Here is a 144179-nt window from a genome sequence, read left to right on the forward strand (position 1 = left end):
ACAAATATTCATAAGTAAAAATGTGTAGTTATAACCCCTCAGAGCACTGTTCAGAAACCATCCATCATTTATTCATGTTTTTCTCCCCATAGGCAAGGCAACTTTATTTATACAGCACATTTCAGGTCAAAGACAATGCAAAGTGCTTTACATGATTAAAATATAGGAAAATAAAACAGAATAAAAGCAAGTAGGAATAAAATGTAGAAACAGAACCTGGAAGCATGGGAGAATAGAAACTAAAAGCAAACATTAAAACAGTTGGACTACAAAGTTGAACTAATGATGTTTCAGTAAAACAGTTTAACTAGAACAGTCAAAGGCAATCCTGAACAAATGTGTTTTTAATCTTGATTTAAAGGAACTCAGGCTTTCAGCACTTTTACAGTTTTCTGGAAGTTTGTTCCAGATAAGTGGAGCATAGGAACTAAATGCTGCTTCTCCGTGTTTGGTTCTGGTTCTGGTTCTGGTTCTGCAGAGTAGGCTGGAGCCAGAAGACCTTAGTGGTCTGGAGGGTTGATACACTGATAACAAGTCTGTGATGTATTTAGGTGCTAAGCCATTCAGGGATTTATAGACTAACAGAAGTATTTTAAAGTCTATTCTCTGAGATACAGGGAGCCAGTGGAAGGACTTTAGAACTGGGGTTATGTGCTCTACTTTCTTAGTCTTAGTGAGGACGCGGGCAGCAGCATTCTGGATCAGCTGCAGCTGTCTGATCCACTTTTTAGGCAGACCTGTGAAAACACTGTTGCAGTAATCAATGCTACTAAAGATAAATTCATGGATTAGTTTAGATGGATCTGTTCAACTGCACCTTAACAGCGGCTCAGCCAATCACAGGGCAGCAACTCGAGGCACAACGCAGACCAAGCGTCAGAATGAGGAAGTAAGGAAGTGAGTACATTTTATTCATATAGCATATTTCAGGGATACAAAAAATGTAATGGAAAGTGTTTAACAATTTAAAGAAAAAAACGTAGAAAAATACAAAAGGTAAAGACAAGGAAGCTGTAAACAGAGATGGTGTGACCAGACCACGTGGCACCGGCGACCTTCAGATTGTCTCTCTCCCTCTGATGCTGCGTCCTGATTCCACGATTGAACCAATAGTTGAAGATTGTGCAAAGCTCTGCAACCAAGTTGTTGCACCTTTTATTTTAAACGTTCCCCCCAAACTAATTGGTCTTTCGGTCGACCCGTACTGAATGTGCGTCACGTTCCGTGCAGCAGATTGTGAGCAGCGTTTGAACACCTGAACACAGACACACCAGATCTCTGCTTCGTTCCCCTGTGATCCACAGAGCCTGAAAGGACAGCCATCCCCCCCCGCCCCCCCCCCCTGTCCTCCAGCACCGTCTCCCACTGTGTGTGATCCTGAGGTGTGACACTTTCCCAGTGGCCCACAGGTATCCGTTACCCAGTCAGGAGGGCTGGCTCCCCGCCCAGATCACCTCGCTGTCTCAGAGGCCACAATGGAGCTGATAGATCTGCCGTCCCCGGGGCAAAGACTCTGCTGTACCCTCTGTGCCAGCTGCACACCGGCAGAACTGGCAGGAAACGGGCCAGAGGGAGACAGATCTCACCTGACCAGATTCCCTTTGATTACACAGAGAAGCGGGAGACCAATCTGTTCCTCACTGCGTTTCACCTTAAAAAAAAAGGACATTGGTCCTCTCCAAGGTGAGTGATGAACAGACCATTGGGGCCCATTGCAATTAATCTAAAGACAATTATTACGCCCCTCTATCTGAGAGGTAGGAGTACATAAAAAAGGCACAATTCGCTGCAAAACTAACATTTATGTGCAAAAGGTTTAAAACTGGAGTAACTTGTGTGGCTGTTTGCAGAAACTGCCACCGCTGGCTCCATCTACTGGATTTGATTTGAAAGTGCTACAGTTCACACTGCAGTTTAACTTTATTTGTTTGCTATATTTAAAAAAAAAAATCCTCAATATAAATTTGCGAAAAACAAATAAAAATGTGTCTGTAATTAGAAAGTGGAGGGCTACAGGTTTAATTCATATGTTTAATAGCAGATCACTTAAATAAAGGAGCTTCATTTTGCATGTTACAATGTCTACCACAGGAATATGCATCCTGGAAAGTTGATGCTGTGAAGCAACAACCACAGTTACCCTCGGTGATGTCACCGTGAGAGAGGTGTTTGCTCAGGACGGAAAGTCAACTTTGACTTCAGTCTGCGCAAAAAGGTTAAACCAACACGGATCAGGAGATATAAAACATGCTGAGATTCTGTGAAACTGTGCTTTTTGTTGCAAACTGGCTTTTGTAAAGCGATGAAGAAATCAGAGTGCCCAGAGCAGAGGTCCCAAAGACACTTCCAGCATCATTTTCTGCATCTCTACTCCAGTCAGAATTCAGCTTTTTAACCTCCATGCACCCCTGGCAGGTTTTCGTGATATAAAAAAATTAGACCATGCTGTCTTTCTCAGATAAGCTTATTTGAAGCGTATTAATGTCTGCTCACAATAAATAATTAAAAGTTTTGTAAAGCATGATAAGGTAAAACAAATTGTGAAATTGTGGAATTTGTTCTACTGGAGGACATCAGGGTCTATTTCTCTCACTCTACTGAGTTCTCCTACTGTTCTCCAGTTTTGCATTGGTAGTTGTCATTTCAGCTTTTAACTTTCTGTTCTCTCTCTTTTCTCTTCATAGTAGGTACACCTGGTCTGGCGTTCTGTTAACTGTGACATCATGCAGGGAAGACAGCTCACCCGCTACTACCATCTAATGTAGAACAGATTACTGGATCAATGTGTGCTTCTGTGCTTTTTTGTCTCTCTTGTTGTGTCTCTGCTCTGTCTTCTGTAACCCCAGTCGGTCGAGGCAGATGACTGTTCATACTGAGCCCGGTTCTGGTTCTGCTGGAGGTTTTTCCTTCCCGTTAAAGGGGAGTTTTTCTTTCCACTGTCGCTTCATGCTTGCTCAGGATGAGGGATTGCTGCAAAGCCATGTACAATGCAGACGACTCTCCCTGTAGCTCTACGCTTCTCCAGGAGTGAATGCTGCTTGTCGGGACTTTGAAGGAATCAACTGGGTTCCCTTAAAGAGGAAACTTTTGACCAATCTGTATAATATGATTGATTTTGATTTTGGAAAGTGCCTTGAGATGACATGTTTAATGAATTGGCTCTATATAAATAAAATTGATTTGAATTGATTTGTTCTTGAAAAAGAGCTTCATAAGCAATGTGATTGCAATGCGCGCACAGTAACTGTTCATTTAGATGGTTTTACTGCTTTATTTTATACATATAGATGAATAGCACGTATTATTGTTTTATTTTGTTTTGTCACTGTGCATCAGTGGTAATAGGACCTGTTTAGGGGTAGACACTGACTAACAGAAGGGCCTTATAGAGAACATCGATGTCTATTTATTTGAATTAAATGTCCTTTATTCTTGTAGTTTTCATAATGTTCACTAAGAAAAGAGTGAAGAGGGAGAAATTTAAAAACTTCAAGACACCCGTATAATGCGTAGCCAGTATTTTGTTGCTAAACATCCAGAATAATCTCAAAACCTTTTTCATATAGGGGATATTGCAGGTTTTATCCTGTAACATTCAACTTAAAAACAAGCAAATATGTTTAAAGAACAAGAGAAGGGGGAAAGCTACAATATGTCAGTTTCCTTAGGCTCCACACCCTAAAGTAAAGCTTTGTTGAAACACCTTTTAATTTAATGTCAGTATTCAGTATTGGTGGCATTCAGTCAGTAACCTACGCCTTGTGTTGGTAACGTCTGCCCGCTCTGCCCTGGAGAAGGTCTCCAAATAAAGATCTTTGAAGACATCGCTTGTCCTCAGCCTTCTTCAGGTGAACATCCGAATTCTGGCTCAATCATGCAAAAGCTTTAAATTTCCCCTCTATAAGTCATTTTTTTCCCCTCTCTTGATTTGAACGTATGCTTTGACTCTCGGTTATCCTCAAAAGAAAAATCCGTCTTCATCTGTAGCTTTCTAGCCAAAACCATCAGACAGCTGATGGTTTTGGTCCAAAACTGCGTGTGGAACAGTCCGTATTTTGGTCCTCTTTGACAGAAACACCAGTTCCATCTAAAGCTAATTTTACAGTGATGTACTAGAGGGGCTGAAACATGCTTAACATGAGTGAACTTTAATGTGTTTTCAGGTAGAAAGAGGAACAAGTCAGCTTATTAGCGCAATAAAAAGGCCATGTTCAAGTCAGATTTATTTATTTTGTATCTCAGAGAAATTTCAATAGAAGATGGACAGATCAAACAAGTTTAATCTTAGCTGATTAAAAAAAAAACAGAAGTTGAGGGGAAAAAAGCTGATATGAAAAAATACAATTATTTTTACCTTAAAAATAATGAATATGTGTGTCAGAGATTAGCTTTTGCTGCAATAAAATGCACATTTAAACCAACAGTTATGACTGAGACTATTTATGTCTGCACTAAGTGCCTCACAGGGTTGAATAATTGTACAAAATATATGAGCAATGGTTTTAAAAAAATAAAAACTGGGTGGAAAACTGTATTCAAAGCGAACTTTAATCCAGTTGGGTTCAAAAATTATACATACAGGCTGATGCATTAATCTTGCTTCTTATAAAGGTTGTCGAGTGCCAAGATCCACTTCTCACTAGTTAGTGCCAGTATCCCTATAATAATCTTTCACTTCATGGTATAAACACCTAATTTGACACAAGTGCAGGATTTATTACCCAATTGAAAATCCAAGATGGCCACCCATTTTCAAGATGAACTTCTCTTAAATCTAAGAAGACCTAAGAAGGATAAATGTGGATTCACAAGAGTTGGAAACACCTTTTGAAGGCCTTTCTAAATTAGCTGCAGATTCCTGGATGATCAAACGAGTGTAAATAGGGATGAGTTTGGATGGGAGTGTCCCCACTTTGCCCTATTCTGGAGGAAGACTAAAACTCTCCTCCTCAGGTGGAAGAAAACGGCTGAAAATGTTCAAGAACATCCTAGGAAGCACCAAGTCTCCACCCTAAAGAAGCCCCTGCTCCCAAACCAATTAGCAAATACCCACATGGACAAACCAGAGACTAAGATGGAACATTTTGGGCCACAATGGACAGAAGGTTGTTTGGTGGAGTCAAAGTATGGGATTTAAATTAATAAAAAAAAATTATGAACCGTCCAGCATTTACCCTGAAGAAGCACCAACATTTGTCCTGGAATGAATGAAGCGCGTTAATAAACATCATGGATGGCCTTCTAAAGCCCTGCCATTAAACATACAAACATCTGTGCACATTTATGAAAGGCGGCATCTGTGACAGGAAACCAAATAATGGAAATCATTTCTACCAGATCTGTCAAAAAATAGTCTTCAAAACGCTAAGCCCATATTATGCTAGAATCTTGATAGAGGCTATAAAAGAGCAGGATGCTGATGAGCCATGCGCTAAGTGACATCAATTAGTAGATGTACAGCTTTAATGTACGTATTGGTGACAAAAAAGAAACTTAACTTGTGCATCCAGTCCTTGATGACCCTAAAATGCCTCAACTATGGAAAGGTTTGGGAAACTAAGAATCCACAACCTAATATTCCTGCTCCCAGTTTATCTCATGCAGGTTGTTCCATTGGTGCAACAGTACAAAAGTGAAAGTAGACTGAATATTAGAGCTCAGACCACCACACTCGACCTTTGCAGCTTTCATCTCGTCCCACCGATGAGTCACGGTCGAGTGGTTGCTCTTTGATTCACATTTACGCCACTCTGGGCCATAAAAGGAATGCGACGTCTACAATGAAACACGATCCGATCAATGTCCGCTACAACGTGGAGTCAGCGTGCGCGTGACCTGCAACGTGTTCCTCATCGAGACAGGAGCTCTGGCTCAGCTCCAGCCAGAAAATCAGAACCAAGGTTAGAACCAGGATTCCGACAAGAGTTTCTGTGGTTTGCCGCAGCCCAACACTTTCACATGGGCTTGATTTGAGCTACTTAAAGGCTTATAAATTGAGCCCAGCGGTCCCAGGGCGTTTGCCAGCTGGCGTACCTGAAACATAAACATGGTTTTCCTCATATGGCGTCCAAATGCAAAGCATCTAATAACACTCCATACATATCTGATTCATATTTTAACAAAGCGTATAAAAACAGAAACAATCTGCACCGCAAAGAGGAAGGAAATTACGCAGTTTACCGCATCAATGTATTCAAAAATCAACTTCACAGTGTGTTACACAATTTAGAAATAAGTGAATGTGCGTCAATTTTTTAAGCTCCCAGCTACACTCAAATCTCCCCATTCTAATCATGACCTGAATTAAACCAGAGAGACCGCTCTGTACAGGATTTTATGCGCCTTCAGACGTTGGGAAATAAAAAGATAAGGATAACCCTTAGAACTGGAGCATGAATCACGCTTTTACGTGTTTGTATTGCACCAGCCGACCCGTCGTCATCCTGGCACACAGCTAACTGGGCCACATGGATAATAAAAGGTCATCTTATATAAACCTTGTAGCCACTGTCCCTTTTATAGCTGACAATCAGGGTTACGGCGAGGCAAAGGGGACAATAAATGTGTACTAAAAGATGCTTGAGTGCAGCCTTTTTATACTTTTTGTTACATTATAAAGCCCCCCTTTACTCTGCTACCCCTAAAGTGTAGCTAACAGCTTTAAGAAGTCAACTTCTTAGTAAACAGAGTCCACCCGGGTATAATTTATCTCATTATAAAGGCAGCTGTTCTGTGAAGACCTCAGATGTTTCCTGGAGAACATTTTAGCTTCACGAAGACCAAGGAAAACACAGGAAGACTGGTCAGGGAGAAAGATGTGGAGAAGTAATTACTTCGACTACAGGCATGTCTTCCTGATATCAAAGCCTGGGTGATTTTAAATTTCCTGCTTTTATATTCTGGCAAGACAGACGTTAATATGGGACAACATGGCATTTGCAGTGCATGCGACAAGGAGAGGCGAGAAGTTTTTAGTTTGCCACCAGCCGTGAGGAGTTGTTGTCACTATTATACTACGGGGATGCTTTCCTTCAGCATCCCAGTATTAGAATGTCCTAGTTAAAGTTCAGGCCGACTTGAAAACTGATATTTACTAATGTTTTGTATGCACTAAGACTGGACGTGAGAAATTCAGTCTCTAGATGCACAAAGCTATGTAGAGAGACACCTAAAATAATAATAATAATAATAATAATAATAATAATAATAATAATAATAATAATTTGCAGCTTTGACATGGTTTTGCCTTGCAAATGCATGCCACAATTTTCAGAATTGTATTTGTAGACTATTTTTTTTAAAAAGCATAATTTTCCTTTCACTTCCATGACTGCTTAGAGCATTTTTAGCCAAATAGTGTTAAAATACATCAAAACTGTGGCCAAAAAAAAAGATTTTTTTAAGAACTGTAGAGATGAGCTTGGGCTGTTTTACTTTCCTTACGTATTCGGTTGGGTTATTAGCAGCTTTTCCATGATTCCAACCAGCAATGAACCAGTTTTTGCTGCTACTATTATTAGTCATAAGGAGAAACGTTTGGAAACCAAACTGTTATTCTAAGAGTATTCTGTGTTATTGCTGTGAATTTGGAGATTTTCGCCCGCAACATGTGGAATTAGGAGGCTCATGGGCTCAAGGCGGAGAGCTAAATCCCCACAGGGGAAGTTTCCAGAACCTGTGGTTGTGTAACAGAATCCCAGACTAAAATCCTCTGTTGCAAACACAGTCAGGAAGGGAAGATGAAAACGTCCAAGCGTTTTGTGTCTATTGGAGGGTCTGGGAGCCATAAATGTAATAAAGATAGTTGCAATATGTTTCATTTTCTGAAGCAAACGTCAGGTCTGGTCTTGTTTGTGGTTCAGCATGTGGGACGACTGAATAGGGGCGGCAAGTTGTGATTTATGTTTTTTTAATTGAACCCAGAAGTGGATGAGTAGGCGCTCATATTTTTTGTTGACCGACATTTATTGGTATTGCTGTGATTATTTAGTTAAGTCATATTATGAGCACCTTGTTCTGAATTCTTTATGTTTAACTGAACAAAGTTATTAAACCTCTATTTTGGATCTCAGCTGCTTTTTAATCAGTGCATCATACAGCCTGGCCTCAGCCTCGCAGCCTTGTACTTGTGTCTGAAGCCCCTACAAAGAGGATAAGATCAAACAATAAGCAAGCATTATTAATTATAAGACAATTCTGCTCCAGAATATGGCACACAGTAATAAATATGTAAGAGGTAAAAAGCTCCGTGCTCCATTGCGGATTAAATTTAGGGTGTATGGTCATTGTGAAGAAGCAGACCTATAAAAAAAATTATAATTAAAAAGCTCCGTTTGGCATCAACAGAAAGAAAGTTTCAAAATGTAAACTTTAAAATTACATCTTCATATATACAACTTTAACATTAAATCATGATAGTCCATATTACACACATGTGAAAACAGTCGCATTACTGCAATGCATCTCAAAAATGTGCTCAAGATTCAGAGGTCAGTTAACAGCTGCCTGGTAAAACAGATTGAATATTTGTTGTCAGTATTTAGTTTCTGAAGGAACAATGTTCTCCCTTTTGGATATGAAGGAGCTTCAGAGCTCCGCAGCCATTCTGAGGATGTTTTAAACATCCCTGCTGAGGTTGTGTTGGGTTATAATATCACAGGCTACAGCCTGATCGACACCACAAAGACAGGGCAGTGCTCTAAGTGGCCTGATTCATTGTATCTGAACAAAAAGGATCAACCAAGCACTAAGAAAAACAGGCAATACTCAGCCCCTGGGATAAACGCACACACCACCATACTGCACCTTTGGTTGTTGGGAGACTGAGGGGATTCGTTAGATTTTAAGGCTGCAGTTTAAAAAAATCTAAATGTTTTTTGTCATTCTGTCAAAGAACAATTTTGGTTTTACTAAGGGGGGTGGACCTGTTTCTGTTGAATTTGCATGTTAATAGGCCTTTCCTGCCCAGTAGTATAAAATTTGATGCTCCAGACTTTTTGAATTGAGAAAGCTTCCTGGATAGGAAGCAAAACGTCTTCAAACTACGGAAAACAAGTCAAGTTGTTTTGTTTTTGTTTGTTTTTTACTCTTTTTTTGGAATCTTGGCATACCTTCAGAAATAAAAACCATCTGTTACATTATGTTTCCCCTCATTTATGTATCTTTACATGTTATAAAGTCTTCATAATTGTGTAACTTATTTCATCTGTTTTCATTAAAATAATGCTCCTTTTTACTAACCCTCACTGCTGTGACAGTTCCCCTTTCCACCATGGGCTGGACGAAAAAAGTCTTATTGGATCTTTTTATTATTATTTCTCCAGATTTATTTAGTGAAAATAACTTTCTTAAATAATTCATCATGGTCTCAAATTTCTCTCATCACTTTAAAACCTGCTTTTTCCACAGGGGTGTGTACACTCATGATTACTCCAGTGACTTGATTTTCATCATAAAAAAAAAATACAAAAAAAATAAATGAAAAAAATGAAAGAAAAAGAATGTAACAAAAGAAAACAAAGTCTTAAATGGCGTTCCGTTGACACTTTAGGGTTTAAATATCAGATTTGTAATGTTAAACATTTTCACCAAGTGCCTTAAAAAGGGGTGGGGACGCTAAACGTCGCCGATAACCGGTGTAAAGCCCCTCCGAACTTCTACCTGCTTTTCCTCACCTTTGTTCCAGAACCGTTGCGTCACCGCGCCACGCCTCATCTCGCGATATTTCTCTCCGGGCGGATAAATACAGCAGCGGTCGCCTCATCCGTACACACACACACCATCGGGAGAAGCCACAGCTGGGAGTTTTCTCTCCACTAACTCGGTGAACTTTTCGGATAAAAAAAAAAAAAGAAATCTGCTGGAAATTTATTTTGTGTTTGTAGCTGTCGCGTCTGTAACGCAAGGTACCGGAAACTACTTTTAATAAACGCCGTATTACGGAAGTAAGTGCGTTATTCCTTATATGGTCGTTGTTTTCATGCGTTTCCTCTGTGGAAAAGTTGCTGTAGGGATTCTAAATGTTTGTTTTGTTTTTTCTTGTCTTTTAGAAGTTTTTGCGAGAAGAAATGGCTGCAGTTGAAGTTATGCCAAACCAGGTGAGTTCAGTACATCCTCTGATGATGATGCTGTAATAATCTGCCTGTTCTGGGTTAATTAATACAATGTGGAATTAGATCTAATTGCTGTTTTTTTTGGTATTTGCTCACAGAGTGTGGTGGAGAGGGTAACCAGCCTGCCTCTGGTGAGCTCCACCTACAGCCTGGTGTTCAGCGTCTACTCCAACACCAAGGACAACCACCCTTACATCAGGAGCGTGTGCGAGGCCGCCGAGCAAGGGGTCCGCACCATCACCTCTGTGGCCCTCACCACAGCCTCGCCCATCATCGGCAAGCTGGAACCTCAGCGTAAGACCCCCTGAGCTTTCTCCTTCTGCCTACAGCATCTTTTCATTGTGGAGACAGCAGAGAGAAAGGGAGATAAATGCAACACACACTGAAACCTTCAGGGTCACTGTGCGCTCTTCAGCTGACTCAGGTCCCTGGAATGTGAAACAGGAAGGTTAACGCACACTGCTGCTGACTCTTAATCCACTGATCTTTCACCTAATTAAGAGTCATAAGAAACCCGAGTATTTACAAGGTTTCTTCACATGTCGTGTTTTATTTGGGGTTTTCTGTGGTGAAACAACACAACCTTGGCGTTTTTCCCAAAAATAGTTTACGAGTCAGCTCAGCCTATACATCCTAATGTCAAATTCTTTTAATGTTGGTGTTTTTTTTTCACTGGATCTTTCGTGTTTTATCTTCCTGGTTTGAAATAGAGATGGACGATACAGGGAAAAAAGCGTTATATATATAAAACAGAAATCATATTGATCGATATTGATAATTATCAACAAATTCAAAAATATATTTTAAGTGCAGCCCAGGCCCTTTTTTATGATGTTGCTTAGTGACCTATTTTCAGATAAAGAACAGACATTGAACTCAAACTCAAACCTTTATTTAACCAACTTTTTACCAAAACTGCAAGTTTTTAAAAGAGAAAAAAAAGAACAAGTGCTCTTTAAACTCTGAAGGGGGGCGTTGGGTCTGTGTTGTGATTGGTTGGCAGGATGTAACGACTGTAATATTACCTTATATGGCAAAAATGCAAGAGAAGGAAAACTGTTATTCTATTGAACTTTTTATTGACCCTTTTTTTTCTATGTTCGATGTACGTCTATCGATCGCCATATAATAATAATAATAATAATAATAATAATAATAATAATAATAATAATAATTGAACTTTATTGATCTCACAATGGAGAAATTCACTTCTGCATCTTTACCCATCACCCTTGGGAAGCAGTGGGCTGCCACTGTGTGACGCCTGGGGAGCAATCTGGGGTTATGGATCTTGCTCAGGGACCCAGAGTGGCAGCTTGTGGGAGTTGAACCCAGAACCTCTGATACAATATATTGGTATTGTATTGTTATTGAATTATTGTCCAGCTCTAGTTTGAAATATCTTTTAGGTTTGTGAAGTGTTTACCCAGTTAGATGACAAGTGGTTGCACAGGGTTTTATTTTTAGGGTAATCAGAGTGTCAGGACTCAGCTGGCAGGGCTGTGCAGCTTGCTGCCAGCTCCGTAACCTCTGCTTCTTCACAGGTGTTCGTGGTCGGACGGTGGGCGGAGTGCGCACACCTGCAGCTCGTTCAGCAGCATCTGAGCCTACTATAAGAACTGCGTCCGAACAGCGAGAGGACGCCAGAGTGTTTTCGTTGCGGTATGAGTGACAGCCTCGACCTCTAGCCACCCCTTGTTCCCAGAAGCTAATCCTTCGTTTTTGCTCTCTCTCAAGGTTTCCCTGTGTCTTCGTGAACCCTGCGTGACTCTTGAGTTCCTCGACTCGATCAGACGTACCTCTGCTCTGGACGCGAGTCACACCAACCTTCTCTCCGGTTCCTCTCGCTGCTCTGGATCCCAGGACGCCCTCGGTGCTGCTCGGACCCCCTCGCCCCGCTCTCCGCCGACCCGAACGCCTGCTCAAGACAACCCAGCTGAGTCCTCCTACCGTCTCCCCGCTCGGTTATCCAATCCTCGTGGTAAGCTTACGTTCATAGTCTAATCTCCCTTTCCTTACCCTCTGCTAATCACATACCCCTTACCTCCTAGACTGGTCTGGTCCCTTGGTCCCGGGATAGTTCGAGCCGTCATCGTGTTCCCGTCCCGCAGTCCAGCGCTGCGCTCCGTGTGCTCCCGTGTAAATAATAAATCCTTGAATTCTGACCTGTGTCTCCGAGTGTGTTTTCTGCATGTGGGCCCGACATCTCAAGGCAAACATGACAGAAGAACACTCTGGCCTCTTCTGTCATGTTTGCCTTGAGATGTCGGGCCCACATGCAGAAAACACACTCGGAGACACAGGTCAGAATTCAAGGATTTATTATTTACACGGGAGCACACGGAGCGCAGCGCTGGACTGCGGGACGGGAACACGATGACGGCTCGAACTATCCCGGGACCAAGGGACCAGACCAGTCTAGGAGGTAAGGGGTATGTGATTAGCAGAGGGTAAGGAAAGGGAGATTAGACTATGAACGTAAGCTTACCACGAGGATTGGATAACCGAGCGGGGAGACGGTAAGGAGGACTCAGCTGGGTTGTCTTGAGCAGGCGTTCGGGTCGGCGGAGAGCGGGGCGAGGGGGTCCGAGCAGCACCGAGGGCGTCCTGGGATCCAGAGCAGCGAGAGGAACCGGAGAGAAGGTTGGTGTGACTCGCGTCCAGAGCAGAGGTACGTCTGATCGAGTCGAGGAACTCAAGAGTCACGCAGGGTTCACGAAGACACAGGGAAACCTTGAGAGAGAGCAAAAACGAAGGATTAGCTTCTGGGAACAAGGGGTGGCTAGAGGTCGAGGCTGTCACTCATACCGCAACGAAAACACTCTGGCGTCCTCTCGCTGTTCGGACGCAGTTCTTATAGTAGGCTCAGATGCTGCTGAACGAGCTGCAGGTGTGCGCACTCCGCCCACCGTCCGACCACGAACACCTGTGAAGAAGCAGAGGTTACGGAGCTGGCAGCAAGCTGCACAGCCCTGCCAGCTGAGTCCTGACACAGAGTAAAACAGGCCAAATACAAACGTATGTGACACCGTTCACATTTCATTTCTAAGAAGTTTTCCTTAACCATGCACCACGTTGCTTTTGGTCTGTCACAAGATCCCATCAGAGCACATTATGGGTGCTTGTAATTTCACCAAAAAGTTCTGAGTTATCTTGACGTCTTGTGATCCAGGGCCGTCTCCCAATGAGGTTTGTTAATTTGGCTCGCTTTTGTTCCCTTCCCCAGTCGCCATTGCCAACGACCTGGCCTGCAAAGGTTTGGACAAGATCGAGCAAACCCTGCCAATCCTCCATCAGCCTCCTGACCAGGTATGGCGCCGGGCCCAGTTACAGAATATTAATGGCAGCTAATCTACCCTAAAACAACATAGGCCGGGATGACCTGTGCCCCATAACATTCCACTTAATCATCATTAAAAAAAAAAAATCCCCCGTCTCTCTTTTCCCCCAGATTGTTTCCAGCGCCAAGGATGTCGTAACCACCGCCAAGGGTGTCGTGACGGGGAGGGTGTCTGGAGCCAAGGGCACCGTCTCCGACACTCTGAGCACGGTCGTGGAGAAGACGCGGGGCGCGGTCCAGGACGGCGTGGAGAGGACCAGAGCCGCCGTGAGCGGGAGCGTGAGCACGGTGCTGGACAGCAGAGTGTTGCAGCTGGTCAGCAGCGGCGTGGACACGGCGCTCAGCACGTCCGAGAGCCTGGTGGAGCAGTATCTGCCTCTGTCGGAGGAGGAGCTCGGTAAGCGGAGACCAGAGAAACGGCACGCTCTTCATCGACCTTTTTGGGGTTTTTTTAACGAATCGTCACAACTAAAAAACAAAGAAACATGTATTTTTTCTTATTTATTTTTTACACAATTCACTGATGCCTCCAGATAACATCCAGTGCTGTGGGACGCTTTGTTTCCAGAGCAGGTTCTGGAGGAAAAGCTCTAAACGGGAGAAATTTAGGTTACTTTTACAGAGCACTGCGTATGATATGCTGGTGAAGATTCTCAGTCATCCAGGTCATGGTCATTCCAAAAAAAGTAAAAAAACAAAGCAACTGGACTTGTTTTCCGTAGTTGAAGACATTTCGCTTCCTCTCCAGGAAGCTTTCTATCTAAGCTATCTAAACCATTACAAGGCCTTTGTTTGGACAGTAGCAGTGTTGTAGTACTCGAGTCCGAGACTCGAACTCGAGTCCGAGTCATTAGCTAAATTTAGAGACTCGTGACTTGTCTTGGACTTGAGCACTGATGACTCGAACTTGGACTCGGACTCCTACATTCAGATCATTCTGACTCAGAAATTGACAAAAAGACTCAACATTTTTTTTTTATATCATTAAGCTATAAATTTAATATGTCATTAGAATATTATTTGGTGTATGATTTTAATATCTAAATTACCACTGCGACACCACAGCTATGTGGATTTTTTTTTAGTTTAAAAACATGTAGGCTATGCTTACTTTAGTGCGGAACTTGGACTCGACTTCATCAATTGTGACTCGAGTCGGACTTGACTCGGATTTTTTTTTAATGACTTGGACTTGACTCGGACTTGAACACTGGAGACTCGAACCTGGACTCGGACTCGAGGCATAGTGACTTGACTACAACACTGGACAGTAGTATAAAGCTTGGTACTCATCATTACTCCAGACTTTTTGAATTGAGAAAGCTTCCTGGAGAGGAAGCGAAACGTCTTCACCTACGCAAAACAAGTCCAGTTGCTTTGTTTTTTACTCTTTTTGGAATGCGTATGATAATCCACATTTTTCTTCCTGAAATGAGTGCATAGAACCAAAAAAAAAGTTAACTTTTTATTAAAATTGGTACTAAAACTTAAAAAAAAAACAAAAAAAACAAGCCTAAGCTTGCAGTTGCATAAAGCTTCTGGGTCACAAACGAACAGGCAGCTGAAACCGCTTCCCAGAAAAACCAATCTTATCAGATTTAGGGTTTTTAAAAAGTTAATTTGCATGAACTACCCCCCCCCCCCTCCTCTCTCACTAAAACAAAGAGGAGCTGTTCACACTGATGCACTGTGCTCAGAATCGTCCAGCTCTGAAAACATTTCCATACGCGGCGGCTCATACAGCGTCTAAATATTGCCCGTGTTTTGTTTTTGTTTTTTTTCCCATGTTGCCCCTCTGCCTCGTGACAGAGCTGGAGGCCACAGCGGGGAGCGGCTTTGGCGGTAAAGAGACCAGCTACTACGTTCGCCTGGGCTGCCTCTCCACCAAGCTGCGCAAGAGAGCGTACACCAGGGCCGTGGCCAGGATACGAGAGGGCAAGGAGCGCAGCGTGGGCTTCATCTCCGAGCTCAACGCCACCGTCGACCTGGTGAGTCTTCCACCGCCGCGCTGCAAGCGTTCAGCGTCCAGGTCGCAGTCTGAAGTCACACCTTGTGCTCTTCCTAGATGGAGTACGGCAGAAAGAACATCAGCAGCGCCAACCAGATGGTCAACAGCAAGCTGACCTCGTTGGTGCCGTGGAAATCTGGCAGTTCGACCCAGGAGAACGGTCACCATGCGGAGGTAAGAAAACACATTTTCCACAGTGATGCCTTCTCACCACTGGACGCCTGGTAAGGCAGGACTCCGTATGAAACCTCTGTGGATAATTTAAATCCTCAGCGGCCTGGCCCCCGTCTTGCAGAGAACCGCTCATTAAGCCGCATGGTAAACCTTGGCTGCATCACGGAGGCTTACCGGTCGGTCCAACAGGATTTAGGTCCAGAACGGCACGGCGAGCCAACTCCCTCAGAGCGTCTAACTGTGACATTAAAGCTCTGTCTCAAAGGGCTCACATTAATTACGGACACGCAGATTTATTGCAGCTCCTGGCAGAGATGTGTAAAAAAGCCTTAGAATAAATGAATCTTTCATTGCGGTAACATAATCCGGCTGTGAAAATTAAATCCAACATTTATTCACTGAGGAGGAGGAGGGGGGATCCCACAATAACAATTGTTTTAAATCAAATCCCTGCTGTCAGCCCACAGCATCACTGCTCCTCCTCTGTACTTAACAGCGAACCTGAGCTGCTTCTCTACGGATCGGTCCTCCGTTTCTCCCCACATCCACATCTGGGCTTTTTTAATAGAAAAACTCGATCTAGCCTCGGCATCCCAGTGAGGCTTATATCCCCGTTTACACTACCCTCTTTTAACCGTGCTGAGAACAGTCCGAGCTCGGTAACTGAGATAACTATCGATCGCAAAGTGAACTGAACCGAGCCAGACACAACCAGACCGCGCTAAATCTAGACCGGTTCGATGGGTGGGCTCGGCCCGGTTTTTCATTGGCTCGGTTCTCAGATAACAAAGAATACATGAGCAGACTGCGTCATCTCGTCAGACCTTCATAATAATACTAGCTTCCTTACCGTGCCACACGGTTTCCAGTGATGATTCTGCTTAGCAGCGTGATGAACCTCAACGTCTGTCGTTGTTTCCTGCATCTGTAAATCCTGATTAGACGTTCGTTTGTCTTATCCACGTCCCAAAAGCCGACTCCGTCAACTAAATTCAATAAAGGTTCTCTTCTTCGCCTGACTCTCCGCAAACAACAAAATATCACAGTTATTAACCAAGCATAACTTCCTGAATGTTACGGGCGCCGCCATTTTGATTTGCTTGAGTCCCTCCTTCAATCCTAGAGAGCAGTAGTACCGTAGATCGTCACTAGGAGGTGAGGAACCGTGCTAGCATGATGTGTAAACGGTCGTCAGAACCAAGACCTCTTGGACTCTGTATTATCCAGCAGGAAGGAAATTTCATGCCACAGCTGGTGGTCCCGTCTGGGTCCCACGCTGGAATTTGATGAAATCCTGAGAGAAACGTTGGTAGCAGCAGGAGATTTATTCACCCGGGCTGGGCTGAAATACCTGAACTCAGGGATTTTAGAGGGATGACGCAATACTTCTGGCAATCAATTTATAACCTGTTTAAATAGTCGTCGAATTCTAATTCAAAGTTTAACAAAATGGGTCACACTGCAAAAACAGAACTAAAAGTGAAATCTTGAAATCATTGTAATTTTCCTTGATTAGAGCAGGTAAATAAGACTATTTGCCAATAGAATGAGATTTTTGCACTTAAAATAGGAACAATTCATCTCCATCATCTTATTTCAAGTGCAGGATGTCTAATTATCTTATTTTAGAGATGAATTGTCCCTGTTTTAAGTGCAAAAATCTCATTCTATTGGCAAATAGTCTTATCTACCTGCTCAAATCAAGGAAAAATACACTAATTTCAAGAAATGGTTACTCATTTTTAGTTCCCTTTTTGCAGTTGCAAGTGATGGTCTTAATTTTAAGTCTTCAAGCCATTTCAGGTTTGATGTTTATTTAAAAAAAATGTCGAATAAAAACGGACGTGAGCGGCTCAGAGGAATAAGTGTTCATCTTCTGACCGTAGGTAATCGAGTCCCGGACCTTGGTCCTCGCCCGCTCCCTCACCCAGCAGCTCCAGACCACCTGCCTGGTCCTGGTCTCCGGCCTGAAGGGACTCCCCAACCACATCCAGCAGGAGGCGCTGTCGCTCAGCCACTCGGCAGCACAGATGTACCAGGGTTTCAGCCGAGCCAGGGTGCTGGGCGACCTGCCGGACAGCGCGCTGGCCAGCAGCCGGGTGCAGCTGGACAAGATGAAGGACTCCCTGGACAACGTCATGGACTACCTGATCAACAACACGCCCCTCAACTGGCTGGTGGGTCCCTTCTACCCGAGGATGAACGCCCACCCGGAGTCCTCCAGCAGCGCACAGCCCGCAGATGAAGGCTCCTCGCTGACTCGCCCGCTAACCGAGGAGCCCATGGAGGTGGAGATGGAGTCGCTGCATTCCTAACAGCCACGCACTCCAGATTTAGATTTATTAACACTGAACTCTTCCAAGTCTCGGTATTTAGGTTGAACAAAAATTGCTTTTTTTTTTTTATTTACCCCTTGCAGAAATCACCCTGTGATGCTTTTGCCCGCATGAATGCCTTCATTGTCAAGCCACTAATCTTGATGCCTTCATAAAATCTACCGGAACCATGAATCTGTCTCGTTCCTTCTCCACACATCTAAAAATATCATTTTCAGTTAACTTACCGATAAATATAAACTTTTAATCCTGAGCCAATGAGACTGACCACTAATTAGACATGGTTTAATGTTAGAAGTCCCCATCAGATTGGTGATAAACAATAATAAAAAAGCTTTTTTTTTATACAAGCTGGTCCTGAGGCAGCTAACCAGCCGCCACAGATTGATAATAATAATAATAATGCAATATCAATGCAGTATTAGAAAACTAAAACTTCACTACGGCTCCATTTCACTAAGTTTTAGCCTATTTTCTTGAGCCTCGAACATCTGGGTTCTAAACTGAACTGCAAAAATAACTGAAACGGGAAATTTTCTTGAAATTAGTGTATTTAACCTTGATTTGAGAGGACCAACTTTAAATGATCTGTCAATGGAATAAGACTTTTGCACTTAAAACAGGAAGAACTCATCTCCGTCTTATTTTAGGGGTCAAAATACTTTTTCCATTGGCCTTATTTATCTGCTCATACCAAGGACAAATACACTAGTTTCAAGAAAATCTTCGTTTAAGTTTCCATTTGCAGTGTGGACCAGCGGTTCTTGAAACTAGATCTGGGTTAAGGACAAAACAAAGCACTCAAAGTGTTTCATTAATACAGATATCAAATATAACCCGTGTGAAGGCGTTTGGTTAATACGAGAACATGCAGGTCTAGAACCCCCACATTATGCCAGTACTTCTACCGTACAAGGCTGTACATAAACTTTGTATTTAAATCCTTTATCTGCTTCAAATGTTCATTTTGATACAGGACCATTCAGTTCTTACAGCATGATCTTACCTCATCATACATCATAACAGGTTTACAACCAATAACATCAAGAGATTCAAGTTTTTTTTATAGAACTGGTGCATCTTGATACAGGTAATTATAGCAGATTGCCTCCATGCATTTCAATCTGTAGGCTTAGAACTACAGATGCATAGATTTTAGGCCCATACTGAAAATGGGCCTATATATAGATCTATATCCTCTAGCTTTAGAGCGTGTTCCATTTGTCCTCGGTGGTCGGAGTTCTTGACCTCCGGGTCAGAAAATTTAACTGGAACAGCCCCCAAAGTCGGTATTACGAGTTGGAAACTCGGTGCAACATTGAGTAAAACTTATTTCAGACCGTTTGCAGCAGCTCTGTTATTTCTGTAACATTTAGTCATTCATTCAGGTGGTACCTTTAAGTCAGACGGGATGTTTCAGCTCCGTTTATCGGCACAAAATGCGGCGCGTTATTGTCATAGTTATATTTTTAACAGTGTGAGCGTCCATGTTTTTTCCTACTGTTCGACAAGGGAAACGCAAAAAAGAGGCAACGACGTAATCGGCAACTCGTTTATCCCGACTGCTGAGGCAAAAGAAAGGGTAGGAATAATTTTGCGTTCCAACAGTGAAATCACCACAGACGTTGCTTCTCTGCTTCAGGTGAACACCATGATTTTGCGCTGCAGCATGTGTCGCTGACATTGGTTGTATTGGCCCGGTTTTACTTATGGAGCCGATACCAAAGTTTATGTAGAAATAGATTTCCTGCATCCCTACTTGAAATCCTTTTCCATGGTAACAAACAGTGACTCTTTAAATGATATTGGTTTGCATTCTGGCAGAAATCTCCCCATCATCCGTTTGTATGAACGATTTTGAGAATGAAAATAGTTCATCTCAGTCCTAAATCTTCCCACTCTGTTAAAAAGCAAATCATTTCAGAATATCTTACTGTAGACATATGAACAGGTTTAGACATAATTACAAATCAAAGCTTAGGTTTTTGTGACAATCATGTTGACTATTTGCATAAATATCATATTAAAGAAGGACCCGATGAAGAGGCAGAACATTTCACAACTTTTAATCATTTCCTCTATAGACAGGATATTTTACAGATCTGACTATCATGGGATCACCAGTAAACTTTATTTATATTGAAATACATTTATAAAAAAAAAAACATTTCTATTTCATAACATTACACATTTAGTTAGAACAAATCTTGGATAAAATCAGAAAATATGAAAGAAGCCCAGCTGGCCAGTCCAGGTCGGGGGGGGGGGGGGGCATCTTAATTCACTGTAAACAGCGATTTTGTCGTGATAAATACTCCATCAGACCCTGAAATTCCCAAATCCAGAAAAAAAAAAAATTAATGATTACTAATACACAGGACTTCAATGCAATCTCAGAGTGGGTTTTGCTTCTGTTATTTTCCAAGTTCACATAAGGGTGGAAAAAAAAAAATCTGGATTTCTGAACAAAACGACAAAAAGTCGATCTCCATCAAAACTTGGATTGTTGTTACACCTGCTGACTTTTCTCCGCTGGATAAAGGAAAAATACACAAAATTTCTAAAACCACATAAGGCCCATTTTGTTGCTTTTTAAGCCTCTTAGATGATGGTTTTAAACTGGACCAGTAGTACTTAAGCCAGGTCTGGTTGAGAACCTAAACAAAGCACTGAAATTGGTTTAGTAAATTAATATTTACAGCTAAAATAAGTAAAGGTGTCAAAGATCAGAAAATTAACCTAAAACTTATATCCAGTGCATAATAAAACTCAGTTTTTGATTTTACAGATTTAAAAAAGCAGACTGAAATGAGGTAAAACTCACAAAATAAGAGAACTCTAGTATCCGGTCATTTTAGAATTAGAGGGAACTTCAGGAAAAACTAGTTGGTTCTCAAATGTCTTGAATAGTCTAAACAGAAAAATTCAGCCCTTTCGGTCTGGAAAAGTGTTGAACTTTGAAAGTGATCATGTGTGGGAACCCTAAAGACATTTTAACGACAGGAGCTCACCGTCAGCCTCCGGATCTGGCACCAAGCAACGTCATCCAGCAGCTCCAGGTTGATCTCGTCCTTCGTCTCTTCAGAAAAACTGAACAACTGGGAAAGAGACATCGCCTTCAACGTAAACGCCACATGATTTAACTGGTTCTGCAACGTTTCTGCAGAATTTAACGTTCAAAAAGAACGACCTCACCTGAAGTAACATTAAACAACATGGAAGCGCTGACGATGTCACGTTTGCAGGTTAAAAAAAAAATGAAGAAAGCTGCAGTTTTTTTGTTTCAAAACCCAAAATGCTGGGGGGGAAGTTTAACCCGTCAATTAACACTAAAACCAGTGAAAAGTCCAGACCCAAAAACAATACATCTTACTTTATTTAAAAAAGCTTCTGGATCCAGGTATTTAGACTCACTTCTATACAAAAAAAACCCTATCATCATCTTAAGCTGTCACTTTATACATGTCGTATTAATTAATACTGTATATTCTTCAGTGATGGTATCAAGGCACCACTTTATTGTATCTGTAGTACTTTCCCCGCTGTTCTTTTTATCTCTCTTTGCATGTGTAGAAGCAGACTGATGTTCTATTGTTCTGTCCCTTTTATCTCCCCTTTCCTTTTCTCTTCTACTTTCTTATTGTAGTGTCCATATAACATGAAATATTCCTTGCATAAATTATAATAAAGCTATTTACATGTATAAATTAAGCGGAGCACTGTGGCAAAAGCGGTACGGCTACACTTGTGAAAGTTAAATCTGTTAGGCTCTTTTTGGCATTAAGACAACAATTCTTAATACTACATTGCCAGACAGGATATTATATAAAAAAAAAAAAAAGGCTTCAAGGTTTTGTCATAAAACCTGAAACAATCTTTAATGGTAGAAATTTCAGTGGTTGGATTAAATGTCAGGTGACCGACTCATGGTAGTCGTTTATTTCAGCCTAGACATCACATCCTTTGCTGCAGAATATGGTATTTCCACTGTTCATGTGCAGCACAAAGGAATGCTGCGTACTTTGTTTTTTCAAAGTCAAAAATAAGAAGTTCTGCAATTAGGATAAAAACTGTTTCCAATAGTTGACGGACGCTGGACTCTTGCTTTGGTAGGAACGCTTCTGCTCCTGGGCCATTCTTGATTTTTGGCATACAGGCACTCAATTAAAAGACTATTGGTTTAAAAAAAAAAAAAAAGTTTTTACTAACCTTTAGGTAAATTTAACTACTTGAGACCAAAAAAAGCTCACTGATAGATATTCTGGTCGTTTTCTTGACATTAAACACCGATTTTCACACAGCCAACCAAGCGATGGTGCTGACAGTGGGCCAACATCCACCAAATGCATCTAAAACTGTTGCTTATAACAACATACTGGCATGTTAAGGTTTAAGCGAGTCTTTCCTGTTAAATCGTTGAGAGGAAAGACCAAATCCCTGCACAGCCTGGATCAATGCACCTCTTTTCCTACTGCAGGGCTGTAAGTAACATTTTCCTCGTACCTGTCCCTGCGCTGTGGTCACAGTGATGTGAGCCGCTGATGCTCCCACTGAACAATGCAGATCACCAGCAGACATCACAGACCTGGATAAATAAATAAAAAAAAATAAATAAATAAATAAATAAATAAATAAATAAATAAACAAACAGGTTAATTTGAGCTTCGACTTTAAAAGCTTAATTTTTTGGCTCATGCACTAAAAACAGTGCATGAGCCAAAAAATGAAGCTTGAGCCTGCACTGTTTATTACCACACAGGCTCATGTCTAAAAAAAAAATAACTGCAACTAATTTTTTTTATTAATTTGATGCAAAAGTCATGCAGATCAAGATGAAGTTTTCCACATCTCCACAGATTTTTATATGCAGGTTTATTACAATAAAAACAACCCTGCTTGGTCCAGATATGGCTAATCAGCCAAACACCATAATATCTCCACCCTGCATTACCATCTATAGCCCCATCTCTCTCTTAAAAAGACATTTTATTATCTTTGCAGAGGAGTGGAGTTTTTTTGGCACAGTGGTATATTTGTTTGCCTACTCTATACCAACAAGGACAGACCTGAGTTTAGGTGCCGTCTGGTTGTGCACCGGCTGCCCAGCAGTTTTGCGACTCGTCAGACGGCCCTGGGGTTGCTTGGCCGCCAACGAGGATCCCCTGCAGGTAAAAGACACAGACGTGACTCCATGGCGTCCATTCAGAGCCACGTTTGCACAGCTTGGCGTAGGTGTCCGCTCTTACGTGAGGTTCCCAGTGCTGTTGCTTCCGACCAGGTTTCTAGTGGTTCTTGTGCCTTTACAGGTCTAAACGTTAAAACAGAGAAATTATGTAAAACCTGTTTGAACCAGTCGTTTCGCAGCAAATCCTTCAAGCGTCACCTTTGTTTTCCTGTTGGTAGAACTCTGGCCTGTGTTTGCGGACACTGGGGGTGAAACTGTAGATTTTACTTTGAAAATAAAAAAGCACCACATTAACTTTAAGAATAGTAAGTTCAGAGTGTCTTCATGCTTAGAAAATAAAATAAATAAAAAATTACATCTTCTGCTGGGGAATCGCCTGAGGGGCTCAACTATTTCACGGGACTCATTCTGCAAAAGTTGAGAATTTAATAAAATAGATAATACAGACTAATTTCCCATGAAGCAAAGTGAGAAAAATAATAACTCACCTTCATGGCAATAGAGACATCACTGGTTGAGGCTTCTTCCTCTAATAAACAAGACATGAGTTAAAAAAAAGGATTAAAAGTACTCTTATCTTGTGCATTTCTTGCTATGAAACAAGTTGAAAAAATGCACACAAAAAAAAGACACAAGTCAAACATTCCTTCCAATATCCATCATCGTAAACCCATTTATGATCTGATCATAAGCCGCATGGAAAAGACTCACCCCGCTGCTTCAGGTCAATGATATCAGGATGTGAAACTCATAGCTTGAAAGCACAAGATGTGGCGTGGTAGAAAACCTTTAGGTTTTTTGGGGGGGGATAAAAAAATAAAATAATAATAGGCCAAATATTGCAGTGCAACCCAGCTCTCTTGACATGCAGTCAAGGTTGTTTTGACTAAATCCATTTTCTCACAGACATCTTGCTACAGGGAAAAAGGGATGATTGGAAAGGTCCCCATTTCCAATCATCTAAAAATTACCAACCAAGTATTTCACAAAAAGGAGCGTTCAGCTCCCAAAACCTGGGCCTTAAATGTCAAGGCCTTATCCATATTGCCATAGCAGCAGTGCGGATAAATGCTGATCAAGCATCTGTTTTATAAGTCAACAGGCGATCAAACTGAGCCACAGAGCTGAAACTGGTGGTGAAAGATTGTCTGTAGAAAGGAGGTAAACGTGTGCAAAAGCAACAGGTGAAGGCATCTGAGAAGCCCAGTCACTTGAACTGCATTATTCAGACGTACATTTGTCAGCTACAAACACAAAAGCTCAAAATACGTAGCTCATCAGTTGCAATGTGAGAAAAACAAGGGATGAAAGTGGATCTACAGACAGCAGCGTCAGCGCACAGACACTAAAGATTTCAACTGTAAAAGCCTTTCACCGCCTGCAGTGTTGCTGCTCGCCACCAGTAGCAGCTTTGTCATGGAAAGAGTAAAACGTATTTAAGAGAGAGAGATGATGCGACACATGGACCGCAAAAAAGGGGCTTGGGCCTAGGGCCAAATAAGTTTCTTACCTTTACAATTTTACTTTATAACTAAAAGCAATGCCTTTCTAACTAATAGGCATTGCTTTTAGCTTCAGCTGTATTGACATGGATCACACTTTTCATCTACAAGGGGCTTTCTGGCTCCCTTAATTTATTCAATGAGTAAAAATAACACCCCCCCCCTCCCCCCATACACACACAGGTCCCATCCTGGCCCTTCTGGTATCTTTTGTTTAAGAAGCGCCACATCCATCCCATTGCGACGCCGCTCTAGAGCTCACACTTTACAATAGACGACAAAGAATGACTCTTTAATCACCAAGCAACCAATGTTACAAATAATTGGCATCAAATGTATAGTTTAGTGGAAACTACCTAACTTTTAACGCGTTAACGTGGTACGGACCCCTGAACATGCAGAGAGGAAACAAGTTGCAGAGGATTGTTGACACAGCCTGAGAGGTTATTAAAAAAAAACCACAAAGGCACCTGAACAGTATCTATGAAGACCGTTTAGGAAAGAAAGCTGTTGCCACCATCAACGACGCCGCTCATCCTTTACATGATGAGTTTGAGTTGTTACCGTCAAGGAGGAGATATAGGGTCATATCAGCAAAGAAACATGTTTAAGAACTACTTTGTCCCCAGAGCAGTGAAGGCTCTTAATTCAATGAACTAAGGCTAGATGAAGAACTCCTAATGTGGACATGATTATGTACAGGACTTTTCTATATTTCATGTATATTTATTAACTCAAAAATGAAATTTGTGTCCTTTGATATTTATCCAGCTTCATACGGGTATTTTATATATTGTGACACAAGCATGAAATGTATTGTCCTTGGTATGATTTTTGAATGGATTTCCACATTGGTGAACAATAAACTTTTCTTAATCTTAATGTTGGATGTGAAATTCCTGGTCAGATTCAGTTTAATATAATCCTTCTTCCCGCTTTCAGCTCTTTAGACAATTTACTCTTTATTGCAGCATTTTTATTTGATTTTTAAAAAGACTGGAGCATATGTAGTCCCCTTTTCCAACCATTACACTACTTGGAGGGCTTATCTTAGCTTTCCACCCTGTCATCAGCTTTAACATTCAGATCTGTTCAGCTGTACCTGGATCAGTTCAATTAGCTTTTACGGAAATCATTGCACTGACTGCAGTGCATATGGATGCATTTGACTCACTCACCACAAATCAGAGTGTTTTGAAGACTAGGAAGCATCTTCATCTCCTCCACTTTAAACGCTTTGTCCACTGAAGCCAACAGACCCTCCAGTTTGGACTCCAAGCCGTTTATGCGGGACCGCACTGCAAAAAAAAAAAAAAAAAAAAAAAAAAAGCAGGAGTTTAATGATGATAAATGTTTAATATTTATCCAGTATGGTGTTTAGCCATCTACCTTCTTCCTCAAACTGCTGGATAAAAAACGTCAGATTCTTCCGTCGCACTTCCAGACTCTGCTGGTGTTTATTTTCGTTGCTTCTTGTGGTTTTCGTCTGTCGGGTCGGCATTTTGTCTTCGTTTCCAGCGAGAAGTTCAACTCCGGCCACAAACAATCAGGAGCGCGCACTCGCAGCTGTCTCCAGCAGGTTCAATTACTGCGTACACGCGCCTGGCGCGAGCGACGTAATGAGGTCGCCCGGCGGAGGGATACAGCTGCACTAGACCAATGATTTGCCTCCACTAGTAATTCACATAATTTCTGATTTACATTTAGATTCAATAATTACTGTGAATAAAAATAAAAACAGACCAATTAGCCGTACACGCTTCTGTGCTGGAAACGCTGATGATGAAATGTGCTTGCTTTGTGAAATTGCCTAATGAATAAACATAATATATGGTACTAACATTGTTTCAGCGCAAACGATTTGGCTTAAATGTATAGAGGGCAAACAAGAGAGTTTTATCAATGGCTGCTTTTCACTTAGATAAAGTTTTAGTTTTGCTCCCACAGGCACAACTGAGTGAAACGCAGCCCTCAATAACACACCTGACCCTTTCAGGTGGACACAGCTATGAATTAAGTTAGATGGCGAAAAATATATGTGGTATCTTCTGATTTCATAATTATATTTATGTACGTATGTCTGCTGTGAGCGATTGAAACCGACATCAAATCGTTAGGCGGCACAAACTTGGCCAATAAAGGGGATTCTGCTTCTACAAGCAGCCTTAATTGCTCAGTGCTCTCACACAATGACAGTAGCTCTCTACTGTGAGTTACTGTAAAAAGCTGTCTTGGTAGCAGAGGTGGGTAGTAACTAATTACATTTATTTGAGTAACTTTTTTTAACAAAATGTACTTCTAGGAATAGTTTTACCATGCTGTACTTTTTACTTTTACTTGAGTTGTATTATTACTCAAGTATTACTACTCTACCTACTGCAAGTAACTTCACGAATAAAGAACATACTTGTTTTAATCAGAAATGGACCAGAGACAAAAACCTAGAGATTATGTTAAAGTTCTTACTTGTTATGTTATGTTAAAGTATGTACACATACTTCTTATGTGTACATGAGCTTTATTATTTTAATGTTATTTTCTATCTGCTAAGCTCATTGAGCCATTTGGAGGTAATTGAAAGTACTTTGCACTGTATATGTTGAATAATATATATATATTTTATTCTGCCTGGATTAATTTTGCAATTATGACATTCTTTTTACACACATTTCTCATTTTTATCTTTAAAATACCAATATTTACACATAAGCTTATATTTCTGTCTGTCCGATTACGTAATTTTAAAACATTAAATCATCAGCAGTTATGATTACTCAGTACTTGAGTAGCCTTCTTACCGAATACGTTTTTACTCTTGAGTAATTTCTTGGCTGACTTTTTACTTTTACTTGAGTAAAAATATGTTGTAGCACTACTCTTGAGTAGTAGTCGGCTAAACACTGACTTTCCTTGTCCATTTGGTTCTGATACTAATAGAATAAGGGGAAGAATAGATGGGTTTGATCATATGACAACCTCTAAATCTAAAATAACCCAGTCACTTCCTCTTTCATGGTGGCGTATTACAATGAAAACACACCATCTTTCCCCGTTTGTTGCTTTCTAATGCACACTGAGCAATATATAGGTGGGACATGTGGAGAACTGTCTGCTGAAGAAGCAGCTCCTGAAGCATAATGGTACCACCACTGTGTGCTACTGCAAGGCTGCTGGGATTTATAATAATACACTATTCTCTGATGCCAGTAGAATTATCACCAAACACATCACACAGAATAAAATCCAGTCCGTCTTGATCACTGTCCCTTGTTATACAACACCAACACATTTGGCAAGTGGGCTCCATCATGATAACACCTCCACCATGTTACTGTAAAACAGACGTTTTCAAGTCTGTTTCCTGATATACTTAATATATTGAGAACTACACCTAGGTTAGATTTACTGAGGACCTCCAGTTGTGGAAGCAGCAGCTGAAACATCATGATAGTACTAGTGTTGCACAGATACCGATACCAGTATGGGACGGGGCCCCGATCCAGCACTAAAATGGTGGTATCGGTATCGGCGAGTACCAACAAATAGGGCACCGATACCATTTTGGTGTTTGTATGTCACTTGAACACAGCCTTCTCTCTCTACCGACTAGTATTATACATGTTATATAAGTTCATGAAAGTTGCACAATTTTGGCATTTCAGAGCCAAAACTCAAGGTGTAAAAGAGATTATTCAATTATTAATGTAATTTTACCATTTTACTGTTGCACTACTATTATACGTGTTATGATTTCACCGATGTTGCACTATTTTGGCCTTTGAGAGCCAAAAGTTTATTCAACTATTGTCACCCATTCCAGGTAGGCAATAACAAGTTCTACTACCCTCAGTAGTATGCAGTTCTTAATATATACACACACACCATCAAACCGATACCGATACCATCAAACAGATGGTATCAGTATCGGCCAATACAGCACAGCCAGGTATCGGGTATCAGGGCCAAAAAATGGCATCGGCGCAACACTAGATAGTACCAACACCTTGCTTGACTTAAAGCTATATTTGGTTGATTTGTCTGCTCCTGATAAGTTATCTCTAGACTTAACATTCATTTGACAATACCATAAACCTCCAGGTCCAGGAGGATGCTGTCAAACCCCCCCATCTAGTAAATAGTCTACTTTTAGTGTCAGTATACTTGTTTTCTTCATAATTTGCTTCAGCATGCTGCATAATAACCACAGTCCAAATCCTGAATGATGCCGAGGCTTTCTTGTCTTATTTGGAACTGGATTACAGATTGTGAATTTTCTCCTAACCTCATTATGAACTTGAAACGTAGGTGTATGAGATCTCCTGGCTGTGGAGCAAACATTTATTTTGGTGTAATTTAACACTTCTTTATCACTTTTACCTCATCAACCTGAATGCTGCTGAAAAAACACACAGAACGTCCCCAAGCTGCGCTTGGATTGCTGGAAGGAGCCCTTCTTGGAGCACATGTGGATCCTCTAGACAAGGCAGCAGGATTATGAATAAGCCCACTCTCTTGGATGAGAAGCAACCCCACACAATGTCTGTCAGGAGGTTTTTGCTGTTGACGCAACACGCAATCTGGTTCTACTCACGTCTGCAATAAAACTGTTTTTCCAGATGTTCAACACAACCAGAGGGAAGGCGGACCAGAGAAATCAATTTCTGCACTTAAAGTCTGGGAAAACTGCGAGTGAAGTTGTCTAATTCTGCTTCCCCCCTCTCCTCCTTAAGACTAAGACAATGGGGAGCATTTGGACCAAACCTCTCAGTTACCCTCCTCGCCACGAATCTGTCAATCAGAAATCCTTTTCACCACGCCTGGAGATGAACTTAAACACACATCTTGCTGCTGGAGAGCAAGCTCTGCACTGGTGGCAACCCCGGCTCATTCGTCAGGAGCATCCTCAATAATCCAGAGAACCTCAGCCATGATATTTTTTGCATCATTATCCAAGTATTTGAGGCCATTTTGATCCATAGCAGTGATGGCCGCACACTTATAACGCAACCACAGCACAACCTGTTGTTTTTGAAGCACAGCAGTCCGTCTTGGTGAAGCATACAAGTGGAGTTAAGGACAATAAAGCCACGTTACTGGGCTCCTTTTTATTGTTTTTCACATTTATGAGGAAAAATAGAGTATGAAAACATTTCATTTTCTAAAAAGACAAACGATTAAGATCGTCATCCCCTACAAATGAGGTTATTGACCTCATAGTTTGAGTAACTGCGAGCCGCTCACCTCAGTTGTCTTTGATCAATAAACATGGAAAACACTCTGAGCCTCTCTCCAAGTCTCAAAATGTGCTTCATCTCTACATGACATTTAGCACATGTTGCACTACTATGATGCACAAATTAGCCCAGCCTCTTGGTATTCACAGATTTTTGTTTTACTTGATTCAGGCAGATTGTTTTAAACCAAAATCCCAAACACTTGACTCAGACCTGCACGTTTTGGTAATTTTGAGACCATTTTAAAACTGTAAACATAAAAAAATAATAATAATACATCATGGTGTTATTTCTATATCTACAATAATAAGACTGAATATGAAAGCTTAAAAGGAAAAACAGAAGTATAGAATGGTTGGTAAAAAAATGGATAGACAAATAAGTGTTCATGTGTGTCAATGGACTAATTGATGGACAGCTGAGTGTGTGAACAAACCAATGAACTGATGGCTGGGTGGGTTGTTGGTTAGACAGATGGACTAAAAGATAGATGAATGGCCAGACAGAAGTATAGAAAGGTGGATGAAGGAATAGTTGAATGTTCAATTCAGTTTATTTATATAAAGGGTTCCCGCCACGGGTCCTTGAAAGTTTGTGAATCTGAAAAAGTTAATTCAAGGCCTTTGAAAGTTCTTGAAAACAGCCAAAGAAACACCTTGTCCTTGAAAGTCCTTGAATTTTTTTGTGGGGTTGAAAGTTCACACAGATGACGACTCGTGTCATTTTTTTACTACCACACGATCTTTTAAAATTATGTTGATTCCGCAGACTTTTAATTTGCAAAAGTACATTCGCTCTTCTTCGTTAGTTGGTAGGCTACGGTTTAAGCCTACGTGCGTCCAATAGGTTACATTCACGCAGTGTTGCCAACTCAGCGACTTTGTTGCTATATTTAGCGACTTTTCAGAGTCAAAGTCAAAAATTAGCTTAATCAAAGATGAAAGTAAGTGAAACAAATTGATATAATTCTGAACATCTCAATGCTGCACTTTTTTCCATAAAATTCCATGAAACATTAGGCTAATGTACATCTTATATGTAATGTAGTATGGCATAGCCATGTACTGTGGATATAAATGTAGGCTATGAATATGATCCATATCAATGTAGGCTATAAATTAAGTCCACTTTCTTGCATTGCTTCTGACCCAACAACTTCTATGCCGTTTAGTCTTTTATTGAATTTGCATTGTATTAAAATATGATAACCTATTCAGCGGTCACAGTAGGTAAATGCCGCCACGTGTGGTCCTTGAATTTGAGGAAATTGGTCCTGGAAAGTCCTTGAAAGATCCTTGAATTTGATGTTCACCAAGGTGTGGGAACCCTGTATATAGCGTCAATGTATTTTATCATTTATTTTAGCACCAAATCACGTTATCTCAAGGCACTTCTCAAGGTCAATTCTATCGACTTATTCAAACAGACTGGTTAAAAGGATTTCCATCCAAGTAAAACCAGCAGACTGCATCGAGTCATTGACTTTCAGCGTTCCCTCCTCTGGATGACAGCGCAGCGACAGTTGCTTGAATTGTGTTGCTGACTTCGCAGCAATCCCTCGTGCCGACATGCATGTAGCGGCGTTGAAAACTTCCCCTTTAAACAGGAAGAAACCTCCAGCAGAACCAGTCTCAGAGCGAACTGCTATCTGCCACGACCGACTGGGGGTTACAGAAGGCAGAGCACCGATCCAGGACTACTTTCTATGTAGGAGAACATTAAGAACGTACTGGCAGCAGGAGCTCCTTTAGTGGCTGTATCTAGGAGAGAAACATAGCTAAGCAGATAACCTCTGTGCCAGTTTTCAGGTCTAAAAGGATGAAAGAGAGGACATACACTTTGTTGCAATAAAGGCTCAGCCAGCAGCTATAGGAGAGAAGCAGGGTTAACCACTGAAAGACAGGGCCAACCAACATCAAATAATGCATAACTGGAGAGTAGGAGAAGAATGTAGCAGGTGAGGAAAACTGAAGCATAACTACAGAGATGGCTCAGGGTAACGTGAGCCACTCTAACTAGAAGCTTTGTTAAAAAGGAAAGTTTTAAGCCTAGTCTTAAAAGTAGACAGGGTGTCTGCCTCACGGACTAAAACTGGGAGTTGGTTCCACAGAAGAGGAGCCTGATAGCTAAAGGATCTGCCTCCCAATCTACTTTAAGAGACTCTAGGAACCACCAGTAGACCTGCAATATATTAACTATCATACGTATTAATGGACAAAGAGAAGTACAGGTAGAGGGAGGGATAAAAAGATGGAATGACAGAAAGATGGATGTTCAGACAAATCAATACACTGCAAAAACGGAACTAAAAATAACAAATGTTCTTAAAATGAGTATATTTATCCTTGATTTGAGCAGGTAAATAAGATGTTTTGCCAATGGAATAAGACTTTTGTACTTAAAACGGGAGCAACTCATCTCCATTGTCTTATTTCAAGTGCATTATATCTAATTATCTTATTTTAGGGGTAAAAATACTCATCCTATTGGCAGATAATTTGATTTACCTGCTGAAATCAAGGACAAACGCACTAATTTCAAGAAATCTTTACTTATTTTTTTGCAGTGTACATGGATGGATGGATGAACAAAAAAGAAAAATGGAGGGAGGGATAATTCGAGCAGCAGATGAATCATAGATGTTCACCCAGCACAGACCTTCAGACATCAAAAGAGGAAATAAAATCTGGAAAGACCAATTATTTTCATACTTTCCCAGACAGCATATGAACCCTGTCTTTCGTCTAAATCGGGGGGAAAAAATAAAGTTTAACGTGTAATAATAAGCATGTACAGCAGAAAAAGCTTGAAGCTTATTTTGAAAAAAAAAAAACTGATTCTCTTCTTCAGTTGTGTACGGTTTGTGATGTCTGTTGTGTTAATCATTATAACACATTACATACATTGCAGGAGAGATACGTGGGAGATGTTTAATGTGTAGGAACCGTGGCGTCGTCGACAAAAATTAAGACATTCCTGTTTCCAATCAGTTCACAAACTCATTTATTGCAGCGTGTTTAAGGACAGACATTCATTTCTTTTCCACAGGATGGTAAGAGATCACTTTCATCTATTATTAAAAAAAAAAAAAAGTCTTCTCTGTACAACCATGAACAATCTAATTTACAAAGTCAGTACAGGATGGAATCCCTTAAGACACATTTAAAGGGAACATGTTGCTGTTATATAAAAAGAAGAAAAAAAAAAAACCTCTACATTACCAAACCGTCTGCAAACCAAATGTGAATAATACAAAAATAAATAATCGAGAATTTCTAGAATGTGGCTTAATCTTATAGTCACACTGGGTTAAGTCCAGATTTTATTCTAAGCAGTGCAAATGGAATATTTTTTACATTATTTCATCTGTACAAGTCACGCTTCCTACGTGGATCTAAAAAAAAAAAAAAAAAAAAAAAAAAAAAGGCCCATTTCCCAACAGGTCACGCCGATTCACGCCGTGCTCCAGCATCTAGTGGAATGTGGCAGGGTATCAGCAGTAAATCAACAAGTTCTGGTTTCTGCAGCTCTGGGACCGGGTACTGGACCAACTTTACACTGACTGTGTGTGTGTGTGTGTGTGTGTGTGTGTGTGTGTGTGTGTGTGTGTGTGTGTGTGTGTGTGTGTGTGTGTGTGTTACAGCGACTTGAAAAAGGGATTCAACTCCCCAACTTTTGTCCCGTCACAACCACAAACTTCAAAATTATTTAATTTTACTCATGTGACAGAACAACTGGTGCATTTATGTTAAGTGGAAGGAAGACGACACATAGTTATCCATTTTTATTATGATTAAAAATCTGAAAAGTGTGGCATGCCATTGTATCCAGCCTCCTTTTTCCTCCAATAACACCTAAACAAAACCCATCTGCTCTCTCAGAAGCTGCCTAATTAGTAAATTCTCATCACCTTGAACACACCATCATGCTGCAAGGATGGATTTCCTGTTGGAAGCTGCAAAAAAAAACAAGAAACATTGACACTGGGAGTGTAGCTCAAAGTATATTCTATTCATATGTTAGATTGGACCTAAATAAAACTGAATAAATGGGAAGAGGCGAAAATGTCCTTTTAACAGCCGCGCTCCATCCAATTTGACCGCCTCTAAATATGCAAAGCTGGTAGAGAGAAACGCCGACTGAGGAGGGCTGAATACAAATGCTCAACTTTTCAACATTTAAATAAAATAAAAAAAACAACATGAATCGTTTTCCTTTCATTTCACACAATCAGACACCACTTTGTCCACTTGTGGTTTTAACGTGACAACATATCAAAGAGTCTAGGGAGAATGAATACATCTGAAATTCACTAGGTTTTCTACTTTAAAAACATCTGAAGGCTTTATTTGGTGCAAGGAGGAAAAAAAAAGAAAAGAAAAATAGCTCCAGTACTTATGAGCTCTACCACAATAAGGCCTGCCGGCAGATGAAAGGCAGCAGGGTGCTGTTAAAAACAGACCGTTGTTAAAAGCAAACCGAGCGTCCTTGCGTTAGCGTGTTGCTCGTTTATGGTAGTAATTGGGTAGTGTGGCGGTCCTGCCTTTTAGGCATTAGGTGTTGTTGCAGAGGTCAGCACTCCGGCTGCAGGCCAATCTGGAATGTCACGAATCCCATTTTAGCCATCGCTAACTATTGATTGTCCTCCGTCACTGAAACAGACAACGTGAGCTTGTATATTTACACTTAGACATCTCGAGTATTTCATTAAGACTTGGAAGGAAAAAAAAACGAAACAAAAAAGGGTAGCTCTGGTTTCAGGTTTCTCATTTCAATGAAAGATGCGTACAAACAGGTGGGTGAAAACTCAGTATTTGTGTTATTCCGCGTTTTGGAAAGTGCACGTGCAGAACTGTCAGGTTCTGCAGTCTGGGATGTAATCCCACTTTATCTGATCTGGGAGAAGCTACAAGGCGAGAAGGAAGTGACCGCCGAGCGGACAGAGAACACATTCTGTTCAAAAACAACAAAAAAGGACAATGACGCGAGACGAGACGCAGCTCTTTTTTACCCAGGAAGCAGAAACGTTTGCGTCAGAAAGCAGACGACCAGCAGCTTTTAAAGTACCATGTCTAGCAATGGGAAGAGGTTTAAGAAGTTCACCGTCCTCCTTTCTCCAGCAGAGAGAACGAACGCCACGAGGCAGAACCGTGTTCAGATGAAGGGCGCGCCGAAGCACCTCAGACACCAGTGGACGCTGGGGCTGGGCGGGCGGTCCATGCGGTGCAGAGACTTCAGCTGCTCCTGGCTCAGGTGGTCGTAGGCCTGCCGGTACTCTCTGTCGAAGGCCTCTGCAGACGGCACAGGAAAAGGAGGGGGGGGGAAACGCGTGAACAAAATGTTTCTTCAAAGTTTACGTGTTTTTTTTCTGGGCTATAAATATAATGTGATAGGGATGCTAACATCTTACAGCCGCCCTCCTCAGGGCTTTAAACCGATTTTTCCCCCCCAATCGGTTCGTTCCGAACAGAAAGGAATTATAACGTTTCTGGTTATGAGTTCCACCAATAAATTGACGTTCCCGAACCGGTTAGAACAAAAAAAAAATACTGTTCCCGGAACGGTTAATTTTGTTCCTTTCGTTTGACAAATATAGCTATTGGGTTTTACATAACGATGGATCGTAATTTACCTCTTATTTAAGATGTGTAGCTCTAGTGGAGACACCGCTCTCTCTCCATTCAGGAAGTGAAACTCAGCCGTCATGGTAACGTGCGCTTGAAAATAATAACTTTTTTTTTTTAAGTTAATTAGGCAACGAAATAAAACCGGTATTAACCGGTTACCATTATATTTAAATAAGTGTTCCAGTTCCAGAACATAAAAAAAAAATAACGTTTCCGGTTTCGTTTCTGTTCCCTGTAAAATACAAAAAGTTCCCGGTTTTCGTATTCGTTCCTTGAACCGGTTCAAAGCCCTGGCTCTCCTAAACGGGACAGAGTGCCTGCCATTTAAGACCGACAGAGGCGTGTTAGTCTTTATAATTCAGAAAGAGTATAATCGTGATGTGTTAAGAAAGTTTAAAACCTTTACATTCCTACAGAGGGTAAATTATTCTGTGCATTGACCCATCCCTTAGGAAGAGGATGTGCTGTTTGGCTGCTTCTCTGGATGCATTCCCACAGCGGAGCTCGAAGGGCGCTAATAACAGCTAGCGCTAGATTATGCTGCTCTGGAGGTTTATAGCTGCGCTGATGAACGTTCAAGAGCCTTACTGACTTCTCTATGTTGCTCTCAAACATCCATGCCGTACCGTTTTGTGTCGTGTCTAATTTCAGAGTAACGGTTCGTTACGCTAATGCTAATTACTCTCTTATTGGCTAAAGACAATTTATGGCAACCGACCATTTAACAATGGCAACAACAGTGTTGGACAGCTTAAAATGTGAAAAGTCAATAAGGTCATAGTAAATATTGGTAAATTAGACACAGAATTATGTTTTCAAGTCTTAATAATGATGATTCCTGCTTCTAGCAAACTTAAAAACTGACATTTAACATTAGAACATTACATCAGACTCATAGTGCGTGCTTCAAGGTTGTCATTTTCAAAAAGCACTTTTAATCTGTCAAACTATCCTCAACTTTATGCATATTGCAGTTTACTGACACGTACCTGAAAGTATATATATTAGCTCAGATAGATAGATAGATAGATAGATAGATAGATAGATAGATAGATAGATAGATAGATAGATAGATAGATAGATAGATAGATAGATAGATAGATAGATAGATAGATAGATAGATAGATAGATAGATAGATAGATAGATAGATAGATAGATAGATAGATAGATAGATAGATATACACCTCTATCTCAAGTACATATGGAGCTTTTTTAAAACAGAGATATAATTGTACTTTTATTTTTCAGCTGTTTCTCATGTTTATCTAAAGCTGTTTGTTAAAAAAATGTGGCTGTGAGAAATTTAAGATAACGCTTTGACTCGGCGATGCCTTTTTATATTACTTTATGAGAAGAAAAACATAGATAAGTATCGTATATCGGCATTCACCCTAAAAATATCAAGATATTCTTTTTGGTCCACTTGGCCCAGCCTGCATATTATTACACTGAAATAATTTTAAGATCCAATAACTGCAGCTGGTAAAGGTAAACTACAGTCAGGTGATCAGATAATTTTGCTCTTGTGCCGTTTGCACACCAGGCCAGCTAAACTGTTGCCATTAATCGATCAAAGATATGTGCTATGCAGACGACTCGCTTCTCAGAAATGATTCACTCACCAACGTCAATGTTCTCCCGTCCCAAGGACACCAGTGAAAGAAACAGTATTTCCCTATAAATACTCCTGAGAGAATAAAAAAAACAAAAACAGAGGAGTTAAAAGAAACGGCAACAAACGACTCAGAGCCTTAACGAGAAGCATAAACGAGGCCGACCTCTGCCGTTTAACGCCGCCTGGACGCTGCTTGATCTCCCGCAGCAGCAGGGTGATGGGACCGTAGACGTCGTTCGTCTGGATGCTTCGTACGATGCTGTTGAGGAGCGTTCGGATCTCCTGGTGGTCCGTCGGAGCCAAAGTCCCCTTTTTCTCCACTGTGAGCGACAAACGAGTATATTTCAGAAAACAGAAAAAAAACCTCACTAAGCTCTGACCTCTTCTCATCACTGTCACCGCAGCAGGAAAGTAAGAAGTTTGGCGTTTGGTGCCCCCTAGTGGAAGCTGTGGATCTCTACAGTCGTCGGGGAGCGTCATGAAACTGCAGGCACTCACTGAAACTCCTCCAGAGGAGGTAAAGCGGTTCCTCGGGTTCCTGATGCAGGTTGATGTTGTCCCACAGCAGCTGGACGAAGACGTGCCGACTATCCTGAGACAGCGACGTCAGAGGAAGCTGCAAAAACGACGATTTCTTGTTGCATAAAACAGCTTCTGCACATTGTGTCACACGACAACCACAGTCTTTACTTTGCAGGCACTCGTCTGAGTCCCATACCCCTTTAAAGGCATACTATGCAACATTTTTCAGTTAATTAATGTGTTCCATACCGTTTTGGATGATTAAATGAGTCATTTCAGGTCGAACAAAGGTTTTCTCGTGCATCGCGAGAGTCTGTCTTGCTTTACGGCGAGAACTGCTACACGCCCCCAGTGAAAGGCATGCTCGTTGCTAGCGCAGTGGCGATAGTTGTGCAGTTATCATGGCGGAACCAGCGAGAAAACAGCGAAAGCCCATGTTGGAGCAGGCAAGAAAGAGGAAAAGGGCTCTGGACAGAGAGAGGAGTCGTACACGGGTAAACATAGAAGGCTGCAAGGCTGACACGGACCTCGCGTTTCTGCTGATGCGATTGTAAGTAACATTGGAATGGTTTCTCTCTCTCTCTCTCTGTGCATGTTCATACCTTCACTGTGTTAGTCATTGGTTTTTTTTCCACTTTTCGTTGCGTTCGCCTGTCTGCTAAGCTCAAAACAACCGCGCCTGGCTTGACGGAGAAACCAGAACAGCTGAGCATCTTTATGACAGTGCACTTTTACTTTCCCCCTCTGGGGGGAGCCTCGCTGGAAAATTAACCCCGGTTGCATAGTATACCTTTAATAGAAGCCGGTGCAAACCTGGCTTTAGACGGCACCCCGTACTGCGACGCTCTATCACATTAACATTTGCGGCTGTAATAAAACACGTTTAAAAAGGGGGAGGGGTCTAACTCTGGCCGTTCTGTGGGACTTTAAATCGGGTCTGCGTACCTGTACTCCGTTGTTGCAGTGCTCAGAGGTGAGGATGAGGCCGGGCAGGTGAGACGGGAGGTCCAGGCGCCGGAAGTACCACACCAGGTTCCAGAAGATGATGGGATGCTGACTGAGGAACTTGTGGGTGTAGATGACCTGGACAGAGAACATCCCAGCCGTTTTACAACCAAGAGTCGCTTCAGGGTGGCCGCGAGGTGAAACGTGCCGCTGGTGTGGCATCTGCACCTGGTCTCCTTCGTTCTCCAGCAGCGTCTCCAGCTCCTTGCGCAGCACCAGAGGGCTGAGGTACGGCACGGACACCGGCTTGGGATTTGGACGTTTCTTGCCGATCCCGTCCTGATGAACACATAAGAAAACCCAAATGCTTAATGTGAAGCTTTAGCTGTGCGCTTTTATAATCACAGGCCAGCGGGGAGCACGCACCGACACTTCCTGCAGGCTGCAGGGCAGGCTGGTGGTGGAGACGCCGTGTCCGGGTCTCAGAGAGTAGTCCAGACTCTGCAGCGGACCTCCGACGCTGTTGCTGCGCGTCAGCGAAGTGCCGCCACATCTCTCCTGCAACCCTGCTGCCTGGTGCCCCAGGAGACCCAGTGGGTCCGACTGCACCGGCTCTGGAATCAGGCTGGGGGGGACGCGACAAGCAGAGAGGAGTCAGGTGGACATTAATCATCTTTCACGGGGTTCCTACGCTTTTTAGCAACGTGTCAAAAGCCATATCATGTCATAAATTAGAGACATGTATCCTTTTAAATTGTATAAAGTGGCTAGAACTGGGCCTCATGTAGCAAATGTTGATGTTTTAACTGTGTAGTAACAGCCTCTGACCACTAGATGTCAGTTTTCCCACAGCACATTAAAACAAACCCAGAAATGTCCAAAAAGAGAAAAAGTTAAAAGTTTAAAGTGCAACTCACAACAATATCAACTTTTTTTGCAGATAAACTGTATAAACCAGGCCTAAGGGTGCTACTTTTATGTCAATGTGCATTTTTAATAATTTTATGTGAACTAAAATGAAATTATGAAATCTAGTGTCATTGATACAGGTGCTAACCTGACTCCGCCAGATAGATTTGCTCCGCATATCCATCTGGAAACCTTCCGTTGAAGTAATTTTGGGAAGGGGCGAAAATACTGGTTAGCTGATTGGCCTATGTTGGTGATAGACGGGCCAAATAAACCAATCAGATCAACGAAGCATATGACATACTAACAGCGACGACGAAAACACAACCACAAGCCGAGCTACTCTTGCTGCTGCAGGTAAAGGCTCGTTAGCTCAGCAAAGAAATACTCTGTAATTCCGATAAAACTTGCTCGATAGCCGCGCTAACGCTAGTTTCATCGGCTGAAGCCGCCATGTTCTTTAGACTGAACTGTCGTGCTTCTCGTTGCGTCACACCTCAACCCGCCTCAAAGCCAACGCTGATTGGACGTTCGTTTGGTGAACGGCTCCAAATTTTCTTTAATGGAAAGTAGCCAGACTGATCTGCGAGTGAAACCTTGAAAGCTCGCGAGATCAGGATGGTCTCACGAGGCTATACAGGTGCAACCTGCCCTTTTAATGACTTCATGATGCCAAAGTGGCCCAATATAGGAACGAGTTTGACGCTCCTGAACTACAGAACTCAAAGGGTGGTAACGACAACATCTGGAAAAGTCTGGAGATTGTTTTGCCAAATTCATCCAGGAAGGTAAACTACAGTTTCCAGGATATTTTGCAGGAGCCCTGATTAAAAACGTGACTCTGTGTGGGTGTAGTACCTCTTGTGAGCTGCAGGACGACTGTCTGCATCCTCCTTCGACTCGTCCTGGGAGAACGTGATCAGGTCCGGGGTCTTTATGTCAGCCAAGCTGCTCGCAGTGGGCTGAGTGCTGCTGCTGTGGAGGCTTTCCCCCGAGGCACTCGGATTCATATAAAAACTGAAAGGGAATAAAAAATGAAGCAGTTCTAGTCCAAGCATCCATATTGAAAGAGAAAGCGTGTGTTACTGTGAGGGGAGGCGTACTCGGGCGTCGTGCGGAGGTCATGAAACTCTATGTGCAGCAGCGGGAGGAAGGCGGTCCGGCAGAACGGACAGTTCGTGTTCAGATTGGAGTCGTCCGCGGTCCAGCCTGCCATCACCTCCTCGTCGTACACCAGGGCCTCACAGGAGCGGCACTGGGAGCAGCTGGACATCAGCACCTGAGGAGGAAGAGGAGGTGTTTAGCGATCGCTGCGAAGAATGAAACATCACCCAGGAGAAGGCTGTGTGGGGCCGACCTCCAGCGCGCAGGCCTGGAAGATGCTGGAGGAGGAGGCGTGATGCGAGGAGCTCTGCTCAGAGTCAGGACCCCGGCCCGGACGCCCCGGAGTTGCACCTGCAGCCGCAAACAGACGCGGCGTCAGAGGAAAAGCGGCCGACGTACGCTGGACGTTTACGTCGCTGCGCGGGGCGAGCGCTTACATGTCTGCTGCGTGCCGCGGCCCGTGTCGCTGCTGCTGCCGCTGCTGCTGCCCAGGCTGGTGCTGCTGCGGTTCAGACCGTTCGCCGCCAGACCCGCGACGCTCCTCTTCTCGGGGCTCTCCTCCAGGTCACGCGCCGGCAGCAGATGCTCGTCCAGACGCCTTGGGAAGCCGGCCGCACCCGGAGGCTCTTCATCCTGCGCCGAAAAAAAACAAGATGAAGACGTAAAAGCTGCTTGTACCAGATTAATTGGTCAATTACCCAGAATTCCAGTTATTTGAGCCATTTTAGTCAATCCCAGCTCATCTCTGACAACTATTGAACAGCATGAAATGCATATTTTCCAGTCTTAATTACTATTATTACCAACATGTCATTAATTATATTTTGCTTCAGTTTCCATGCGTTATTTTATCTGTACGTTTGCCAGTAGGCAGCAGCATATTCATCTCTATCAATTAGGACAAAAAACACGCAAAACAACATTTATTTAGCAACTATTGTCGCCACAACTGCTAAAAACAACAAAAACGCTGATAATCATGGTAACGTATTGGGAGTGGGTGGATTATAAAGTGAAGATGCGAAGCAGCGTTACTCCAATCGGAGTGGTGGGTGGTTCTCCTTCACTTCTTTCTTTCTCAAAATAATGACAATTTATGTCTTTTGGAAATACAGGATTGTCTCAGAAAATTAGAATATTGTGATAAAGTTCTTTAGTTTCTGTAATGCAATTTAAAAATCACGAAATGTCATACATTCTGGATTCATTACAAATCAACTGAAATATTGCAAGCCTTTTATTGTTTTAATATCGCTGATTATGGCGTACAGCTGAAGAAAACCAAAAATCCTATCTCAAAATATTAGAATATCGTGAAAAAGTATACTAGTAGGCTATTCAACTAATCACTTGAATCGTCTAATTAACTCGAAACACTGCAGGGTTTCCTGAGCCTTGAAAAACACTCAGCTTGGTTCAGTAAACTAAATCACAAGTATGGTAGTGGTTAAGAGACGACATCAGATTCTCACAGTAACTGGTGTACTGACCATGGCATACTGTCCTTGATTGGCCTGCCAATCCCCCTGACCTGAACCCCATAGAGTATTTGTGTGGTATTGTGAAGAAGAAGCTGAAAGACACCAGACCCAACAATGCAAATGAGCTAAAGGCCGCTATTGAAGCATCCTGGGCATCCATAACACCTCAGCAATGCCACAGGCTGATTGCCTCCATGCCACGCCGCATTGATGCAGTAATCTGTGCAAAAGGATTCCCAACCAGGTACTGAGTGCATTAATGGACATTTTCAAATGTTTGATTTTGTTCTGCTGTTATAATTTTTGTTTTTTTACTTGGTCTGAGGAAATATTCTAATATTTTGAGATAGGATTTTTGAGTTTTCTTCAGCTGTACGCCATAATCAGCGATATTAAAACAATAAAAGGCTTGCGATATTTCAGTTGATTTGTAATGAATCCAGAATGTATGACATTTCATGTTTTTTAATTGCATTACAGAAAATAAAGAACTTTATCACAATATTCTAATTTTCTGAGACAGTCCTGTATTTGCGGGTACGAGTAGAGTAGCTGTTTTTAACCCCTTTCTTTTTCAGCCAGCTGACCAGCAGTGCTGAGTTACTGGAACCCCCCCACAGCGGGAGAAAACTCTGATCCAGCGGGTGCTTTCTCCGGCATTTCATTAAAACGACTTTAAGGCATGTAAAAAGGAAAGTTTTCACAGTTCTGAAACGTTATAGAACCTGCAGGTGAAGATTCTCAGTCATCCAGGTCATGGTCATTCCAAAAAATAGTAAAAAAATCAAAGCAACTGGACTTGTTTTCCGTAGTTGAAGCGAAACATCTTCAACTATGGAAAACAAGTCCAGTTGCTTTGTTTTTTACTTTTTTTGGAATGTTATAGAACCTGGGTAACCAGCAACCAGCCAATGCCCAATCTACCAGTTTTCTCCACTTTCCAACCAATGATTTTCACTCAAGCGTCAGTAGGGGGTCACAGGTCTCCTGAAACGCTGGTGATTGAGATCCATATCCAGCTCTGATGCCAACATTTCCCATAATGCACAGGTTAACGGCTCAAGCGTGCCGTAATAGATTGAGCCTTCCTGTTGATGTCTGAAAGTCTTGCTCTCTCTCCCTCTCTCTGAGGCAAAACAAACCGCAGACGCTTCCCTTTAAAAATAACTTCTTACATCTCTGACTTGGTCTTGAAACGTGACCCATTAGAGTAGGGCTGGACGATATAGAAAAAAAGCTTATCGATAAAAAAAATGCATATTGATCGATATCGATAATTATTGAAAATATTTAAAACCATATTTTATTTGCAGCTCTGCCTGGACATTTAATGATATTGCTAAATTATTTAATTTTAATAAAGAACACAAACACAGAATTCCAATTAAATCTTTATTTAACCAACTTTTTTAACCATAACTGAATTTTTTTTAAGAAAAATAACTTAAGAGACCTGAGTTATGTTATTAAATAAAGACTCTATTATTAAATAAAGACCAAAATAAATATACCAAATATATAAATAAATAAAATAGCCTATTTAGGTGGGAATAGTACACTAGTTACTTCTCAGGTTTCATAATTGAGAGGCTGACGCAGGTCCGAGGTTGAGGCGTGTAAGGACGCAGACTGCAGCTCATTTTGCACTGATTCCCTGCACTAGTTGCACAATTTAGGGAGCGCTGTTAGAGAAAAACTTGCGTCCCGGAACTTTATATCGCGGACTTTATACCTCGCGGAGTGGCGAGTAATTGTTTGAAGCCCGGTTTTTTAACTGCAGACAACAGCAGCATATCCGCGGAGTCGCGCGGGGCTCACACCGCTCGCGCAGCAGCGCGTGCGGTGTGATCGGCTGAGCGTCTTACATGATAAAACAAGTTGGTTGCGTTACCAGACTTTGTTTTTACCGGTTCCTTGCAAGTTTTACAAATCACTGGTTTATTTCTGTCAGACTGGCGAACAAGTAAAACCCCGTTTTGGGGCCGTTTCCTCCGCCGCTCCTTGCTGCGACATATTCTCGTGCTCTGTGTTGTGGTTTGAGAGGGCGGAGCTTTATGACGGCGTGCCTGGGTCCGCCATTACGATTGGTCGAGAGGAAGTAGTGACTGTATCATCAACTAATATGATAGGCTGAAAGGAAGGAAGGAAAACTCTCTATCGAACTTTTATCAACGCTATTTTTTCCTATCGCGCCACACGTCTATCGATCGATATATATTGTTATTGAATTATCGTCCAGCCCTACGTTAGAGTGACTAAGTAAAAGCTGATTTCTGAGTTTCTCATTGGCCGTGCCGGGCGGATCAAGCTAAGAATCGTAATTTTAAAAGGCATCAGAATGAAGCGGGGGGCTCCATGGAGGCATGAAGACTCACCTCGTCGTCGGAATAAGTGAAGGCCGACGCCACGGCGCCCCACATTTTACTGCCCACGTTCGCCGCCTGCTTCATGCCCGACTTCAGCACGTCGATCTTGGCCCCGGACAGCAGGGAGTCCATCTTGATCCCTGAAATGGTGTTGATGACGGATCCCAGCGACCCCGCCTGCGTGGACTTGACCATGGCAGTCAGCGAGGAGGACCTGGGGGCGGGGAGCTTTGCCGTGAACGTCTTGGAGCGAGTGACGGTGCCTGGGCTGCGTTTGGGCGTGTCGGCCGGCGAGGCGCCCGCGCTCTTGGCGGGAGGCGCGGGGAGGCTGCACCTGCGCTCAAGAGACCTCGAGCCGTCGGGGGAGTCGCCCTGAGGCCTGCTGCAGCTCCATGCTGGAGGATTTGGACCCCAGCGGGCTCTTCAGGCTCATGTACATCTCGATTTCCTCGGCCAGGTTGCGGGAGACGACGACGCTGGGCACGGGGCGCGCCGGCTCCTGGCTGCCGACCGAAGCGCACTCCTCCTTCGCGGACACCAGGAGGGAGAGCGGGTCGGCCCCCGCCTCCACGTCGGCCCTCTCCAGCGTGGCTCCTTTGACTCCGGACTCCTCATCGTGCGACTCGGTTTGCCTCCTCTCACGTTTGCCCTTCACCTCAGCGACCTCCGCCTGCTGCTCCTCCCCTTTGGCCTCCTCACACTCTCTCTGGGCCTCCTTCTTTAAAAGCTTTTTGTCCTCGCCGGGCTCCTCCTCCAGGTCTTCGAAGAGGGCCTTGTTCTTGCCGTAAGGCGGCGGACTCTGCGCCCCAGAGAGCGCGGCGGTGAGGATGCGGGCGTCGGCGCCCATGCGGCTGGCCATGTGGTCCACGCCTTTCTCCAGCAGCATGCCGGCGCGCGTCTCCACGCTGAAGCTGCAGCTGCGCTCCGAGAAGGATTTCTGCCGCTGGTGCTGAGCCGCGTCCTCGGCCGCCAGCGGGGCGTCGTGGTCGGGCAGCGACACGCCGTCCGTCTTACTGAGGCTCCGGAACAGCTTCCCCGTTTCTGGGAGGGTGTAAAAACAAACGATTAAACCGAACTGCTTCTTTCTCAGAGCTTCAAAGCGGGGACGGTCGGCTTACTCTGCTCCCTGCCGCCGTCAAAGCTTCCCGTGGAGAGCCTCACGATGCTGGGGACGGGCGAAGGGAGGTCGACAGGACTGCCGGGCTCGCTGCCCGCTGAGCCTGCAATGTCGCCCCCTGGTGGCAAAGAGAAACACTGACTACACAAACAACAGGTGCAGCTTTTTGCATAAAAGGTGGAGTAAAAAGCTAGCCTCGTGAGACCATCCTGATCTCGCGAGCTTTCAAGGTTTCACTCGCAGATCAGTCTGGCTACTCTCCGTTAAAGAAAATTTGGAGCAGTTCACCAAACGAACGTCCAATCAGCGTTGGCTTTGAGGCAGGTTGCGGTGTGACGCAAGGAGAAGCGCGTCAGTTCAGTCTAAAGAACATGGCGGCTTCAGCCGATGAAACTAGCGTTAGCGCGGCTATCGAGCAAGTTTTATCGGAATTACAGAGTATTTCTTCACTGAAAGAAGAGCAACACACTGCTCTGGAGGCTTTTCTCAGAGGAAAAGATGTTTTTGCTCTTCTCCCGACTGGTTTCGGCAAGAGTTTGATCTATCAATTGGCTCCTCTTGTCGTGTTAGTACGTCATATGCTTCGTTGATCTGATTGGTTTATTTGGCCCGTCTATCACCAACATAGGCCAATCAGCTAACCAGTATTTTCGCCCATTCCCAAAATCACTTCAACGGAAGGTTTCCAGATGGATATGCGGAGCAAATCTATCTGGCGGAGTCAGGTTAGTAAAAAGCAGGACTTTGAACCGGTTCAAGGAACGAAAACCGGGAACTTTTTGTATTTTACAGGGAACAGAAATGAAACCGGAAACGTTATTTTTTTATGTTCTAGAACTGGAACACTTATTTTAAAATAATGGTAACCGGTTAATACCGGTTTTATTTCGTTCCTCAAAGTTTTCGTTGCCTAATTAACTAAAAAAAAAGGAGGAAGCAAGCGTTAACATTGATGCTATTTCTTCCGTGTTGTCCAATCTACCTAATATTGTTTCATTAAAAGATCAGAGAACGGCTCTGAAGGCTTTTGTTGGTGGAAACCATGTTTTCGCCCTTCTCCCGACCGGATTTGGCAAGTTTTGTTTTCCGGGACGCGTCCGTAGCGGAGCTGTTAGCGTAAACCATGTTAGGAGGCCTTTAGTCCTCGACGCGGTCGGCCCGGGATCGACTCCGACCCGCAGCGCTTTGCCGCCTGTCTTCCCCCCTCTTCCTGTCAGCTCACTGTCAATAAAACGCGTGCCACTAGAGCCGCAAACACGTAAAAAAAAAAAGTTTATTTTCCTGCGTCGCTCTCACAGCGTCACGGGTTAGCTTCGGTGTGAGTGGTTGAAATAGCACGTCGATAAAGATGACAGACAAGTGGCTTATCCAATCATATGCAAGGATTTTTGATAAGGCCCAGCCTTCAATAAAGGCAATTCCTATGGCGGTGTCCCAGATGGATGTGAGTGAAGCTAGACGGAGCGACATCCAGCTGGCGGAGTCAGGTTAGCGCACGTTACCATGACGGCTGAGGTTCACTTCCTGTGTGACATCACATCACACAGTCGCTGACTGAATGGAGAGAGAGCGGCGTCTCCACTAGAGCTACACATCTTAAATAAGAGGTAAATTACGATCCATCGTTAAATAAAATGTTCATTCCAAACACAATATCAATAGCTATATTTGTCAAACGAAAGGAACGAAATTAACCGTTCCAGGAACAGTATTTTTTTGTTCTAACCGGTTCGGGAACGTCAATTTATTGGTGGAACTCATAACCGGAAATGTTATAATTGCGTTTCTGTTCGGAACGAACCGATTGGGGAAAAAAATTTAAAAAAATCGGTTCAAAGCCCTGGTAAAAAGATAACAAGTCGTGTTGACAATAAGCCACTAGATTAGATTGTTTTTGCTCTTCTTTATACTTCTTCAGACGTGGAAATCTAATTTCAGCCAGACTGCAGCACGCCGGCGAACATTGACTCCTCTTACCGCTCCGATCCTTCTTCTCTGCGTTTTTCTGCCCAGGTGAATGCTCTTCTGTAGGTGAGGGCTCTGCCAGCTCCTGGTGTAACTCATCCTTAGACCCGTATCCCTGATCCGACTGTCTTCCTGTAGGGGAAACCCAGGCTGCTGAAATATTCAATTCATGACCCTTTATGCTATTTTCTATGCGATGTGGGGGGGATTTTTCTGTACCTGTGTTGCAGCCCTCTGCAGCGTCCTCATTGGGCTCCTCGCTGTTAACTTCACTGGAGCTGTGAGCGCTGCCGTGACTCAGATTATCAGCATCTGTGGCTGTGGACTCTTCTCCTGGTGCACCTGGGAGCACACCATCACAAGACTGTTTCCACAATCAAACTTCTAGACTTTCTTCACAGCATTTTTTTGTTATGTATTCTGTCTACTGGACTTTGGTCCCACTATAATGAATTAACAGAACGCTTTGGTTGGACCCAAACTAACTTAGATCATCTTTATTTCATTGACTAGAACCTTTGCACTTGCCAAGTAAGACATGAAACATCCAGGACTAAATGTTCCTCAAAGCACAGTTTGTGAACTTTAGCGCCTTTATTGACTAGGACTCCTAAAAATAGCAGTTTTACAGCTGGTTTAGCCTATTAGACCCAGATTAAGAACCATAGGTAGGTTACAGTGAAGATTTAAAGCTGCCTAGACACAACCCAGGTAGCAAAATGGCCCTTTTTTAAAATTTTTAATGAATCTGAAACGAAACAAATGTTTTGTTGGGTAAAATGTTAGAAACCAGGTGTAATTTGGCAAATCAAAGAGAACGCCTCCCAGATCAATAAACATAAATAGAAACTAAAGCTTAGATCTTTGACATTTAGAACATCGAAAAAGGAAAAAAAAAGTTATCCATAACTTTTCCAAACCCAGAAAATGACAGAAGAGGACCTTTAATGACTGTGTAGTAAGTAATAATGCAATAACAACGTATATCGATCGACAGGAAAACAAACGGTTTGGTAAAAAGTTAAATAGAAGAACAGTTTTCCTTCCTTTCGCATTCTGGCCTATCATCTAGGTCACAGGTGTCAAACTCAAGGCCCGCGGGCATAATCCGGCCCCTCCAGGTAAATTATCTGGCCCTCAAGAGCCAAAATAAGGCATATTGTGTCATAACATAGAGGCATATATCCTTTTAAAGTGTATAAAGTGGCTAAAACTGTGCCTCCTGTAGGGAATGTTTTTTGGTTTTTTACTGTGTAGTAAGAGCATCCTACCAATAGATGTCAGTTTTCTCACAACACATTAAAAACAACCCAGAAATGTCTAGAAGGTGAAAAAGTGATACAGATTAATGAATTTAAAGTGTGGCTCACCCCAGTATCACCTTTTTTTTGCAGATAAACTGTATAAACTGGGCCTAAGTTTGCTACTTTTATGTTACTGTGTATTTTTTATACTTCCATGTGAACTGAAATGAAATTATGAAATGAAAAGTATCGTCTATACACGTGCAACCGGCCCTTTTGATGACTTCATGATGCCAAAGTGGCCTCATATAGAAATGAGTTTGACACCCCTGATCTAGGTTAATACTACAGTCGTTAAATTCTCCCAACCAATCAAACGCAGACCCAGGAATGCCCCGTCCCCTTCAAAGAGTTCAGAGAGCATATTCTCAGTTTTTAATCACTTGCAGTTTTTGGTAAACAGTTGAGTTTAAAAACGTATTTTTTGTGCAGCTGTGGCTTAATTACACATTTTTAAAGAAAGAATGCAACAAACTAAACTAAATGTTTTGATAATCATCGATCAACGTGACTTTCGTTTTATCTATATTATTTTTTCTATATGGTCCAGCTCTTGTAGGCACCCTGTGGCGGCCGGAGGTTTCCCGCCTTTCTCACCTGTGGTCGTCGTCGTCGGCGGTTTCTTCTTCTTGGGCGAGGAGTCATTCTGAAGTTTCCTGAACTGGGCCACTCCACGGATCACGTTGCGCAACTTGGTCCACATGAAGAGGCCGCTGCGGTTGCGACTCGACCAGGGGCCCTCGAAGACGGCCTGCAGGCAGAGGGAGGAGGAGGTTCTGCAGAGTCAACACCCAGACCACAGGTTTGTGGAACACAAGCAGCATTTCACAAAGAAAGACCTTGTTGTAGTATCCGTATGTTATGGCGTTGGGCTGGACGCCGGCCTTTTTCATCTCTACCAGGACCCGTACCGCCATGACGGGAAGACCCCACACGCCGCAGAGCTGCATCACTACCCTGTAACACACCTGACGCACAGACACAGACTCAATCTGCAGCACCTCGGCTCAATGGTCCCCCAGAAAACAACCCAAAGGGGTGAGCGTACCTCGTCCAGGATCTCCACCTCAGCCTCCCTCATCTTCAGCAGGACGTTGTAGGCCTGCTGCATGGCGCGGCTCTTGGACTTGGCCAGGCGCACGCCGGCAGGCAGGCAGATGAACCACAGGCTGTAGCAGTGGCTCAACAGGCAGCGCGGCCACTGCGGCGGGTTGGAGGAGAACCGCTTGGCCAGTTTGTAGGCGAGCTTGATCTCCTGTCGAATTGGAATTATAATAATAATAACTAGAAAAAAATGTTTCTGCGTAAGAGCGAGTGAGAATGCTAATCTGCAGAATGATTTGAGCAGAAGATGCAGAAGATCCCTGCAGAAGAGTAAAAGTAGCTGAAAAACATTGAAATCGGATTTAAAGAATTTGAAAAAAATGAATTTGAAGGGATTTGAAGAATTTGAAAAAATTAAAGAATTAGAAATGAGACGAATGTGAAGAATTTGAAAAATTTGAAGGAGTTTGAAAAATTTGAAGGAATTTGAAGAATGTGAAAAAATTTAAGAATTAGAAAAAAAATTAATTTGAAAAAATTTGAAGAATTTGAAGAATTTCAAAAAAAAAAAATCAAAAAAATGAAAAATTTGAAGAATTACAACAATTAGAAGAATTGGAAGAATTTACATAATTGGAAGAATGTGAAGAATTTGAAGGAATTTGTATCAATTTGCATTGATTTCAATGGGAACAGCCAAAATAAAATAAAATCGCACAAACAGTGAAATATTTTAAAAAGTGTAAAAGTTAGCATAGCCATGAGTTATAGTAGTCATGCCGGCAACAAGCCGGACATTTTGATACCAAAATTGTTGAAATCGGTTTAAGTATGCAGGAGTAGTTAGATGCAGACGGAATAATAATAATAAAGAAAAACAGGAAAACAATAAGTGAGAATGCTGTATAGCATTCTCACTGATAATAATAATAATGAGCTTCAAGCACGATGTAATAGGAGGTACTGTGAGGTCTGCTGTGCGCGTACCTGCTTGGTTCTCTTGGCCAGCAGAGCAGGGCTGCTGGACAGACCTGACCCGGCTGCTCTGGTGCTCAGCGCAGGACGCAACTCTCTGGGACGGTCAAACAGGTTCAGCTGCAGCCTGGGGAAACCTTTATAGCTGAGGAAAAAAAAAAAACGACGTCACAAGGGAGCCGGAGGAGGAAAAAGTCTCTCTTGGATAAAATGTAAGTCGGGCACGGGGTTCCAGCTTCAAGCCTACACATTCAGGACTATGGCTGGACGATAATTCAATAACAATATATATCGATCGATAAACGTATATCGATAACAGAAAAACAAAGATCAATAAAAAGTTAAATAGAATACAAGTTTTCCTTCCTTTTGCATTCTAGCCCATCATGTAGGTTAATATTACAGTCATTCCTCCCAACCAATCACAACGCAGACCAAGGAACCAAGCCCCGCCCCCTTCAAAGAGTTCCACGTGTGTTCTTTTTTTCCTTGTTTAAAAACTTACAGTTTGGTTGAATAAAAGGTTAAGTTTGAATTCAGTGTTTGTGTATTTATCTAAAAATAGGTCGCTAGGCAACAGCATAAAATGACCAGGGCTGTACTTAAAATACATGTTTTGAATTTGTTGATAATTATCGATCGGTATGATTTTTATTTTATCCATTTGCTTTTTTTCCTACATCGTCCAGCCCCATTCAGGACCAATAAAGGTTTCTGTCAGGCTGGTCCTACTATCCCAAGATCTTCCAATGATTTGCCACAGAAATGATGATTCCTACAGCTGCACACTGTCAGAGGACTGAAGGAAAGTTATTCTAAAAAGTCTGACTGGAAGTTTATCTGGGAGCACAAAAGCAGTCAGTCGTGGCTTTGATATCAGGCATGAAGCACCGTTTACTCTTTTTTTTAAAGGAAGGCTGCTTTTAAACTAATATTAATAGCGGAAGCGTGTCCATCTGTGCAATAAACAGGCTTCTGGAGACACAGCTGTTCCCAGCTTTGACCTTAAAAACGGGCCGAATCAAATGTATAATAATATTATACATATTAAGTCACAATAATAAGGCACAATGAGCACATTTTCATTTATCCGGTGTTTAATTGGTCCAGGTCTGAGTATTTCCAGACTCAGCTTTTAAAGACTTCATGAGTTTTAACCTATTTTTGAAGGTTAAAGACAGAAGTTCATATTTAAGGTGTGTCTAAATCTATAATGGTGGTGAGAATTTAAAATAAAGCAAACTGCAAAACCTGCAGATATGCATGCACTAACATAATAAGGAAGTGTCTTCAGTACAAAATCATTGGATGGATTAAACTAATAGTGGGTAAACAGGATAACAAATGGATGGATTTGCACTGCAAAAATAGAACTAAAAATAAGTAAAATTCTCTTGAAATTAGTCTATTTGTCCTTGATTTGAGCATGTAAATAAGTTGCCAATGGAATAAGATTTTTGCACCTAAAATAGGAACAACTCATGTCCGTCATCTTCTTTAAAGTTCAGTATGTCTAATTATCTTATTTTAGGGGTAGAAATACTCATTCCATTGGCAAATAATGTTATTGACCTGCTCAAATCAAGGGCAAATAGACTCATTTCAACAAAATTTTACTTATTTTTAGTTCTCTTTTTGCAGTGTGGAACGAGACGGGAAATAAAGTCCAGACTCCATCTTCTTTTGCCAAAACCCCAGACAGCATAGTAACCCTAGACTCAAAACCTATTAAGTCTTCAACCATCTCCATCTATTTAAAATCATCCAAGCACATTTTAAACCTTAATTAGTCTTAATTTAAATTTCATCTTAAAAAAATATATAAATTAAAAATATCAGCTTATACCTTCAAAACATCCTAATTTTAGACAGATTGTTCAGCTGGGCTTTCTGCACCAAACCCAAATTACTCTAATTGTTTAAAACAGTGTTATCACAGTAACTACAGCATTGCAACTTGTGGCATTATTTCAGCAGCAGCTGCTCCTTTATTTTTCAATAAACTCAATTAGATGACGTCATCATTTATGTGCAACCCTTTGGTTTTAATCATGTCAGACAGGTAAAAGCAGAGTTTTTTTCCCCCCTCAATGGGGTCATCATCAGAATCGTGCCGACATCTAATCGCAGCTGTGAGAAACGTACGTGTATCGGGGAGCGGGTTCGGCTCCGCCGTCAGCTGGAGGCTCTGGAGGCATGACGAAGACCGTGTGCTCGCTCTTCTGAGACTCGTCCAGCTCCAGCAGCTTGGCGTCCTCCGATGAATCTCCTTCAACCTGCAGCCAAGGCCACAACCAGGTCAGAACCGCGAGCCGTGCGTGTCGGTATGGCCCAAACATCCAGCACAACACAAAAATCCCTCTTCTTAACAGTCCTTTGATTGGCCCAGGTTTTATCTGGTAAAGTTCAGCTCTTCAGGCTTTCTGAAGCTCTCTTAAAAACTTTCCTCTGGACTTTGGCTGCTTTCTCCATCACTTTTAGATCCTTTTTCAAAGGAACATCACTACTTTTATGTACAACAAACCAAACTAGTATTATAAAAGAAAAAGCACAAGATTTCTGCACAGCACTGAGGTACATTTTTGCCTTTCCAATCAGTGAAATATGCACGTTTGATTAGAGTTAGTGTTAAAGGATAAAGAGAAGCGGGGAATGCCCATGCCCCATGCTTTGCTCAATGTTAAACTAGGCTCAAAAAAAGGGAAGAGCGGCTGTGGAAAAAAATCGGATTAAACATTACCTTGGTACCCTTGTCGGTGATTTTATCAGAGGGAAAAAGCTGCAAGAAGAGGAAAAAAAAAAAGAGCACAGGCAAGAGAATGAATCAGAGGAAGCGTGTGTTTTCCCCTCCCCGACATCCCAAACGTTATTTTGCCAATAGGGCGACGTAAAACAAAGGCACTGTGGAAAGGAAAGGAAAAAAGAACGGCCGGCTGTGTGATTACCTTCTCCACACAGTCATCGAAAAAGGCCAGGCCGGTGTCCTTGTCGCTGACAAAGGTGCACTCCTCGATGAAACGGATGAATATCTGGGTCTTTGTGAGCTGGGAGTAAAACTTCTGGTGGGCGCGGTCTCTGCTCTTCAGGAAACCTGGAAGGAGACACGGAGGGGTCATTCATCCAGGATGTTGCTTTTTATTGTTACACACCGGCAAAACGTCAATCATCAGTTAAATGGGAGCCATTTAGATCCATTTAAATCTGTCCTACGATTGATCGGCTGGGGCGGGTTCGGGAACAGAGAAGTTTTCCCAGCAGCGGGAATTAATTAAACGTTTATGACGACTGAGCGGGCACGCTGCTGGAGGCCCTTCGCTTACCTTGCAGGTCGTAAAGGGAGTCTGCAGCCGTGGCCTTCTCAGAGGGCGCCTGGGTGATGGGTTTGAGGTAGGAGCGGTAGCCCTTCAGGATGGAGGCCATGAAGCGCAGGAAGGCTTCCTGGATCTCCATCTCCAGGGACATCTTCTTCTTGTGCCACGTGAAGTCCGCGTCGATGGGCGTCAGGTCCAGAGCGGAGTCCTCGTTTGGAGCCTGGCGAACGGCCACTGAAACGCCGCAAAAGGATCAGATGGCTGAACAGTTTTTCTTTTTTTTTTTTTACTCGCCACGAGTCAGAAGGGTCACGTGTGACGCCAAACTCTGGCTTTTTAATCGAGGTGAGAGCGATTCAAAGTGAGCCCTTCATACACGTGATTATATTTTCATTTTGCTCTCTGATGAATAAAGCGGTGAAATCTGTAAAATAGAGCAGCTTCATTGAGAAGTGGAGAAATTCTTCACTTATGTGAGCAAAGGCAAGAGGGCAGAGGGTTGCAAAAAAGTATTCACCCCTTTGCCTTTTTATTTGTTTTGTTACTTTCCAACAAGAAATTTCAATGTTTTTTTTAAATCTTATTTTATGTGATGGAATATGCACAAAATTGCATAAGTTGGTGAGGTGACAAACGTAAAACGCTAACCACTGCGCCATCGAAGCACGCCCACTAAAGACTAATTTTGAATTAATTTTTAAAAACTGAAAACAGGCTTTGAAGCCCCTAAAAGAATCTAGTGCAACCAATTACCTTCAAAAGTCACATAATTAGTGAAATTAAGTCATCTAAGTGATCTGTCAGTATAAACGCATCTTTTCTGAAAGGCTGCATCATCACTAAGCAAGAGGCGTCACACCATGAAGACCAAGGAGCGCTCCAATCAGGGTGTGGTTGGAGTTCAAATAAGAGACCAAAAAGTAACTCTGGAGGAGCTGCAGAGCTCCACAGCAGAGACTGGAGGGTCTGTCCACAGGACCACAATAAGCCGTAGCTCCATAGAGCTGGGCTTTATGGAAGAAAGGCCTGAAAAAAGCCATTACTTAGTGTTGAAAGTAAGAAGGCACGTTTTGAGTTTGCTAAAAGGTACCCGGGCAGCTCCCCAAATGTATGGAGGAAGGTGCTCTGGTCAGATGGGACTAAAATCTAACTTTTCAGCCACCGAGCGAAACGCTACATCTGGCGCTGAACCAACACATCCTGTCACCCCAAGAACACCGTCCTCACGGTGAAACATGGTGGTGGCAGCATCATGCTGTGGGGGTGCTTCTCAGCAACAGGGACCGGGAAAATAGTCTGCCTGTGATCGGAGACTGGGATGGAGGTTCACGTTGCAGCAGGACAAGGACTCAAAGCAACACTCAGTGGGTTTAAGCAGAAACATCTAAATGTGTTGAAATGGCCTAGTCAAAGCCCGGACCTCAATCCAATTGAGAACCTGTGGTTAAAGTTGAAGATCGCTGTTCATTTGTTGGAGAAAACCCGCCAACCTGAAGGAGCAGTTTAGCCCTGAGGAATCTGCAGAAAGCAACAGAATTGCTGCAAAGTTGCAGGTTTTTTTTTGTTTTGTTACTTTGTCCGATTTTTGCTTCACAATAACAAAACAACGTCTTGAAAGCTGTAGACATGTTCTGTAAATAAAAAACGGTGAAGATTATCAAACAATCCATTCTAATTCCAGGTTGTTAGGCAACAAAAAAAAACCCTGAAGATTAAATGAATTAAAGTCACAGACTGCGTCATGACATATGATGAATGAACGAAGGAGTTCGTGTCGGGATGTGAATTTGGCTGAGAGTGTTTCTGTCAGGAACTATAAACATAAAGTCATTCAGTTTTAACCTGTGAGCCTTAGAAAGTAGGTCTTATTAAGGCTGAACTTACACAATAAAGCCGGAACTGCTACCCAGGTTGTAATAACTTTGGGTTTCATTCCTGTGTGATGCTTTTAGCATCTATAAACTCCTATCTGATGATCCAGTCCTATCCACTTAGGAAGCTTTGATATAAAAAAAAATACATCTGTTGCTCTAATATTCCATAATCAACAACGTGAATGAAAGTCCTAACCTTTTAGAATTGTATTTATTTTGTAAACTTTAGGGTCCCGGATGTCCCCAGGGAACCTGTACGACAGATCAGGACCTCCTTAAAATAAAGCAAAGTGCAATCCACATTTATTTTTCCACATGTATTTTTGGTGCAGTTTTTGTAGCTCCGCCCTCAAATCACCGGGTAAAGGAGCAGCATCGGGGGTGTGGTTCGTACCTGTGGCCAGCTGGTGGTGCAAGTTGCTCAGCGAGCTGATCAGACTCTTGCAGGGCTTCTTGGGGAGGTACTTCCAGTTGCTGTGTTTCTTCTCGTCAGACCTGGGACATGAAACACCAGCCGGTGAGTCAAGCAGAAGAAACTGCAGAGCGTTTCTGATGCAGAGGTCTGACCAGCGCTCTGGCTTGGGGAAAACTTAGCCCAAAAAAAAAATATAATAATAATAAATCACAGCGGCACATACAGATAGATGGTGTTGGTGTCCAGGTCCACGCAGACGACGTCCGGCGGGGGGTCGTACAGGTCAAAGTAGCGGGAGTCGACGCCCACGATGAACGGACACGGGGCGTTGAGGACCCCAGCCAGAGAGAGCGGGCACAGGGGGATGTAGGGACACTGCCACTGGAAGGGGAAAATCATCTGAGGGGACACAAAACGGATGGGATTTATAAAGAAAAAACACCAATATGTGTAAAGAATTTACATGTCAGAGCCTTAAAATGTGTTTTTAGGCAGAGAAATCTGATTTGTTTGAAGCAACAGGTGGATTTTTGAGGATTGTGACATCGTCGAGTGTTTAACGTGACGACACTTCATAGAGAAATCAGGTTAAAGGTTGAATAGCTAAAATGTAAACAGCTGCTTTATCGCTCAAATGGAGCAAAAAACAAACTGATTTTTTATATATATATATATATATATATATATATATATATATATATATATATATATATATATATATATATATATATATATATATTTTATGTTTTCGCTCAAACAATGAAAAAAAAACCCGGTTTAGATGCCTTCGTTTCATCTTTACTTTAAGCGGCGTTTAAACCAACATGAACAGCGTGCAGGAGGTCAGCCAGTCGACTCGTGTGGTCGGCTAAAACAATCTCATGCATGCAGACAAACATGTCCGATGTTTGCCTTGCTTGTGAAAGGCCGCTGAACGAAGAGCTTTTACTGTCTGAGTTCAGCAGCGACGGGCTCCGTGGGATTTACAGAAGATATTACAGCTTAAATTGCTAATTTAGTCATTCGGTGTTTATTGCCGACGCCTCCTTCGTCAAAGTGTAGAACGGCAGGATGCTAGTAGATGATGGAGACCAGGAGGAGAGGGAGCTAATCATGATGACTGGATGGTTTCCTACGGAGGAGCCATAAGATTCAACTCTTCTTCAGCAACTCTGCTTCTAGAAAGGCTTTCAATGATGTTTTGCTTAATTTGTGAAAAGTTTGCTTCTGCTTGACACACAAGATCATTTTCAGATTTTCATTTAATTAATAAAAAATGCAAAAAACAAGCATGGACTCCCTTCCACTTTAAGATTTTGCACTACTTTGTGTTTTTTGGGGAGGATTTTTTATATGATAAAGCAACACATTCTGTAGTTTGTAGCTGAGACTAACGGTGGGGTTCGGCTTTTACACTTGGAAGTTGGATCTAAATATTTGCACAACTTGGTCAAAACCAGAATATTTTCATTCTGACCCGATAGGTTGAAGCTTATCAAGCCTAACAGTGGCACTATTTTCCAACACATATCTACAGTAGAGCTTCTGATAGCTATATTCGACACCTCGCTGCTGCGCGTTACTCAAGCGCTTCGACTCGGATGAGTCAGCAACGATACATCACACAGGAAGTTTCAGTTTAGTTTTACTGTTCGTTTTCCCCCCTCATGTGTCTTTAGACAACCCGACAACATCATCAGAGAGCACTCACGGCCACCACTGCCTCCGCCACCCCGGTGAGCACGGCGGGCCTCAGAGAGTGCAGCAGGATTTTGTTCTCCAGGAGCACAAAGTGCAGCAGCGTGGCGCAGTTTTCAGCGCCCAGATTCATCAGCAGGGTGCCGTAATCCGCCCCGCTGACAGAGGGAGAGAGCACAGGGGAGGTTCAGCCAGGAGACAGATAATAATAATAATAATAATAATAATAATAATAATAATAATAATAATAATAATAATAATAATAATAATAATAATAATGCACTTTACTGATCTCCAGCTGCAACTAAAAGACCAAAAAAACCTAATAATTAAAAAATTTTATCAGAAATTATTAGAATATGGTTAGATTTAGGCAAAAGAAATGACGTAAATGCACTTTACTGCCTAAACTGTTAAAAACTGGGCATAAATTAAAAAGTACAGTAGTCTTATTTTGTACTATTGTCATAAAAAAAGAGCCCTTTTAGTTTTGAACATAAACATTTTGTGTGACAAATAGCCTGGTGGACGCAGCTTGGTTCAGACTAAACACCAACTTTGGATTTTCTTTATTGTAAATTGACTTAATTAATCCGAAAACCTAGCCGTGTGGTACAGTCTGCTGCCGCTGACTGGTTTTTACTTTGCTGTTCTGTCGTGTGTTGATCTTTGGTACCTGAGGGGTAAAGGCGTACACACGGGCTGAGAGAGAATCAAAGTGTCATGTGCCGACAGCTGCAAGACAAATGATGTCGATATTAGAAAAGTACAGGAAAAAAATACATAAAAACAACACTTCAAAGAAACAGAAAACATTTAAAATTAATTCAGAAAAAATGAAAATTTTCTACTTCAAGATACCATCTGTCTGGTATGAAAGAACACAGCAGCTACTATAATTTAGAAATATAGCACCTCGCATAAAATATACATGGTGAGACAATAATATACATGCAAGTTCATCAAAACTTTGTATCAACAGGTCAAATAAAGGCCTAAAAAAAAAAAAAAAAGACTAAAATTATAACATTTCTGAAAAGGAGAACGAATGAGCTGAGAGCGCAAATCAAAGAGATTCAGGCTGCAACTAAACACCTTTATAGAGTTAGGACTCTATAAAGGTGTTTAGTCGCCATAAGTGCCATCCGGATAGTGGATGAAATAAGGAAGGAGGTAGGTAAAGAAGCCTGTATGCTTCCTCTCATAGCTCCTTTAGCATAGGAACTAATAATATAATCGCAATACAAAAAAAAAATGCAATTTCCAAATGGCAGAGGCCTGGCTTTTTTGGCTATGTAACAATTAGTGAATCAGACGCGTCCTTTAGTGTTAGTAAAATGTTTAAAATGGGTTTGCCTCCACATGCAAGGGTAGAGAGCTGCAGCAGTGAGATAATTTAATTTTATTACTTGTTTTAGAGTTTGTACTCTCAAACTGTTTTACCAGAAACTTTCAGGAATCTCACCATAGCATTAAGTTCTGGTCAATAAGTTTAATACATAGACTGGTTTGTTGGTTGCACTTTATGTTCAACAAGGATTGATGTTCTATTGAATAATATTCTGATTAATAATTTTTTTTTTTTTAAATTAAGTTCTTGATTTAAATAGTACATGTTTACAAACATCTTTATCTCGAGGCCATTTTTGTTGCTTGTGGTTAATGCAGAGAAAAGTCAAAATCAAATCACAATTTTTGGTTGAAATATATCATTCAACGCAATCATCACTGCTCCGTGTTGAGACGCAGTGGCTCTTTTAGCACCTGATCTGCACAGCGATGAAACAGATTGATTTGTTGTTTGTATGCGTTTAACAAGACATGATAAATTAAACTGAAAAAAATAAATAAAGCTAAAGACTGTCCGAAATCTTTAAGTTATTTAAAGTTATTTATGTGCTGCTGGGTAAAGGTGGGGAAACCCAGGTCACTTTTCTCATGGTCGTACTTGGATGATAGAATCTGATCTAATGGAAACCGTTCTTTAACCAGCCGGTGGTCTGAAGGTCAGCAGCCCTGGCGTTATAGGGGCAACCTTGTTTATTTTGTTGTCCACTCCTTTATGGCCCGTTTGTGCTTAAAAAACAATGCAAGGAAGCGACTCACCTGGACAAGGATCCGGGGCCTTTGAGGGGAAGGAAATGACACGTTGTGCATGAAGTGCGAGATGTGCCTGCGGAAAGAAACATGGAATAAAAAAAAAAATGTAAGGTCTGCTTTGATGTGATCGACGACGCCTGAACAATCAGCGGCGGGACTTAACCTACTTCTCAACGGGCAGCGGGTGAGGGCCTGAGACCGAGAGCTTGTAGATAAACATCAGGAACTTGCGGAAGGACTCAAAGAAGGGCCAGCGGGACAGCAGACAGATGCATTTGTTGGTGTGTACGGAGCGGTTGGGGATCATCTTCTTCTCCACGGGGGTGACGAGACCCAGCTGGATCTTCTGCTTCTCGCTCATGAGATCCACGGGGTAGGGCTCGTAGAACTGGATGGCTGATCCGTACACCTGGTGCAGCGTGGGGGACAAATGATCAACACAAGCTGGGGGGGCGATCTTTAGCGAGTTTTCTTGCTGCAGGCTCCTCCGTTCTCACCTTTTCACCCGAAGAGACGGTCAGGACGAACGTGGAGAAGACCGGCAGGGGGTCGCGGGTGTTCGGCGCCCAGCATTCGATCTTGGCCCCCATGGGCAAACAGAAGAGAGGAACCGACTCCGACAGAGGAAAAGACTCGTAGTCCTCTTCGGGGTAGCGAAAGATTAAGCCTGCAGGGCCAAAGAAGACAAAAAAAGGTAATAACTTATAACGTGATGACGCAATAACGCCACAGAGGAGCAGGTCTGACAGGGTTCCTCGTTTCCCTACCTGACACAACAACTTCAGGAAAAGAGATATTAACATTTAAAAAAAAAAAAAAAAAAAGGTCAAATTTCTGTGTCATGAGTCATCAGGACAAATGCTCCGCATCGATGTCAGGAAATGACGACTAGGTTGAACCTGAGCGCCGGGGCGAGATGCCATTTACGACGAGACGCAAAACGCTCCTGTGCCGGCACGCACACGCGGAGCTGCAGGCGCTCCGGTTGTGGGGCGTGGAAGGAAGCGCGGCTGTCTGAGGAGAATAAACAGCTCCTTCGCAGGAAGACAGCCGGCCCAAAAAGATAAAGCCCGGCTGCATGGGTGTGTTTGCGTGTCGACACTCTTCATACACGTTTCGCACAACAGCGCTCAGTCCGTTGAAATGCCAAACGGGCGGTGAGACAAACGAGCAGCGCCGCTCGCTGTAATGAGGAGTTTTGATGTACGGCTGCGTGGTTTAATACGAGAGACGAGGCAGCCCCGGTTCTAACTAAAGCCAATCCTTCATAAAGAAATGCATCGCTAAATTATGATTTGATTGGAATCTAAAAGAATCAAAGGTTAGATTTGCACTTTGAGTGTGATATTATGCTACAAAAATTTTTTAAAAAGAGGATCAATTGTATTGAATGGTTCTTATAGATCACAGCCAGGGTTGTCAATTAGTGTCAAGGGTGTCGTTAAAAGTGCAGCCACTACACCGTCTAGGCACAGAAAACAAGCATTTTAAGAAAAAAGGAGAGAAAAAAAACAGGATGTTGTAAAATTATGAACTGAAAAGATATATAGGAAAGATGAAAACAAAGGAGATTCAGAACCAAACTTGAACGAATCATTCCTGCAGATCACTTTGTAAAACATTACGGACATTTTTTGCCATCTAAGCCAGTGTGAAGGGGTTTTAGAAGCAATTTTCACCTGAAAATACACAACAAGCTAAATTAAGAATACAACGTTTTGGTACCCGTGTAAAGGAAAGACATAAAATATTTTTTCTCAGTGGAACGACTATTGCAGCTGTTTCTTTGCCTGATTTATTTTTAAAATAAACAGAAAATATCCACTTTTTTTTTTTTTAGTCTTACCAATTTCTCACCCTAAAACAAACAGTATTACAAATTCTTGCAAAAACCCAGGAACAGCCTCAGATTTTATAAATCCTCATCTTGAAAATAAAGTTGGACTTAATCAGCTGAAGCACAAGGTTTAGTGGGCCAACCACGTTGCAGTATTATGGTTTAAGGCGGGACATAGAGCTGTGATGAAAGCAAGAGCTGCCGAGCCCACAGCCCGACCAAAACAAACATGGCAGCGCAGGAGGACCCACGCGTAGCTGCTGCCATCACACCCATTTTGTCAGAATCCACAAATGTTACATTTTGCCTCAAACTACAATTATTTTATCGAAAAAAAAGAAAATAAAAAAAGACTTCTCTATAAAATCTAAACCTATGCAAAAGGAATTATCAATGAAAAAAAACGTTTAGTTGACAAATATTGTAAAATATACCCAGTTGAATCAACCATAAACAGTGGTCTAGCTGCCTTTAATCAAACGGACCGTTACGCTCAAAGTTGTCAAACTTACGCTGAAATTTAGACCGAGAGTGTAGCGGTGCTACGTGCTAAGCTAACAGTACGACACGGATGTTTCAGTGCAACATAAAGCTCACGTGCATCAGAGAAGGTGCAAACCGTCCCGACAACGGACCTGTAAGCTAGCGCTAGCTGTTATTAGCTTCACGGACAGCCCAATAATGTGGTTCTATCGCGGTCGGGGCTCTCCATTCAAGCTGGACCACGCAACGCTCCGCTCCGTGAATGCATAGTGAAACAACATAGAAACGTGTTCAGTCTATGTCGTCTATAAGTTAATGTTTCAAGTCATTTTTAAGTGGTACAGCAGCAGCATATAGTTTTCACACGCCTAGAGGGTCCCCTTGTGGCTATAGACGGTAATGTTTACTCCTTGGTTCATGTTGTTCAATATGAATTAACCATTTAAAATTTATATACAAGTCACACCTGACTATAAGACGCAGAATCAGCCAAATATGAAAAACAGTGCAACTTATAGTCTGAAAAATACTAGTATTTGACAGACATTAAATACCCTGTAAGCTAGCGCTAGCTGTTAGCTTCACGGACAGCCATATAGTAAGTTATACGAGCTGCACCACGCAACACTCCGCTGTGTGAATGCATACTGAAACAACAAAACAACATACAAACTTGTTCTTGTCGTCTATAAGTTAATGTTTCAATTAATTCTTAAGTGGTACAGGAGCAGCATATACTTTTCAAAAGCCCAGAGCGCCCTCTTGTGGCTATAGACCGTAATGTTTACTCCTTGGTTCAAGCTGGTCAATATGAATTAACCATTTAAAATTGATATACAAGTCGCACCTGACTATAAGTCGCAGAATCAGCCAAATATGAAGAACAGTGTGACTTATAGTCTGAAAAATACGGTAATTGATCAACATTAAATAACTAAAAAACATGTGTAGTAATTTTCCAACAGTAGCCTGGTTAACTCACTCCAAACCATTAGATGGAAAAAACCTAATTCACATTTTCTTTTTTTGTGACATTTTAAACGTTTGCTCTAAATATGCATCACAGTTAGTTGGAAAGACCGCCATTGTAAGAAAAAAAAACAAATTTAGTAGGTTTTATCTTTCAGATAATAGAATCAGATAATAGAATCTGTAAACTCAAAGAAATTTCCATTATTATCCAGAGTTGGAAGATGATCAAACTAAGTTTCAGACTTTTCCAGGAAGCAAAGGAACCCTGTGATCAGTATACAAAAGGCATTAATTACTGCTGAGATGCTGAACAAAACTGAAACACCGACAGTTCACCGTAACTCACCTGCTTTGTAGCTTATAGAATTGGACGCCGATACGGATTTCTTGTAACACAGGAACACACTGGAGCCCCACTGAAAGATTTTAAAACAAAGCGTCACCCGCCCGTTGCTCTCGGGGGTTCATGAGGAAAAGCTCGGCTGAGGGGGAGAGCCTGTGACCCACCATGCCACAGTTGAGGTTCCTGTCCACTTTACAGAAGGTATGCGGCGGCGTCTCTCCCTTGCTGGTGATGATCACGCAGATGTCCGTCACTGCCAGGGAGTTCTGGGGCCGGACCGGGGCGGCTCGGCGGAAAGTGATGAAGATGCGCTGTGCGTTGGCGGAGCTGTTGTTGACGTTGGCGCAGCGGCCGTATGGAGTGGCCTGGACAACCTCGCAGCCCTGGATCAGACGGTCCTTACCCTCATACAGCACTCTGGAATGTAGAAATGTAACAAAAAATTAAATAAAATCTGAAGGATGCTTGGAATTGCAGTATTTTCTTTACATTCGTTAACTTTTTTTTTACATCTGAAAAGCTTCAATGCCAAAAATAGGAGATAATTTTAATGCCTCAAAAGGTTTGAATGTAGAAAATGCACCAGGAAGCTTTTTTGAAAAGTAAAGGAACAACAACAACAAAAATGGCTTATAAATTCCCTTTAGGTGGCGACACACACTTACCACCTTCCTACCAAACTATTGGCCTCCACCGCAGGCCATTCTATTTTTATAACAGGGAATCCTTCACAGGCATCCGACTATTCAGCTCCACAGACCAAGCTAGAGAGATGATTAACCTTCTTTGAATGGATTTAACCAAGCCTTGTCTGTCTTGCTGACTTTTCCCGTTTACCCTAAAACCAGCTAATTTTCCGAACAGACCTCTGCCTGCTCTGGATCTCTGGAAGGCATCCCTGGAAATGCCCAGAGAAACGGGGCAGATAGCGAACAGCTTGGGCGGTGCATCACCAACATGTATTCAAAACCACCAATATAAAGGGTAGGAAAAATAAAAAGGCTAAAGAAATAATACAGCAACTCATAATCTCCACAGTGTTTGTAATAGTGCTGATGTCTCTCAGAAAAACAGTAACCTTACACACACAGGTTGCAGTGTGTCCGCTTTTCTTTAAATCTAAAATAAGTGACAAAACTACAAATTTGGAGAGTTGTGATTGCTTTCAACCTCCAGTCAGTACATTTGGATGCAAGAACCCTGCAATATTCAGCATGGGTGGCTATAGGTGTAAATGTTGTGTTTCCAAAGAAAAAAAATACAGAATTGCCATCCTCTAATTTGAAGTTAACAAAAACAGAAGAGCTATAGATGAGAAAAAAAACTGGGAGATGACTGAAATAAACTGCCGAGGATGTTTAGCATTCGCCCCCCCCTTACCAGCACTGTTTCCAAGATAGATTTAGTGTTTCTGAGCTTTTGTCTGGTTTAGCCCTCATTTCCACAGTAGGAATGCATTGGTGTATAAAAACTACCCCGGTTACTAAAAAGTAGGGATGAAACAATCGGATAAATGGGTTATTGAAATAATCAACTAGTTCAGTAATCGAATAATCGTTAACTGGAGTGTATAGAATCTAAAACATGCCATTTGCTGAAAGAACAAACGACAGAGCAGTAATTAACGATATTTGCCAACATCACAAAGTCTGCTGCGATATGATTTCTATTTAAAGTCACAAGACTGCGATTGATATATCATCTGCACAACTAATAATTATTTGTATTAATATCAACTCACAAAAAATATGGTTTGACCATTTTATTTCTATGGTTTACAATACAAGTATTTTATAATAATAAAATCACCTGTTCACTATAGTGCCAAGTGCATTTAAAAAAATAAAGCTGCATCTAAGGATGATGTGGATCGATGTTTTCATTTTACATCGATTTAATGCGATTGTTAATCTTTTAATCAATATTTATATGGCTCGATGGATTGTTACATCCCTAGTTAAAATTCTGTAAACACATTTTATGAGCATTAAGTTAATCATTTTACTCATGTTTGCAATTTGAAATGTACAATAAATGTTTTATTTCAAAACTTTCTTGAAAGCGTATGTTAATTTACTAAGCCTCTCTCTCTTTAGGTTAATGGAGAAAATAATTCATAGATTAATCGGTTACTAAAATAATGAAAATATTTTAGTTAATAAACGGTTGTTTTTTTGCCCAAATCAGAGGTAGAAATATCTTGATATTTTGTTCAGCTTAAATAGCTACACCGTATTGTTTCTCTGACTAAAAAACACATCTTAAACAAAAATAGCCAACTCTGAGTGTTCTTCACTTAGCAACAACTTCAACACTGAAGAGTTTTGCAGTATGAGGCGACAGCATCACTGACTTTCCTGTTGAAGCGCTCGTTTCCCTCTCTGCATCCCAGTAAATTGCCGTGTCTGTACTGGGTGATTCAGGCCTTTTTTCCACTGACTCATTCACACGTGGCAGCTATATCCTCACATCCAACTCAATAAAAAAATGAAACATTTAAAACCTCCTTCCTAAATACTGTGCATCTCTTTTTTTTAATCCCTCTTGTATGCAGCCAGGAACACGATCATTGCCTCGCTGTGTTAGATTTTTTATTATGACTCTAGGGCTTCTACAGCAGAGCGTTTCATGCCCTCTTTCCTTCTGGACAATACCAAGTGGGAAGACAAAAAAAGGTTCTTACAGCAGCCCTCTACGCTTAGACTAAAAGACACTTTCTCTGTAATCGTAAGTCAGCATGAAAGCCAGCCTCTGCAGATATAAAAGTCCTGAAACACGGCATTCATTCTGAAAGGAGTGCAGGACAAACCTAAAGAGGCCAGGAAGGAACAGTTGCCAACAAATTCTCATTTAGGCAACAGAAATGTGCTGCTAATGGGCACGGCAGAACGAGATGCGCCAGAGCCCCGCGGCCGGGAATGCTTCACCGAGAGCAGACGGAGGAATAAATGATTCACAGTCTGCAAAATATAAATACAGAAGACCTGGTAAAAGGTTTAACGTACGTCAGCAGATGAGGGAGAACACAAACTATGAAGTAAAAACTATGTAATAAAGTATAAAGCTAATCTAACAACCTGGTCATCAGTTTCAGTAAGATGCGTTTGGTTGCAAAATGTAAATGAAATTGTTAAATTTTAAATCTCTTAATGACATCTTTCTTTGCAAAAATGAAAAGCATATTATAAAAAAGTTGCAGCTTTTTTGCCCAGAACTAAAAAATTTTCCTGAACCCTTCATTTTACTTTGGCCAACAGTTGCTCCTTTGGGTAGAAAAGCGTACTCCCTGAACAAAGCATATCTGCTGACGCTGACAGGGTTCCTCCCCCTGCAGCAAAAACCAGAATAAAACTAGGTGAACTATAGCCCCTTTATAAGTCAGCAACAGTCTGTTAATTTCTTCAAATCCAGCTAAACACGCAAACATGTCCTCTCCAACAGTAATATAGAGAGGGACGGGCTTAAAAAAAACACTTAAAATCAGAACAAAACAGCAAATTCATTGCGGTTACGGCTTAAAACCAAAGTGCTGTCACTCTAAAATGTAGAAATTTGATAGATTTAAAACGCATGGTACAGTATTATGTTTTTTTTTTCCTTCAGTGAAGCTTTATTGAACACTTCTAGTAACAAGTACACCCGCCATTACTTCCAGAAACTGTGCGTCGCTGTAAGGTTTTGAACCACTCAGACAGAAGCTCGATAATATGAAGGACCACGCAAAATGTTTTTTTTTTTGAAAAAGAAATCAATCCCTGCAGAGGGACTCTTTAGCCAAAGCGGCAGTGTGTCAGCGGTCGCAATGATAAGTGTTGTCTGAATAGTGCAGTCAGTAAGGAAGGAGGTAGGAAAAGGAGCCTGCATGCTTCCTCTCACGGCTAGTTTAGCCTAGGAACCCTGCAATGTCCCTTACCGCCACTAAGAAGCCTTAAAGATAAATAACCACATTATATGCTTACAAAAAAAAAGACCAAAAACTGTTTGATCATGATAAAATAAGGTTATATACACCAAGCCTCCATCCCGACAATGTTTTGAGCTTGAACTGTTTAGAGACAGTACCGCAGAACTATCACTAGGGGTGGTGATTGCCAAAGAAGTCACGATTCGATTCGAATCACGATTCACATGCCACGATTCGATTCTATCACAATGCATCAGGATACTTGAATTATTGCGATGTATCGCGATGCATTGCGATATTTTCACTGAAAACTGTTAGAAAGTAATTACAGGCATTACCAGTGGCTGACTGGCTGTGTATGGATAGTGTCTTCAATTGATACATAACTGAAAGCAACTGAATTCATCTATAGCTGTATTTATTGAAATGACTTTTGGAGGTATTGCCATGAAAACACATATTACTGTTAATATTACTGGACACAAATATTATTATTGGACTGGACACACTGACAAAAAGTGCTTAGGATTTATAAAACTTAATAACAAAATAAGGATGTCTTCAACTACGGAAAACAAGTCCAGTTGCTTTGTTTTTTTACTTTTTTTTTGGGAACAAAATAAGGCTAATCAGTGCCGTTTACATGGCCTCACTGGTCCTTTAATCCTATGAAGTTGTATTCCACTTGTTTTTAGCTAATGTTCGCCAACCATTCATGCAATTTTATTTGTTAATTTTTTTAAAGTAATAATCCATACTTGGCGTCAAAAATCGATGCAGTAGATCGCAAAAATTAGAATCGCGATGCATCGTCATGACGATTATTTTGCCCACCCTTAACTATCACAATGCCGGTTATCTTAATTAATAAATCAGTTTAATGATGCCGGACCGAGCCTGGCCCTCTGAACTGACTCGCAATAAAGCGGCAGCCCTTTGTTTTGTTTTGCTAGCAACAATAATGGAACTAAATTCACTCCAAACAAACCAAAGCTGCAAGTACAGAACGATGTTATACATCCTGTGGAAGAAAGAACTATTTTTTGTTCTGGCAGAATATGCCCTGGCTGTAATCCTTGGTATAACAGAAGTGGGCGGACTTCTGTCCCATCAGAAAATGCATGTAGACAGGAAAAATGTGCCTCAATGTGGCCTTGAAGTGTTTTTTTACCTTGGAAAATGCAGGGGGGAACAGAGGGTTGTGACATTAACCCCATTTACACCACCCTTGTTAAACCGATCCATGCCGAGCTCGGACTGAGCTTGGATCAGTTAACCGTGCCGAGCTTGGTTCTGACGACTGTTTACACATCACGCTAGCACGGTTCCTCGCCTCCTAGTGACGATCTACGGTACTACTGATCTCTAGGACTAAAGGAGAGAATCAAGCAAATCAAAATGGCGGCGCCCGTAACATTCAGGAAGTTATGCTTGGTTACTATTGTGATATTTCGTTGTTTGTGGAGAGTCAGGCAAAGAAGGCAACCTTTGGTGGATTTACTTGACGGAGTCGGCTTTTGGGAAGTGGATAAGACAAACGAATGTCTAATCAGGATTTACAGACGCAGGAAACAATGACAGACGCTGAGGTTCATCACACTGCTAAGCAGAATCATCACTGGAAACCGTGTAGCACGGTAGGGAAGCTAGTATTATTATGAATGTCTGACGAGATTATGCTGTCTGCTTATATACTCTGTGTCATCTGAAAACCGAGCGACTGAAAAACCGGGCCGAGCCCACCCATCGAACTGGTCTAGATTTAGCGCGGTCCGGTTGTGTCTGGCTCGGTTCAGTTCAGTTTGCGTTCCATTTACACTCGATACTTATCTCAGTTACCGAGCTCGGACAGTTCTCGGCACGGTTAAAAGAGGGCAGTGTAAACGGGGCCAATAACTCTAGAGGACTAACCTACTTCCTGGAAAAGGTTTCACTGTAAAAAAAAAAAAAAAAAAAAAAAAAAAAAAAAAAAAAAAAAAAAAAAAAAAAAAAAAAAATATATATATATATATATATATATATATATATATAAATTAACTAATTAATTGATCACAGAAATAACAAAGTCTATGAATTTGCGTTTATTTTTTCCACCCTGTGCAACTCTACACGTCAAAACGTGATCACACCATTTCTGAAAGCAAACATGACAAACAATGTTTTGGGTTACAGCAACTGCGGGTCTCAAGTGGAATAAGGTTGGAGATGACGGCATGTGCTTCGTAACCCTACAAGGTGAGAGGAAGTCTGAAATGTCAGGACGGCTGAGCACCACTTCTCAAAACTGGAAACTCCAGTTTGTGTTAGTGGGACAAACAAGCGGTCTTTAGACAAAGTCCTCGGTGTGGAGAACTGTGACGGCTCAAGCTGTCAGTTCGTAACGTTCATTCATACCAATTAGATGCTGACACGGGATTTATGATTAAAAGATGTAACTTATGTTTTACCCGTTGTGGGTGGAATTTAATGTTTATTCAGGTTAAACATTACACAGTTGCATTTAAAAGGCAAATGGACAGAAAGACGGATAGGTGTGGCTGATAAAAAACACTGATAAAATAGAAGAAAGGAAATATAAACTGACCCACAGCACTTTCACTCGTGGTTTGAGAAAAAGGAAACTGCTTTGCCATGTCACCAAACTTTTTTTTTTTTTTTTTTTTTTTTTTAACCCCATAAACTAAACTCCAGCCCTCATTCAAAAGTTCATATTTATTTTCTGAACACAGAACAGATGAGAACCCATCTGCTCCGTACAGAACTCAGTCTTAGCCTGGATTACCGTTACGAAGACAGAAACCCAAACAATGCATTTCAAACTGATAAGCAAAATACAATTTTTTTTTGTTTATTTCTAAACAGACGTTTAGAAATTCCTGCAAACTGTAGCTACAGCGCTACGCAAAAGTATTCCCACCCCTGGGTCTGTGTCACGTTGTGCAATGTTACAAGCACAAACTTCTGTGTGTTTCTGGGCAAACACACAGAAAAGTGGCACAAAATTGCGTTGCCCTCAGTTAATAATTTGTAAGTGTTTAATTGAATTTCATTTTTGACCAGTCTTAATTGGAGAGAAGCTGGATCGAGAGCATCTGAAGGTCGATTTTTAAGTCATGCGGGATTTATAGGTCTGGACTTTGGCAGGACCATTCTAGTACATAAATACATTTTAATTTAAACCGTTGTATTTTAGGGTCGTCGTCCTGCTTGAAGGCGAACATCCGGCCCAGCTGTAAGTCTATTGCTGCCACCAAAAAGTTTACTTTTCAGTCTTTCTCTGTATTTGGATCCTGCTGCTTCTTCCAGCTTCCCTGTGTCTGATGAAGTAAACAAGCCCCGGAGCACGATGCAGCATCCGCCATGTTCCACATTAGGGATGCTGTTCTCACAGTAATGTGCGTCGTTGGTGCTCTCTGCTATATAAAATGTTAAATGTCTCATGCGAACGGCAAACCTTTTTTCCCCCCATAAGTTTGCTGTGAGCCCCAGCTTGGCTTGTGGCACACTGCAAATTAGACATATAATAGATTATTTTTTAACCTGGCTCCCTAGAGAATTAAAGCCAACATTTGCCTTCTCAAAAGTCTTTTCACAAACGAAGTCTGGTTCTGGAGACAGCTCCTTATACTTAATTTTATTTTGGGGTTCTCAGCATAAAGGCAGGCAGATAAAAACGCACACAGCTCCAATTTTCATTTGTTAAATGTCTTGAAAACCATGCATAATTTTCCTACTGCTTCCCAGTTATAAAATACTCCGTGCTGTTTTATGACATCCTAATAATGCATTAAACTGCATTTAAACTGCTGTAAGAACATAATGTGTAGAGAAGACGGCTTATGCTAGGCGCCGTACCCTCAGTATCTGCGCTTTCCACAAGTGGCAGCAAAGTTCTGACTCACCCAATGTCGATGAGCGGAGGTCTGCCCCGACCCCTTTTGTAGCACAGGAAGAGCTCGGGACTCTTGAGGCTGCCGTGGTTGAGGTTGGCTGGCTGGCCGCTGTAGGTGGTCTCTATACAGGTGAAGCCCTCAGGGACGGCTTCACCGGCTGACCTGTTGATGACAGCCAGGTCCGTGATGGGCGCTTTGGGCCCGCTGGACTTGGTCTCCGACAGGTCCTGCTCCAGCGGCGTGGACTTGTCCGTCAGGCCCGCCACCACAAAGTAGTCGGTCACACGGTGACCCTTGTCCTCGATCATGGCTGGGCTTACCTAAGATTTGAGAACAAGAAACAGGGGAAATTAACTCGGTGAGACATATACATTCAATTCAATTCAATTTTATTTATATAGCGCCAAATCATGAAACATGTCATCTCAAGGCACTTTACAAAGTCAAGTTCAATCATATTATACAGATTGGGTCAGATTATACAGATTAGTCAAAAAGTTTCCTATATAAGGAAACCAGTTGATTGCATCAAAGTCCCGACAAGCAGCATTCACTCCTGTGGAAGCGTAGAGACACAGGGAGAGTCGTCTGCATTGTACATGGCTTTGCTGAAATCCCTCATACTGAGCAAGTATGAAGCGACAGTGGGAAGAAAAACTCTCCATTAACGGGAAAGAAAAACCTCCAGCAGAACCGGGCTCAGTATGAACGGTCATCTGCCTCGACCGACTGGAGGTTACAGAAGACAGAACAGAGACACAACAAGAGAGACAAAAAAGCACAGAAGCACACATTGCTTCTGTCATAGCAAGGCTTTTGGTATAAAACCTTCTCAGCAGTACTGAAATATGCATTTCACATCCTAATGTGGGTAAAGCTTCTTGCAGATCACAGTGCCACACAATATGCGAAAGATTAAAAAGGCACGAATGATCTCAGACCTCCCAGGAACACAAACACAGAGCGACGTACACTGTGGCCAGGGAAATGAAAGGACCCTTTAAGACTCTTGCACCACAACGACGTAAACAAACCGGAGCGAGAGAAGCAGCGGCGAAGGGGGACGGCACGTCCACAAAACACTTCTGTCACTGTATATCACAGAGCTGCTTCAAGACCCACGACAGTTAAGGCCCTGGTGACTTTACCAGGGCTTTCAATCAAACGGACACCCCCCAAAGACTACAAAGCAGCCAAGATATACTCTCCGAGGTGGCTTGGACAATTAGAAACCAAAGAATTACGCTCCTCTTAGGAGGATAGAGTCGCTACTACGAGCCCTCTGGATGTGGCACAGGGACCATTTTAATTTGCTTCCACAGGAGCTTCCTTGTTCTAAGTTAAAACTCATGAGTCATAAGACGAAGCTTCCCCAGAAGCCGTGACTCAATGCTCAATTACGCTGTGTGGGCCATAAAAGTGGCATCTTTCACAGAGTTACTTCAAGGAGCAATAAGCAATAGTTAATTATTTTACATAGAGAGAACTAAAACAATGTTTCCTGAAGAGTAAAGGCTTTTTTAGATGGACTGTTGCTCTCCAGTCTCTTGTCTACATTGCCGAGCCGGCCGCGCGTCCATGTGGAGAGTTGCCACTCAGGGCTTAGGCCAGGGATCACCAACATGGTCAGCTGCATCTAAATTGTCATTTTATTCAGTTGCTCTGCCTTTTTAATTATACTTGTATGCACATAGATTTTAAAAATGAGTAAAACATTAAAAACATGTTCGTATTACATAAAGTTGAGCGTGGAGTCTTGTAGTTGAAAGATTCGTATGACACAGTACCAATGAAGTAGCTATTAGTTTCAAAAAAGGTTGGTGACCCCTGGCTTAGCCCCTCCCTCCCCATTAAATGCTACCGCCGCGTTCTTAAGACGATCAGGTACTATTATTATTATTATTACCACAAAAAAAAACTGTCTTAGACAAAGAAATTGTCAGAAAAGGAACAAGGATCAACTCTGGCCTCATGGTTCCAAGTTGGAAGGTGAGCAACAGCATGAAGTCAAATGTTTGTTTTTGTTGGTGTTACGGTCTTGTTAGACTTGTGTTGCTATGTTGATTTTATTCAATGTAATACTACAATTGTGGCAAACCGGTTAATTATTGGGAGTTGGACCAGCAACAGACCATTGTGAGGTGTTATGCAAGGCGAGTAGCTGGCAGCCCAGCTAACACAGCTAGCTAACTGGTCTGGTGCTTAGATTTTTAAGGTAGAGACGCGTGGTTTGCTTCACATCTTGTTTTGGTCTACAGACCGTGCTCAACAGCACACCTAGTGGTGAAATTGTGCTTATTGCTCCTTGAAAAATATGAGAATATACTGCATATTAATCCAAGTCAATAAACCCTTCTCTTTGGGCTGAAGCAACACTGAAGGATATGTTTAAATATATCCAGAGTTTATGTCCAGGTTTGACACAACCTCAATCCAAACAGGACTCAAAGTTAAGAAACAATATAAATGGACATTTTTCTATACCGTTAATGGTCCTGTGAGAAATACACAACGGTAAGGATTTCAAAGCATTAGACAATGATATCCATTGGACTGAGAGAAACGACGATGTCAAAAATTAAATGGAACAAATTAATATATCCACAATTTGGCAGCACTTTGAGCAAAATACAATCAAAAGAAATTGTTTTGATCGGAGAACTGAATTAATTTAAGTAAAAAAAATAAAATAAAGTTGATTGTTTGAAGGTAACGGGCCAATTTCTGACATTATGGTGTACAAATGTCTTAAAAATTTAAGGTTTCAAAACTTCAATTATTTTTTCCACCTTCTCTTCCTAACGCTTAAAACCCTTTTAATGAGACCTAGGAGGAAGTGTTGGAATGACCGGAGCTGTAAGGAGCGTAGAGTTATGCCGCCGTCTATCCCAACCAGTAATTAAAATAGAGAACTTTTTGTCTGTAATGCCAAATCTGCAACTTTGTGTATTAAAACAACATAGATTGTGTCAAAAAGACTGAAATGAATAAACTACATTTCCGTCATCACAAGAGCCGTTCAGCCGTTTGTAGACGGGAGACAAATATGCAAAGGAAGCTTTGTGAAAGCGTGATAAAGAGCACCGCATATGAAAAAAAAAAAGCAATAATGTTGAGGAAAAAACAATCAAACATTACAACTGTGGATAAAAGCCGGCATAGCGAAGTGGTTGACTTGTGAGGGCGGCGACACACACGAAAAAAGGGAAAGAAAATGTCAACCGGTTCTACAAAAAGTAAGAAGGACAAAAAGCCAGCATTCATCTTCAAAGAGCTTTCAGAACCACAGCAGGAAGTTCATTTTTTCCCAGCGGTGACTCAGCTGTGGCAGGAGGACAAGAAAAAGAAAGACATTTGGACGACCAGAGCGAGCCGTCTGCTTGTACAACTCAAAAAAGTGCGACATTTGGAAAGGTGACTAAGCTAAAAGCATGTTTGAATTAATCACTAACACACAAGTCGAGAGCAATTGCCAATATTCTGACAATGTTGTCTTTAAGCTGAGGGCAGGAATGCAGACGGGGCTCCACTGCAGCATGTTTGCACACACCTTTTCTTTTTACCTTTTCAGATTTTTACCAGTAGTCCTTGATTTTTATCAACAGTGCTTAAAAATAACTAATGCATGCTTCTTCCCTTCAATCTAGACTTGGCCCATCTCCTATATGTACCTGCCAAATGGAATAAATGGGCTTTATTGTCCTTCCTACAATTACCATTCTGCCCAGAATTAAGCACCTGTTTATTTCTAAATCAAAGAAACACTCTCATAAAAAGAGCTAAACAAAAACCCCAATGGGCGATGCTGGAGGTGGAGTGGAGGCGCCGGCTCACTTTCACACATATCTGATCAATCTGCATGAAAATCCTTCTCTCATCCGAGTTCTGAATCCGGCCTCTGTCTTTATGTCTTCGTCTAATTGACTCCAGATGTTCTTTTCCCCACGACACAATGAAAAAGCCTCTCAGCGACACGTCTTGTGCCAGTTCTGACTCGCTCCGGCTTTCATTTTCTCATGATGCACAACTCGGAGCAAAGACTCGCTACTCTGAAGAGATTTACTGCATTATATCCATGGTAACAGCTCACCGGTCGAACCCCATTTGAAGGCAAGCTGCTTGATGCACCGAATAAACAGTCCTGTTGAATGGGAATGTCCTTCGAAAAGAGCTGGATAATTAACGCATGTCTGGTGATTTAATGGTCGTTTCCTTTGTTGGGAGTGCAAAAAAGTAAAATCATTAAAACAGAAAAAGACGGCAGAGACTATATAGTTACTTTTAGCTTAGAGTTCAGATTTGCAGATCTGTTGACGAAAAATCTTGTGCGATACGGAACAACAACTAGTAGGCAAAGTAATTTTGCAACGCCTCAAATAGTCATTCCCGTATATGAATTAGTCTTCAAACTGCATCGATAATTCAACTCAAAACGTCTTTTCCCATTCACAGCCTGTAAAACGCGGCATACTAATCTGCATCCAAGTCGATCTTAAAATGTCCCAGTTTGCTGTGGAAGCTGGTTTACTGTGGGAAGAGAACTCAAAGTTTCCCCATTTTCAGTAAAAGGTGTTTCAAAAATAAGCTGGAGGAAGCACGTAAGGTTTAGGAAACCATTATGAAAAGAGGTATTCTGTTTATAAAACTATCGTTTTGTGAATATTTATATGCAAATGTCTCTACAAAAGAGATTAGTATTAATCTGGACTGTTCAATGTTCATCAGATCAACAGCCTAGGGGGTTGACTGTCTCAACCCTGAAGGTAAAGGTTGTAACAGTTTGTGTCTAGGATGTGTGGGATCTGCAGAGGTGTTGGCTGCCTCTTCTCTAACCCTAAACCAGTACAAGTCCTGGATGAGGGGAAGGTCAGCCCTGGTGATCTTCTCTGCAGACCTAAATGCAGTCTGGACTTGCCGTGTTTTGTGGATAAGTCAAACCACAGGGTGATGGACGAACACTGGGCAGAGCGAACAATGGTGGTGTAGACCAGTAGCACCTGGGGAAGGCTACTGCCGGAAGTACAGTCTGTTCTGAACTACGTCTAAGGATCATATTAGGTCCAGAGAAAGGGTGGTTTCTGGGGACAGGAAGTGAGTAGACGTTGTTGTTGAGGATGGTGAGGGGGAGATCTCAACAAGTCCATAGTTATCTCCAGTCTTGAGTGGATTAAGCTCTAGATGGTTCTGACCGCACCAGTGGACCAGCCGACCCACCTCCAGTCACCGTCAGGAGCTTCGCAGACGGGTCAGATGAGGTGTAGTCGGTGTACAGAGAGAAGAGGAGAGGTGAGAGGACCTACTCAGTCTCACATGGGTGGGGACCTATAAATCTTTAGATTTTTGCAGTTTTGGTTGTTCTGTCATCTTCCTGGTATGAAAACGTGCCATTTGTCTCAGGACATCAATCCCTTTTTAAATTAGTAAAAGGGGTGAAAGCATTGAAACCAGACTTTACTAAACAACAGGAAGGCCAACTGGAGTACGGCAAAGCTGTTCCCATTTGTTCTTTTGACCTCTGGCTTTCATTCAACACACAGGATTTGGGAAAGTTGGCAGCCCTTTGGAAATCTAAAGCGTTAAATCAAATTTCTGAAGGACTATAGACCCTACTTTGACTTTATCTTTTAAGATCATAGTGAGGCCCGTTTTAGACAGTGGAGCGTTACAACCGTTTCTAATATATACTGACTGATTGTTTACAGCAGAAAAGTGTGAAAACATTAACAATGTCAATTGTTTCTCCTTAAAAGAAGACCAAAATGGCTAAAAATCTGTATTAGCAGATCAGAACTTTACTAAACACGTACGTAGAAATAAACCGCATCTATTGACTAATTCAAACAAAGTTTTGCTAGGAATAAACGCTGCACAATATATTAAAAAAAATCATGCAGCAGAAATCCTCTTAAAGGGTAACTAAACCCCAAATCAACTTTTTTTCATCCAACAAACAGATAAAGTTGTGTTATAGTGCTGTCTACATATCTTGGTCATTATCTTGGTCACCAGAAGAGACAAAGCACAGGCTCAAATAGCCATTGTCATTTATCTTTACTGGTTTATTGTTCAATTCAAAGCCTAGACGTACACTACTATCTGGCGATGGCGCAATCCTTGTATGATCCGGGTCCAGTTGCACAAAGGCGCTCCGCTCTGAAACAGGGTGCCTGGCAGAAAGAATGGCACAGCCGCAACATTTCTACATTCAGTGGAATCAACGGGTGTCTTGGATTGAACTTCGTATAAGTTTTGCTATTGGTTCAAAAGTTTTTAGAATGCATCTTCAGTAGCTCAGCTATGGGGTATAACGTGGCTCTGTCTCATATGCCTCCGTAGTGAATAGTGAGATTTGCAGTCCTATCGATTTTCAGGTTAGCGATTTATTAGCATTCCAGTTTCTTTAGCATTTATTTAGCTTTTACTAAATACCAGACCACACCCAGCCCCCCTGGCATGTTTCCTGGTCCGCCGGGCCCTACCCTCTCGGTACATTTATATGAGACTGGGCGGAGTAAAACTCTGGTACGTGGGTGAGTTACACTTTAAATATCTCGATTTGCAACATCAGCCTAAAATAATAAAAAGAAAATCCCATTTTCCTCATTCATCATTCTTATAATGTACTCAACATGAATGTTGGGCAACATCACTTGTGTCGGGTGTGGGCATCTGCAATTAAACTAACACGCTTGCAAAACCTAATAGCTTACAGATCCTCCACTCAAAAAAAAACAAAGGCTTCTGCTGCACAGGAATCTTTGCATATCCAATCATGAGTGGAGCTGCACGGCATGATAAAACCCGACTACAATTAACCCAACCAAGGCTAATGTTCTACTTTAGAACATTAGCCTTTCAGAAATGCTGAAAGACCTCTGCAAAAAAAACAAAAAACAAAAAAAAAAACATTTACTGCCACTTTATCGTCCCTACAGCATGACGATACACCACACACAGAAAGCTGCAACTTTAGTTTTCTAACACGCCGTTATTTCACTGCTAACAATTACACACCCAATGAATTCCAAGAGAAGCATTTTATAAACGAGCAGAAAAAAATACAAGCATACTGTCAGCACTGTTGTTGTGGAAACAAGATGTCAGCTAGGACGTTGTATTAAACCTGGAATCGAGGTACCAGGCAATCTGGTCATTTTGAGCACCAATTTCACCTCTGACTGAATAGAGATGGTATAAAAAAAAGAAAAAAGATCAAGACTGAGTCATACAGCTTTATGAAAGCATGAAGATAGCTGACCACAAAGCATCGCAGCAGGGGAACAAAGTATGGTTAGCAGGAGAGAAAAGGGAGAAAAAAAGCTATTAACTGTGTGGCGGACATATCTGTTAGGTCTTTAAGATTGAAAAGCAACAAGAGTGTAGAAAAAGCAAAGAAAACTGCCTTCTGTAGCACTTTAATTATACAAGCAGATCCCCTGGATTTTAACCGTGCAATTAAGGGATTTTGTTCGTGTTGGCTGAAAACATGAATGAGTTTCTGGGCAACACACTCCAGGTGGGTGTGCTGTGGAGAATCCCCTCATCCCCACTATTAAGTACGGTGGGGGATCCGTGATGCTGTGGGTCTGTTTGTCTTCCACACACCCTGAGAAGAACTGTGTAACTTTTCGAAATGCCAGAATGTTTCAAATAAAATAAAATAAAATCTGTCTCCTATAGCAGACAACTGAAAATGGGTCATCACTGGGTCTTTAAGCAAGACTAATTCAATTTTCAATTCAATTTTATTTATATGAAACATGTCATCTCAAGGCACTTTCCAAAGTCAAATTCAATCATATTATACAGATTGGTCAAAAAGTTTCCTATATAAGGGAACCCAGTTGATTGCATCAAAGTCCCGACAAGCAGCATTCACTCCTGAAGAAGCTTAGAGCCACAGGGAGAGTCGTCTGCATTGTACATGGCTTTGCAGCAATCCCTCATACTGATCAAGCATGAAGCGACAGTGGAAAGAAAAACTCCCCATTAACGTGAAGTAAAAACCTCCAGCAGAACCGGGCTCAGTATGAACGGTCATCTGCCTCGACCGACTGGGGGTTAGAGAAGAAAATCCAATTTTTAATTTAGAATAAGCTTTTCAGCGGAGCGGTTATTCCATTTGGATCATGATCACATGACCAATAACACAACCAAAAATGAATAACAGCCCCGCTGAAAAGCTTATTCTAAATTTAAAGTTTGATTTTTGGACTAAATATCTTGTCTAGCCTGCACTGAGACATTTTTAAATGTTTTTAAATGACAGTATTAGTGCTTATTGGGCAATAATTGACATGCAGTCACAGCAACACAGATACCTGAAAAACACTGCAAGAAGCTTTAAATAGTCTTTTATCGTTATCACAACATATAAAAATTTGTCCTTTTTTTTTCAGGGTGTTTGCAGCAACTGCTACAAAGAAGCTTATTATTTACCCTACATTTAGTATTTTTAATGGAAGGAAATGCAGACCGATTGCTAAAGACGCAGCACCAGCAGGGACAACACAGACACGGTGAGCTTCGTGGGTCATTTGATGGAAACTGGCGGTATTTCTCATTGCTAAATGTACCGACCTCTTCTAGTGCTTTCCAATTACTACTCTAAGAGCTTTGCAACGAGAGCCACAGCCGCGCTCACATTCACACACGTAGATCGGCTCAGTGTTACAAATGACAGGAGGAGGAAGCTAGAATCAAACCCACAACTTTCTGATTGCCAGACTCCTCCCACAACAACTTCTAACTACTAAAAAACTTCCTAAATGATCCACCTCCTGATACTGGGATAAACCATCGACTTCTTCTGGGCTTTCCAAACAAACACGCCCAGTTGAAAAGTCTCACCCAGACCCCACACGACCAGAGAAATCTCCCTCTCTGAGGCAGGCCCGTGATAAATAAACACCGTCGCCCCATGGCAACCTGACTCCAACAATGCCCGGCTGCTCGGCCCTGAGCAGCGACTACTGTTACCCCGCCTCAGGAAACCGATCTCGACGTTTACCCTCGCCGTAGCCGACGTTCTCAGCAGTCTGCTCTCGGACTCCAAGGACATTTAGACACTTAAGTCGCGGCTCTGGATGTGTAATAAATACAATGGCACACATGGTTTCCTCTGCCTGTCCACTTTAATGTGCAAATAAAAGCATGGTGGCTCCCAGAAACGGAGCTGGAATTAGACCTAATAGCTTTAAAAAAAAAGGGTTAGTAAACAGAAGGAATCGTTTTCAAGGGGGGAAAAAGATAATGAACAAACTAGGTCAAAGTGGAAAACAAAGAAAACAACCTAAGCCAAACTAGCCTCGTTACATTTCCACGACATAAATGTCCGCGCTGTAACCTGAAGCCGTGCGTCTAAAGGCCGCGGTGCGCCCCTCCTCTGCCGTTTGAAAACCTGTTCCTGTGTTGCTGCCGAGCCGTGATGATCGAGTGTCACCCTCTTTTGTCTGGGCTGCACTGGGTGACGCAGGGTCACCACGAACCACCGGCAGACGCACAATGCAGCGTTCACCCACGCGTACTCTGACCGGCCGTTTTCCTAGATGTTAACCTAGATGAGCTGAGGCCGTGATATTTGCCGTAGAGCAAAGATGATTACCTCATCAGCTCCCTAATCTGAGTTTATTCATTTATTGAGAATTAATCCTTTGAAAACAAATAAAAAAAAACAGCTATACGGATACGTATTCATACGTACGACATCTTGATGTGAACATTTAATACCTACCCACTCAGTCTGTTGTCGAAGTTTAGACCCTAAAGTTTACTATGAATTCATTGTAGACATTTCTACAAGTGGTCAGACAATCTTTAAAAACCACACAGTGTAAAGATGGAGGGATTGACAGGTGGGTAGAAACAGGAGTTTTATGGACAGATGGATTGATTGGCACATGAAGGGCAAAGGATGACAGACACCGATGAAAAATGGACAGGTGGACTGGGGAGCAAAATGAATGAGAATACAAATATTTTTCTACACTTTATTCTATATTCATTAATACCTTAAGGTAATACCATATTTAAATTCCATAGTTTACCAGACTACCTACTAGGGCTGGGCGATATTGCTTAAAAATAAAACCTCCGACTATACCAAATCAGATTAATCGATTTTTTTCATCCTTTTTGTTCCCAGAAAATAAATTTCAAAAATAGCTTTTGTTTCAAGCATTTCATCTGGGAGTGGACCTGCAACTATATAACTGTATATTATGCTCACAATTCTGCCTATAGTAATAGCCATCTGCACATATATTTATAGTACATGTAAACTCTGTTATAATAACAATCATCTGTATATTATGCTATTGTACATATCTGTAACACTCATAGTAGTATCCACCTGTATATTATATTCGGTACATATCCAGCTGTAAATTTAGTTCACAATACTAGTTACCTATATATTATACTCGTAGGACAAATCTATCAGTAAAATTCTGTCAATAATAGTATCCATCTCTATATTTATTCAGTAAAAACCCATGTCCTGTACTTATTGAACCATTGTTTATCCTGCACTTGCTGCTATTGCACTTCTGGTTAGACCTAAACTGCATTTTGTTGCCTTGTACCTGTACCTGTGTAATGACAATAAAGTTGAATGTGATCTAAATACAAGCTGTGAAACATGCTTGTATTTCAGCACAAACATGTTTTATTATGTGTTACATATTCAAACAGCACATTTATGCTGTCTGACTATATTTCGACTTTCCACATTGCACACAGCGCCGCGACTCGTTTGGTAAAATCTCCGCCACGGTGAGTCGGACAGACAGGAGGAACCGTCGAGCGGAGAGACGTTCCTCTTATTTGATGATGCGGTGAAGCGGGTTGGGGTGAAAATATCTGCTCTGACAGCGCTGATTGTTTGCAAGAGAAAGAGAGGCGAAATGTTAAGTGACCGGCAGCAGAAGATCCTGGATGGCGTTCTTGTGAACGCACGTTTATGGTTACAGAAAAGCACTGCTGCATTATGGGTAACTCTGGCACTAAGAGAGATGCATCGCCTGTCGCATTGTGATTAGTCCTGCAGGTTTAGGCCAGAGAGCCTAAGCCGACACACACCGAGAACCTGTGTATTGAACACATGGCGTAAGTCCGTCTGATGCCACCAGACTTCAGAGGAGGCAAAAGTCGATGGAGGAAACCAAGAAACTTTCAAGAGATCAAAGTAAAATTTTATGTCTGTAATTTTAATGTGAAATAGTCAAGAATCAATAACAGTGAAGTAGGTCACTGGCTAGTTTTTGTCGAGAGAAGAGATGCACCAATCGTTTTTTTTCTGATACCGATATCTGGGCTAAGCATATCGGCCGATACCCGATACAGATCCGATACTATTGTTGAATTAATAGGCCGAGTACATTGCCCTGTGAGTGAAGTTATCAGACTTGAGATAAATAACATTGCTAAAAAAAAAGTTCTTTGGAGGTGCTTATTTAAGTTTGTGGTGTTGAAATTACCAACTTTATCACCCCCCTCTCAACTTACGCATTGCAGATGCTGCATGTTGCAGTCGGACTTGTTGGCGTATCAAGTTTGAAATGTTTCCACACAGCAGACTTGGCTCGGTCCGGTACTTGCTCCATGTTTGCTTATCGCTAGCTGCTGTGCGGGCTCTGTGTGACCACCGTTACAAACATAGAAGAGACTAGATCGCCGTGCTGTATTGCTGTGTATGATATTAATTAAAAAAAAAGAAAAAAAAAGAAATGACTGGATCAAAAATGAATCATTCGATACCTGATCCAGCTAATTAGTCAATATCAGAGCCAGTAACCGATCCAGTTATCGGATCGGTGCATCTCTAGTCGAGAGCAACCAGTCAGCGTCCTTCTCCTAAAGTTTCTGTTGCCACACCTTAACTTTTCCAGTTTCCATTTTCTATAATCCCGTCATGTCTACTGTAAAGGGATATTTTTTAGGTGACTCCAACAAATACTAAATCAGCAGAAGGTTGAAAGAAAATTGTCCAATTCAAGTTAACTATTGGCGATTTTTTAGCAATGTTCTAATAATTTATTTCCATTTTTCTTGAAAAATGTGCAACTAACAAGGTAAATATGCCGGTCTACATGGTTTGTTTACAGGTATGAATTGGAAACATGGTTGCGAGATTGGTGCATAAACTGGATAAGGCAGCACCTCCTGACAGCACGACATCCATGATCCAGTTTGACATTTCAGTAACACTTTATTTGAAGGGGTGTACATAAGACTGACATTACACTGTCATAAACATGACATAACACCTGTTATGAACATAAATGACTCTATGAATGTTTAGGACTGTTGTCATTAATTGTCATTTGGTAAATTATGACACTATTAAAGCAAAGTTGACATTGTTTAAAATGTCTTTGTTATGACAACTTGACATTAACAGAGACAAGGTTAAATTTAGGGCTTGATTTGGGATTGGGATTTGGTTAAATTAAGGGCTTAACTTGGGGTTTTGTTAAATTAAGGGCTTGTCACAACAAAGACATTTTAAACAATGTCAACTTTGCTTTAATAGTGTCATAATTTACCGAATGAAAATTAATGACAACAGTCCTAAACATTCATAAAGAGTCATTTATGTTCATAACAGGTGTCATGTCATGTTTATGATGGTGTAATGTCAGTCTTATGTACACCCCTTCAAATAAAGTGTTACCCACATTTCTTCTACAGTAAAGTTATTTTTTCAGAATTAGGGATCAATAACAATAAGATTATTTTTTAAAAGCAGGCTTAATTCCATTTTTTGTAACCAAAACAAAGTGTCTGAAACAAGTAGTGGTACAAAGCTAGACCTCCAAATGACCCTAAAGCCAGGGGTGTTCAAACTTTTCGGCTAGTTGGCCAAAATTGTAAAGCTGAATATACTCGAGGGCCAAAGAATATAATAAAAAAATAAAACTGCTCCAAAAAAAATATGAGCGCTGTATGTTTAATTAAACAAATTAGTCCAGATTAGTCTAGTCTAGTTTGCAAATTCTTTGGGGTTCGACTGAAGAACATAAAATGTGGGGAAAAAGGCTTCCATTCTCAGCAATGAGGACAGGATTAGGGTCAGTCTTTCTTTGACAATGTTTGCTATACTCAACTAATTTTAATAAACGCATTAAAAGCAGATGTTTGTGCACTAAAGTCTGCATTTGACCAAAACAAGATGGAGTTCGCATTTACTATGAAATTGAAGAGTACGTACAAAGTGTGTTTATTAAAAAAAAGACAAATACTTTGTGTTGTACCAGGCTTTTTCAACTGTAGGAGGATTTTTGTCTTTAACTATTAGAAATTAAAAATGTCTCCATCTGAAAGTGCGGTTGGGGGCCACATGAGGTCTGAAGGGACAACGTTGCCCCCTAGATCTTCTGAACTGCAGCCATCAGCCGAACCAGACCAGTAAATAGCCGTTTAAAGTGCCCAAACGCTATTAAGATTATGCATTTTTGCATTTCTTCCATGCGTGGTTCGCTGAGAAACGCCGTCTCATTTTACAGGCTATAAAAGTAGAGAGAGAAATGACAATAAATTGATATGAAGGATAAAAAATCCTGACTGAAGGATGGATGGCGTCCAATCTTCTCGCGCCCCAGAAAGTTTGGATCCGTCGTCATTCGGGCCTCAACTTGCCTGCGAGCGTTTCGGAGGCTGATAGTGGAGCCTATCATAACCCTGATGGCAGGCTGCCATCTTTTAAACTCGGCTTACATTAAAGATCTGCGCTAAGGAAATAGAGGTTTATCTCTGTCATAAAGATGGAGTCACCTCTCACTGCGTTGACGATGATCTCATCCGTCTCACACAAAAGAGGCAGGAGGCTCGTTCTTCCGCGGGTGAAAGAGGCTCCCTCTGTGTGTCGGCGCGCATACTGGACAAGAGATGACGCTCTGCCGTTTACGCCGTCTCTGCTGCTGGAGACGGGACTCTCATCTCGCTCGATGGCGAGATGAGAGTCCCGTCTCCACTAATGTTTCAGGCCGAGCGGAGCCAGAGTCTACTCTGAGTGGCACTTTGCAGCTCTGGGCTTTAGAGGATCTGCAGAACAAAGTGGCGCTCCCTGCCACCTGTCAACACAACATGCTGTCAAGCAGGAGTGGCCAGGCTCTCTGCAAGCTGCCAGCCAGGTGGAGGAACCCAGAGACCACGGGCAAACTGAGCCGCTATCTAGGAGGAAAATGGGTTTGATGAGTGGGGGTAGAAAAAAAAGACACAAATAGCTGTAGATGTTCAAGCCATGTGGTGATCTGAGCCCTCAGGATGGTGGGATAACCGAACACTGATAACTAAATGTGTCACTACGCTACAGACAGCATAGGAGGGGAAGCATTTGCTCCCTATCTGCTTTTGGGCTGGGGATCAAGCTGACTGATACCCTGGCGTTATCACATCCATCATAAAAACATCTGACTGGCTGCAGCGCCGTGCAAAAGGAAATGTTTCTGCACGCAGCAGCAGACCTGCAACCAGAGTGCGAAATATGGGGGGGTCCGGGGAGGGCTCGACCCCCCCGATTAACCCATGAGACCCCCTGAAAGCCTCAAAAGCAAAATTTAAAGGGGGTCCTAAATTGTGTCAAAAAAATTTAAAATCAAATATTTTTTGTCACTAATGGTCACTAAAATGTTTTTTTAACTCAACATGTCCAGTATTCAATTCAATATTTTTTTCACAAATATGTTCTGTTTTTTGCCAAGTGGAACCAGCCAATCCTGTTTGCGTATGCAAATTAGTCATGTGCGCGCGCAAAACAGAAGAAAGACGTAACGTTGACAACAATTAATACTAAAAATGTTTAAATTTTAGTATTAGGGACTGATCTTATCTGTTGTGCCTGTGCACTTTATCTGTTTCACTGTTGGTGAATGTGAAGAATTGACATTAAAGCTGGCTTTGGTTTTGACATTATAATGTTATAGGCAAACTGCATATTGAGAAAATTTAGATCGGTATGGCGCAACAATCGGGAGATGGGGACCCCCCCAAACATTGACAGGTATTTCGCACACTGCCTGCAACCCACAGCTGCTCTCCCTCTGTCCAGGTCTGTTTGTACGCAACGTTTTATTTCAACTGGACCGTTGTGGTCAACGAGCTTTAAGAGTTAGATAAATGGACACTTTTGCTACAGGTCAGGAATTTTAAGTGTCCTATCTGAGCAGAGGACCTGCCTCCATACATCAGCTGTGTCCTCTGGGTGGTTTGCTGCAAACAGGACTTACTTTCTTTCAACAATGACTTTAACGCAAGGCAAGTTCATTTATAACTAGTGTTGCACTGATACCGATATCAGTATGGGACGGGGCCCCCATCCAGCACTAAAATGGTGGTATCGGTATCGGCAAGTACCAACAAATAGGCACCGATACCATTTTGATGTTTGTATGTGACTTGAATGCAGCCTTCTCTCTCTCGACTAGTATTATACATGTTATATAAGTTCATGAAAGTTGCACTATTTTGGCATTTGAGAGCCAAAACTCAGGGTTTAAAAGAGATTTTTTAATTATTAATGTAATGTTACCGTCTTACTGTTGCACTACTATTATACATGTTATAATTTCACGAATGTTGCACTATTTTGGCCTTTGAGAGCCAAAAGTTTATTCAACTATTGTCACTCATTCCAGGTAGGCAATAAAAAGTTCTACTACCCTAAGTAGTATGCAGTTCTTCATATACACACACACACACACACACCATCAAACCGATACCATCAAACAGATGGTATCAGTATCGGCCAATACTGCACAGCCAGGTATCAGGGCCAAAGAAATGGCATCGGCGCAACACTATTCATAACACTTTTCAGTACCAAGATGTTTCGTACATGAACAGAAAAACATTACACAGGGAAATATTACATAGAATAAAAAAAAACATTACATTAAAAAGAATATGCTAAGTGAGACCTTGACTCGACTAGTTTCACTGAACCAAGCTTAATCACTAACATTTAAAGCTTAATTGTTACTATTCATACATTAACATACAGAAAGCATACTTGTTTCTAATAAGAAGAAATAAAGTGGGTCTCTAAAAGTAGAATGGGAGGCAGATCCTTTAGCTATCAGGCTCCTCTCCTGTGGAACCAACTCCCAGTTTTGGTCCGTGAGGCAGACACCCCGTCTACTTTTAAGACTAATCTTAAAACTTTCCTTTTTGACAAAGCTTCTAGTCAGAGTGGCTCATGTTAACCTGAGCTATCTCTATAGTTATGCTGCTATAGGTTTAGGCTGCTGGATGACATCAGGGTTTATTTCTCTCACTCTGTTTTCGTTGTTTTTAAATGCTGAAGCCCTTTATTGGCCTTGTGGAGAGCTATTTATGTAAACTATTGATTTACTGTAATAACACACTTAAAATGTCTGTGATGCCAATATGAAAACAACGTTTCTACCATGCCACTTAATAAATACCATCCATATATTTACATGGATTAACTTTTTATTTTACATTTAAAAAAACGATTTAATGATGTAATAGAAACGTTTGAAATCTTAAAAAGTTGTGCATAAAGCGTCCTTCATGACAAACGAGTCTCCTGGTCCGGCTTTAGTCCAACAGCAGGTTTCTCATATCAGCAGCGCCGCCGCTAAAAGCCAATCATTACTGATGCCTGCGGTTGAACCCAACAGGCGCGTGCTTCAAAGGTGGGCGTGGTTTTGAAAAGAGAGGAATGACGCACTTGAATTGTTTGATGATTTATACCGACAGCAAACGACTACACGAGGACCGCACCAGCCCGGGTCAGAGTCTTTGTGATTAAAGCTTGCTGGTAAATAGAAGCTGTTGAGGTGGAGCCACGACGCACCGGGGGAGAGCGGAGCCCTCCAGAAGACGGCCTCCTTCCTAAAAGCGTGACAGCCCCGGCAGACGGAGAGCATTCTTTCCACTGCGGCCAGGAGAGCCTCCCTGACTGACTTTAGTTCTTGCAGCTCCGACAGGACTGCAGGAAAACAAGTGGCACGCCAGTGAGAGGGCCGGCGGAGGGAAACCGGCTGGCTAAAAAGGCTCGTTTCCAACCCCCTGCTCCCTTTTTGTCGATCACAAGATCCACCTTGTTGATGTCTGGCTAGACAGCGTCGGTCTGGAGTTAATGAGTGTCAGGACAGGCAAACAGGCTGTTGAACCAAAAGGCAGAACCTGCACTGTAGCATCAAGTCTGATCTACTAAAACCCTTTAAAAGTAACAATCAGACGATAAAAGGCTCCTGCAGGGAGATCGGCCGACAGGCTTTTCTTTAAAATCAGTCCAACCGATCCCAGATATGTGCTGCCGATTTTTTTCGGGGGTCAATTCTTCAAGCTGATATTGCTTTTTCTTTCCCCATTTACGTGATAAAAAGGACACAGTCACAACAAATGTTACACAAGTCTCAATTTAAACAAAGAAAGGCGCATTATCAAAATCAAAACAAGACCAGATAAATGGATTGCAAACAACGTAGAACATGTAACCCTTTAACAATAAAAAACTAATGTGTGTGCACTTTATGGAGCAGCATGAGGCCTTTGTAGTGCAAATGACCTATCTGAGAATATTTGTAAAGAGCGATACAACAAACAGGATCGGCGTGCACATTTTGGCAAATGGCTGCTCAGTAGCAGACCTCGGTACCCACTGTTGCAGAAATGGTTTAGCACACCGAGAAGCTACGTGATCTTTTTAGCTGTTTTTTTAATGCCCCTTAAAACAACAGTTGAACAAACAAACAATCATAGCTATAAAAATACTAATAAAGTAGACCCGAGTATGTTTTAGAGCCAAATGACGACCTCAGCTTGGAGTCTGGACAGCTGCAAAGTCCAGATTTATGCTAAACATCGTAGTTAGTTTGTAGTTATTTAAAAATAAAATGGATAGTTTTCTAGCCTTGGCCGAAACACGGACGCACGGTTAATATTAAATCACATTTAACTGCTGTAAAACATTCAATGAACAAGAAAAAGTAGATTATATTACATTAGTGCCAGGGCTACACATTTTCTAACATCTTAGTATCAACTGGGCCGATAATAACCGATCTTTATTTCCATCTCCATCATTGTGTGTGTGCTGTGGAAGGGGACGGGATAGGCCATGTGGTATTTATTTGGTCATGTGACCGTGGTTAGGGCTGGACGATAATTACTCTTAATTATTTATTTATTCTTTATTAATTTATTCTTTATTATCCATCCATCCAATTAATATAATTAGTATTTATTATTTATTTATTCTTTATTATTTATTTATTCTTAATTCTTATTTATTTATTCTTTATTTTTATTATTTATTTATTCTTTATTTTTATTATTTATTCTTTATTTTCATTATATTATTATATAACAATATATATCATTCGATATCTAGCGATCGATAGAAAAACAAACATATTAAATATCGGATACCGATACTGGCTCAAATTTTCCCACCAGTTCATCCCTACATATGTTGACTGAGAAACATTACCTAAAAAAAAAATGGGCCACCAAGAAATAATTAATCTGATTAATTTCCAGAAAAGAAGGAACGAGATATATTGAACACATTGTGCACCACAGGCATTGTGTAGCCTAAATATCAGGGAATAATAACCATGATGAGCATCAATATCCTCAACCCCAGAGAAAAAGCTCACTCGACTCACCAGGCAACATTAAACAAGGAACTCGAACCCAAAGGAGGAAAAATTATTAACAAACGAGGCAAATTTAAACCGAGGACATGTTTGGTTGTGGGGAACACGACTGTCTTCCTGCAGATCAAGACTCTGGATCCACATTACAAGAACCAGCAACGCTGTGGACCGCATGGAACAAGACGAGGTACTCCGTCTTTTTGGACCAAGCTGGTTCCAGCGCTGAACAGGTTCTGCTGTTTGCTTATTACCAATCCTTTTTTTTTTTGTTGGTTTACGCTCCCAAACACGTGGCTTCAGGTTCACAATCCTGCTAAGATAATAACGCCACGACGCTTGAGCGTTTTGGATTAGCGTGATCGTGTCTTGGCGGGGCCAGAAACCTGCACCCGTGGTCAGACACTTCTCGTTTCCAGTGCCAAAGCACAAAATCTCTGGCACGGAAAAAACAAAAAAAAAAAAACACGGTTAGGCAGCTAGAGCCGCGTTCTGCTTTCGTTAGAAGCTGGAGGCGAAAAACAGAAGCAGTCACCTGTTGGTCGCCAGCGCCTTGTTAACGTAGCCATACCAGGTCTGGGAGCAGAGCTGGGTCAAAATATATAGACGACTATTGAATCCATCATCTTAAAAACTAAAGCAGACGCATCAGAAAGAGTCCTGAGAGGTCCTGCTTACAGGTTTCCACCAGGCGCACAGTAAGCAGGTGGAAGGAGACGCTCTGGTCAGCTGAGAGCCACACCAAACTTCTCGGCCCACACAGCATCCCAATCACTGAGCTATATAATACACTGGAGTGCTAATCGGCCGCTGTTAGAACGAGTCGCTTTGAAGACACCATATTGGTACTCCCTATTTCCCCCCAGTAACTAGGGAATATGCGCGCTACAGCATTGAATAACGAGGATTTTCTCATGTTCAGAGGGGGCTTAAGACTTTTAAAATGTCAAATGCCATATACTTTTATGTTATGTTCTAAAAATATCAAGTACTGAGAAAGTAATGTGCTGAAATATGTTGCATTTTATTCATTTATATATATATATATATATATATATATATATATATATATATATATATCTATATATATATATATATATATATCTATATATATATCTATATATAATCTATATATAATCTATATCTATATATCTATATATATATCTATCTATATATATATAACATATACATAAACATATATTTACATATGTGTATACATATATATACAGATATACAGATACACATACTTATATATACATATATGTATATTCAATATGAATAACATGTAAAATATTTCAGCACCTAATTTCCTAGTAGTTGATAGTGTTAGTACATCCACTGACTGTAGAATTACCTGTGAAACGTTTTCACACAGCCAGAAAACTGCTTGTTGTTGCAACCAAATCCTGTGGGATTCTGTGAGAGTAGGGAGTAGCAAGATGGCGGCCAGTGACTTCAGTTTTTCGGCAAAATCAGCACTCCAGTGTATAATATAGCTCAGTGGTCCCAACATGGTGGCGGCAGCATCATGCTGTGGGAATACTTAAAATAACTCAGAATACATGGAGAAACGAGTTGTTTTTTTTGTTTTTTTTTTAAACATGAAATCAGCCTGTTTTTAAACAAAGAGTAAAAATCCAGAGATCTGATTAAACAAACTTAATAAATTAATAGAATTCAAAACAGTCAGATGCATCACAAGGAATTAGATTTCTTCAGAGACGAATCATAAGCTGAATTTAATTAAACCAGGCTTCGTTTTTGTTGTTTCTTTCTGCAAGGAAGTGGCGGCGCGGGTGGAAATAATAATAAAACCGTTGCTGCGGAGAGTCGTCTGGGAGTCCATCTACAAGCACACGTTGAGACGGGAACCAAACACTTAAACTCTCCTATGCCCCCGTTTATCCAAGGCTGGGCAGGTAATTCTACTGTCAACCCCCCCCCCCCCCCCCCCTACAATTACCTCAGGCGATTCCTACATTTATGTAAATCCTTAGCTGACTTCTGCCGTGGCGACTCCCATCTCGCTCTGGCAGTCTCCTCTGTCACCTGACGGGCTTAAGGACAAGCACAAAGTGCAAGTTCAATGTACACAAAGCCACAGTGCAGCCATGACCCACTTTATACCCGCAGCCTGTGGGGAGCAAAATCCTTCTTTCCCGTCTCTCCTGTGTTTCCAAGCCGAGGTCAGCCGAGTGTGACGGGGTGAAAGTGTGCGTTTGTGCGTGGCAGGGAGATCCTGCCGGTGCCTCGGTTGTTACCCTGTTAGGACGCAACATTCCTGCAGCCCAGCTCACGTTGCAAGACGCAGCGCACTGGGAGAAACGGGAACGCTCGAAGCTTGACAGGTAAGGAAGCAGCCAAGCGACGGGCAAAGCAGGAAGGAATCTACCCTCGGGGCGTTCGCTGCTGCAGATTTCACAGCATTTGTCCTCATCGAACACCCACACAGGGGAGGGAAGAAATGCTCGTGATTACACGGATTCCAGTCTGTCAAGGTGTAGAAATGAAGAGTCCGTTGTAGCAGGATGTAAACGTGTCTGAAATAATAAAAAGACAATAAGTTCTAGCTTTGATCACCTAGCAGCTCATTCATTTGGTAGTGCTCCCTCAGCATGATGCTGCCACCACCGTGCTGCAGCCTCATCGCTCCTCCAGGCGCGCTTCATGTCACTTTTGTCTCATTGGTCTCCTAAATTGGTCGACTTTTTTTAAAGCAAAAAAAAATAAACATATTTGTTTGTGTCTGGACACCTCATTGTGTTTAAGTTTGGGCCACCCAGCTGTAGATTGGAAGTTAAGTGGAGGAATTTGGTAGATTGGATGCTGCCACCGCCGTGCTGGGAACTGGATGGTGTCTGCATATCCGCAGGCAACCAGAATAATCTTTGTCTCACCGTCGGGCTTTTTTTGGCAGGAGGATGGCTTTTAAACATCCTGATGTGCGTTTTAGGATGATTGTCCTTTTCAGACTTCCAATCCAATCCAAACTGCAACTGTGAAATGAAAGGAGGCTAATCAGGATGCCGATGTCGACGAGCCAGACGTCTCCTGGAGAAAACGTCTGCGGTTAATCCGCCGTAAACGAAGTCCGTCTGGAGGAGGGAAGTTAATGTGGTGCTTCCTAACCAGAGAACATTGGGCCAAACGTCAAGCATGGCAGCGGCAGGAGTTGCACCGTGCTACGGACCCGATGGAGCAAATTGGTCGATGCCGGTACCGTGTGTGAAGTAACGGCTGAAATCAACCGCTGGATTAGAAAGTCAGAACGCCAACCGGGTGTTCAAGACGGATAACTGTGCCAAACAATGCATCAAAGCTGATCCTGGGAGTTTTTTTTGGGGGGATTACTCCAGTGTCTACGTTACTGAAACATGTGTGGCCCCATGCACACCTATCCCGATAATAAGAGTGGTCCACCATCCAGTCAGAATTATGCCAAACGGCTCTTAATTCGGTCGGCCGATGCATAAACGGAGGAAGAAAAAGCAATACTGGCTTCAAAAATCAGCCCCAGAATAAAAACTGGCCGCACATATCTGGTATCCGTTAGAATAATTGGTATGGGGCTTAAAAAAAACTGTCTATTTCTACTCTTAATGACTACATAAAGTGTTTGATTTCTCTGCAACACGCTAAGGAGCATTTATCCAAATATTTTTTTTGCCGTGAATGTATGTATAGATGAGCTAATAAGTGTAATTTAAGTCACCTGCAGACTGGGGCGCAGCGATTTGGCCAAAAATCAATACTGTAAAAACCGTAATTGTGATTTAATTTGGACTTTTTTTTTTCTTGCATTACCCGCAAGCACTAACAACAACAAAAAAGTGGCCCGAAGATAAAGGTGTTTGCAAACGAGGACTATTTAAAAACAATAAGTTTAATTGTTTTTAAAATCAATCAGAACATGATTATTAAAAGAGAATAGCGTTTAATTGAGTTGGACATCAATCCTGATTGAATGACCAGCACTTAATGCTGTGGTGAGATTCCTGAAGGTTTATTGTTTATATGTTTAAAACTATTAATACGATTAGATTATCTCACTGCTGCAACTCCTTTTCCTTCCACGTGGAGGAAAACCCACTTTAAACATGTTACCGACACCTAAAAGACGCGTCTGATCCATTCATTGCTACATAGACAAAAGTTGCACGATTTGAAAATTGTGTTGTTTTTTTATTGCAAATCAAAAGTTAAATCTAGATTTATATTAGCTAGGTATTTTGTGCCAGCACACCGACGGGATCAAAGCCAGCCGAAGAGAGTTTATAAAAGGAAGCTCAACAGTTCCTCGTCAGGCGCACGGTTTCTAACCCGGGTTAAACATCAACAGGCCGGGCTTGAATCAGCAGGTTAAAACCGAGCCGCATCGAGGCTGAAGCAGGAAGTTCCGGGCGGGATCGCAGACACCTGCGGAGGTCCAGACAGGCTGCTTATCAGGCGGTAAGGAGGGCCCGAACAGGAGGAGGAGGAGGAGGAGGAGGAAGGAGGCTCCAACTGTTGCATCCGAGCCCCAGAAGTAGGTCAGCGCCGATCCAGGAAACGATCCGCACCGCGGACACAACAAAGCCAGCTTCCTCCTGCCATCCGCCGGAGCCCAGATACGTGGCTCCCTCCCTCCCTCCTTCTCCCTCCGCGGTCAGTCTGCAGCACCTCCGCGGGGAAAAAGTGCAGACGCAACACCGAAGTCCGCAGACACGCAGCTACGGTCTTCTACAAAAACTTTCACTACTACTTATAATCCCCCCCCCACACACACACACACACACACACACACACAACACGAGCAGCTTCGCCATGTTGTAAAACGTGAGGACTCACCAGCTGTTTGCGCTGCAACGGGAGAGACTATGTTGACATGGAGGCAACTTGCCGCTTCGCCGCTTTTTTTATTTATTCCGTGTCGACGAGGACTTTCCGCCCGGAGGAGGAGGAGCAGGAAAGCATCCCTCCGCCGGTTCCTCTACTCCTGTCAAACTTTGCAGGCGTCTCCTCGCAATTTCATCTGAAGTTGTCGGCGGAGGTAGGCGCCATGTTTGCCGTCTGCGCTGCTAGTTTAGTTAGAGCGTTTCTTCCGAAACGTCGCCCCGTCTCCCTCCCTCCCTCCGTGGAACCGCCCAGCGAAGAGGAGCGGCCACGGCCTGTCCCCCGCTTTAACTGACACGGGCTGACTGCCAGCGCTGGCAGGAAGCGCGCGTGCGCGTGAGCGAGCGCTTCCGGAGATTCCTTTCAAAATAAAATGCAGGTAGTCATATATAAAGAGTAGACCCCGCATCGACCGCTCGCGCCTATAGGCGCTGACGAGATTTAGGGGCGCCATCTTGGGGCGGTCGACAACTCCGCTCGGTCTAATGTGTTAACCAGGTGCAGAATCAATTTTAATCAACTATAACTCGTTTAATGTTAAACTAATTTTCACATTTGTTTTGCTTAAAACTTTAAAACTATGGCTATTATAACAAATGGTCCAGTGCGTTTAAATAATCTCAGTGGGGTTAAAAGTAATAGAATATTCTGACATGATGTATGTATGTTTCAAAACACAGCCACTCACACATTTTATATTATGTCTATGCAGGTAGTTTTCCGAATAAAGGTAAGTGTTGTATTTATTTTAGCCCTACTTCCTTTTTCCTAAGTGGTTACTCCACTTGTTAGGCCGCCATTGTAAATAATAACTTGTTCTTAATGACTTGCCTGTAAAAATAAAGGTATAAAAAATAAAATTTAAAAAAAAAAGGACGGGGTGGGATTTTGTTGTTTTCTGAGTAACTTAAAAAAAAAAAGTGGTGATAAAACATGGTTTATTTTTAAACGTACTTCATATCAATACAAGCCATCTGATTTGGTACTTTGTTGTTGCTCAATAAATCCTCATCAGAAAAACCTTTTAAACTGTAGTTGCAAATATAAAAAAAAAATTAAACTAGCATACGACGGCTGATATTTGTGTCTTTTAAAATCATAAATGTAGGGGAGGAAGCAATATTGGCTTCAAAAATCAACGCCACATATTGGGTATCGGTTAGACTGATGTCAAAATAATGGCGAGGGCCTTAAAAAAACTGTGTATTTCTACTCTTAATGACTACATAAAGTGTTTGAATTCTCTGCAACATGCTAAGGAGCATTTATCCAAATATTTTTTTGCCGTGGATGTATGGATAGATGAGCTAATAAGTCATGTGCGTACTAGGGTGGAGCGATTTTGCCAAAATTCAAAACTGCGATATATTTCCACCGTAATTGTTATTTAATCTGGACGTTTCTCTGCATTAACCACACAAAAAATGGTCTGTAGATAAATATGTTGAACATAAAGTGCAACCACCAAACAAGTCTATGTGTTAAACAGTTTGACCATTAACTTAATGCTGTGGTTAGATTCCTGAAAGTTTCTGGTAATGAAGTATTGTTTATATAAACTCTGCTCCATATCAAAACAAACCATCTGACCATCTGATTTGGTACTTTGTTGTTGCTCAATAAATCTTCATCAAAAAACCTTTTTAAACTGTATATGCAAATATTTAAAAAAAAAAATTTGTGTACCAAGGACCAACACGTGACAGAATTCAATAAATAAATTGTTAAATATTTGTCACTTCAAAAAAAATTGTGTCAGATACACTGAACATATTATCCAATATACTTAAATGTCAACTATTCAATAAAACCTGATTTTATGCATTAAAATCTCTATAAAATCTAAAAGAGTTTTAGCTTTACTGCGGTTGGGAAAGTCTTTTGTTGAATCAGACTTTGACACAGCTAAGTGTTTCAACAAAGCAACAATCCCCAAACTCACATACAGCTGGTTTGGGTGGATAAAGCAGACCAGAAGTAATGGTGTAGGTTCAAGTCTCTGCTGTCAGTCCATTGAATATGTAATTATACTAAAAAGCTAAGGCTATACCAGGCAAATGTAGCATTTCTGTCCAGTAGAGCAAATTATCCCAGAAGCTTGTTGCTGGCTAAAAAAATAAAGTTCTCATGGTGCAACTTGTAAAGGTCATTTAAGCAAATGTTTAATCATTCTAACCTTGGAAAGGAAACAAAACAATTTAAAAGCCCAAAATTAGAAACATTGAAGTAGCGGCATTTGTATCCTGTGTCTGGTCCTCTTTCTCTTCTGTTCCTTCTGCACTGTAAGGAAATTTCTTGTAAAAGTGCAAAAGATATTTCAATTAAATTGAAAAAATGCTTCCAATTGGTAAATAAAATGAGTGTTTAAGATTAGTTTCGATGTATACAAAAAAAAAATGAACGTCAGGTGTGTGGCCAAATGTGAAAAATGCAGATTCTTTATCGTTTATTTTCTCTGCATGTATGGACCCTACAAATAAAACATCCCACAGCAGAAAGCTGACGCACACTTAAACAGTACATAATTCAGTTTTACGTCTGTCCAACGCTTCAATTTACTCGTCAGTCTACAGTTCCGATAAATCTTAAAAGCAAAATTTTAAGGCCAAATAAATAAAAGGCAAGGGGAAATGTACCGACTTCCGGCGTTCCCTCGGCTTTCAGCGCTAACTTGACTTTTTAAACGCTCCACTGTTTCTGCAGCTTCGGACGCCCCCTATCTGCAAAAGGGTGGTACTGCAACAAGTGTCCAGGATTATCGAGTATGCTTTGTGGGAAATTAGTTTAAACCCGAAATCTTCAAATTCATAAAGGTTTAGCACACGAGTCCAAGCTTGTGGTATGAAAATACTTCAGTCTTTACTGATTTTAGCTTCCCGACTTCAAATCAGACGATTACATTTTCAGAAGTGACCCTTTTCCTTCCAACAACCTGAAGTCATGTTTTTGTTTTTTCAGTTTACCTCCACAGCGATCCACACAGGACTTGAAAAGTTAGACATTACGAACAAACACCATTTCATGTTTAATAAACCAGTTCAGTCAGCCGTGACATAAATTCCCAATTGGAAGTGACCCAGGGTGCAACGTACGTTTTATTTTTACAGCTATGTACATATTTTATTTCATGACAAGGTAGAATAGAGAGTGCACATTTAAAAAAGAAAAGAAAAGAATGAAGAGTTTCCTTTTAACGGCGCTAACATTTCATGTCATCTATCGGGGAGAAGGTGATCAGTGCCGGCAGGCCGTAGTCTTGCTTCTTTTGAGGCGAATCCAGTGAATCTAGTTCCAGTGAAAACACCTTGGAGGCCTCCTCTGCTGCCTGGGCTTCAACCAACCAGCTTCCCTCCACAGCGGGGACGCCGTAACCCGACAGAAGACCCTCGGCGTTGTTGCTCCCCCGGAGAGCTGGGGTCAGTAGGCTCTGCTTCAAGGAGGGGATGAGCACCTCCTCCTCCTCCTCCTCGCTCGTCACGTCCACAGCCTCATCGTCCTCCGGGTTCAGGCTGTCGAAGCTCGGCATTTCAGGCAGGGTTTCCTGGTCGAGGCTGAACTGAACGGCGCTGCTGCCGGTGCCGCTCGGGCTGTCGTGGGCCTCGGCGTAGGTGTCCCACAAAAGAGAGGACTTGTGGAAGAGTCCCTGCTGGCAGACGGAGGAGCGGTCCTGATCCGCAGGGGGGGCCTGGCCCGGCGTGAGGGAGGCGCTCTGGGAGGGAGCCTCGGGGCTTTGCAGCCGAGCGACGGGACTGAGCCGCCCAGACAGGCTGTCGTTCAGCTCGGACGACGGGGAGACGCCTTTAGCTTCTTCCTCCTCCACCGCTTTCCTCCAGGAGCCTTTCACAGCCATTACTGCAGAAAAGCAGAAGAAACGTCATTTTAAAAAAAGTCTTGTGAAGACAGTTTGTCACCGTGTCAATTCAGATGCAGACGACACAAAAGGCCCCAAATAATCATTACGACTAGGGCTGAACAATTAATCGCATTTTCAAAACCGCAATTTCCAAATCGCAGAGTCGGCAATTTTTTTAATGTAACAATTAGTGAATTAGACGCGTCCATTAGGTGTCAGTAAAATGTTTAAAGTGGGTGTGCCTCTACATGGAAGGGAAGACAGTTGCAGCAGTGAGATAATCTAATTTTATTACTTGTTTTAGAGTTTATATAATCATACATAGCATTAAGTTCTGGTCAATCAGTTTAATACACAGACTTGTTGGTTGGTTGAACTTTATGTTCAACAAGGATTGATGTCCAAATCAATTAAAAGCTGTTTTTTTGAATAATATTCTGATTAATAGAAACATTAAAAGTTCATATTTAAAATAGTCCTTATTTACAAACATCTTTATCTAGAGGCCATTTTTGTTGCTTGTGGTTAACGCAGAGAAAAGTCAAAATTGCAATTTTGGTTGAAATATATTGTAGTCAGAACACAATCATTACTGCACCGAGTTTAGATGCTGTGGGTCTTTTAGCAACTAATTTGCACAGCGAGGAAACAAAATGATTTGTTGTTTGTATACGTTTTAAAACACATGATAAATTAAACTGGGGGAAAAAAAACAAAAAAAAAAACGCATTAAATCGCAATATTGAGAAAAAAAACAAAATCACAATTAGATTTGCCAAAATCGTTCAGCCCCAATTACGTCTCACAGTTCAATGCATAAACTTCTATATGCACAAAATAATTGTAGTGATCATATGTTAGTTTTTTTTTTAAACAAATCTTAAAATCTGCTTTGGTATTCAGAGCCTTTTCCACCAAAACCTGCAAGTGGAGCGCCAAAAACAGCTTTCAGAAATGAGCCGACTGCTGAAGGAGTCCATCCACCGGGGCATCGTTTAATCTTTAGTAATTTACCGTTTAGTCTCAGTATAAATTACAGCTGCACCACGGTGTCAGAACTCGGCCAGGATTCAGAACAAGGACCTCCATATTGAAACAGGCGGTGGGCAGGTCGCTGGATTTAAAAGGCCAGGCCGAATTCTGCGGGCCGAAAAAGACTTGAGAGGTTCACCATCCAGTGCAACGGCGACCCAAATGTACAGCCGGAGCCACAACTGAATGGCTTAGATGGCTATAGAACGGCCTAGTCAAAGTCCAGACCTAAATCCAATTGTTGTCGGCTTTAATCTGCTCAGAAACGGTCAGAAGAAACGGGTCGTCTTTCTACCAAGGTCTACGTAACTCATATTCTCCAATCAGAGCTCACCATCAAGCGAACGTCCTTCCTGAAGCCGCCGAGCGCCAACATCCAATATTCAACCTCAAACTAACTCCCCGGCTCTAAAATGTTTCCACTTACTCCGGAAATATGAGAGAAACACAGAAGGTCATTAATGGGGACTTTCCTGCGGGGAAAACTCAAGTCGGGGTTTTCAAACTAACAGGAGGGGGCGACCACAGCGGCGTCACTACCCCTAACTTTATTTCATTTCTAAACACTGTCAAATGTAAAGAAAGGCGTTTGTAACGGAATAACAGTGACACCTAGTGGTTAATTTATGCATTCATTTTGAAGAACGGTAGATTTCTTCATCGTGTGTTTTGTTTTATGCTGCACTTCCTGTTCCTACTAAGCACAACGAGACAGCCTGAGGAAAATTGTTAAGATAGCAGAATGCGGTATGAATATGCAAATGTGATGTCATTCATTCATTTAAGAAGCAGTAGAACGTCAGCTTTATTTGTTTGCAAACAAAACCGTGTACGCTGATGAGTTAAGGACACAATGTATTCTTGTTTGTATGCGTGAACATTGATATTTTAATTTTCTACAAGAGTTAAGCATGTCTAACAATTGTGCATCTTTGTATTTTAAACTATAGTTCTCACTTGGGGTGGGCGATATGAAGAAAATATCGCGATATGTTCAAACAACCTTTAACAACAAATGTTTTTAGCCAAATAGTGCCTAAAGTTGCATTGGTGTATCTCATATTAACGTGTCAATTTTTTTTTTAATTGATTGCAAAATAAAAATCAATTTTATTTTAGCCATTTTTTAATCACAGAAGCTTTTCACAAATTACAATATTGTCACATTAGAGCTTTTTCGTGGTCAACACTGGACCTTAAAAAAACACAACATCCCAGCGGCCAAAAGGAACACCAAGGAAAAATCTGACAAAATAAACCTGAAAAAAAGTGTATCATAAAAATGTGACAATCCCAAAAACAAAAGCTTGCATTGTGACTATAAAATCAACTGACCAGTCGCAGATACACATTCAGAGCATCTCAAAAATATTTCCGTTGCTCTTTAGGTGATGGGAAATTTTAAACAAACGTTTTTCTGTCATATGGGATTTAGCAAAAGAAGACGCCAGTTTCGACAGTTTTACGGCTGGTTTAATTTAAGTTTCCTTCGGTGATTGGGGGACGATAAAGTCATTTTAACTATCGCGAAGGAAAACTTGAGATATATCGAGTATATTCGATATATCGCCCACCCCTAGTTCTCACGGTGTCTATGTCAAGAAAAGTAAAGATTAAACTAAACCTGTTAGGAACTCCCTGCGTCTGGCTGTTAATTCCAAGAAGCCTTTGGTCAGCTTGGCCTCGCATGTCCGACATCCTGCAGCACCAAAAGATTTACACCAGCAACGACGCCATAATATGGATTTGTGACGAGAAGAGAGGTGTGGATGGAGGGGGGGGGGAGAATGGGCCGCGTTTGATAGGTTTGCCAAACATGGCTGCAGCCAATCAGAGTGAAGTAGGGGTAGAGCTGCATGTTACCCTTTTTGTTTTTTTAATTAAGTGACATATGCAGCAACATCCATCACAGGAAATGGTTTATACTGTGATGTCATGGCACCTTTAACCTGAGCCAAGACAATCCGGAGGTAAAATTTCTGCCTCTACATCCAGCGGTCTGGTAGAAACAGGGTCCAAAGTAGGGCTGGGCGATAAATCGATTTAATCGATTAATTCGAATTTACAATTCTTTAAGATTTCATTTTTGGAAAATCTGGATTTTATTTTGCCAATACACTCATTGGGTTTCCATGAAGAGAACAACATGTGATGCTGAATATATGTTTAGGCAAATATATTGTCAAAATATTGTTAAGTAGAAACTTTTTTTTACCATTATTACGTGGTACTTCATTTACCTATTTACTTTTTTTTTATAACTTAGTTTGAAGTTCACAAGTGCAGTGAAGCCTGTTCTTAGCTCAATGTGTAATACCACTAGCAGCAAATGTTATATTTTCATTGTTTATAATGGCACGGCTGCCATCTTGTTTTACAAGCATGTTTCACAGCTTGTTTTTAGTTGCACTTTGAATTCAGGTCAACTCCCTGACGAAATGCTTGACATAAAAGCAAGGTTTTAAAATAATTTCTTTAATTTCTTTTCATGAAACAAAAAGGAGGAAAAAAAATTGATTAAGCGGATTTGGTATGATAAAATCGGAGATTTATTTCTTAATCCACATAGCCCAGCCCTAGTCCAAAGACAGAGTAACGATTGATGGGGACGGATACGAATTTGTTGCCTTACCTTGTAATGATCAGTCCAAAAAAAAATATATATATAAAAAACAAAGTCTTTAACGTTTAAGGTGTGGCCATGTCTGCGAGGCGCTTCAACTCACTTAAGCTCTCAGGCGTACGATGCAGCTGCTTCCTAGCACTGAAGGGATCCCTCTGAAGGCTGCTGAGAAGATCCTCCAGATCCAAACTTCTCACTCGGCCCTCAGCAGGACTGGCCGTGGTTATGGCGTCTGCAAACTGATCAGAGATCCTCACTCGTACGGCATCGTTTCAAATTATTCTTTAATCGCTGAGCACAGCCGCTAGAACTACCTGGTCGGCGAGGTTTTCATGCTCCAGGTCTAAAATCTGCGTTTCGGTCTTCAGCGGCAGCGCCGTCCTCTGACGGGTCGTCTTGCGAGCGCTGGCCTGGTGTGAGCACATAAAGACAGACGCGTTAAAACAAAAACACACCGAGTACGTCTAGTAAAAGGTGGTCTGGAGCAGCGCTCACCTCGACTGGAGCCACGGCTGAAGCCTTTCTCGGAGGGGATGGAGGCGTGTCAAAAAGCCAGTCCAGAGATCGGTTTGCTCTGGATGCGTCGGGAGCAGCCGGACGATCCGACGTGTTGGGCGCTGCAGGACAGCTGAAATAATGGATCCTTTTAGTTTGTACATCAATCCCCCCCCCCCCAGACAGATTCACTCCTGCTGCTCTGCTCAGGTTCCCTCAGTGCACCGAGGTCGCAGCTGACAGGAGGACAACTTTTCAGAGTTTCACACAAACAATCTACATTTTCAACGCTTTATCCTTTAATACGTTCCCAAAGCACGCATCTGCTGGTTAAAATGTCAGATTTCTGAGGCAAACACAGGAGATCTATTGCAGAGGAGAAGCAAAAAGGCCACTTTACACTGAAGGAGCTTCTAAGTTTCTTCTAAATAATAAAAAAGGGTATATATAGACATCCTCCAAAGCCTTCTCAGGGTTCCCACACCTTGGTGAACATCAAATTCAAGGACCTTTCCAGGACTTTCCAGGACCAATTTCCTCAAATTCAAGGACCACACGTGGCGGCATTTACCTACTGTGACCGCTGAATAGGTTATCATATTTTAATACAATGCAAATTCAATAAAAGACTAAACGGCATAGAAGTTGTTGGGTCAGAAGCAATGCAAGAAAGTGGACTTAATTTATAGCGTACATTAATATTGATCATATTCATAGCCTACATTTATATCCACAGTACATGGCTATGCCATACTACATTACATATAAGATGTACATTAGCCTACCGTTTCATGGAATTTTATGGAAAAAAGTGCAGCATTGAGATGTTCAGAATTATATAAATTTCTTTCACTTACTTTCATCTTTGATTAAGCTAGTTTTTGACTTCTGTTTAAAGTGCCACAGTTGCCAGAAAGCTGCTCAGAGATATATTTAAATCATTCTCAGGCTTTTGTTAAAGACAATTTCAGTGCATTCAAGGACTTTCAAGGACAAGGTGTTTTTTTTGACAGTTTTCAAGAACTTTCAAGGTCCTTGAATTAATTTTTTTCCAGATTCACAAACTTTCAAGGATTTCAAGGACCCGTGGGAACCCTGCTTCTGCGAGATGTTCGGGTCCGACGCGATCAAATCTGGGTTTTGGCTTTTCTTTGAAATCCTTCGTTTCCAGATACCGAGCAGGTTTGCTGAGAAAAACTTTCAGGGGGTCTCCTGGATAACAGACGAGTTTCGCCTCCTCAACATCTCTGGAGCAGAGATCATGAGGGAGATTATCCAACATGTGCAGATGCAGGATGAGGAGAGATTCCTACCACATCACTGGATGCCGGGACACAAAATGTGTTTAACGGTGAACTGAAACCTGCTCTAAAGCCAACATCGGGGAAAATGTAGGCATAAAATACATTTTGACTTGCAACCTGACTTGCAGTGTCGTGTACTGATCGTCATCAGGGCATCTTATTGCACAAAGTGTACATTACAAATGCTAATGGCTTCCTAGCACCCCACGTTCCCAACTCAGCGTTTATGCGCGGCGCTTTGTCCGCCCTGACGGTCCTGGTTGTCTGAATCTGAAGGGTTTTCACATAATTCCTGACATCCAGCGGTTGGTTCAGGTTCATATCAGCAGGGCTGTACATCCTCTGGATAAACAGAAAATGCTTCTTCCACTTCTACATTTAAATGCCGGTACCGTAGCGACGCTCTTCGTTCTCCTGCATCGATGATGGAGAAGCGTGTGGCACTGACTACGTCACAAACTCCACCCCCAAAAAAAAAAAAAAAAAAAAAAAAAAAAAAAAAAAAAAAAAAAAAATCACCCACTTCAGAAATGATTGCCTAAAACGCTCAAAACTATTTTAGTTTTAGATCACAAAACTAGTCACTGCAATGTTGTGTGGACGTGTTTGACTAAATGACATACATGCAATGTATGTAGTTTAAGGTGTGATTTCAGTTCACCTTTAAGGCTGTGAACAACTGAGGAAACATTTTGATTTGTCCATACCTCAGCAGGATATACGCTTTACCACCTTAAAAAAAAGGTGGGAAAGGTTCAGAGATGATGGTGTTTTTACAGAATCGCAGCATTTTAACAGCTTTGTCTAAACTTTGGGAACGTAAACCTGAACACTAGTCGCCGCACAAGAATTTTAAAAACTACAAAAAGCTACGCAACAGCGAGTGAGAATGCCAATCTGCAGAATGATTTGAGTAGAAGATCCCTGAAGAAGAGGAAAAACTAGCTGAAAAACATTGAAATCAAAGAAGAATCAATTTGAGCATGAAAGGACAAAAGATGAAGGATTAAAAGAATGTTATGAAAGAGCTAAACCACTTAAACAGTAGTAGTGGAAGTAGTAGTAGTATCAGTTTTTGAAGAATTTGCATTCATTTCAAAGAGAGCAGAAAATGCACAAATATTTTAAAAAGTATAAAAGTTAGCATAACCATGAGATATAGCAGTCATGTCTAGAACGAGCCGAACGTTTTGATACGAAAATCGGTTGAAGTATGCGGGAGTAGTTAGATGCTGAAAAACGTACGGATTAATAATAAAGACCCAGCATTCTCACTGATAAAGAAAAACAAGGAAAACAAACCGATTTAAAAAAAAAAAAAACACAAGCAACCATTGACCGGGCAACCTTAAAACCCGCCAAAGGAAACGGCTCGGTCTGATCGACACGTTTGTCTTTATCAAAGGAGACGTTTGGGGTCGAGGTGGGAGTGTCTGCTCCGTATCTGTCCGTGGCGATTTCTCTCAACTCGCCGCGGTCATCAGAAAGCAGGGATGCTCTGGGGAGGAGCGGTGACGGCCAGCCTACTGCTCCGGGCTGTCCAGGTATCTGCCTCCCAGCAGGAATCAGAACGCCGAGCATGCGGACAGAGCTTACCTTCTGACACCAACACTCGGGTTCGCTCCTTCAGCTGACTCGCTCTCTGCAGGCCTCTCCTCTGTAAGGTCAATAAGCGTCGGCCGTTAAAAACGCAGACGGATTTGGCAATGATTAAAAAGTTTAAAGTCCAGCTCGACTCACCGAGAAGTTTTGCAGGAAACTGAGAGAAGATGCTCTGCCTGTAGGCGGCTTCAGGAGCCGGTTCGAAAGAAAGAGGAGCCATGGGTGAGAGGAAACCAAGAGCCTGAAAATAAAGGAGCCACAGGGTCGGGTTAGGTCGGTGAAACGCTTGTTTGATCCAGTTAAAAAAAAAAAAAAAAAAAAAAAACAGGGTGCTTGCTTTTTTTCCAAATTAAAATTCCAGACTTTTTTAAAACTGATATTTTTTTTTTAACCAAGACCTTAACTTTATGTACTTGTATGCCTACTGCCTACTTCATTGGTTGAGATTGTTCATTGAATACTAGCCTATAAAAATTAACATTTCTAACAAACAGTTTGTACAATTGCATTATTCACAGTAAATTATGCTTTAACTGATAAAAACGTTTCAAAACCTGAAAATCACAAGTACATGAATTTCACATCAAACAAGCGTTTGCTTCCATTAGGCTAATACAGTACGTGACCAGTTAGTAAAATTATAGTTTTATAGCCTACCTTCCTATTTCTCATTTCACAATGCCTTTAAAGCATACTGTAAAATTCTACCATACATTTTTTTTCCCCATACTTTATTAAGACTTTCACACAAAATTCAAGACTTTTCAAGGTCTGGAAAACAGTGTTTCAAAATTCCATACTTAAGACTTTCAAGACTTGCGCAAGCACCCTAAAAATAAATAAAATAAATAAAAAAAAAAGAAAAGGCTACAGGGCAAACTCACAGGGTCCTCATTCAGGAAAGACACGAGGGGTTTTTCTTTCAGGACGTGCATCCACCTCTGGTCCCAGCCGGCCTGCAGCTCTTCGATGGCCATCCTGACTTCTGGGATGTCCTCCTTGGAAAGTTTCTGCCTGGAGGAACGACAACAACAACAAAATCTGTTCAATGACCTTCAAAAGCCCGTCGTTCTTCCCAGAGCGTCAGTAAAAGTAAAAAATGTGACTAAAGCGCATCTCCGTTCTGCGAGGCTGGGCTACCTGATGAGGTGGAGGTCCTGCAGCACCCGGCTCATCTGGTGGCACTTCTCCTGGAGGTGCTGAGGGCCGGCCGGGGAGTCGGCGGCGGGAGAGACCCGGCGACGCTCCTCCTTCAGGAGCTGCAGCGCGTGATTCAACACCTCCGTCACACAGAGGAGGTTCAGCTGGCCGGCCTCGTACACCGCCCCCGAATTCAACTGGGAAGCCGAATAAAGAGTGAAAAACAAACCATAAAACATTAGAAGACTGAAAATGATGCAAGCAGGTCAACATAAAGCCGTTTGGTAGGTTAGAGCAGCTTAAACGTGTCGGCTGTGAGAGTTCAGACCATTTAACGCCAAGTTGGGAGGAAAACGTTCGCTTCTTTTTAGGACGTGTATTATAATAATCTGGATATTTTTTTTATATGCATCTCTCTCTCTCGGGGAAGTACATGTAACATTTGCCTACTCCGATTTTTTTTTTTTGTATTTTTATTTTTTCCTCATCTTTTTTATCCACTGTATATAGGAAGATACACTGTATATAACTGATGCACCTTTTCCTACTCCTGACTGACGATTGAACCGATGTGACAAGTGAATTTCTCCAATTTGAGATCAATAAAGACTATTTTGATCTACGCTCTTTGCCCCCCTGAGGGAATCTGCAATCTAATTATGCACCGCAAAACCCAAAAAAAAAAAAAAAAAAAAAAAAAAGTGATATTTTTCTTAAAATGTGTGTATTTGTCCTTGATTTGAGCAGGTAAATAAGATTATCTGCCAATGGAATAAGATTTTTTTTTACTTAAAACAGAAACAATTCATCTCCATCGTCTTATTTCACGTGCAGGATGTCTAATTATCTTATTTTAGGGGTCAAAATACTCACTCCATTGGAAGATGTGATTTACCTGCTCAAATCAAGGACAAAAACACAAATTTTATGAACATTTTACTTATTTTTATATCCATTTTTGCAGTGTGTTGCCTTTGGATCCATGGCCTCTTCCTCAGAGTGGCCCTTCAGCCCATGTCAGCGTGATTGTGGATATTGACACAGCCTTTAGCTTTTGTTCTCGAGTTGATAAAACCCTTTTCACACCAGAAAGTCGATTATTTAATCCCTGAAGCTGGACCACGGCGTCTATCCTGACCAACACAAACCCAGCATTTCACTCCCGGTGGCTCTGGCACCTCCTCCCTGCTCACCTGGTGTGGAAGACGCTCGATTCTCTCCAGCAGACAACGAGGAAGTTTCAGGACTCGATTGGTCCCGTCCAGGACGTACTGATCCACGTCTCCTTTCAAAACACTTTCCACCGCCGTCTGCTGCTCCCTGACGGCAGACAGCATTCCTTCAATGGCTGACCACAAGTCACGAACCTGAAAGAAAAAGACCAATTTTTATTCAAAACGATCCACGCAAGCAAATGTAATAAAGCGCTGTACAGGATTAAAAATAAAAACTAAAGTGTGCACTGCAAAAATAGACCTAAAAATAAGAATGTTTTTCTTGAAATGAGTGCATTTGTCCTTGATTTGAGCAGGTAAATAGGACTATTTGCCAATGGAATAACATTTTTGCAATTAAAATAGGAACAATTCACCTCAATTGTCTTATTTCAAGCGCAGTATATCTAATTATCTTATTTTAGGGGTAAAAATACCCATTCCATTGGCAAATAGTCCTTTTTACCTACTCAAATCAAGGACAAATACATTCATTTCAAGAAAATTTTACTTATTTTTAGTTATTTTTGCAGTGTGCAAACGATAAAAAAAATAAATAAATGCTCAACTAAAAACAAAAAAAGATTCAATCAAGCAAAGAGGAAACATCAGTGACAGGAAAATAAGCACTTAATCTGTAAGGTTATCAACAAAAGAAAAATACTGCAAGTTTTAATGAAATAACTTCTTGGAAGATTGAAATTCATCGTTTCCCACAGACCTGACATGTGGCAACATTAAGACCCGACTTAGAAACCGACGGGTTTCTGTGGTCCAGAGAACAGCACGCACCTTTCTGATCTTCTCAGAGAGAGAATCTGCATCCTCAGCAGTTTCAGCACCCAGACGCCTGCAGGTATAAAACGCTGCCCGTTAGACGTGGCGCTAGAAAACCTGAACAAAAATATCCACCAAACACACGCCACATACTTCAGCAGCTGGTCGTACTTGGCGCCTTCTGCCTTCAGGTCTCGTGTGGACTTAACCAGAACCCTTCAGAAAAAGACAAAAATATAAAAACAAAAGCTTAAATGAAAGAGCTTAAAACGGTTTAAACTCAATGAAGGAGCAGACTTCTATGTTAGCTAAGCACCACTGATCTCTCCTAAATGTGACTCGCCTGCCGATGGTGAAGCCTTAAAAAACAGTGTAGGTGGGAGGGGCTTTCTGATTGGAAGCTGCCTCAGCTGCTGCCTGACTAATTAAATCATGAGGAACAGGCGAGGCATGAAACTAAAAGTAAATGTAATCAGATTTAGGCCTTGTAGGCCCTTTTTTGTGCATAGGCAGGCATTTATAAAACAAGTATCTCCCCCACGTTGGTTTTTAAAATCATAACGCACAAACAGTTTTATTCCACACAAACCCGTGTAAATTCGCCCCTGGCTGTTGTTTTAAACATGCCAGGCTGAAACTAACGTCAGCCAGCCTGCCCTTCAAAATAAAAGCGCCGTTAAACACCTTTTCTCCTTTGCAGCTCAACGTATTTGAGCAGCTGGGTTTGTGAAAAACACAAAAAACAAATAAACACAAAGCCTCTGAAGCAGCTGTAATGTTTAGGCTTTTACTTTGAAGTCTCTATACCGAAGAGAAAACAGGAAATGCTTTGCATCCGTTGGAAATAAGCGACCAGAGATGGCGGGTGAATTTGTCCAGCTTAACACTGATTAGACACATTAATAGTCAATCACAGCAGCATAATGTTTCACTGCACTGTACGGCCAGGTCTATAAAAATGGCCGCACACGTGCTGTCAGCGCCGTGATGCAGCGGACCCTAAAACACCGTCTTGTTGCATACACACCAAGGCTCAAAGGCGGAGTTTTTAAGAAATCTCCACTTTGGCCGGAGTTTTAAGAATCATTCGGGGTTTTTTAGGGATGTAAAACGCCGTTTATGTGTGGATGAAACGCCTAATCGCATAAAAATGTGTAAATTTTCTCAGATATCCGGCTACGATGTGGAAAAAAAAAAAAACGACAAACCGACTTACTGAGCTCGTCTTTGGTAGTCATGGAGGAAACGATCCTGATCCACAGCAGCTTTCAGGAATCTGGTCCGGGTGAAATTCAGCCTGGACGCGGCGATAGTCAAGGTGGATGCAGGCATGGCTGCGGCCTCAGGAACCCAGCTCTTATCTGGCAACAATCAGACAGGAAGTTATTCTACGAGGCAGCTAGACTGACAACTGAACTCGATGTATACTGTGGACAGAAGCTACCGGCACTGAAAACGGCTTTCTCCAGATGCCCTACCGGTGGTGAAGGTTTTCATGTCCTGCAGCATAACATGGCTGGCCAACTGGATCATCAAGCTGAGGAACTTGGGTCCGCCGGGGGAGAGAAACAATGACATCACCACTTTGGATCCGGCGTTGGCGGTTTCATCCTGCAGAAAAAAAAAAAAAAAAAAAAAAAAAAAAAAAAAAAAAAAACAGGAAGTGGAACGGAGCTCGTAAATCAGGAGGCGTTTTCCGCCCCTATACGTCGCCGTGTCTCAGGCCGACTGGCCCTGTGCGGCGGCACATTTGAACTCCTGGACACGACTTTTGATCAAAATCTTCTGGGTAAACGTCTAAGCTGCACCTGTGAGAACGTCTGATTGGTCTGAAATGTAAAATGCAGGGAGAGAAACGTGAAAGGGCTCAGAGTGCACGAGTTCCTTCTGTAGGAGCTGTATGAAGGTCAGGAGGCAAATGTCGCTTCGCCTGCAGCCACCGTTTAAAACGGACCAAAAAAAAAAAAAAAAAACTTTGAAGAATCGGGCCACGGAAGAATGAATGAAGAAACCGTTCTTAGTGGAAAAAATGCACTTTAAACAACGGCTGAATGCTAATTTAGCTCACATACTTCAGTGTCCAGTATTAAAAAGGAAATAGGGCTATACACAGACACATCTAAAACTTTTTTTTTTTTTTTTTAAGAAGTTCTACGTGAAAAGCATCATAAATAATTTTTTTCTTCATTTAAATGTTTGATCATTTCAAGGAAGAAAGGCAAGGAGCAAACAAAGACTCGGAATCCTGGCTTTACATCAGAAAGTCGGACTTTCCCCTCGGAAAGTGGGAGAAATGTTTTTCGGCTGATTGTCAGCGCTGACATGTCAGCTACTGGCATCCACAACATTAAGCTGTGATGAAAACAGGTTTATTTTACGAGACACAAGTTGTAAATTTATGTCTTAACTGAACCAAAATAAATGAAAAGTAGTTTTGCATGTGGAAAGTACAGCTTTAAGGGGTTTATAGCCACATTATATGCCTTTACCAACAAGACCAAAATCCAGTTACGATCAAATAAGGCTATATACTCCAAGTGTTTTGATCATTTTTGAGCCCAAATAGAACCCCAGCAACGGGCGCGATGAGCTGACACAGATAGATGTGGCGCCATCTACAGGCAGAACTATAATAAACCAAAGTAAATGCATTAGAATGCCATATCCCCGATAAGTAAATTGTTTAAAATTATGTGCAGTAAACCCGGTCACATGATGTTCTAATGGCAAATATACACAGAAAAGGCTAATTACTAACAAACTAAGAAACAAAAGCTTAAAGGAGAGAAGTAAATACTACGCAAACAGGACATGATAATCTATCAGGAAAAACTTATGCAACCAGAGAGTTGCCTTTGTATAAATAAAATATGTCAAATAACGTGACTATGTACCTTTAAAGAACGTTATAGGAGGGACAACAAACAAAACAAAACAACGTTCCTGGCCATATTTGAATCCTAACCTTTTGTTTTAATTTGATAATAAAAACAACTTTGTTTACTGGAACGCTCTGGTTTACCACATTCCCAGCTCCTATTTATGATTTCTGAGGTGAATGAAACGCAGCACAGGTCTTACCATGATTTCCCGCAGCCAGGCACAGGTGACCTTTCGAAACTCAGCGTCTGCTTTGTGATCCAGAACAGGCCAGCAGTGCCTACGACAAAACACCACATCTATGCTCTGTTACAGAAAAAACAAAAAAGATGACAATCACGTGTTCTACCTTTACCTGTAGGCTTCCTGAAAGCGAGCAGGGTTGAGTTTCTCCAGCAGGAAATGGGTTACCAGGTAATAGGCGTCTTTGTTTGGTTTGTCGAACATGTGCCTGTTGACCAACAGGATGGATTAAGTTAAACACAACCAGAAGCATTAAAGATGACAGCATCCTTGTTCAGCACGCCAGTAACGAGTGATTTTACTGTTTTCCAGGATTTCTACAATCAGTCCCTGTTTGAAACCTGAGACAAGTTGAATCTGGTTTGATTTCTGCAGGTTTGCCTGTTTAAAAAAAGCTTTTGTCATCTTTTTTGTTGATTTTTCTTATGAGTTATTTCAGCAACAACAACAGGATGTGACTTGTTGCTTTATTTTGCCGAGTTTAGTAAATGGGATCGCCCAAGTCTGCTTTTTAGTAAAAGTAACTTGATTGTTAGTGATCCCATTTACTAAACATGATTTAAACAGTGAAGATAAACGGTGAAGATAAAAGGTGATATATATATATACATATATATATCACCTTTTATCTTCACCGTTTATAAAAAAAGTGCATGTGTGAAAATGAGACTGAAATATATAAACCGATATATATATATATATATATACATATATATATATATAAATTGTGCTTTATAGAGCCTTTAAGTAATCGAGTTTCATTTAGTTTAAGTTTTGCCTGACTACAAACAACAGTTTTCCACAAGCAGCCCATCCCTGTGGGGCAAACGTAGAAAAATGTCTGATTTTCACAGCCGACTAAGTGTTTTACATTTCAAACTAGCACTAAAGTAGGCCAGAGTTGTTTTAAAAATAATAATAATGAACTTTACCATTACATCTGAAGCTGATAAGGAGCTTAACATAAAGGGGACAGCAGGTAAACCTACAGAGGATGTAACCGTAAAGAGTTTGGCTAAAACGTGCATGAACGTAACAAAGTGTTGGAGCGTCGGTAAACTCACGGCCCCAGGATGAGATACTTGATGTTGGCTTTGCCGGCGAGCGACGCCGCGGCAGCTTCAGGCTGGAAACCCAGGCCGAGCAGAGAAAACCACAGATACTGTCCGTTTTTCCTCTGCGTCAGGGTCGGGTTCGCCATTACTCCCCCGAGCTGGAAAAGCCTCCGCCTTCAGTTCTTCTCCTCCCAGCGGCAGAGACCCCGTCCGGCTAGCTTCCCTGCTAGCTTGATAGCTATAACTTCAAGGCTAGCTGCTGGAAGTCTGGCGAAAACATTTAACAATACGCACAAAACAAAGCCACAACAATGTCGACTTTTAGCCCCGAAACATTTATGAATCCGCTTAAAGCCGACGGCTAAACTAAACCACCGTTTGCTTCAAGATTTGTCAGGCATGACGGCAGCAGAAGCACGAACACAAACCGCCAATTTTTTTAATAATCACCCGGATGTTGTTCAGAAATTCTTCCGGTCGTGGAGGCGCTTCGAAAATAAAAGCATCCCATTTATGAAAATATGATTTTGTAACTAATTTCACGGTTGAAAAAGTGTAAAAAAAAGAACCCAAACATATATTTTGAGTCTAATTATTCAGCATGGAAACATATCTAATAAAAAAAGCACAAACAAATGTAAAGCAGCTAATTTGGGGCCGTTAAATGGACAGTCCCATTTGGGGACAATTTTTCAGTAGATTTTCTACCCAAATGGGCCTCATATGAAAATGTAGGCAGGGACAGTATCCTCCTTGTCTTCAGCCTTCTTTTCCTTTGCCCCATTTGTTCAGTATGTTGTAAACGGTAAATGCCTTGTATAGCGTTTTTATCAAGTTTGACGACCCTAAAGTGCTTTACACTACAATCTGTCTTTCACACACATTCACCCATTGCAGTGATATGCTACATTTGTAGCCACAGCAGCCCTGGGATATTTTTCCATACACCAGTGCCACCAGGGCCCCATGTCCTTGGGTAAGGGACACACAACTGAGACGCTTTGAGTGGGAGATCGAACCGACAATCCGCCAATTACAGAACAAACTCCCCAACTCCTGTGCTTCTGTCGCCCTGTTGCTTACATCATGGTAGTCCACCTTGTCCAATTCCATCTCCAAACTAATACCCTTAGCTCTTATGGGAACGAAAGTACAAGTACAGGCCATTTACCATGTGTGTGGGTGGCTTGGAGAGGCCGCAAAGGTTGCCGGTTTCAAACTCTGTCACACTGGGTCCCTGAGCCAGGTTCTTGACCACAGATTGCTCCCCGAGGGATGGGTTAAACGCAGACTGGGAAGTATTTATTATTCTGGTCAAACCCATGGAAAAATGGACGACTTCAGGTGTGACATCTGTAGCTCTGTCGCTTGTCTTTCTGGTGACACCACCGTCTCCAAACCATGAAACCACCTTTTTGTAAAACCCCCAGGTACTTCAGATCATCCGCCTTCTCCATCTCCACTCCTTCACTGTTCCACCTTTCAGTCTCATTTTCACACATGCACTTTTTTATCACGTCTACCGACTTTCCTAAGTGCTTAGAAAGGAGACAGCCAAACTTCTCTTGGTTACTAAAGACATTTCAGTTCTGTGCAGGAGTTTTAAGGGTTATAGGTTTGTAGTCAGAACAACCGCACTGATAATACTGGTAAGTCACCAGACCGTTCGGTCCATTAGATTTAACAGCGTTTGGCTTGTTGTCAAATGATGATCCAAACACTTCCCCGATGATGCCGACACCCGAGCCGTTTCGTCCACGCCTCAGGGAGCGACTGGCTGTAAAACCTGCCGAGGAGACAAGTCAAGGCTGCACTGCAGGTTCTAAAAAGATAAGTTACGATAAGGAAAGAGGCCACGCCCTCTGTTTAGTGTTGGTGTGCAGCACAAACCAAGAAAAAAAAGCCAGCTTTGGAGTCATTCCTCGAAAACTCATCGAGCCAAAGCTTCCACTTCCTGTGTCATCCACATATCTGGACCAGTGAGGTTGGATGAGAGGTGAAGCGACTTCAAGAAAAATGATGCCTCCTATACAAGCATTTGGAAATTTCATGTCCCATCTCACTAAGAATCTGCCGACTCCGTCCTCCTCTGCCCAGAACACACTTCCCCTTCTCCAGGCTCTGTTGGCGACACATTACAGAATCACGATATCATCTCCGAACATCAGAGCCCACATGGCCTTGCCTGAGGTTTCTCTCCCTCCCAGAGATTTCCATCCCTCCAGAGTCACTTATTACACCAGACAAATCTGTGACAAAGGGCAGCAATCACAACCTCCGGGTGACTCTGGACTTCAACTCCAATAAAAATCAACATTCTCCTTGCGCTGCAGATATACGCGATCCAAGGTAAAGTGCAACAGAGGTGGCTTGTATTTGTACACATTTATATGAATAAAAGATGGATGGGGGGAGGGGGGGGCTGCTTACCTGACACCGTCAGATAGATTTGGTCCGCATATCCATCTGGAAACCTTCCGTTGAAGTAACTTTGGGAAGGGGCGAAAATACTGGTTAGCTGATTGGCCTATGTTGGTGATAGACGGGCCAAATGAACCAATCAGATCAACGAAGCATATGACGTACTAACAGTGACGACGAAAATACAACCACAAGCCAAGCTACTCTTGCTGCTGCAGGTAAAGGCTCGTTAGCTCAGCAAAGAAATACTCTGTAATTCCGATAAAACTTGCTCGATAGCCACGCTAACGCTAGTTTCATCGGCTGAAGCCGCCATGTTCTTTAGACTGAACTGACGCGCTTCTCGTTGCGTCACACCTCAACCCGCCTCAAAGCCAACGCTGATTGGACGTTCGTTTGGTGAACGGCTCCAAATTTTCTTTAACGGAGAGTAGCCAGACTGATCTGCGAGTGAAACCTTGAAAGCTCGCGAGATCAGGATGGTCTCACGAGGCTAGGGGGCTGCAGGAATAAAACAAACTAAGCATAGAAAGAAACTTTGCTTTTATTGCAGACCATACAAGTGTAGCAATTCTGTCTCAACCATACTGTATAAGGAGAGCAGAGTAATAGAAAGAAGTGCTCCTCTCTTCTCTAAATTATTCACAATCAGTGCAGTTCTTTTAAAACCAGCTGGCAACACTCGCCCACCTTCGACGGCTCAGACACTGTAGAGTATTTGGAAATCTGGGAGCCCACGCCCAGGGAGCGCGCCAAGTCCTGGGCCGTCTGGTCCGAGGCCACCGTGGTCCCCAAAGCCACCAGCAGCCTAAATACAGCCTCCTTGTCCTGTACCGTCTCCAGAGCCCTGCTGGCCACGGATAGACACTGCGCCTTGGCCTCCAGGTCGGGCTGGCTGTGAAGGCAGCCCGCGTAGTTCAGCACCAACGTGGCCAGGGCGATGTGGATGTTCTTGTTGCAGACGGCGACCAGGTCGGCGGCGCGCGACAGCACGGTTTCGCGCTGGGCCATGAGCAGCGCCCGGCCGTGTCGGCCGCTGAAGCAGTTGCACAGGGTGCGCAGCGCCAGCAGCTGGTTGGCGGGGCGGCCCTCGGGCCTCATCAGGCTCAGCAGGTGGTTGCACAGCTGGACTCCTTCCGCCTCGCCGCAGAGGCTCTCGTTGACCTGCGGGTGGCGCACTGCCAGCCTCAGGATGTCCAGGACAGGAAACACGATATCTACAATGCGCAAAAAAAACACAGCAGAAGAGAGTTTTTGTGGCGTAATTCAAAATTAATAAAGCATAATAAATTAATAATTCCCACAAACCAGCAGATAAAACATGTTTGGTACCTTCAGGCCAGTGCGAGACCTTCCAGAGGAGGCTGATCTGCTGAATGGTTGGAGCGTCAGGGGAGTTCGCCCCACACACAGCCAGCAACAGCCCCTTAAGGCTTTCTATGGTTTCCTCTGAGAGCTTTTGCTCCTGAGGGGCTCCTTCGTTCAGCTCCTTTATCTTGGCTTTAGAGCAAAAGAATAAATAAAAACAACAAGACTCAGTCAGCAAGCTAAAAATACATTTCTCCTATGAAACAAATGGTGATTTTTAAAACCTTCTAAAGGATTTTTCATCAATTCTGGGAGGTTTTTAAGGTCAGAAAGGATAAATATTGAGCTTGAAACAGTAAAATGTTTCTGGTTTTATTGGCTGATGCAGTTTAAACGAGTCTTCCTTAAAGTTTCAAACCACCTGCCATCACAAGATTAATTAACCCTTTAAGCCCAGAGGGTTTCAGGGGCAATTTCTGCCTGAAAATTACATATCTGATATAAATCAAGCACAGCTCCAAAGTCAGAAAGTGTAAATGTAAGTTTTAGCATTTGTATGACACTACAGCATTAAAGATTATTTTCAGTGGAACCACTATTACAAATGTCACTATGTCTGATATATAGATGATTAAACAAAGAAAAAAATTAGAGTCGCCTAAATATATTTCAAAATAAACACTGCAACGCTCCATGAAAACCCTTTTGAAAATATAGGAGAAGCCTCAGACTTTGTATATCCACATCTTGACAATATCTGCAGCAAATCTGGACTGAATCATCTGAAGCATATTTGTTTCACAAAGGTTTCAGAAGGCAGTGTGACAGATGGACCTCCGATCTTGGCACAGTTTATCCAAATATGCCAAAACTGTTCTAAATGTGTTTTTCACCTTATAAAAAGGGCAGCAGGTTAAATAAAAATGCCGATTTGCATTGTAGGAGTCCTTCTGCACACGAAACAGCCTCTGGTAATAATATTTACCCCGTGCTTCATCAACATTTATTATTGTGCACGGCATAAATCAATAAAATGAAGAGAAAACCCCTAAATCATGACCCCTTTCTGTTTAAACCACTTCTTTAAGGGCCTGTTCACTCCTCTGCGTTGCTATGGTGATGCATGTTCAGAGAGGAGAAAAAAACAGCGCTGCAGAACGTTACATTATTAATTGATCACAGCTGTAGGTCTGAAAAGTGCCCGTGCATCGCTGTGCGCACAGAAGGGAGGGAAGAGTTTCATCAGCTCTACTACGCAGTGACATTACAACACTGATGAGACAAAGACGTGCTGTACCTTGTTTAAAAGCTAGGACTCTCTAGTTTTTAATAATATTGACTTGGGGAGGTGGAGTTAAGCATGTCTACACAGCAAAGCTTTTTTCTGAGTCAGCAATGTTTGATACACAGTTAAATGGCATTATGTGTGTTTAAAATGCTTCAAGACCGAAAGGTTTTGTTGAAAAAAACAAAATAAAAAGTAGGACTTGTTTTATAAACATTAAAGCCTCCTCCTTGTAGATATTTAGGAAAGGAAGAAACGTGACCGTTTCTGACCTACTTTTAATAAAATAGGCGTGGCTCTGCTATCACCGAGCCAGACGGGTTTAAAAAGTTAAACAAGTCCTGACAGTGCAAGAAATTCTACTTAAACAAGGAAGACAGAGAACCGGAAAAACAAAAACAACATTTAATACAGAAAGTTCAAATCTAGAAAATCCCAAATTCAACAACAAACCTACAGATCTTTAGTGTTTTTTTTTTTAACTTTATTCACACATGACAACAAAATCTGCACATGGGTATCACTCACCGATGATCTGCGGGGCATTGGCTTGCTCAAAGGTCACGCCGTCAGTTTTGGGGAAGTAGATGTTAGTCGCAGTCTGTCTCTGGGCTGCGGAGGAGTAGGCGCCTTTTCCTGCCGTGCAGAGAAGGATGCAGTAAATGCAACATCCAACATTTAAACCAGTCTTCCCCACATTTATCCTGACTTAAGCTAAAGCTGTGAAGCCTTCCTTCTGCGTTAGCTTAAAGTGGGTTCGTTTTCCGCGAATCGGCCAGCTTTTGACTCAAAATTCGGCAACCGGAGCGCTTGATTTTGATTTTCAGGCCATAAAACACAAAGACATACATCTCATGAATGTTGATGCTTGTAGCACAACATCAGAACCTCCTCACCTCCCTTGTATCTCTGGAGGTCGGTCGGTAGGGAGAGCAACTCACCAGTAAACGGATCGGCCACACCGGAAGGAGCGCTCGTGTTGGAACTTGATCCTGGGATGTAGCGACCGGCGCCTGCAGGGGGGGGGGGAACACAAGGCTGTGGAACCACATTCACCCGCGACGCTCAGGCCGTGAAAAGACCGTCGGTAAAAAACAGTCTGACCTGTAAAGGGGTCCGCTCCGAAGCCTGAGCCGTCATTGGACGAGCCGGGAACATACCGGGAGCCTCCTGTCACAAGAACGCACAAACAGCTTATGAGGAGGGACTTCCTGTGATGAAGGTGAAGCGGCATAAAGCGTGCTTTTTTGTCTCTCTTGTTGTGTCTCTGTTCTGTCTTCTGTAACCCCCAGTCGGTCGAGGCAGATGACCGTTCATACTGAGCCCGGTTCTGCTGGAGGTTTTCCTTCCCGTTAAAGGGGAGTTTTTCTTTCCACTGTCGCTTCATGCTTGCTCAGTATGAGGGATTGCAGCAAAGCCATGTACAATGCAGACGACTCTCCCTGTGGCTCTACGCTCTTTCAGGAGGAGTGAATGCTGCTTGTTGGGACTTTGATGCAATCTACTGGTTTCCTTATATAGGACATTTTTGACCAATCTGTATAATCTGATGGAATTTGACTTTGTAAAGTGCCTTGAGATGACATGTTTCATGAATTGGCGCTATATAAATGTAACTGAATTGAATATCAGCAGGACTTTGATCACAACTTGAGAGGAAACCTATTCTCTGTCCCATTTAACTCCATCAGCGGCCTCACCTGTGAACGGATCACCTCCGGCGGGCTGAGCAGGACCGACCACGTGTCCTTTAGTGTTTTCGATAATAAAATTAGCAACTTGGTCGAGGAACATGGGGCTGATGTCGTTCTTCTGCAGGAAGTTGTGCGCCACCAGCCAGGGGTCGTCCGACACGTTGTAAGGCAGCTTCATGGACGGCCCGCCCTCGTTCACGTCGATGGTGAAGACGTAATCGTACTCCTGAGGTCGGACAGGGACTCGTTAGCCGGGGCTCGGGCGGCGGCGTTCTCCTCAGCAGCACTCGGCTCGTCGCCTTACCTTCCCTTCGTACACCACGCTCTTGGAGGTCTGCTGGTTGGAACCTCCGACCACGTCCCCGATCTTCACCCAGCGGCCGTCGCTGACGCTCCACTGGTAGGCCTCCACCTTCTGTCCGTCTTTGATCAAACGCGTCTGCCCGTCTCGATTCCCTGCGCGGCAACGATACAGCCACGTTAGCTTGGCGTGGGTGCAAAGCGCGCACCGGTGCGATGCTGAATACTACCGGGCTCGTCGAGGTGTTCTCTCCCAGGCAGGTCCTCCATTTTGATGTCCCCCAGGTCCCCCGTCTTAGGGTCTATGGTAGCCTTGGAGAGCTCGTCCTCAAAGGCCTGTAGGTCTTCGGCGCTGGCCATGCGGTCCTCAGCTTCCGTAAAGATGCGAATGATGCCATCGCTGTGGGCAAATGGGGAAGGATTGCTGTTTTTTTCTTACTTTAAGAATAAAACGGAGGAGCAGGAGTAAAATGTGCCGGAGCGTCTGGGTCACCTGGCACCGACGGCGATGTCCCCGTTGGGTAGAATACAGCAGCACCAGACTGACTGTGCAGGGAGGCGGATGGTCTGGCAGCAATCGCCTTTCCTCCATATCCTCACAGTCCGGTCCTCTCCTGTGCTTACAAAATCTGGGAGGAAACCAACCGCAGCAGCATTAGGCAAGGCAAATTTATTTATATAGCACAATTCAGTACAAGGACAATGCAAACTGCTTTACATGATTACAATATAGCAAAATAAAACAGAATAAAAGCAAGTAGGAATAAAATGTAGATAGAAAATAGAACAAAAAAGTGGCGATTCAGTTTACTAGAACAGTTGAAGGCAATCCTAAACAAATGTGTTTTTAATCTTGATTTAAAGGAACTCAGGCTTTCAGCACTTTTACAGTTTTCTGGAAGTTTGTTCCAGATAAATGGAGCATAGGAACTAAATGCTGCTTCTCCATGTTTGGTTCTGGTTCTAGGTATGCAGAGTAGGCTGGAGCCAGAAGACCTGAGTGGTCTGGATGGTTGATACACTGATAACAAGTCTGTAATGTATTTAGGTGCTAAGCTATTCAGGGATTTATAGATTAGGTGCATATAGCTTCTCTCTCTCTCTATATATATATATATATATATATATCCAATTTTTTATTTTATTTTTTTATTTTATTTATTTTTTTGTCTGCACCATCAACACCAAGTCAAATTCCTTGTAAGTGCAAACCTACTTGGCGATTAAACTTGATTCTGATTTGTCGCTACAAAGCGCCCGCACTCTCTTCTTTTTGTCCTTCCTGTCCTCTCATATGAAGCTATTGATCATCATGCTTGATCAATAACTTCTTACAATCCAATCCAGTCCAAAAATGATGAAACGACACCACTTTAGGTTGATACAGTAAAGGCAGTTTGCACATGAATGGACCTGAATCTGATTACGTGATTGGACTGTATTGCAATAATTACATACATATATTCTGCTTAAGATTCTGCTTCTCTAAGATGCTACAAGTAGTGTTACACTGATGCCATTTTTTGGCCCCGATACCTGGCTGTGCAGTATTGGCCAATACCGATACCATCTGTTTGAAATTGATGTGTGTGTGTATATGAAGAACTGCATACTACTTAGGGTAGTAGAACTTTTTATTGCCTACCTGGAACGGGTGACAATAGTTGAATAAACTTTTGGCTCTCAAAGGCCAAAATAGTGCAACATTCATGAAATTATAACATGTATAATAGTAGTGCAACAGTAAGACAGTAAAATTACATTAATAATTGAATAATCTCTTTTAAACCCTGAGTTTTGGCTCTCAAATGCCAAAATAGTGCAACTTTCATGAACTTATATAACATGTATAATAGTAGTTGAGAGAGAGAAGGCTGCGTTCAAGTGACATACAAACATCAAAATGGTATCGGTGCCCTACTTGTTGGTACTTGCTGATAATACCACCATTTTTAGTGCTGATACCATCTCATACTGGTATCGGTGCAACACTAGCTACAAGATGAGATCTGTTGTAGATACGCATTTTATAAACTGAATAGCAGAAAGGATGAAAACAAACATCTGACCCTGGTGGATTAAAATGGGCCCCATAAAGCTGACTTGCGGGCATGAAGACGGAGAACTAACCTTGACTATTGGGGAAGACGGCTAAGCTGTAGATGTAGTTGGTGTGGCTGTAGTAGACCTGGACGCATTCGCCCGTCACCAGCCACCTTCTGATGCTGGTGTCGTTGCTGCAGGAGAAGAACTCTGTGTTGCTGATGACCGCCAGCCCTCTCACACAATCCTCGTGACCTATAGTTGAAAAAAAAAAAAGTAAATAAAAAAAAAAAGATTAAAAAAAATAAGATTATACACACAGACACACATATATCTATATCTATAGATAGATAGATAGATAGATAGATAGATAGATAGATAGATAGATAGATAGATAGATAGATAGATAGATAGATAGATAGATAGAAATAAAATATTGGCTGTAAATACACATACATGTACATTTTGTTCCTTTAATCCTTTTTCCTTTAAACTCTATACATTTATACTGAAAGTCTGTAAGCAGGAAGTGCTTGAAATCAAGTCAAATTCTTTATTTGTACACTCGACTGGCCACTAAAGCTGATTGTGAGCAGTAAAACAATTTGTAAACATTAAACTCCATAAAAACCCAATAAAGTAGAGCGATAATTACTTTATAGATTGCCCCAATCAGTCCCTTCATGGAGAGAGCAACAAGTTCACCATTTTATTTTCATTTGACAAAAATCAAGTTAAAAATCAACCTTTTGATTTGTAGATTTTGTATAATAGCTTAAAAAAAACAATTGAGAAATTATCACTTTAGTGAAGGCTGACATTTTTTAAAATTATCAGGAAATTATTTTTTTTATTCTTTTATATTGTCATATTATTGTTTTATATTGTTGTAATTTACAACAAAACAGCAGTTGAAATGGTTTGATAACCTGTAACAGGAAGTTAACTTGCCTAACAGTTTATAAACTACATCCACAGTTTATACCTTTACTATTTTATATTAGCATAATATGATTCATCCGGTAAACTCTTTGTGGTCCTTAACATTTAACTTGCTATAAATAACTTAATGGATTTAGTAGAAAAGTTGAAAGTATATACAAAAACAAAGGGAGAGAGGAAATGTTTAATTTCCAGCCAAAAATGCAATATTTCCTTAATAAACTCTGGTTATTGATCTCATATTATGTTTAATCATGTTTGTGAGACAAAAGGAAAACAGAAATGTAATGCAATGAGTAAAAAAAAGGCGAATGACAAACCTGTGAACGTCCTCTCACAGCGACCAGCCTTCCAGAGCATGATGGTCTTATCTGCGGATCCAGACAGCATGAGGCCTTGTTCGGGTAAGATGACCACAGCCCACACAGCTGCACTGTGGCCCTGCAGGCAAACCAGCACGCACGTAAAAAGCTCTGTCACCACATGGAAGAAAAAACTGTTTATACGAATTCACTTTCAGAGAAAATCGTCAACAGGTGTTTTTTTTTATTGAGGTGATCCAATATAGAAAAAAAGTATTTTTATTTCCCCTTTACCTTCCCTCTTATTGGTCAAAAAAAAGATGGTATCTCCTTCCACAGCGATGCAAATCGTTTACCCGCTTTTAAGCCCATGTGCATCATCCATCCAGTCCTAATCAAAGTATCTAAATGACGTCAAGGTTTGGATGGCTCTGGGTTTTCTGTGCTTCAGAGTTCTCATCAACAGAGATGCAGCTCAATACCGGCTGTGAACAATCTGGGCAGATTATGGTTCCGGATTTTAAATTGAAAGAACAAGATCAGCTACGTTTTGCAGAAAAGCTTCTTTCAGCTATATGCTGGATAACAAAACCTAAGCCAGTTCTGTAAACATTTAAGTTTAACGTGTTTTTTTATTCCAAATGGGCTTTTTAAATATATTGAACTTGGTACTAAAAAGTACTAAATAATAAATATTTGAAGCCTAGTTTGTGATCTTTGATACCCACCTGTAAACATAAAAACATACTACTTGATGTTTAGGTTAGTATTTAAACGACCCCACATCAAATTTAAGACCCTAATTAAAGGTAACTAATGGCCAAAAATCAGGGAACTGTATAGTTTTCAGGCTTTAAGTCTGTAACTACTACTCAAAATAAATAACAGGCTAAAATGTTCACTCCAGTGATTAGGGTGGCCGGGCGAAAATCAAAGACGCCATAAACACAAGTTTTGTTTTAAGCCATTTCAGTTTTTTTATCCTTCAGAAAACACAATAAAAAACAAAGTTTATCCATGCAGTGTCTAGTCCTAATCCAAAATCGGTTTCCAGGGATCACAGTTCCACGAGGAAAACCCAGAAATCCCTTAAGCGAGCAACACAAAGGTATTTTCTGGCCAGAAGGGATACACCTTAGCAGATTTTGGGGGCTACCCTGGAATCACCTGGAAACTAAAACCTGTTTCCCTCAGTTTGTTGTCAAACCTATCCACACCTGACAAATGACAAAAGTGAAAAATGGGTAAAAAAAAATGAAGCCACAGGATACCTGCAGAGTCATCATGCACTTCTCGTTGAGCCAGACTTTGGCCGTCGTGTCCCAGGAGCCGCTCAAAAGCGTTCCAAACTTCCCCGACGACAAAGTGCAAACTGTAGAAAAAAAAATAAAATAAAAAATCATCACAAAGTTCAAATCACGTCCACCGTCAGCATGCTGGAACGGTGCAGGACTGCCAACACCTACCTGTGTTTTTGTGACCCTGCAGGGTGTAGAGGGGCTGCGGTTGGTCCAGAGTAAAGACGCAAATGTTGTTGTCGTTCCCGCCGGTGGCGATCAGACCCCGGGGGTAGGTTTCACTGGGGGCGATGGCGCATACGCAAGATACAAAGTTGGAGTGGCCAGACATACAATGCATCTCTGTGAACCCTTTGTCCGGGCTGTTGAGAGGAGACAGAAACGAAAACATGACTGCAGACCAAATAGCACCGACGTCATTAGGATATCCGTCACATAAACCTCATGAAAACGTCTCCATGCAGGAGGATGAGAGCGAGTTCTTGTCCAGAGGTCAACACATGGGTCTGTTGGACTAATACTGGTTTGTTGCTTTTTTTAAAATTTATTTATAAAGAAATGAAACAAAACAATGACCACAACTGACCATTTTACCTAACTGAGAAAAATTATTCCCCTAAAACATGAAACGCCTTGTTAGCATCTCCGTGTGACTCGAGTTTTCCCCGTTTTCATATCATTAATCGAACAGTCGCCGAGTCGTCGTTCAAAGCTTGAAATGGTTGTTTCCTGATTTAAACATCCTCCAAACTTTATCCCTGTAGCATCCTGCTGATTCTCGGGTCTTCGTGAAGATGTTTGTTCGCTGCTATTCTGGAACAAACCTCTGAGACCTTCACAGAACAACTGGATTTATAAAGACTGCATTTCTTTCACAGCTAAGGTCTGAAAGCATTTAGTCCCGCTGGACTTTATTTAAACGTACCAAATTGGGCTGAATCCATCTGCAAAATACATTTAAGAATTTTTTTTTGTTGATTCTCTTTCACTTATGTGAAAGCGCTTCTGTTTTAGCGCTACACCTAAAATCCTAATAAAACCCATTATTGTCTGCATTCTCCTGTTAATATACGCTGCTCACAAAAAGCTAAAAAGAATACTTTTTAATTCAGAGTTCCTGAATATTAAGCCGGTTTAAACTTCTGGACTATTAATCCAGTCAGGTCAGTAGCAGGGGGGGTGTTGTCTTAATAAAACACATTATTGGCTGCCTTCTCCTGTCAATATACGCTGCTCACCAGGTGTTCTGGTGTTAACGGGCTCTAAAGAAGCAACAATGAGGCGACACCTGGACCCTACCCAGGATGCAGAGGCAGTCAGACTCCACCAGGGTGACACATCAATGCGTGCCAGAAGCCTTGCTGCGTCTCCCAGCACCGTCTCCAGCACATGGCTGAGATCCCAGGGGGCAGGCGGCTACGCTAGGAGAGCTGGACGAGGTTGTCGGAGGTCCTGAACCCATCAGTGGGACCAGCCTCTGCACCTTTGTGCAAGCAGCAACAGGATGAGCGCCGTCAGAGCCCTGCAGAGTGACCTGTAGTGGGCCACAGACGTGAAGCTCTCTGACCGAAGCATTAGAAACAGGCTTCATGACGGTGGGATCGCTCCACTGGAGATGTAGTTCAGCAGGAGGGGCCTTTAAAAAAAAATCCTTACATACGATTGGATAAACCACTACATGCTTCAAGCTCTCCAGTCGGGGAGAAGGGCGAAAACAAAAGCCTTCAAAACCCTTCTCTGGTGTTCTTTTAAAGAATTAATATTCTGTGGATTGGAGAACACTGATGAAACAGCATCAATGGTACCGCTTGCTTCCTCGCTGCGAGCCGCCATTGTTGTCTGAGTCAAAACAGTCGCTTCTCTGATACGTCACATCTAGAAAATACCCGGCCGGCGATCCTGATTGGCTCGTCCGTTTTCTGTGGTACTGAAATCCCTCTGGATGCGCGGAGCCGAGTGGAGCTCGGCAGAACGACATCCATCAGGTTAGCACTATACTGCATGCGGCGAGATCGCTGAGAGGACGAGAAGTTGGCGAGAGAGCGACACTGTTGGCAACTCAGCAACTTTGTGGCTAGATTTTGTTTAGAGAGTTTTCAAACCCTCTAGTGACTTCTTTTCAAAAAAGCAACTAGCGACTTTTCCGTGTCGTTGGGGACTTCGTAGTCAACACGTAAACGCATCGATCCGTCTGCGGTTACTGGTTTTAGCGAGCAGCAAGTGCTTAGACCTGACAGTTCTTTTTCTCATTGCTCTGTTTCCTGACTGCGTTGGGGAACAGAGACATTCAAACGCTCATGCCTTTGAATAAATAACTTAAAGACAAACGATGCATCATTTGTTTTCATGAGTGGTGTGCTCACTTATTTGATAATTGTTAATATCCATTACAATAACTATCAATGCTTTCTCCTCGTCATAGAAGCTTTTTTTCTCTGGTGATATCACAACTTTACTCTCATCATCACTGCTTTATTCCAACAATATTATGTCTTTGATCTCTTAATCGAAAATTGTCTAAGCATGACCCCGATCCATGCACTTTTGACTCAGAAATCATATTCTTTGTTTCTCTTTGTATTTGAAAAAGTAGCGAAAAATATTGACATGCATGTCGGCACCGTGACAAAACTAGACCCAATGTAAGATCCTTCGCTGGTGCAGTGGGTCCTGCAGTATGTAAAGCATGCAGGCAGTTCCCAGAGGATGTAGGAATTGACACCTCTGGCTGGCCTGCATGCTCCCCTGACCTAAATTCAGCAGAACATCTCTGGGAAATCACGTTTGGGTCCATCTGACGCCCTCAGATTGTACCTCAGACTGTCCAGGAGCTCAGGGATACCCCAAGGATACCATCGGTCACCTCATAAGGAGCCTGCCCTGCTGTTGTAAGGGATGTAAACAAGCGCTTGGAGGGCAAAAAGAATACTGGATCCCATTTTTAGTTGCTGTAATGACATTTTAACAAATCTAACTTTCTGCATCAGTGTGTTTCAGTTTTACTTTCTCTGTTCCGTCGTATTAGGGGGCCATCTCGTGTTATTTAGTCCATCCTTTTCACATTAAAATCATTCAGTTCGAGTCTACAAAAGTCACAACAAATTGGTAAGCCGGACCTCTATGACCCCGTTTAGCAGTTCTGACAGCCAACACGGTCACGTTATTATTCGAATAACACAACAGAGAATGAAGAGTATGACCCAAAAAGAACATAAAGATATCTAGGCAGCACCTGGAGAGACTTTTCTGCTTCCCCATAGACTCCAAGTACACAAACAAGTGATTTAATGGTTTAAAAAGTGGACATTCTCTTTCAGCCCTGTTTTTCATCAAATGATGCTGCATCCTTTAACACACAGGTGTCAAACTCAAGGCCCGCGGGCCAAATCTGGCCCTTCAAGGTAAATTATTCGGCCCTCGAGAGCCAAAAAAAAAGGCATATATCCTTTTATAGTGTATAAAGTGGCTAAAACTGTGCCTCCTGTAAGTGTAACTTACCCTAATATCAACTTTTTTTGCAGATAAACTGTATAAACTGGGCCTAAGGGTGCTACTTTTATGTTACTGTGTATTTTTTATACTACTGTGTGAACTGGAATGAAATTATGAAATGAAAAGTATCGTCTCTACACATGCAAGCGGCCCTTTTAATGACTTCATGATGCCAAAGTTGCCCCATATAGAAATTAGTTTGACACCCCTGCTTTAACACATTACCTAATCTAACATCAATCAGTATGGATACCCAGCAGGATTTCTTTTCATTTTCCCCCTCAATTAAGCTCTGATGTGTTGTAATTTCCTCTTTTTGGCACCTTCTTTTGATTATTGAGCCGATGTGTGACAAGTGAACTTCTCCACTGTGAGATCAATAAAGCTCATTGATCTCACTTGATCAGAGTATTTCTGCTAGGCACTGCAGACATACTGTGTGGAGCCTACAGAACAATTCATTTAAAGTTATCGCCCTTCAATGAAATGAAATGCACAAGCATTCATTCGAGTCTTTCAGTGACTTCTACCTTAAAACATATCCTTTCACATGCCCTAACCCGGATAAATTGACATGTTACTTTAAGAGATACACCCTCTACAAGCCTTCAACCCTTTTTAATCCTTTTTAAAAGATCCTGCTTTGCCCGTGGCAACTGTGTTTGCAGCAGAACTCAATGCTACAACACTCCAGACCATATTTTGTCAAAAGCCACAGCTTTTCTGGGAGCATTAGCCCCGAATTCACCATTTCCCTCTCTGTGAACAACGCATGTTTTTTTGTACCAGAGGAGAGCGACTAAAATCAACTCCGTGGATCTGCCACCTGCAGCGTGGCATCGCCCACGGAAAGCCCGCACGTCTCCATCGCTGCTCTGGACGCGGACAGGTGCAGCGGAATGAATGACGAAGCTAATTTGAGAGACCGTTAGCTTCCACACTAACCGCGACCGAACAAAGAGGATGAACACACGGATGTTTGCGTGGATTATTTTTTTGAAAATTTGTTTTTTAAAAGTCTCGATCCATCCCCCGCGTCTAGAATGACTTGTTAAGGGACGTGAAGTGTTAACTTGGCTGTATAGCTAGTCGGCATGAAGCTACATGCTAATGCTAGCTACCTGGAGTTCGGTACCCAAACCCTTCCGGTTCGGTCTCTGGACACGGACACGAAAGCTCCGTCTGGGAAAGCCGCGGCCGCCAGTCCCCTCACGTCCATCTCGTGGCCCGGGATGGAGCATCTGAGTTTGTACGAGTTGGGTGATGCCATCTTCTCTTTTTTTTTTACCACGACAAACAGAAAAATTACAAACTACAACTCCAGTGTTAACGCTTAGCGGTGTCGCTGTCAACATCCGCCGCTAATGGTTCCGGAAGTGGAAATGTGTCGTCATAAGCCAACGAATTAGCCTTTCAGAATAAACGATTATTGTTATGTGACTAACTTTGTATGTTACAAAAAGCATTCCAATTTTTATTTGTTTATTTATATATATATATATATATATATATATATATATATATATATATATAGATAGATAGATAGATAGATATGTGTGTGTGTATATGTATAATGGCGTATTATAAAGGTATTACACCTTAAAGGGAGATTGCAGTCCCTTTTATTGTTATAGGTTTTCACTGCATTTAAATCACAGGGGGACACCAAATTAAAGGGAATGTAAAAGGCGTGCTTATTAAAAGACGAATGTTTTGTGTTGTACTGGACATTCATTTAAACATTCAATTGATTTGATCTTGTCTATAATAAATTTACCCTAATTAGAAAAGTTTCCATCTGCACCAGCCACCAGTGCTGGTCGGCCAAATCTTTCCTGAAATGCCGCTGGAGGGCTGCAAAAAATCTGATCACAAATGGCCCCTGAGCCACACTTTAGACGTAAACTGGACTTGAAAGCAAACATGTGATCAGATTTATTAAAAAAAACGTGTAAAGGCATTAACAAAAATTAAGGGGTCTAATAGGATCTAAAGTAGTTTTTTAGTTCAACCTTAAATTGAAAAATATTTCAGTTTTGCATTGGACCACTTACATTTATGAATATAGACTTTTCCAAATAAAATCAAGAAATTCAAAATATAGGCATGAGACTTGATGTCTTTCCTCTCACTAAATAAGATGATGTCCTTATATTGTAGCTTAACTTCAATCCACAATATACTTGAAATAAGTGTTCAGTTTCAGTCCAAAAGCATTTTACAGTCGTAGAAAAAGACAGCTTTTAATTGATTAATACATTTTTTTTGAAGCTTTATAACAACGTCTCTGTTTTTACAGTACTAAACATAAGCAGAACAAAAATAAAAACAACAACAATAAAGAAGGAGACTCAGATTTACATTTCCAAATGTAAGTAGAACAAAGATAACTAAAATATAGAACATTCAATTAAAACATAGGAAATATTGCTGAGAAGGGAAAAGGTGTTTGAGCTTGAAATTAATAATGTTAGGGGGACATTTCTGTATTTTTTTCCTGTGAATGAAGAATTTAGCCAAACATAAAATACACATTTTTTTTAACAGTCCAAATGTTATGTTATAAGAAATGGGTAATGATAGAAATTTATCGATCAACCAAGTTTGCAAGTCTCTCCAGACGTTTTTAACCACGACAAAGAACAAGAATAATATAATAATAACATAATAAGTGGTCGTTTGTTTAAAAAAAAATTTTTTTCGTCTATATTAACAAGTCTTCTAAGTACTTCTTTGAATGGATATGTGTTAGTCACAATTTTGAAGTGTGTTTCTTTTGCTTTGGGAGCTATAGAGAAAGTCAAATTCAAGGATCTTATTTTAAAGACTGAATCTTTATTAAATTTACTCAGAATGTCATTATTATTTTGTCACTCATGGAATTGAAAGCTATCAATGTTTTTTTTTTATTAACAGTCATAAAACCAATTTACAGTCATAAAACCAATTTACATGATACAAACAAACAAGGAAACCAGTAAATTAAAATAAAGTAGAATCAGTAAATCCGTGAAACAGAGGTAAGTTTATAATACGATAATAAGAAAACCCACAACAACAAAAAGGAGGTTACAAAATCTTTAACGTTTAGATTCAACAGCTAATATATCCAAAAATATATATTGACAGCTTTTAAATTGTAGTTTCCCACACGTCACTCAACCGGAAACAGTATTGTTGTTGCCCTTAACCAGTTCCGGTCCAGCCCCCGCTGAGGGTTCGGATGAGGAAGTAACCGCGGCGCTCGCCAGGACGGCGTCACATTTTAAAAAGTAAGACACATTTCGCTGCGTATAACAATGTCATCTGTAACACTTCTCTGCGTTTAGTCGTGCGTGTTTGTTCCCCCTGCGATAAATTAATAAAAACGTCGCCGGATGTTGGCTCTACGCTGCTGAGTGGAGCCGAGCCCATGGCGGCTGTCAGGTGTTATCAGAGAATGAATGATGATGGAACAGGCGAGGCTTTGCTGCTACAACACGTCCACGTCTCGCTTTAAAACCACGATGTTCCAGCTTAGCTCCCCCCGGGGCCTTGTTACCGTGAGCCCCCTCCGCTATTTGGTGGTGTCCCCGGTTCCATTCTCTCTATTATTTATTTAAAAAGTGACAGATCAAAGCTGTCAGGCTTATGTGGAGATAGGTCTCTGTTCAGGAGGCTGGAAAGCAGTCTTGTTGATTGTGACGATCGTGTCAGGTGTAATAACAGGTGGTACAAAACATTTGTGTCAGTGTCTGCCTCAGGTATAACACTGATTTTCATATATACAAAATAATAAATAAATAAGAGTTCACTTTTTTTTCTTGAAGCTCTACTGATTTTGATTGCCCCCCACCCCTTCCGACTGCATTTCAAGAAAGATTTAGACAAATACTTTTTGCCCTCCATTAAAATCACTGTGTGTGCAGGAGAACTGACAATCTAACTATCATTATGAACACACCACCCCCTTCATTCACCAGGGACAGGAAACCAGGTCAGAGTTGATTGGATGATGGGTGGAGACAAATACTATGAGGCTGAGGTTCACGTTGGAGCTGGACACGGACACTAAACATGTAGCCAGAGTTATGATGCAATGATTTAAATCAAATCAGCTGAAATTACAGCAACACATGATGGCTGAAAACAAATGCAAGAATAAATGAGTCTGGTTTTTGTTTGCAAAGAGTTTTAAAATACTTTTTCCTGCTTTTTGCAACGATACACTGCGTTATGTTGGTCCATCACATTAGAAACCGAATAAAATACAATGACGTTTGTGGTGTTCAGTTTAATTTCCTCAAAGAAGAAACACAACGCACTAAAACTAAAGGCAAAAAACTGAATATTTTTATTTAAAAGTGATTTAAGCTGCTGTTTGAAAAGAGGTAACAAACGCTTGACTATCTTTTGACTATTCATGCATTGAATAGTCAAAAGATTAATTTTGCAAAGATTTGGCTGATGGAGATGGAAAGATTTTATTTTTATTTTGGTAAAATGAATACAGACAGGTTGCGATCTTACAACAGAAAACGCTGGGTACAACACAATGTATTCATCTTTCAATAACCACACGTTTTACATTCTACTTAATTTCATAGGGAATACGACCACATCTGTCTGAGGAATTTAAGCTTTTAATGCACAAAACAAAATGAGCTAAACACAGCAAATAAATACTGGCCTAAATCCTGCTTTCATATTGCTAGACCAAAAAGAATTCAGTTTTTGTTTTGTTTTTTTAAATCAATTACGTCTAATATAATTTGCTTTTAATAAGGCAAATGTGCAAAACCCATTTTTAACTATGGCTCTACAGTGATTTAACATCATTTTCCTTCAGAAAACATGAATAATTGGTTTAATTAAAATTATCATATAGAAATAAATCACTACATGATTTTTTGGGTTATTTTTCATTGTTATTATATTTTGACTTGAGAATTTCAGCCCACACACCAAAAAGTTTGGACACCCCTGCTCTAAAGGGAAGGAGGCCCAGGCGTCTCCTTTAACACAAAGCAAACCCAGCTCCCCTCCCTGCTTGGTTTCACGCTGTTTTGCATTTTAAATGGCGTGACTGAGACAGGCTACCATCAACCAAATGGGTGCCAATGACCCCCATCCAACCCCCACCAGGACGGGCGGGCGAGCCGGCGAAACTCGTTTAACTTTAGCCGCCTTTCATGTGTTTATAAGCCAAAAACATCCGACGTAGCAGTTGAAGCGTTTCCAAAGCAGAGCTACCAGCCAATCCCGTCGAGTTGTTATCTGGTTTAACGCGCCTCGCCGTAGAGAAACTGATCGTTCTGCCTCTGATTCAACAAAAACAACGCTGGTTTGGATTCGTCCCCACAGGCGCAGAGGACCCATCGAGCGGCGGCGGCCATGAAGCTTCGACTCCACTTCGTGGTGGATCCCATGGGCTGGCTCTGCATCAGCGTGGTGTTCGGGATCTGGCTCTACAACACCCTGTTCGTCCCCAAGCTGGTGCTGCTGCCGCACTACGACGAGGGCCACATCCCCTGGGCCTTGGTTGTTTGTGAGTATCGCCGGCGCTCCTTTCAGATAAACACTTTACGGTCCGGGGAGCGGCCCAAGGCTCACCCAGCCTCGTGTTTTCTGCGTGTCCAAAAGGTTATTACATAGCGTCGGCTCTGTGCGTCCTGGCCCTGGTCAGAGCTTCCACGGCAGATCCTGGCCGTCTTCCTGTGGACCCACACATACCTCACTCTGGTAAGAAAAAATAAATCCTGCTGGAAATCTATCAGGCCATGAATGATCGATGTTGTTGTCGCGCTGCGCGCTCTGATGTTGTGTTCGTGCCACAGAAAGAGAACACTGGGAACTGTGCAATAAGTGCAACCTCATGAGACCCAAAAGGTCGCACCACTGCAGCCGCTGTGGCCACTGTGTGCGCAGGATGGACCACCACTGCCCCTGGTGAGTATACGGTTACCCTTATGGACCGCCTCGCCGTCATTTAGCCACGTTAAGCACTCCTTCCATGCGTGTTATCAATACGTGTGGGTGGTACAGAAATTAGACGCCATCTTTTTTTTTCTCCACGTTTTAACCACAATCTTTAATGAATGTTATTGTTTTACAAATGAGAATCTGTAGACTGATGTGTGCAGCTCGTATTGAGCAGCCCCGGGTCAGTGCTCACCGCCAGCCGCACGTCTTCTGGGGGACATCTCTGATAGGTTCGCCTGTCCTCAGACCGAGAACGTTGCCCGATCTTCTAAAAAACACCTCAAACTCAGTCAGACTCCATTGAGAACAATCGACTTTCGGGTCTTTCCACAGATTCTGAACTTGTCTTGGGTCTGGGCCATTTTGTCGGACCGTTCTAACTCATGGGTATAATTTGATCCAAACCCTTTTGATCGCAGCTCTGCCTGCCTGATTAGAGCCGTTTTGAACCTCCGCCCCAGTATGAACGGGTTTTTCCTTCCAGGAAATTTAGCTCCACCCGTGTTCCCATTAACTCTAACCAGCCTCCATGTCCCTGCTGGTGAAGCACAGTATGTATCGCCCCACCATGCGCCTCACTTGTAGTTTTTCAAAGTGATACTTAAATGTTTTGTACTACAGAAAATCGCCTCGATGTCAGTAAGCACAACCAGAATGAATCCATATATAAGGCGCTCCAGATTATAAAGCACACTGTTGTTGTTGTTGTTGTTTTTTTGTTGTTGAGAAAATGAAAAGCTTTCAGGTGCACCTTATAGTCCAGAAAATACAGTAATTAGGTGACTTCTGATGGCGATTTTGTTGCACTGGATTTTATTTAGAGCAGCAGTGTCCAAGCTTTTCGGCTATTGGGCCAAAATTGTTACATCGAAAGCACCTGAGGGGCAAAGAATGAATAAAAACAAATAAAACAAACAAAAATATTGTGATTTTCTTTTAACCTGCCCAACAAAATATGATAATTTAAAAAAAATTAACTGTATTTAGCCTATTTTATTAAATTAATTCGTATCAGATTTAATGCACCAAAGTCGGCATCTGAGTAAAAGTCGCCCTATTTACTGTAACAATAAAGCGAATGTAAAAAATTTGCTTTTGGGTTGTGCCGAACATTCATTTAAACATTCAACTGCACTATTTTAACTAGTCTATAATAAATTTACCCTAATTAGAAATAAAAAGCTTCCATCTGCAAAAAGCCACCAGTGCTGGTCGGCCAAATCTTTCCTGAAATGCAGATCGGGGGGCTGCGAAAAATCAGCACAGGGGCCACAAATGGCCCCCGGGCCACACTAATTTAGGGATTCAGCGTGAAAATGTGAAAAATCCAGTGGTTATAGCTTTAAGGCCTCCTCTGGTTCCAGAGGAAGGGGTCCCAGGCAGCATCACCACTGGACACAGATGCTCCAGTAACTGCTTCTCTCTCTCTCTCTCACACCCACTGACCCCCAATTTTAATGTTCCACTTCCTTTCCAGTCGGACAATTTATCGCCCTGTCGTTGTTCGGCGTATTCAGTTTGCGTACTACTTTTCTTTTCTCTTGGTTATTTGCGAGAACATTAAAGCACAAACTGCCCAGATGAAGATCTGCAGAGCCGATACTTGAGCTTGAAACGGACGGCTGAGTGCCGAGCAGCCTTAATAAGAAGCTTCAGCTCTCCTTTCGTTTGCAGGATCAATAACTGTGTGGGAGAAGACAACCACTGGCTCTTCCTGCAGCTGTGTTTCTACGCTCAGGTTCTCAGCTTGTTCACTCTGGTGCTGGACTTTTGCCAGTACTATTATTTCCAGCCGCTGACCAGACTAGACCAGGTGAGTGCGTGCAGTGTTACTACATTGATGCACGAGTCGATCTCCAGAAATAGCTTCATATTCTGCAATAAACTAAATAAAAAACTTCAGGTTTTTTTTATGTTTCCCGCCTTTTGTTTTTCTTTCTTTCCCCTCCCAGGAGAAGTTTACGACACGCCATGAGCTGGCTCTGCTGCGAGTCTCAGCTCTCATGGGCGTGGTCATGTTCGGTGGCATGTCGGGCTTGTTTTACACGCAGATGAGCGGCATCCTCTCTGTGAGTACTCCGTCGCTGCTCTGATGCCGGCTGGCCTTTTAATGCGTTACTTTACACATGTGTATGTAGAGACCTTTGACGGGTTTTTTTTTAACATCGATTTTAAGTGTCCAGCTGTGTTCTTCACATGTCATGTTCTTTTTAGATGTTTTTTTGTTTTGTTTTTTATACTTTTTTTTATTGAGCATCAGTGATACATTATATAATTTCAATTACAAGAGACATGATACTCGTATTTATATTTTAACCCACCATCCCAAGAACATTTGACACCATCAAACTGTAAATAACAGTTTACGCTCAAATTGCAATAAATTCGCTGACGTGACAAAATGACGTCGATGCAAGCCAAAGTGAATCCTGGATCTTATTGGTGTTTATTGTCAGCGTCACGTTCTGAAATTACATGCTGATGCTACATGTAAGAATGGCATAAATTGATAAAAAAGAAATTTGTACTATGTTCATCAAAGACAGGTTTCATTTCCAGACGTTTATTTAGCTTCTGCGTGATTCATTTTGTTATATCAATGGTTTTTCTTTTGTTTGTGTTGAGGGTAAAACTTCCTTTTTTTTTTTTATCATTCAGTGTTAGAAATGATCACAAATGGGTTATATATGTTTTGTCTTTGTTTTCTTCCATTTTACAGGACATGACCACCATTGAGAAAATGTCTCAATTCTCCAGTGAAACGTGAGTCTGTTTTTATTACATCTGAGAGTTTTGTTTGCTGCTGCAAATTTGTGCAATTAAAAAAAAACATTTTTTACAATGTTTTTGGTTAGTTTTAAAGGTGCATAGCCACGTTATTAGACTTTTTATTTATTTTTACGTCAGTAGCTCACTCTGGTTGCATACAAAGCTTTTCTGAAAGATTATCACGTGGCGTATTAGTTGTAATTTTGGCATTTTATGCTTTGTTTTTGCTTAGTTTGTTAGTAAATAAAGTCTTTCGTGTTTATTAACGATTTTAACAGAAGTACGTACTGAGCATGCACAGCATGGGATTAAAACAAGAACGCGGCTAACGGCTATTAGCATCTCCCAGTGAAACAATAAAGAAAGATCCAAGATCCAGTGAAAAAAAGGGCAAAAAATTATTTCAAGAAGAAAAAGACTGTAATGTCGCTGGGAATACAGTATAAACGTTGATGTTCACTGAAGTGGACGCTAAACCTGGTGAGGTTCAGATGTGACCACAGAGTTGATTGACGTGAGTAAATGCTCTGATATGAGGCTCATAAAGTTGCTGTGAAATAATTAACGGTTGGTCTTCGATCACGCCGAGCTGCCGCTTTTACTGCGAGGCATTGAAGAGGGTCAGGCTCACCCCGGCATTATTTACAAGTGACTTATTGATTAAGCAAACCAGCATTGTGATAGTTCTGCGATACCGCCACTAGATGGCGCCACATCTGTTTATCTATTAAATGCGGCTGAGGGTGAATTATTTTTCTTCTCAAAGGACCATATATACAATATAACCTTAGTTTATCATGATAATTTTTTATAGGCAGGATTATTTTTTTAAAGCATATTATGTGGCTATATGCCTTTTAAACCTCAGTGTTGAAGATCATGTCAAGATGCAGGAGATTGTGTTACGTAGAATTGACACGCAACACAAATAAATTGACATTTATTTAGTTTATTGTAGTATATATATATATATATATATATATATATATATATATATATATATATATATTATTTATATATATATATATTATTTATATATATATATATATATATATATATTTAATTTATTATTATTGCTATTTTTTGTTTTACATGTTTAAGTTGAGCTTTACACTAAATATGTGTTACTGATAAGTGCTTCAAATGTCACAACACTTTTGTTCATGTGGCAGCAGAACATTAAAATAAAAGTGCTCTTTACACTACTTTTGAATTCATTCTTGGAGTTTGTAAATACAATGCGATTAATCGCGATTAATCAGGCAAATTATTCGATTAATCGCGATTAAATATTTTAATCGTTGCCCAGCCCTTATATATATATATATATATATATATATATATATATATATATATATATATATATATATATATATATATATATATATATTCCGGGTACTCTGGCTTCCTCCAACAGTCCAAAAACATGACTGTTAGGTTAATTGGCTTCTCCAAATTGTCCTTAGGCGTGAATGGTTGTTTGTCCTGTTTGTGTCTGCGTTGCCCTGCGCCAGACTGGCCACCTGTCCAGGGTGAACCCCGCCTCTCGCCCAGTGAACGCCGGAGATAGACACCAGCAACCCCGTGACCCCATGAGGGATTAAGCGGGTCTGAAAATGGATGGATAGATGGATAACTAACAACAACGTTCCGGTTCATTTGACTATGTATCGTTTCTTTCACTTGGCTGTACAGCTGTGGTATGGCTGTGTCGGCAATGTAGTGTCTCGATGGCAGAGCGTAGCGCGGGTCCAAAACTTCCAGAAGACGAGTCAGTCCGACATTCTCAACTACTGAGATGGGCTGGTTGTCAAGAGCAATAAATACGACCAACCTTTCTGTGATCTTCTTTGCTCTATTATTTTCATTGGAGTATTTGTCTCTCCTCATAACGTCCAGCGTTTGTTGCTTTGCTTTAGTAACCTTTCCGTCTGCAGCTTTACAAAACGCTTCATACACGTTGTCATGTTTTGTCCTCAAATGACGAATCAAGTTTGTGGTGTTAAATGTAGCTCTGCTGCTACCTGCTCTTGAAATTGCCATGTTGCAGACATTGCAAGTAGCTTTAGGACAGTCTTCACTCGCGAGAGTAAAATACTTCGACACTTCCGACTGGCTTGCTTTGCACCTCCGCGGAGGTTTGTATTGCGCAACTACCGTCAACCGTAGCTAGCGGGTAATTTACGGCAACTAGTAATCAGTCAGGTAAATGTTGCCGAGTTCCGATCACGGGAAAAAGTGAAAAGATCGAGCCGATCCGATGTCGAGATCGGGATCGGGACATCCTTTTAGGACTAGGGTGTCAATTAGTTTTAGGGTTGAAATTGTATGGAAGTCAATGACAGGCAAGGCAAGTGTTGATAGATAGATAGATAGATAGAAAGAAATACATGATTTTCCCAAATGGAGTAAAGGGTATAACAAATAAAAAATTTGCTTTAAAGCATCTTTAACAAATATGTAGTATACTCAGTTGAGCTTGGACCGGTCTATTCATCGTGCTTTTAGCCCTTTCTACTTTAATCAAGGCACCCACACCTTCCTGAACATGCAAAGGTGCAACAGAAAATGAGTTTTGAGTTGGGACCAACATATCTGTTTGTTTTTTTAACAAATTTTTATGCATACCCTCGAAGCCGTGTCGCCTATGGCAGGGAGCTGTATAGCTCAAAAGCAGCCACAGGCTGTATATTTAAAATAAACATTTTAAAAGCTTTAAGGAGATGTATTTTCCTGCTTTTTGTCTTCAGATATGGATCAAAAAGATCGTGGCAGTGGGCTCTAGCCGAAGTTTGCGGCACTCGCTGGAAACTCCTGTGGCTCCTCCCGCTGCGCGGCAGACAGCCCCTCCAGGCCGGCCACCTCTACCGCAGCCACGTGTAGCTCTGTGGCGCCACATTCCCTCCGCTGCCTGCACTTTTCGAGTAGAAGCTGCTACGGTTATAAACACTCCACGTACTCCTAAAAATATCTATCTTCTCACTTTCACCATCCTCTGCTGTGCTGCGTTTGTCAGCGGGTACATAACCTTTGCTTGGTTTTTCTAAAACAGGGTCACAAACACGTTTTGAATAGATGGAAAATGTTTTATTCACTGTGACTGCTGTTTTTATCGTTTGGCAACCACCTTTAAGGGTTATTTACATGTTGGGGATGGAAGCAATGGGACATCTCTCAGGTTACGTCATAAAGAGCCTTCACTAGTACTCAACTACAGACAGAACAAGACAAGGTGTCATTTTTTTTGTATCAAGTTTGTGCCTTGCTTTGTTTTCAGTGCTTTTTAGTGGTTCTGAAGTACTGTTATCCTCTAATGATTCATGAATGTTTTCTTTAATTGTTTTATTATGGTTTTATGTATAATGTGTGTTTTGTTTTTTGTTTTAAAGAAGAAGGGCCACTGACCAAAGTCAATAGCTTCCAATCTGGAGATGCTATATGATTGCAGAGACCAGTTAAGCAAGCTAACACAAAACACTGATAAATGGGGGTTTAATAGTTATTCCTACTGTAAAATATAAGTTTAATGTTCACTAATCAGAAGTTGATGTTGACGTTTTGTTGTCTAATTATACTGTCATAGATACCTTGAGTCAGCTGTTTATCCTGAGGGGTTTACGGTATAGTCATGAGGGAAAAAAACAATCCATCTGTCTTATTCACTGGAAAAACACTTAGTCACTGGAAAAACACTGCATCATTTATTAGCTTGTAGAATCACTTTCAGCAACGATAACTTTATTATTTTAATCAGTTTATTTACTGCTCTTTTAAGGACCCACCTCAGCAGGTCAGTCAGGCTGAGGCTCATACTTTGACTGGACTGTTGCAACACACTAACTAATTGGCGAACTGTCCTGGTAGTGACCTTAGTTCTGGAAACCTTCAGCTGTTGGACTTACATTTGACTCTGGGATACTTTGGTATATAGAGGAGCTTAGCATCAAGTAAATGACAGCACCAGGGTTCTGTTTCTACCAAAAAGCCTAAATCTCTGACGGTCAAACACCATGCTTGACAGTTGGTATGAGGTGTTTGTGCTGATGTCCTCTGTGTTTGGTTTTTCCTACATGGCGCTGTGCATAATGGCCAAACATCTCTTCTTTGGTCTCGTTTGTGCAAATGTCTTTTTCCTAGAAGCGTTGTGGTAAATTCAGGTGCAACTTTGAGGTTTTATCCTGGCAGTTCATCCAAACAAGCCATAGTTATTGAGTCGTTCTTTCATTTTCCTGGCATGAACATTAACATTTACATACAACCTGAGGCTTCGAGAGTCTGAGATGGATCTCTTTGGTTGTTGTTCATTACTCCGAGGGTCTGAATCTGTGGTAAATTTTCTGGGGTGTCCACAGCTTTACATTATTTGGAAGTGTCCCAATAATCATTTAATAGAAGTGGTCCCACTTGCTGAAGATGAGTTAGAATAACCAAACAGAAGCTGGCTGCTACTTTCTCTCTAAAATCTTAGACAAGCAGCAAATGGATACATAGTTTTCCCCATGACTGTATTGACAGTCATTGAAAATTTTATTCTTCCTAGTGTGTAGATTAATTCAGTGAAAGAAGATAAGTCTACTGATGAGGAGACATGAGAATTACAGGAATTTTAACACTAAATAGATGAATATACCGGGAACATCGGCAATCTGTTCTTTTAAATCCATCAGCTATTCTAACCGCAGCACTTACAGTCCAGAGGACTGGTACAAATAGCTTTTCTGTAGGTTTTGATATCTGATATGTGAGTCATGTAGCCGCCATTTAGGTCTATTGTGTCTTACATTTTTAATTTATAAGTGCATATTTATATCTCGGATAGAATATCTACCAGATAAGTCTTGTTGTGGAAACATACAGAGACAAATAAGTAACTACACATCTGTTGCTAGAAAAAAATCAATCCAAATTAGCAGAGCAAACCTCAATATACTGCCTAAAATACAAAAAAATATTCATTTCCAACATTTTGATACTAGACCTTCAGGGAAAAACAATCTCTAACAGAAGCGAAGGACAGTCAATTCACTTTATTTATATTGTGGCAATTCACAACAAAACTCCTCTCAGTGCACTTTACATATGATTTAATTACATACAATCCAAACTCACTCCACTCAGTCTAAATTATTCTTGTGGAATTAATTTGGCTCTTTGTAGACTGAGATTTGTTAGTAAAATTGCTGGTGTTGATTTTCAGTAGTTTTCTTTATTTTTATTTTTAGTTGCTGTGTAGATCAATTCGCCCAATCTTATCCCTATAACTAAATTTATAACAGTTTTTCTACTACCTAAAGTCACTTTTGTTCAGTCTTATACAGGTTTTAATATCAATTAGCTAAAATATTGTTAGCTAACTGTTCTTTGCTAACCCTTAGCTAACTGTTCTTTGCTAACCCTTAGCTAACTGTCCTTTGCTAACCCTTAGCCAACTGTCCTTTGCTAACACTTAGCCAACTGTTCTTTGCTAACACTTTGCTAACTGTTCTTTGCTAACATTTAGCCAAATGTTCTTTGCTAACACTTGGCTAACTGTTCTTTGCTAACACTTGGCTAACAGTTTTATGCTAACATTTGCGTTCTACCCTACAGCAGACTGTTCCTTGCAAACAATTAGCTTACAGTTTGTGAATTGTTCTGTGCTAAATACTTAGTGATCTGTTTTGTGCTAAAACTAGCACCAAAACCTAACAAATGCATGTTTCTTGCAGTTTAGGCAGTGAACCGAAGTTTGCTCTGCTAATATAACTTATTTATGATTGTAATGTAATATCGCTCTGAAACTGCTGGATATTTTACTGAGTTATTTACAAGAACACCTAAGGTTATAGTATGCTAGCTTTGTGTGATCAATTCTCTTCGCTAAACGTGTATGTAAACAAAGCCTATCGTGTGTGGAGGGAATATTACACTATCCAAGTAGTTTTAAGTGCCTGTCTAGGTTTTTTTTTTGGGTTTTTTTTCGCCTTCATTGTACACATTCACCCTAAGGTGACCTGATTTCTCAAATGAAAACCACGCTCAGCTCTTCTACTACATCTTAACAGCAGCAGGACCCGGTATATAGCTCTTGCTGTGTGCAACTCCTCCATCACAAAACGCTGAACTCCAGGACATTTCTGGAGAAAGCTTTTGCCGGGGAAAGCTTTTGCCAGGGACAGGTAGTCAAAAACAGGGACCGTCCCTGGAAATCGGGGACGTCCGGTCACCCCACTCCACACTGACCAAAGATCTGGGAAAACGTTGCAATAGTCTCCAAGCATTTATCAAATGCATGTTTCTTTCATCTTCTGATGGTAGCAGTTTAATATTATGCACTGAATTTCATGCTGGCACACAGTTTGTTTTAATATGAAGACTTCATTTTGAAATGAAGATCGTTAAAAAGGAGTCTTCACTTTACATAGAGATGTATTAAATTTTTGCAGGTTGTTCGAATTTGCATGGACGTGGTTTCATGTTTGCTTGTTGATTATTATTATTTATTTTTTTAATAGGTAATGTTCAGGTAATAGGATTTTTGTGATTTTTTGTTTTATCACTATCTTTAGGTGTTTGGGGAGAAAATGCAAGATAAATTGTGTGATAGATTTTCCTTATTTATTTGGTTTCAAATCTTTAAAAGCAATAAGCATTGTGTGTTCTTGATTCTGTTTTTACAGTTAATTTATTTTTTATTATTATGACGTTTACAAGCTGGTGGAAGAATATGAACTTGTGTGAGAACTTTGTTAATGGCTGCCTAGCTTAACACTACAGGTCTACCGCCTCACATTTCCACGAGGCAGCTGTTACTTTGCATACGGCGGGGATGAGAGTTTGGACCTTTTGCATTTTCTTCACGTTCTTTTTATGTATTTTAAGATGTTGTTTTCAAGCCTTACTTTTTCTTTCCAAGTCAGACCTCAAACACTGGAACATTTGTTTTGTGAATGTATTACCAGTTACTTGTATG

The 144179-nt window shown here is 41.7% G+C and overlaps 6 protein-coding genes, 1 long non-coding RNA gene and 1 other non-coding gene across 8 annotated transcripts; 3 read left to right on the forward strand and 5 right to left on the reverse strand.

The window, feature by feature from the left end:
• The first annotated feature begins 9797 nt into the window (after window positions 1-9797).
• plin2 (perilipin 2) lies at window positions 9798-18144 on the forward strand. The gene is made up of 8 exons (XM_012864943.3): window positions 9798-9944; window positions 10050-10097; window positions 10211-10406; window positions 13339-13421; window positions 13564-13849; window positions 15262-15440; window positions 15518-15634; window positions 17521-18144. Exons 2-8 carry the CDS (start codon window positions 10068-10070, stop codon window positions 17947-17949), a joined length of 1320 nt encoding a protein of 439 aa, XP_012720397.3. The 5' UTR covers window positions 9798-9944; window positions 10050-10067; the 3' UTR covers window positions 17950-18144.
• LOC118565723 lies at window positions 11591-12352 on the forward strand. Its single transcript, XR_004932548.1, has 3 exons — window positions 11591-11774; window positions 11850-12093; window positions 12193-12352. It is a non-coding gene; the product is annotated as an uncharacterized LOC118565723 (long non-coding RNA).
• Window positions 18145-20172: 2028 nt separating the features above from the next.
• On the reverse strand, window positions 20173-26248 carry cdca9 (cell division cycle associated 9). Its single transcript, XM_036146923.1, has 10 exons — window positions 26047-26248; window positions 25836-25955; window positions 23644-23684; window positions 23512-23563; window positions 23354-23421; window positions 23217-23278; window positions 23037-23132; window positions 22474-22555; window positions 20982-21068; window positions 20173-20296 (listed from the first exon to the last, which is right to left on the reverse strand). The coding sequence occupies exons 1-10, from the start codon at window positions 26156-26158 to the stop codon at window positions 20252-20254; spliced, it is 765 nt and encodes a 254-aa protein (XP_036002816.1). The 5' UTR covers window positions 26159-26248; the 3' UTR covers window positions 20173-20251.
• A 6622-nt stretch (window positions 26249-32870) lies between these two features.
• On the reverse strand, window positions 32871-95437 carry dennd4c (DENN/MADD domain containing 4C). Its single transcript, XM_012864931.3, is given in 35 exon segments — window positions 32871-35182; window positions 37142-37206; window positions 37298-37454; window positions 37633-37750; window positions 38602-38739; window positions 38830-38940; window positions 39028-39226; window positions 40369-40527; window positions 40614-40789; window positions 40868-40965; window positions 41052-41247; window positions 44471-44836; window positions 44838-45502; window positions 45580-45696; window positions 47556-47675; window positions 47763-47885; window positions 49445-49598; window positions 49687-49815; window positions 49896-50102; window positions 50879-51011; window positions 53012-53142; window positions 53607-53645; window positions 53812-53957; window positions 54187-54411; window positions 56446-56546; window positions 56690-56865; window positions 58178-58322; window positions 58841-58899; window positions 60271-60337; window positions 60432-60673; window positions 60762-60931; window positions 63903-63972; window positions 64064-64316; window positions 71706-72016; window positions 95150-95437. Coding segments are annotated over 34 exon segments (5691 nt in total). The 5' UTR covers window positions 72005-72016; window positions 95150-95437; the 3' UTR covers window positions 32871-35045.
• Window positions 95438-98206: 2769 nt separating this feature from the next.
• On the reverse strand, window positions 98207-113873 carry haus6 (HAUS augmin-like complex, subunit 6). The gene is made up of 16 exons (XM_036146568.1): window positions 113422-113873; window positions 112470-112565; window positions 112316-112394; window positions 110713-110845; window positions 110451-110595; window positions 109388-109450; window positions 109250-109307; window positions 108437-108610; window positions 107244-107440; window positions 106988-107117; window positions 106242-106344; window positions 106098-106158; window positions 103198-103330; window positions 103017-103112; window positions 102806-102941; window positions 98207-99046 (listed from the first exon to the last, which is right to left on the reverse strand). Exons 1-16 carry the CDS (start codon window positions 113556-113558, stop codon window positions 98394-98396), a joined length of 2394 nt encoding a protein of 797 aa, XP_036002461.1. The 5' UTR covers window positions 113559-113873; the 3' UTR covers window positions 98207-98393.
• LOC118565981 lies at window positions 105929-106059 on the reverse strand. Its single transcript, XR_004932728.1, has one exon.
• A 2486-nt stretch (window positions 113874-116359) lies between the features above and the next one.
• plaa (phospholipase A2-activating protein) lies at window positions 116360-129880 on the reverse strand. Its single transcript, XM_036146569.1, has 14 exons — window positions 129619-129880; window positions 125174-125367; window positions 124979-125079; window positions 123726-123846; window positions 122551-122718; window positions 120914-121049; window positions 120651-120820; window positions 120425-120576; window positions 120127-120346; window positions 119531-119596; window positions 119368-119439; window positions 118955-119062; window positions 117166-117333; window positions 116360-117050 (listed from the first exon to the last, which is right to left on the reverse strand). Exons 1-14 carry the CDS (start codon window positions 129765-129767, stop codon window positions 116482-116484), a joined length of 2394 nt encoding a protein of 797 aa, XP_036002462.1. The 5' UTR covers window positions 129768-129880; the 3' UTR covers window positions 116360-116481.
• Window positions 129881-131672: 1792 nt separating this feature from the next.
• On the forward strand, window positions 131673-141651 carry zdhhc21 (zinc finger DHHC-type palmitoyltransferase 21). The gene is made up of 8 exons (XM_012876788.3): window positions 131673-131769; window positions 133841-134024; window positions 134120-134218; window positions 134314-134425; window positions 136133-136271; window positions 136411-136527; window positions 137178-137221; window positions 139978-141651. Exons 2-8 carry the CDS (start codon window positions 133871-133873, stop codon window positions 140108-140110), a joined length of 798 nt encoding a protein of 265 aa, XP_012732242.1. The 5' UTR covers window positions 131673-131769; window positions 133841-133870; the 3' UTR covers window positions 140111-141651.
• Window positions 141652-144179: the final 2528 nt, after the last annotated feature.

The sequence above is a fragment of the Fundulus heteroclitus genome, chromosome 14 (genome assembly GCF_011125445.2).
Source record: "Fundulus heteroclitus isolate FHET01 chromosome 14, MU-UCD_Fhet_4.1, whole genome shotgun sequence".
NCBI lineage: Eukaryota > Metazoa > Chordata > Actinopteri > Cyprinodontiformes > Fundulidae > Fundulus > Fundulus heteroclitus.

Coding starts and splice junctions, on each gene's coding strand:
- cdca9 (XM_036146923.1), bottom strand. CDS start 26,158: ATGCCGACCCGACAGACGAAAACCACAAGAAGCAACGAAAATAAACAC. Junction 22,556..23,036: donor CAGACGGCACCTAAACTCAG/GTCTGTCCTTGT, acceptor TTATTTATCCAG/GTCTGTGATGTCTGCTGGTG. Junction 20,297..20,981: donor GCCAGATCCGGAGGCTGACG/GTGAGCTCCTGT, acceptor TGGGAATTTCAG/GGTCTGATGGAGTATTTATC.
- plaa (XM_036146569.1), bottom strand. CDS start 129,767: ATGGCATCACCCAACTCGTACAAACTCAGATGCTCCATCCCGGGCCAC. Junction 125,368..129,618: donor GTTTGGGTACCGAACTCCAG/GTAGCTAGCATT, acceptor TCCTCTCAACAG/CCCGGACAAAGGGTTCACAG. Junction 122,719..123,725: donor CTGTGAGAGGACGTTCACAG/GTTTGTCATTCG, acceptor TTTCAACTATAG/GTCACGAGGATTGTGTGAGA.
- haus6 (XM_036146568.1), bottom strand. CDS start 113,558: ATGGCGAACCCGACCCTGACGCAGAGGAAAAACGGACAGTATCTGTGG. Junction 112,566..113,421: donor AAGTATCTCATCCTGGGGCC/GTGAGTTTACCG, acceptor GTTGGTCAACAG/GCACATGTTCGACAAACCAA. Junction 103,331..106,097: donor CCGAGTGTTGGTGTCAGAAG/GTAAGCTCTGTC, acceptor CCATTATTTCAG/CTGTCCTGCAGCGCCCAACA.
- plin2 (XM_012864943.3), top strand. CDS start 10,068: ATGGCTGCAGTTGAAGTTATGCCAAACCAG. Junction 10,098..10,210: donor TTGAAGTTATGCCAAACCAG/GTGAGTTCAGTA, acceptor ATTTGCTCACAG/AGTGTGGTGGAGAGGGTAAC. Junction 10,407..13,338: donor CGGCAAGCTGGAACCTCAGC/GTAAGACCCCCT, acceptor TCCCTTCCCCAG/TCGCCATTGCCAACGACCTG.
- zdhhc21 (XM_012876788.3), top strand. CDS start 133,871: ATGAAGCTTCGACTCCACTTCGTGGTGGATCCCATGGGCTGGCTCTGC. Junction 134,219..134,313: donor CCCACACATACCTCACTCTG/GTAAGAAAAAAT, acceptor TTCGTGCCACAG/AAAGAGAACACTGGGAACTG. Junction 136,272..136,410: donor CGCTGACCAGACTAGACCAG/GTGAGTGCGTGC, acceptor TTCCCCTCCCAG/GAGAAGTTTACGACACGCCA.